Source organism: Xyrauchen texanus, chromosome 9 (genome assembly GCF_025860055.1).
Source record: "Xyrauchen texanus isolate HMW12.3.18 chromosome 9, RBS_HiC_50CHRs, whole genome shotgun sequence".
NCBI classification, from domain to species: Eukaryota; Metazoa; Chordata; class Actinopteri; order Cypriniformes; family Catostomidae; genus Xyrauchen; species Xyrauchen texanus.
In genome coordinates this window covers 12960344-13091368 of record NC_068284.1, presented here as the reverse complement: position 1 = coordinate 13091368, position 131025 = coordinate 12960344, and the positions used below count along the sequence as shown (strand labels likewise).

Genomic DNA, 131025 nt, shown 5'->3' with positions numbered 1-131025 from the left:
TTGTCTGTAGCTGTAGCTACTTCCCCAGAAACCCAAATACCCACAACAGAGGTGACAACAGTATTTCCACTGGTATCAAACACAACCATGATTGCTGAATCAACACAGCAACCTGGTATAAAGTCATTTTTTGTTTCCTATTAAGAAATTATGTTGTAAACCAGGTTTGTACCTAAGTGTGTATTTAGGGTTGCTGAATATGAGATAAATGTACAAAATCAATTTCAAGTATATACATTTATCCAGTGACTTACACATGAACATCTTGTCGACATGAGTCATCTTTAGATTAGCTGCAATTTCACAATGACACCTCTTTGTCACAACTGAAAGACTCTTTGTTAATTTCCTCATAGGTCTTCCCATAATTGTTGGCTTCAGGATTGGAGCCAAATCTCTGGTTGATCTCACAAGTAATTCAGCAGAGCTCCAGCTCCTTTTAAATCAGGTATATAGTTTCACTTTACTAAAATGTAGGCCTGTAGCCTAATACATTTAATGTTTATTTTAATATTTATTATTATTATTAACACTTTAAGTAACACTCTACAATAAGGTTGCATTTGTTAACACTAACAATGAACAATATTTGCATTTATTTCTTTTGGTTAAAGTTTATTTCTACATATAATAATACATATTTTACATTAAATGTTCTATATGTTAACATTAGTAAATGCAGTATGAACTAACATGAACAAACAATGAACAATAGTATTTTGAAAAATATATTAACATGAACTAATATTAACAAAGGCTGTTAAAAAACCATTGCTCATTCAGGATACCGAATGCATTAAAGGGTTAGTACACCCAAAAATCTCACACTCAAGCCATCCTAGTTGTATATGACTTTCTTCTTTCAGCCAAACACAATCTAAGTTATATTAAAAAATATCCTGGCTCTTCCAAGCTTTATAATGGGAGTGAATGGTACCTCAGATTTTGAAGCCCAAAAAAGAGCATCTATTCATCAAAAAAGTAATCCATACGGCTCCAGGGAGTTATTAAAGGCCTTCTGAAGTGAAGTATTTTTAACTTTTCACTGGAGTTTACACTACGCCTATGTCATATGCCTGAACTCGACTCTCTTTTGAACGCGCTGATGGCAGATACCAGAAGCTAGTGATTATAGTTTATAAAGTTATAAATATGGATATTTTTCTTACAAAAATGCATTGCTTCACTTCAGAAGGCCTTTAACAACTCCCTGGAGCCGTATGGATTACTTTTTTGATGGATAGATGTGCTTTTTTGGGCTTCAAAATCTAAGGTACCATTCACTCCCATTATAAAGCTTGGAAGAGCCAGGATATTTTTTATATAACTCTGATTGTGTTTGGCTGAAAGAAGAACGTCATAAACACCTAGGATAGCTTGAGGGTGAGTAAATTATGGGATAATTTTTGGGTGAACTAACCCTTTAAATAATGTAAATTAACCTTATTGTAATGTTTTATTATTATTATTAATATTAAATTATTATATTATGATATTAAAAATAATAATTTTGCTTTGCTAATTGCTGATGTTTGTGTTAACCCAAAATAAAAGCACCTTCTGAATGCATATGCAAATGTATAGGTTTTAATATCCTCTCTGTCATTTAGATTAAGAATTTCATCCCTCCTGAACACAGAGCAACAAGTGTCATCTCTGTGAGACACGTCCAGTTGGTGCCCTGAACAAGTTTCACTTGAATGTCAGAATATCTTGTAATTATTATAATATTATAATTATTATAATTTTTTTTCAGTATTCTTATTTGTTAGTAAGGTAAGGTGTTCTGACTATGGTGTTTTTTTCTTTCTGTAGTTTTATCTGTGTACTCCACTGTATAAGTGTATGTTATACCATTTAAATTTGTTGAAACATTTATGTAGCAAACTCAATCCACATAAATAAATAAATGCTGTTGATTTAAAATCAACTGTAGAATCACAATACTTTTTTACATGCAAATCAAATTATACACGGAAAATATGACCTATGAATGTTATATGTTAACAACACTGAAAATTTAGAAACTAGCAGTCCTTTATATGTCATTGTGTAACAGAGCATCTGTACCAGCTAAGAACAACATAAACAGAACATTTTATGGACCAGTGCATTCTTACTGGAGTCTACACACAGACTACCCACAGACTACCTACAGGCTACCCACAGGCTACTCACTGACTACCCACAAACTACTCACAGACTACCCACAGACTACCTACAGGCTACCCACAGGCTACTCACTGACTACCCACAGACTACCCACAGGCTACCCACAAACCACCCACAGACTACCCACAGGCTACCCACCCCTAACATCTGATGCATTGCACATAGAACACAAAAATGGAGAACACTTACTCAAACCATCAGCACAAATCTCATTGGCTAGTTCTATTCCACGTTGATACAATGAGCACTTTTGAGGACAACATAATCACCCGATTTGCCCAAGTTTGCTAGGTTAGTGACATCAAATTTTTTAAAGATATTCAGAGTTTCGTTTGAGGCACATGGCAGAAAGTAAATTGGAAATCCACGAGCAGAGCAGCATATTATATTTATGCTTAGTTATGTCTTTGAAATTCTCGATGATACGTTTTTCTGTGCTGTACTTAGACTCTCTTCACATTTTCTGATATTTCCCCATATGTTTTCTGTGCAATCGCTCGCAGAGATTGACGTACAATTAAATAAATGATTTATTTCCCCATTTCAGTCTTTTATTATGCACTGAAAAAAAATCTGTTGATTTAACTTTAACATTGTTTCCACACAATGAAAATTAGTTTCTTTGATATGAAATTAAAATGTAGGCTGTACTCAAATACTTACATAAGTGAATTGTATTAATCTAACTTAAACTTGATCTGTTCTAATAACTTTAACATTGAACATTGCAACTTGTTACTAGCTAGCAACAAATACTTTAGCATATATATATATATATATATATATATATATATATATATATATATATATATATATACTGTAAAACAATATGGTGCTACTGAGAGATTACAGATCCCCAATCAGTCATTATTACTGATAATCCCTCAGTATTTGCTTCTTGAGAAAAGCAATACACACTTATTTTTAGAGGTAGAAGTATTCATATATCCCAACACAATTGTATTAAGTGAACATAGATGATTGTACTCAATGAAATCAAGTTGAGACCAAATGCTAAAGAATTGTGTTGCAATAGCTGGTTCTGGGGGAGGAGGAGGGTTTCAGAGAGAAAACCCATGTAGTAAACAGCAGTGTGACTGGCTTACCTGCAAGCAACTGAGGCAATTTAATTGTCAAGAGTACAAAAAGAGAGAGTATGCAATTAATTGTCAAAAAGATTACGTGTTCAAATGACTTATCAGCTTGCACCATGTAGAATTTCATGACTAAAAATCATTTTGTGGATGCATGAAAAGTGTGTTTTCTCTGAATGTCCAACAAAGTAACTGGATTTTTTCATTTTTCTTTTAAAACATGTGCATGCAAATATTGCTGCCAAAATGTGAGGGTGTTGTGGGTAGTTGTCATGGTGTTCTGGTTGGTTGCTAGGTTTTTGCTTACTGGGGGTGGTTAAAAGAGTCCGCCCCCAAGTCTCAATAAAAATTTCTTCCTAGATATGTCCAGTGGGTGTTTCTATGGTGGGTCTCTGCTTCAGTGTAAGACTTCAGGGTTTTTCCCCCATTTTACCGGAAGACGTATGTGATAATCCACTATTTATATTTATTACCCTGGCGATGTGTCTTAAGTTTGTAACAAAAACAACACTTTCATTAAAGAGTGCTATTCAAAACACACCAAACTATTCATTAAGTGACTTTCAGTTCAGTTACTGTTTTTACTGTTTATTTCCCATTTTATCTATAATACATGCTGGTTTCAAACATTGAGATTTTGTCAACCATTAATGAATTACTACATAAAAGTAAACTATCAGTGCCTGCAGAAATACAATCTAAAAGTTACCCTTGGAGAATGACATATACAGATGAAGGTATGAATGTTCCACAAGCTTTGTCAGTATATTATTAAAACAATAGTTCACCCAAAAAATTTAAATAAATGAGGATTGATGTTATATTAATGGTGCCATATTTGATTTTTTGCTCCATTTACATGATTTGATTTGAGAGTGAATATTTGATTAAATTGCAATCATTTCATCATACAAAGTGGTCGTATGGCTTCAGAAGACTTGGAAAATGATGCATAAGTTGCTTGCACTGCTGTCATGACACTTTTGGGTGCTTTTTTTAAGCTTTAAATTAAGTCGTATGGAAATGAGTGATTGTGACATTTTTTAAATATCTCATTTTGTGTTCCGCAGAAGGAAAAAAGTCATATGGGTCTGGAACGATATAAGGATGAGTAAAAATGAACAAAATGTCAATTGTTGGGTGAACTTTTCTTTATCAAAGGCCAACATATGTAATCAGTAGATGGTGCAGTTAGCTGTTGAGTGCTCCAGACAAATCCATTCATTTGTGTACTCCTTATAACCTGCAACGTCCACCAGTCCACTACCTTGCAATTACACAGAAAAAACTTTTTCAAATAAGGAATAAGGCTTGTAAAGAAAAAGCTATGTTTCATCAAAACAGTCACAACACTCGTTGCATCTACATGCTTTCAGATGTATCAGGAAACAACTAATCTTACCCTCAATCAGATTGTAGAGGGTGCAGTAGTTTGTGCCATTGTCAGACAGTATGGCCCATATAGCAGAGGTTTTTACCGAGACACTGCAGACTGAAGATCCCTCAAAAGGCACAAGCTCAAAGCTCAGATCTTCCACACGCTTCGACTGTCTGAAGGTGTGTTTGGCTGTGATGCGGAAGGGTGTGGCAGAAACCAGCTGAAGAAGACAACAGTTCATTGCAAACATAACTTAACTTCATCTCAGTTATTATGACTGCTATTGCACTCAAGTGAAGACGATCTCACCTCATACAAGCATTTCTCTCCTCCATTAATGCAGCCAGACACACCTCTCCAGGCCTTGATCTGATTCACCAGAGCAATAAAAACATCCTGGCATGGGATCCCAAACAGCCTAACAATTAATAGCAACAGTTCAGCACAACTGCACATTCCTTAGGATCTCTATCAATCTTAACTAAATGAAAGCTTGCAGATTCCAAGGGGTGATACAACTCGTAATTATTAGGGTTGTAAATAGATTTAAATTACTAATATAACAACTAATACATTCGACAACGAATGATTCATCTTGTGATTTTTATCAGTTTCTTTTTAAGTAAAGAAAACAAAATATTTTTAGTGTTACCGTTATTGTTTTAAGTTTAATAGTGACTTATAATATTAATGATAAGCTCAATAATATCCATTATAATATGAGATAAAAGGAACAAATTTCTTGTTTGGTGTTGGTGAAGGAGTACTTGATTGGTACGTTACTGGGTAAAGACAAAAAAAAATTCATAGTGATATATAAAAAAAGATTAATTGAAATAAAACTTCATTATAAGCACTAAAGAGGCCATCATTATTATGCCATCATTGCTGTTGCATGTGGATCTGGTTCATGACTAAAGTAACAGATTCCAGGACATGGATAATTCCCAGACTTGAATGATGCATATCTAATGGTAAGAGCTTTTAAGAAACTGTTAGTATGTAAAGGGTAATTTGTCAGTGTTACTAATTTACATGGTTTATGACAGAGGTGAAGTACATGCCCTTGTGATGCTAGTCTCAAGTTTTTGATTTGTCTCGGAGGAGAGATTTTGCTGCTTGATCATTAGCTTGTTTAAAGAGTGTTAATGAAAACTTTATTAAGTTCTTTAATCTCACATACAGAACAACTTTGAAGCAACAAGGAATGTGTTAGGGTATGTGGGCCCTAATGTATTGGATAATAGCAATTAACAGAGGTACCTTTATATTCTTGCCCTTTTTTAGAGTTAAACTAGAAGTACAAGGCTGAAATTACAGCTGTATAACTGCAACAACAGTATCTGAAAGCTTAGCAGTATATGCTAAAGCTATATTACTCGTACGTCATATCTTATTGGAATATTATAAATGAAAAATGTTTTCAGTGTGATGGTAGCTAATGTTCAGAATGAAATTTAGCCAGATGCTTTGAGACGTAGGGATTAGGAAACACTCAGTCTATAATGTGAATATTTGACAATACAAAACAATCCTAAACCACTAGACACATCCTCGGATTATAAAGCATTTTAAATTCCAAAGTGACATATTTTAAATGCACAGCAACATGAGTGAAATACAATAATAGTTAAATGTACCCTCATCCAATCTTCAATATCAGTTATGGCACACGTATTGGGGTAGGCCCTGGTATGTGCATTCATTGTCAATTATTGACAATTTGACCTGCATTTCTTCTTGAAAGGAAGATGTTACAGTCATGCAGACAGGTACAACACAGATTTGTATTTATATTTTCATGACGAGGCCCATAAATGAAAGATGTGTTTAAAATAAATAAATTGCAAATAAAGTTACAACCCTTAAAGGTTTAACTCCTAAAGACATTAATTGTAATTTTGCAATATACGTAGGAAATCACGAGCACTCACATTAAAATGAAGACTCCAGTCTATCGGTATCCTTATAAAAGCTGTTTTATTCTATATGGAGAGGGTCCACACACGGGGGCTGCCATGTTAGAATCACATGACCAGCCAAATACTACTCGCTTAATCTCAGTAACCTTCCTGTTATTGGACACTTTCACTCATTGATTAAATTAATCAAGGTTGACTATGAATAAAAAATTTCTACAATGGCATCTGAAACTGAAAACTATTGATTTTAAATGATGCTGCATCCAAGCCGCTAGGTGTCAGTGTAAGTCCAAGATGACACAAAGACAAAAGCTACTGAGTGCACCTTTAAACCGAAATGAACGAAAACACTTTTACTTAACAGGTTTTTCAAAGAAATCTGTCTCTACCGTTACTGAAAGTGTACTGTACAAAATTCCCCACTGCACGCATGCGCGAGTCGAACTTGTTCAGACTTGTCTGATGTATGCGCAAAAAGTTTCTTTCGGCAGCATCCAGCGCACAGAGTTTTCCTGGCATTGTTTCGTTTCTAAAGTCTTTCTTCTTTGTGTGGTATTGCTGTGCGTTCATAACTACGTAAGTAAAGATATTTAATGTCATTGTAGATGGTTTTTTGAGAGTGTCAGAGCGTGATTCAGTTTATTTTACCTCAGAAATATTATTGTGTCAATATACATACAATCAGGCGCAGTGCTCGCGCGTATTTAACGAGTCATCATGTTATATTAGTTAACAATGTTTATTCATATGAAAAAGGGAGTTGCTTGCATGTTGATTCAAATATTTGTCTTATCGGCATATTAATAATGGTACAAAGAGCATACGGGAGTGCTAGAGCAGCGCACACACTTTGTAATCTGACACCTCTTGTTAGCTGCAGCGGTCTGCATTTAGAGTATATATATTTCAATAAGGTTTGCTTTAACTTAATAATACTTTAACCTCTCCATGTATATGTATACAGGTACTATCTGTGTATATTCTGTCATGTCATATTATCATTTATATTTATCATACTTATTTTGTTCTCTCACAGAAACCACTTCTATATGTATATCCACACAAACCTGTCTACGACTTGCAATTTCGTGGCTTAATAAATATTGAGATTGGACAAGTTCACTCTGGAGTAGCTGCAGTTCTTTCTAACCGAAGAATTAGGCCAGTCGAGTTCCAACCATCCCACTGCACGCAGAATATCCCACAAAATTGGTCCTTCGAGCCGGATCAAGGACATCAGCTGTGCTATGGCTACATCCAGAGATTACTACGAGGGAGAACAAGTGCCAGATCCTCGTCCAAGTCATACCCGGCGGGTGCCCACCTACTTGGAGGATTATGTGCTTGATTATCCACTTCCACGTCAAGTTCATTCTTCATCAGCAGAGGTCGCTGCAGGAATATCCTATACAAGCCAGGGCTATGTCACTCCTGCTCACAGGGACAAAGACTTTGAAAATGGAAAGCTGCATCACTTAGAGGCCCGTTAGAAAGATTTAAGCAGTGAGATGAGAGAGCTTCAAATCAGAATGGACAGTGCTAGGCAGGCATCTTTTCCATCTAGATCTCCTGCTTACGGACACTATGAGAGTCTTCCTCACATTGAACTCAGTAACACTGGATTAGAACCCTCTGCGACTGTAGCATCGTCTCCACAATATGAGGAAACACTTCATCACGACCCCTCCATGCAGCTGCAGTCGCAACCGAGCCTGCATCCACCTAATATAGCTTGTGTATCTTCCCTGCCTGGGCCACAGCCTCAGAGACCATGTGCTGAACTCTGACGATCAGAATCATGGCCCCACACGGCTGCTCAGGCTGTTCAGCCTGCCTATCCTCAGGTACAGCCACAGCATCAGCCGAGTCCAGTTCACCCTGCACCAGCCCACATACAGCCACCGCATCAATCAGCTGTTGTACAGCCTAAGCATTTTTATGTACAACCCCAACGTCAGCCAGTGGCTTTACCATCTGCACCAGCCTCACTGCAGCCACAGTACCAGCATATAGTGCCAGCTCCAGTTCCTCCTGTACCAGTGCAAGCAGCGATGCATCCTCAACGCCCTTATCCACCTCCTTGGCCTGGACCACAACCACAGTATTATTATCCTGTCAATCCTGTGGCACCTGGACTTATGGAAATGGCCATTGCATTCTCCTATGGCATACCCAAACCAAAGTTGGCAGTCTTCTCTTCAGGGAAAGAGAGTGATTTCCTTATGCTCAAGAAAGGACTGGACAGCATCCTTGGTCCACACAGGCATCTAACAGAGGACTATAAATATCAAGTGCTTTTGGATCATCTACCTCTACCCGCTGCTTATCAGGTAGCTAAGAGATATGTCAACAGCCCATTTCCTTACACCAGTGCTATGCAGGCTCTTGAACAGCGATACGGTCAACCAAGACAGTTAATTCAGAGCGAGTTGAGAACTATCCTCAATGCACCAGCTATTCGACCAGGTGATGCGCAGGGATTTGAGGACTTTGCGGCAGCTGTTAACACAATGGTGGGCATGTTGAACACAATGGATGGACCCTCTAGATACGAACTGCAGTGTGGCTCCCACGTTGACACTCTATTCACCAAACTGCCTGTCAGCTATAGAGACTCATTCATAGAGTACTGCCTCAACAAGCACATAATTGTGAGCGGCAGTTCCAGGACTTACACTCTGCCAGAATTTGCTGAGTGGCTGGAAAGGAAGGCCCAGGCCATTCAAATATCTAGGCGTGTAACAGGGCCAGTGCATACAGAGCCCTTTCGAGAGAGCAGAAACCTCTTTCTTATCCCAAAGCCAAGGTAGCTACAATTCTCACAGGCAGTGAACAACATAAATCCATCAATTTGCCCTCTAGCTCCCTCACAGACACTAAAATGGCAACTACAGCTAAAAAGCGGGATCGCTTTAAGCCCTTTTGTCCCTACTGCAACAACCATGAGCATTATCTCAATGTTTGTGCAGCCTTTTGCAAATTGAACCACCCACAAAGAGGAAGCTGGATTAAAGAGCAAAATAAATGCTGGAGGTGTGGACGAGGTCACAAACAGGACAGCTGCACGCTCAAGAAAACTTGCTCCACCTGTGGAGGACTCCACCTGCCTGTTCTGCATGAAGTTGCAGTGGCTGTGGAAAACCAGAGCATACTCACAGTGAGTACAACCACTTCTCAAGTTTATTTGGACCAGGCCAGTCATTCAGGCAGTGTGATGTTGAAAGTTGTCCCAGTAAGACTTTGCAGTGGTAAAAGGTTCATGGACACACATGCTGTGTTAGATGATGGTTCGGAAAGAACAATTATCCTGCCTGCAGCAGTCAAACAACTGGGCTTGAAAGGATCAGAAGAAACTTTGACTCTCAGAACAATAAGGCAAGACCTTGTTCAGCTAAGAGGAAATGCAGTCTCCTATGAGGTATCTGCGATATTACACCCAAATGTGAAACATCAAATCCAAAGGGCATTTACAGCTGAAGAGCTCAATCTGGCTGAACAGTCTTGTCCCGTGAACTCACTGAAAGGAAGATATGGTCACTTAAGGGACATCCCATTGAAAGGTTTCACTAAAGTGCAGCCTTTGCTACTCATAGGATCAGATTATCCACAGCTGATCACACCAAACTGCCCAATCCGTATGGGACCGCTTGGTAGCCCTGTAGCAGTACACACTCTTCTTGGCTGGACAGTTCAAGGGCCAACAACCTTTCTCCAGCAACCCTCAAATGTAAGCTCATGCCTCCACACCACATTCCTTCCTCCTATGCAAGAGTTACGTCAACCTGTTGAGCAGTTGTGGCAGCTTGACCTACTGCCACTGAGAAATGAGAAAGACGTAGTCTGCTCCAGACAAGATAAAGCTGCACATGCAATGTTGAAGGAGAAAACAGTGCATGTTACAGTTGATGGGGCAACCCGCTATGCTACCCCATTACTTCATAAGCGAGACGCAGCTAAACTCCAAGCACCACCAAACGCTGTCATGGCTCTTTTAAGAGCTACAGAACGTCGCCTTGTTAATAATCCTGATCTGGCGAACGTGTATGACAAAGAGATACACAAGCTTGAGAAGGCAGGTTATGCAGAGCGAATAACCAACCCAGAAGGTGTCAATTCCGGTAATTCATGGTACGTTCCTCACCACATTGTGCTGCACATTGACAAAGCCTAGGTCTTCAATTGCTCTTTCACTTACAATCAAATGAGCCTAAATGACAATCTACTCCCTGGTCCCACTCTTGGTCCACCACTGCTGGGAGTCCTGCTCAGGTTCAGAGAGTATGCCGTTGCGATAAGTGGAGACATACGAGCCATGTTTCACCAGATCAGACTGTTACCGGAAGTATGTTTTGCGTTTGTAAAATGTATTTTACGTATGCATACTTTTATTTTGCGTATGTGAATAGCTTTTTGTGAATATATATTTTTTTTCAGGCACGTGAATTTTTTTTTTGTGTACGTGAATTAGGTTTCATGCATGTGAAATTGTCTACGCATGTGTGAATCCTTTTTTTTGCGTGAATTATTAATGAGATTGATTTGGCTCCATAATATAGAATTATCCCTTAACGTTAAATACTTGTGAATTTCTTGACAGGTAACCGCAAGTGTTTATTTCCAAACCTTTTTCAATTAATATTTTTCAGTGACTACTGAGAGGTTAACTTCTTAAAATACTAAATCTCTAAATGATTAGATAACATTACAAATAGAGTATTTAACGTTAAGGGATAATCCACGACAAGGCGGACTTCTGACTGTCCTCATTGGCGCTCTTCTCACGTAACTGACCACATCCGGTCTCGGAATATGAACAAACGGTCCTTTTTTCGTTTCTGTTTTAAAGTCATTTTATTTTTTGTTATCCGAAATAGAAAATGAAACTCAAATTATTTTTAAAATATCACTCATCCCTTTTTGACACTGAAAAAGAGAAATGCTTTGTATTTTAATTTAAATTTTTGTATTTTAAAACAAAAATCAAATAGCCACTTGTTTTTTTTTAATACCCGATTCTAAAAGGAAAATCGAATGACCAAAAGATACACGGACCCTACACAGTCTCTGGTAGTATTCATCTGATTATGTGATCTCAACATGGCAACCACCAGGTGACCTGCCTCGTGTAGAATAAAACTCTTTTCTTTTTTTCTAGGCCACTGACACTGTATAACTATAGTCTTTATCTCATTTAAGTGTATGTCCCCTAAAACATATTTATCAAAAGTTACTCAATGTTTCTAAGCTGTAATTTGTTTTAAGATGAGACCAATTCAATATGTAAAACATATTTGGTATGAAGATATTACATGTTGTTACTGTCAATATAAAACGTGTGAATCATTGGGAAATTACTATTACTATCTTACTTTGTCTTCTTTATAGGACTGAAAAGCATTTGTCTGTGTATATAGCAAATAAAGTAGCATAGTCTCATGAGAATTTGTCACAATACTATGAAGTGGCGAATTCATACAAATTTGTCAGAAAATGTCAGAGTTATACATTCACACAGCAGCAGAATATAGTTGTCAGACCTGTTTTGTGTGCTTAATACTGTTGCGTTCACACACAGGACGGTTATTTAAGAGTGTGTAAACTACATTCTATAACCGACCTGACACCCGCAAATTTTCAGGTCTCACACCCGCATTCTCAGCAATCCTATGCTGTGTGAATTGAACCGTATAAAATGTAATATAAAGCCACGCTGCACTGTACACACGCGTGTTAATCACGAGGGGTTTCGTAAACTCACAGAGGCGGAGATATGAGCTGCGTGTCATCACCACATTTATGTATATGAAATTTAGCAAAAATTAAAATGACATTAATAGGCTAATATAGTATTCTTTCCTTTTATTTGAGGGAGTATTAGTAAAACCAAATATAAAATGATCTAAACATAAGGAAAAAGTGGGTTCAATGTTACCAATTATAAATCTGGTCAAATCTTTCAAAAATGTCCTTATGAGCACAATGCCAAAATATATGAAACAAAGTCTAAGGCAATGTATTGCACAAAGAACAGTTCAAATAAATATCCTTTTTAAATTTAACAAGAAAAATATTAACTGGGTAGGATAGTATCGGTGTAAGATTTTGAAAGTTATTTCCTTAACTTTATTTACTAATAAATATTTGTTTGGTAAAGCCCAGATGGCCTTTCATAATAAATCTTCCACCAGTCTATTCTAATAAACAGTTTGGCATAGTGACAATGTCTTTTTGAAGTAAGGAACGAATAGTTTTATTAATATTTAAAACTCCAGCGGTAGGAAATGAAGCCTTTACATCAGTAATCCAGCATGGCGAACGGGTAAAATGTTTTTGGACAATAATGTATTGTGACTGAAAACATAATGAGGACAGTATTGATACTTTTATTGAATAAATAAAATAGGAAATTAACTAATACTGAGAAAAAAATCTGAATATGTATGTGTGACTCTAATAATAAAAACAACAACAACAACAATAATAATAATAATAATAATAGCAGCACAAAATAAAAATACTTCCCGTTCTTCGTTCGCCATGCTGGATTACTGACGTAAATGCTTCATTTACATTCTAATTAATCCATATTGCGCAAAAGGTGCGCAGAATCAGTGGCTTATGATATGATTGGTTAAACTCGCATCTGATTGGCTAAAGAGTACGACAGACCCACGTGGAAGAGATCTCTGCAGGGAAGTCTCAAAAACACACACACACACACACACACACAAATCCGAGGTGATTCACACGTGAATGACGATTTGCACATTCAGATTCATGGATAACCTCGTACATTTTAAACATTCGAAACTTTTTGCGACTAGTTGTATATCTATGAAGTATGTTTTGCGTTTGTAAAATGTATTTTACGTATGCATACTTTTATTTTGCGCATGTGAATAGCTTTTTGTGAATATATATATTTTTTTTTCACGCACGTGAATTTTTTTTTTGTGTACGTGAATTAGGTTTCATGCATGTGAAATTGTCTACGCATGTGTGAATCGTTTTTTTTTTGTTGTTGTTGCGTGAATTATTAATGAGACTGATTTGGCTCCATATTTACTGGCTTACAGTTTTGGTTGCAGAATAAATTCATCATATGTGAAAATGTATTTGATGAACATTTTATTTTACAATGGCATCCAAATCCAAATTTTGCTTTTGCGTAATGCCACTAGGGGTCAGTCCAAGAAATAAAGTCCAAGAGTTTATTGCAACATGGTTATTAAAAATTATATATTGCACATTTAAAAAGCATAAGTATGAAACATGTTATGTTGAGTCAAGTCATTTTAATTTATATAACGCTTTTCACAACACACATCGTTTTAAACCAGCTTTACAGGAAATCATGCATTAACAGAAAATGAAACTGTATTATCTATAAAGTCTTAGAGTAACCATTGAGTAGTTAAAATAATTATGATGGTAAATTGTGTATAAAATTAATGAATTCATTAATTAATAATAGTTGTATTTATAACCCCTGTGAGCATGCTGAAGGTGACTGTGACAAGGAACACAAAACTCCATAAGATGTTGGATAATGGACATCTTATTGAGGGAACTATTTTTAAAGTAACTTTTAATTTTGGCTGTACCTCATGAACATCTTTGACATGGTTCATAAGCTGTAAATAGACAATTGACTAGTTATCAAGAACATTTTTAATGTTATAACTCTGATTCATATTCAGGTAATATTAGGTAAAATCTGATTTAATATCTATACAAATCTTCAGAACTTTTGATTTAAAAAAAATTATCAGGTATTTTACAATATGACAAATGGCTACTAGTCATGAAACTCCATGAAGAATGCATTAAATGTATAGTTACTAACAGTTGAATGGGTTGGTTTACTGTGCCCGCCCACTCAAGAATGAAAAAGACAAGTTTAGTTCCTTTAACAACTTACATGGCTTAGCTAAAAGCCTGTATATTAATGATTAATGCTAGTAATAATGCATTTAATGTACACGATCAATTAAATCAAACGTAATAAACATAATGGTAATACTTTACAATAGAGTACCATTAGTTAACATGAACTAACAATGAACAATCCTTTAGAATCAGACTCAGAATTGACTTTATTGCCAAGTTTTCACATTCAAGGAATTTGCTTTGGTGTTTGATGCATACAATAACAATAAACATAGTAAGATAAATAATAAGCCAATTTAAGAAACAATATATAGAGAAAAGGTAAACTTACTGGTTTTAATAAAGGAGCTGTACAGTTGTGCAAAATATGTGCAGTTGTACAGGGATGTGCAAAATATGTGCAGAATATGAACCAACTAAATGTGCAAATGTTCACAGTTTGAGTAATAAAAAGTGCAATAGACCAGATAAATGTTCTGTACGTTGACACATGACAGATGTGGAAACTATGTTAATGTAAATTGTAGTGTCTGTGGGATAAGAGACAGTGTCAGGGTGGGCCAAGGCCTTGTTTATGAGGCCAGCTGCAAATGGGAAGAAACTGTTTCTGCGGTGTGAGGTTTTCGTCCTAATGGACCGTAGCCTCCTGCCTGAGGGGAGTGTCTCAAAAAGATTGTGTCCTGGGTGGGAAGGGTCGGCCACAATAATGTCTGCCAACATCAGGGTCCTGGAGGCATACAGGTCCTTTTGACCTTGGCCGTGGCCGCAGCATACCAGATGGTGATGAGGAGGTGAGGATGGCCTCAATGTTGGAGGTATAGAAGTGCACCATAGTCTTCCGCAGGTTGAACTTCTTCAGCTCCCGCAGGAAGAACATGCTCTGCTGTACTTTTTTAATTCGAGAGCTGATATTCAGCTCCGTACTTGAGGTCGTGCGAGATCATGGCTACCAGGAAGTGAAGGACTCCACAGTGCCAACTGGAGAGTTACACAGGTTGATGGGGGTGGGTGGGCATGGGTTCTTTCTGAAATCTATGACCATCTCCACTGTCGTCACAGCGTTGAGCTCCAAGTTGTTCTGATTGTACCAGGTCACCAGATGATCAATCTCCCACCTGTAGCTGGACTCATCCCCACCAGAAATGAGCCCAATGAGGGTGGTGTCTTCTGCAAACCTCAGGAGCTTGACAGACTGGTGACTGGAGGTGCAGCTGTTCGTGTACAGTGAGAAAAGTAGAGGGGTAAGAGCACAGCCTTGAGGGGAACCAGTGCTGATGGTCTGGGAGTCAGAGGCATGTTTTCCTAGCCTCACATGCTGCCTCCATCAGTCAGGAAGTCTGTGATCCACCTGCATGTGGAGTCAGGCACACTCAGTTGGGAGAGCTTGTCCTGCAGCAGAGCCGGGATGATGGTGTTGAAGGCTGAGCTAAAATCCACAAACAAGATCCTGGCGTAAATTCCTGAGGAGTCCAGGTGCTGGAGGATGAAGTGAATGGCCATGTTTACTGCATCGTCTACAGACCTGTTAGCTCTGTAGGCGAACTGCAGGAGAGGATCAGCAATGGCTTTGAGGTGGGACAGCACATATTAATTTTGGTTAATGTTAACTTAATAGTAATACATTTTTTTAAATCAAATGATGTATGTTGATATTCATTGATGCATTATGAGCTAACTCCTCATAATAATAATAATAATTCTCTTCTACATATATACAACATCACTGGGTCCCATCATTCAGTCACATGGTTTCTCTTACCACCACAACTCTACTTGTCGTTTCAGCCCAAAGACACCACAGTGACTGCTCAAAACGCTGCCTGTCTGGCAGACATTTACATTTATGCATTTGGCAGACACTTTTATCCAAAGCGACTTACAGTGCACTTATTACAGGGACAGTCCCCCCGGAGCAACCTGGCTTAACTTAAAAAGTTAAGTGACTTGCTCAAGGACACAATGGTGGTGGCCGTGGGGCTCGAACCAGTGACCTTATGATTAACAGGTATGTGCTTTAGCCCACTACACCACCACCACTCCAGACATCTCAGCCTGGATGAAGGAACACCACCTGTAGCTCAACCCAGCCATGCATACTGGGTTCAATTACACTATCACCTTCCAAAACGGTCAGAAATCTAGGGGTAACCATCGATAACAAGCTAAATTTCACAGACCATATCTCAAAGACTGCAAGATCATGTATATTTACTCTCTACAATATCAGGAAGTTAAGACCTTTCTGAACATGCCACACAACTAATTATTTAGTCACTTGTCATAACTAGACTGGACTACTGTAACGCTCTCATTGCAAGCCTTCCTGCATGTGCAACTAGACCTCTGCAAATGATCCAGAATGCAGCAGCACGTCTGGTCTTTAATGAACCAAAGAGAGCACATGTTACACCACTCTTTGTCTCTCTCCACTGGCTGCCAGTTGATTCACGTATTAAATTCAAGGCTGTGATGCTGGCATACAAAACAGTCACTGGTTCTGCTCCAACATACCTAAAATCATTTCTGCAGAGCTATACTCCCGCCAGAAGCCTGTGGTCGGCTAAGGAACGTCACCTTGTTTTGCCAACACAAAGAGGCACCAAAACACTTTCCCGGACTCTCAGTTTCATCATACCACGTTGGTGGAATGACCTTCCCAACTCCATCCGTGAAGCTGACTCACTCTCTTCAAAAAATGGCTAAAAACGCATCTTTTCCAAGAGCACTTAACCAGTCACTATAAAAAAAAAATATATATATTCTTGTTGCACTTAAATCTGTTTTGAATACTATTCTGATGCTAGTGAAACTTAGTAATATGGCACTTTTCGTACAAATGTCTCCTTAAGATGATTCGCTTACGTTTTCCTCTTTTGTAAGTTGCTTCGGATAAAAGCATCTAATAAATGTAAATGTAAACAATTAACAATTGTATTTATAAAAATCAGATTAATTATTGCTGTAAAAACCTTTTGTCCATTGTTAGTTCCTGATGCCCAATGCATTAACTAATGTTAAATGTTTTTTTTTTTACTACCATTTAGGAACAGAAACATGTAAAATGAGCTTTGAGGGAAGTAGGAGTTCAATTTCTCAATCAAATGACTCAGTATTTTAAAATTGCTGAGTCACAGGGCAGCAGAAGGCTACATGGCTCTCCGTGACCTTAAATGCGAATGAAGCTTTGAGCATTTCTTATCCATTATACACAGTGAGGCCAGGAAGTCGAGCTCTATTAATCAATGACACATGATCTGCTTTGCTTTTGTATCAGTAAATATGTGTGAAATTTTATTTCAACAACTGAAAACCACAAAAGATACTTCATGAATAATTGGTTTCAATGATATAAAAATTCAATTTAATACCAGTAAATAAACATCACATATTACTTTATTGTGCTTTAGAACAGATACACATTTTTTTTAATTAGAAAAAGATTTTAAAGCAAAATATGTGCTGAACTACTCTATTCACTATTAGGAGACAACCATTAATGTTTTCAGCAGATTTGTCATACTGATTGCTGCCACTTCTATTCCAAAAACTACAGTGGGCTTGTTTTATGCTATCACAAGCTTCATAGTGTGTCAGAGCATTGTGCAAAGGGTAGATTATGATGTCAAATATTTCCAAAGCAATATCTTTCCTACCAAAGCTCTAAGCTCTAATTCAACTGAATGCATCTCTAAAAGGCACATATGAGCTCAATACCTGACATATACTGAGAAAAAAGGAAATGAGACATTTAAAAAAGATTGTCTTAATAGCACATGTTGTTATGTACCATGTCAAAGGCTAAACGTGTATCTCATAATCATAACCCAGACATCTGACACTGGAGCTTCAGAGTGCCATAGATTCTCTATTTTTAGCTTTGGGTGGCTGGAAAAGTCAACAAGCCATGGCTTGTCAAGCATTATGCTTTCAAAACCATCCCAGCATTCTCCATCACAACTTAAGTTAATTGTACATCTCTAAGGCAGGACAGCAAATCAAAGCGGCCCACTGTCTATGAACTCATGAACAAGAACAAAGGTTTTGCAAATACTCAGGGCATGGTATAAGTCATATTTAAGTCATCGTTCCTGTTTTCATTTCCACATGTACAAAAGACAATAGAGAAACTGAAGCACTCAGTGTAGTGGTCATACAGAAAAAAGTGCACCAATATCAAAATGACATGTTCGGATTTCTCAACCCAAAAATCAAGCTTTTTTCAGATTTCTTTAATCTGACTGTAGAAATGTATATATTGACTGAAAGAGTCTGTATACAGTCCCAAAATAGATTATATAATTATCCACTTGTCCATTTGCCTGTATATTCCAGCGTCTTGGCTCTGTTTTATTTTTAAGACTCATACTAAAAGCAGTTACAATGTCTCATTGTATCTTTAAGTAAAATCCTCTTCTTTCAAGGGCATACAAGGAGCTTCACTGAGGCCTTAAAAGAATAAAACAAGCCATGTTGTGGACATTATGATTCATTTTGATTAGCAGCAAGTCATATAAAGATGTCAAATTTAGTGATCCTTAAATATATAGTTCACCCTCAAATGAAAATTCTGTCTATATTTTTACCCATCTTCATTCTAAATCCTATTTTAATTATTGATTTAACTATTGCTAAAGATAAGGCTTCATGTAAAAACAATTAAAACAAGAATTAACCACTTTATATCGAAACATTCACACACAATTTTTAGTTTTTCAGTTAAACTGAGCAAGAGAGATATCTCTGAGATATCAGAAGAATTATATCTCTATGAGATATGAACTGAAAGTTTATAAATCAGTGATATTTGCTTTTGACAAATCTATTTTTTTTTTATGAGATGAAATCCATGGTCCTCTTGGAAATATTATTGAGTCTTGGTGCTTGCCAAAATCACTGGGTCTACATCCAGATCAGTTAGACAGCAGTAGCACACGATCTGAGTGCATTTGGTGACTGCAGCTGGGATGGAGAAAAAAGAGAGAGAGAAACAGGGGGTGGGATAAAACAAGAGCAAGGAGTTAGAGACAGTACAAGGCTAAAGTAAGAAGAGTATTTAGGAGATTAGAGATGTAATGCACTACTGGGAATATGATATGCCAGTCACATAGCCTTCCTGCTTCCTGACTAGAACATTTGGTGATTGTTCTGCTTGCGACAAACCTTTGTACTCCGTCATAAAACACTTTTGAGGAATTTGAGGTTTAAATGCATCACACTTTTAACAAACTCTCTTCCAACCAGAAATAATGGATTGTGCACACATAATTGCATTTAACTAAGCAGAACTGTGCGCTTGCATGAACTATAGTCATGTGATAGATGTGGTGGAGATGTGGCTGCTATGGTTTAATTCTTTTACCACTTGATTAGTGAGAAAAATGAATTTAAAACAGGAAAACAGAACATTGCTTTAAAAGAGCTGACTTGTTTCCTTTCATGGACTTCAAAAAAATTGATTCTTCACTTCACTTAACACAACAAAAACCACAATATATATAAAAAAAACACAACAAACAAAAAATCAAAACAATAAATGAACAAAACCAAACAAAAAAACATAATAAATAAACAAAACAAAACAAAAACCACAATTCAAATAACAACATAAAAAAATAAATAAAACAAAAACCACAATATGCGCTTGCATGAACTATAGTCATGTGATAGATATGGTGTAGATGTGGCTGCTATGGTTTAATTCTTTTACCACATGACTTGAAAAATAAAAAAATTAATTTAAAACAGGAAAAGAGAACATCGCTTTAAAAGAGCTGACTTGTTTCCTTTCATGGAATTCATTGATTCTTCACTTCACTTTAACAAAAAACAAAATAAAACAAAAAATGCAATAAAAAAATAAACTACAATAAAAAAACAAAAACAAAAGCAAGACAAAAAAACACAACATAGACCACAATAAAACAAAACAAAATAAAACACAAACAACAACAAAACAAAAAAACACACAATAAAAACAAAAATAAAAAACAAAAGCAAAACAAACAAACAAAAACCAAAAGCCCAAAAAATAAAAAACAAAACACAACAAAAACCACTATAATATTAACAAACAAAAACCACACCAAAATAAACTACAACATAAAAAAAAACAAAACCACAACTAAACTAAGCAGAAGAACTGGGTAATGTCACAAGAGCTGACCCCCCAAGTCGCTATGATATTGTCTTAAATCCCTCCTTCAATGTAGGTCTATTGTCCACTAGTCAAGAATTCTCTGATCAATTAAAAAAAGTAATAGCCCACCTCTCCTCAACAACTGCCTTACCAAACACTGCTAATAAATCAGATTTAATATGTGTTAATGTGTAATGTGTTTAATGTGTTAAAAATAAATATTCTCACCATTTACTTTACCGATCCATTTGGGTCTTTTTTCTGTGGGTAAGTAAATACACAGAAAATAGACGGGCACTCCAGACAGTGCGATGGCTATTCCTATGAGGGAGTTAATAGTGTCGCTGTACAGAGGAACAATCACAAGGAACAGACTGCATATGCAGTAGATAATGGGGAAGAACAAAGTGAGCTGATGGAGGAAAGACAGAAAAGAGCAAAGTCAACACAGTAACACCTAATATTTAAATCAAATTTAAACATCATCTTGTAAACCGATACAAAACGGTTGTATGTATCCAGTTACCTTCACCGGTCTGTGTCTGTCAGGCTGAGTTATGCGCAGGTAAATTAGTCCTGCCACAGACAGACCCACATATAGCCAGTAACTGAAGCTAAAGTAGTTGATGAGTTGGAACACATCCTCCACACATAAGAAGATCAGTCCCATCACACCCTACAAACACATCCACAAAAATATTCTTTAGTACACTCAGCATTTATGTCAACCGTAACATATGGGAAAGTATCAGTACCTTTAGGAAAGCCATTATTAAAGTCAACATGAAATGACATTCAGAACCCATTTTAAAAAGTTGGTAAATAATCTGTCGAGTAAGAGAAGCAGGGAACAGACAGGTGAGACTTACATTGAACAGGAGAGCAGGTACAGGAGTGTAGCGTTCAGCGTGGATCAGACTTAAACTGTTGGGGAGGTGGCCCTCTCTTGCCCCCACAAAAAACAACCTGACAGAAAAGAACAGTATTCTGTGCACATACTGTACACACACAGAAAATATCATATGGATTTAACAAGCATGGCTTGAAAGACCTACCTGTATGGGCTATTAGATTAGATTACCTGAAACAACAATGTTTTACCTGGAGGCGGCTATGACAGAGGCATTGAGTCCTCCATAGCAAGACATGGCCACGGCGATGGGAACGATCCAGCTAATGGGGCCAAGCACCTGATTCCCAAAGGTCTACGCATGGAGACAGAAACTGATGGTCTACTCAACTGATGGTTTAATGCATTCAATGAATGAGGTAAAGAGTAGATTTGTGATACTCAGAAAGATCCTTACTACAGCCACTGCATCACTACCCATAAAAGAAGGCCAGTCCAGAACCACATAGTATGCCACATTGGTCAGTAGGTAGATGATTGTCACTAGTGGCATGGAGATGGCTATAGCGATGGGTAGATTCCTATGAATGAACAGGGACAGATAAATTGCTTGTGTGTTAGCATTTATCAGTTGTAAGTGTAAATTCTCTAAAAAGAACAAAAAGCTTCATAAAATTAGTCCATACATGTCCATACTTGTGTGCTATATTCCAAGTCTTCTGAAGCCATATGACAGCTTTGTGTGAGGAACAGTCTGAAATTTCAATTATGAAATCGAATCGGTTACCTAACGTAACCTCGGTTCTCTCTAGATGAGGGAACGAGTATTGCGTAAGCTAGCTTACGCTACGGGAAAGAGTAATCTTTTCTGAGATATTGAAGCCAAAAAATTATCCTTAATTTTGTATCATTTGTCAACGCAGTGCAGCAGCTGCAGACCTTGAGCGGGCTAGCTAGCGAGCTCATTGGTTGCTCTGCGGCAACTGCTGCAGCCTATAGACGAACTTGGGCGAACTCGCGTTCAATGAGAGGCGTCCGCACGCTTACTGCATCAAAGCCCGCCAAAATGGGCGTGGCTAGAGTGCATATAAGCGTAGTTCGTAGGCTGGAACCCTGGTTTTCATTGAATGAAGCGTAAGTCGCTCGTGGCGCGAGCACGGCCGGCTACGCAATACTCGTTCCCTCATCTAGAGAGAACCGAGGTTACGTTAGGTAACCGATTCGTTCTCTTACGAGAGGTTCTCTCGTATTGTGTAAGCTAGCTTACGCCACGGGAACCCATTGTCAACGCCGTGCACGCCAAGCATCCACTGCATGAGCCCCGGGGGTGGGGGGACCCGGGGGAGCCCTTGTGAGTGGGGAAATAATATTTGGCCGGCAAGAGTGCGGGCCAGTGTGTGTGTAATACATAAGCACATAGTGGGAAGGGAACGACAGAGCGGCGGTGCCGGTCTGTGTGGAATGAGTCCCATCAGTGCAGCTCACCAGGGGAGCTGTAGCGTATTAAACCGCTAGTAGTTTTGCCTGCAGGGCGGGCACTTCCATATTGTAAAATCTGACAAAGGTGGAGGGGGAAGCCCAGCCTGCTGCCACACATATGTCGTGAATGGAAATCCCGCTGGACCATGCCCACGATGAGGCCATGCCTCTAGTGGAGTGAGCCCTAATGCCCAACGGGCATGGCAGGTCTTTTGACGCGTATGCGGCAGCAATAGCGTCCACTATCCATCTAGACAGTGTCTGTTTCGAGGCGGCGAGACCTTTGGTGCGCCCTCCGAACGAAACGAAAAGCTGCTCAGAGCGTCTGAAAGAGGCGGAGCGCGCAGTATACAATCTCAGTGCTCTGACTGGGCAAAGGAGATTGGCGTCGCGTTCGCTATCGGATGCTGGCAGCGCCGATAGGGAAATGACCTGTGCTCTGAAAGGAGTACCGATCACCTTGGGAACATAGCCGTGTCTAGGCTTTAAAATGACCTTTGAGTCACTTGGTCCAAACTCAAGACACGCAGCGCTGACAGACAGCGCGTGAAGGTCTCCCACATGTTTGACTGATGACAGGGCAGTCAGAAAAATGGTTTTGAGTGAAAGGTATTTCAAATCCACGGATTGAAGTGGTTCGAAAGGGGGGGCTTTCATAGTTTCAAGAGCTATAGAAAGATCCCAGATAGGAACCGATGGGGGGCGCGGGGGGTTCATCCTTCTAGCTCCCTTGAGGAAGCGGATGACCAGCTCGTTTTTTCCCAGTGACTGGCCGTGCAGGGGTTCAGCGAACGCCGCGATGGCCGCCACATACACTTTGAGCGTGGATGGGGATCTGCCCTTATCCAGCAGCTCTTGTAAAAACACGAGCAGCGACGACACACCACATGTCCGTGGGTCCAGGTCTCTGTCGGTGCACTATTTTGAAAACACAGACCATTTTGACGCATAGAGTCTTCTCGTGGAAGGGGCTCTAGCGTGTATGATGGTGTTTATTACCCCTTCTGGCAGAGCGACGGGTAGTCGTTGATCACCCACGCGTGCAGCGCCCAGCGCTCTGGGTGGGGATGCCAGATCGTGCCGTGAGCTTGAGAGAGGAGATCTGCTCTCACTGGGATGGGCCACGGCGCTGTCAGTGACAGCTGCGTAAGCTCCGGGAACCATGTCTGATTCTCCCAACGCGGGGCTATGAGGAGCACCGAGTGACGCGTTTCCCTGATCCTCTGCATTACCTGTGGCAATAGCGAGATGGGAGGGAAGGCGTAAAGCGGGCGGTTGGGCCAGTCCTGGGCCAGCACGTCCTCGCTTTTCGAGAAAAATATTGGGCAGTGAGAGTTCTCTTCTGACGCAAGAGGTCTATCTCTGCTCTGCCGAATATGCGCCATAACTTCTGGACTGTTTGAGCGTGCAGGGACCATTCCCCTGGAGGAATATTGTCTCTGGACAGTCTGTCTGGGCCGTCGTTCAGGTGGCCTGGCACGTGCGTCGCCCTCAGCGAGCGCAGGTGGCACTGGGACCAACTCAGTATGCGTTTCGTCAGATGGAAGAGGTTCCTGGATCTGACACCGCCCTGACGGTTTAGGTAGGATACCACAGATCTGTTGTCCGAACGGACCAGGACGTGGTGACCCTGAATGACCGGGAGAAAGCGCTCAAGCGCGTACTCGACCGCTATCATTTCCAGACAATTTATGTGAAGGAGCTTTTCCTGAACTGACCATAGGCCAAAAACCGGAGAGCCCTCGCAGACCGCGCCCCAACCCGTGTTGGACGTGTCTGTCGAGATGACTTTTCGGCGAGATACAGCTCCCATCGTCACTCCCCGCTGATACCATTCGGCCACTGTCCAGGGCTGCAGAGCTGAAATACAGGTCTGAGTCACCTTGATCGGCTGGCGGCCTGTGGTCCAAGCCCGGCGAGACGCGCGGGTGTTTAGCCAATGCTGAAGCGGGCGCATGCGCAGTAAACCCAGCTGAAGTACTGCTGCGGCTGAGGCCATGTAACCTAGCACTCTCTGAAATTTTTTCAGAGGCGTGAGGCTGTTCATCTGAAAGGACGCGGCTAGTCGCTGAACACGGCGCGCACGCTGTGTAGATAAGCGAGCCGTCATTGCCACGGAGTCTAGTTCTATTCCAAGGAAGGAAATTGCCTGACTGGGCTGTAGTGAGCTCTTGGTCCAATTGACTGCAAGACCCAAACTGTTCAGATGGCTGAGGAGAACTGTTCTGTGAGACAGAAGCTCCGTATGTGACTGTGCCATAATCAGCCAGTCGTCCAAATAGTTCAGAATTCGCAAGCCCTGACTCCGCAGGGGTGCGAGCACCGCATCCATGCACTTTGTGAAAGTACGGGGTGCTAAAGACAGGCCGAACAGAAGGACGGTGTATTGATAAACCTGGCCGTCGAAGGCGAATCTCAAGAATGGCCTGTGACGGGGATTTATCTGAATCTGAAAGTAGGCATCTTTCAGATCGAGAGAGATAAACCAGTCCCCCCTGGCGCGTATGCGCGAGGAGTTTCCTGATTGTAAGCATTTTGAACAGTCTTTTTGCAAGCACCTTGTTCAAACCCCTGAGATCCCCATGAGATTGGGAACAAGAAAATAACGGCTGTAAAACCCTGACTCGCTCAGCGAAGGCGGCACTTTCTCTATGGCCCTTTTGCACAGAAGGTTTGCTATTTCTGAACGAAGCATGCAGGCTGCTTCCGTGTTCACAATAGTTTCGAGCCACGCTCTGAAGCGGGGAGGGCGGCGATCGAACTGTAGCAAATAGCCCTGTTTTATTGTGCTTAACACCCATTTGGATATCCCTGGGATAGCTTCCCACGCTTTGAAGCGTAACGCTAGAGGGTGAATGGCCAAATCGCCCTGATTGCCGCACACAGCGCGCTGAACAGAATGTGTGAGCGCGCTTACTGTGCTTATGCATGACTGCTCGCAGACAGCAGGGACAGTCTGTTCTGTGAGTGACTTCCCGATTGAGGTGAATGGGGAAAGAGTCACATCTGTTAAGTGATGCGCGAGCATAGTCACGGGCACGGGACTTACATACAGAGAAGTGTTTGCTGGCCGTGTGACAGAGCGGGCAGAGAATGGGCGCGCGCACGTATTCGTGAGCGCGTTTATTGACTCTAACACTCGAGCGGGTTGTGTCCGCTTTATGTGAGTGGGCTCTGATCGGGACACGGGAAGTGTAATGCTTGTGTGTAAAGGTGAACACTGGATTGTGGGCACATTTTCTACACATAAGGCTGGTCGTGTGACAGAGCGGCCAGAGAAGGGGCGCGCACGGATTCGTGGGTGTGTTTATTGACTCTAACACTCGAGCGGGCTGTGTCCGCTTTATGTGAGTGGGCTCTGATAGGAACACGGGAAGTGTAATGCTTGTGTGTAGGGGTGAACACTGGATTGTGGGCACATTTTCTACACATAAGGCATGTTTGCTCTTTACAAGATTTCTTTGGGTTGCCGTGAAAACGGCGTTTGAGTACAGGCAAGCGGGCAGTATCACCGGCTTGTTGGCTGCTGAATCCACCGCTGTAGTAGCCTGAGAGAGGGGGACTGACAGGGGGCGAAGCTTTGACGGTGGTCCGGCCGCAGCGGGACTGAGCCGTCATTTTTTCAACAAGGCTAGGAGGACTTCGGTTGCTCAGGTTTCAGCGCAACCTTAGGCCGAGGCCCGCGGGGGGCGGCGGTCTGCGGTGGCTGTCTGAGCGCAATCGAGGGCGGCCACCCTGTCGACGCTGAGAAGTCTGACTTTGTTGAGCTGGGCGCTGTGAAGAGGCTCGTGCAGGAGGCTGGTCACGTGGGCGGCCTGCAGAGGAGCTAGCGCGACGCGGCAGGAAGAGGTTCATGGCTTGGGTGGCTTTCTGGACTTCTGAAAAACAGGTCAACAATGCCACTCACCGCGGAGCCGAAGAGACCGGTCGGAGAGAGCGGTGCGTTGAGGAACATGGAGCGCTCTGCTTCTCCCATGTCGGCTAGCGTTAGCCACAGATGTCACTCGGTCACAGTCAGCGAGGCCATGCACTTCCCTAGAGCTTGGGCTGCAGCTTTGGTGGCGCGAAGGGCGAGGTCCGTCGCGCTTCTTAGATCTGTAACAGCCTCTGGGTGCCTGCCTTTCTCATCCCACTCCCGAAGAAGGTCCGCTTGGAGGATCTGTAAGACGGACATGGAGTGCAGAGCAGATGCGGCTTGGCCGGTGGCGGAATAGGCGTGGCCAACATAGGCGGAAGTCGCTCTGCAGGCCTTAGACGGGAGCACTGGCTTAGACCGCCATCTCGCGGAGGGCGGGCAAAGGTGTGCTGCTACCGAATCCTCGACCGGGGGGATGGAGGAGTAGCCCTTGAGTGTGGAGTTCCGGCAGGAAGGGAGCGGCCCGGGCCGCGGGTGTTGCACGGCGACGGCTCTGAAGAAAGCAGCCGTCGAGTCTGTTGGGAGCCTGCTCAGGGGGCGGTGACCACTCGAGCCCGAGGCGGTCGACGCCTGTGTGAGGAGGCATGTTAGTTCCCCTTACTGGATCCCTACTGGATTCCAGGGCCGAGGAGGAGGCGTGGGAGCCTGACCACTCCTCGCTGTCCGAAGCCATGATGGAACAGCCCTTATCCTCCGCCTCGTCCTCCGAGATGGCAGCAGTGCGGCCGCTGGGTGGCAACTGCGCGTCCCGGGGGGGCGGGGAGGGTGAGAGCGATGCTCGAGGGAGAGGCTCCGGCGAGGCAGTCACTTCTATCACCGGTTCTGGCAGCCTTTGGGAGCGGCGCTTTTTCCTGCGCGGCGGAACAGAAGGCGGCGCGGCGTTCGGTTCTGAGCGCTCGAGTCGAGCCCGCAGGGTCGACATCAGAAGCTCCTCGCAGAGGTCGCATCCGCCTTCAGCGAGGGCGAGCTCTGCATGCCCCAGTCCCAGGCAGAGAGCGCAGATGATGTGGCGATCTCCGGCGCTGAGAGGGGCGCGGCATGAAGCGCAAGTGGTGCGAGGCATCTTAAAAAAGACGCTCGTTACACTTTTGTGAAGTTCGTTAAGAACTAGCTTGCTCTAAAAAGGATACGTCGCCGGATGGCGTAGCTCGCAGGATGGCTGAAGGTGGCGGAGACGGCCGGCTTCTTCGACGCTGTCCAAGCTTGCTAGATGCCCCTCGAACGGCGACGCGGCTTCCAGTTCAGAGATGCGAAGAGCTTCGCTGAAGAGATGAAAATCAGGGTTCCAGCCTCACGAACTACGCTTATATGCACTCTAGCCACGCCCATTTTGGCGGGCTTTGATGCAGTAAGCGCGCGGACGCCTCTCATTGGACGCGAGTTCGCCCAAGTTCGTCTATAGGCTGCAGCAGTTGCCGCAGAGCAACCAATGAGCTCGCTAGCTAGCCCGCTCAAGGTCTGCAGTTGCTGCACTGCGTTGACAAATGATACAAAATTAAGGATAATTTTTTGGCTTCAATATCTCAGAAAAGATGAATCTTTCCCGTAGCGTAAGTTAGCTTACGCAATACGAGAGAACCTCTCGTAAGAGAACTTACCCTATTTAAGTGCCTTTTTTCAGAACAAATAGCGAGTAAAACGCACAAACATAATACCAATTTTCATATGTTGATCCATAATTTAAAAAACAAAATTTCTTTACATCTAAGCAAAATTATTTAAAAATGTTACAAGCTTATCCTACTCAAATGCATTAGTGGTTCTCGTTCTCAATGGGGCACGTGGTAAGTTGTGCGTGGATCGCGGATGGTAGCATGAGCCTCCATATGCTGGGAGTCTCTGCGGTGTCATGCACAATGAGCCACGTGATAAGCGTAAGCAAATGAGACTTGTCCTCCACCTCCCGGATTGAGGTGAGTAACCGCACCACCACGAGAACGTACTATGTAGTGGGAATTGGGCATTCCAAATTGGGGAGAAAGGGGGATAAAAAAAGAAGAAAAAAAAAGACTTTACTAACATGTTACCAATCAATGATTAAAAGGAAAATGTAGTCTGACATGAGACCTCTCAGGGTTCTGGATCTCCTCTGTAACAAAGTTGAGTGTGTCCCAGCCAGAGTAGGAGAACAGAGCGGAGTAAAGAGCCAGAGCAATGTTGCCCGCGTCCATGGACGAACCCTTAAATGGACTATTGAAGTTCTTTGTTTCTCCTGTGGGCCATGTGAAGAAGAATGAGGAACAGAGAGAGAGAAAATTATTACCAGACACGCCCTCAAGCTCTCAAATAACTCAGCCATTAATCTTTTCAAACACTAAAACCTGTGTAGGTGCAAACGAAACTATGCTTTAGAGATGCTTCCTTGTTCAGTGTCATTACAGGACGGCCTTATTGTAACCTTATAATAAACATTACAAATCAGTATTACCACAAAACTTTCATTACCGTTAATAATCTTTATGATCCCCACTGTGATGACGAGAAATAAAGACATGATCTTGATGTATGTGAATACATCTTGAACCAAAGTGCCCCACTTAACATAAGCACAGTTTATGAAGATCAAGATACCTGTGGAAAGAAAACACATTAAATATAGTTTGATATCAATTTCACAAGAATCAGGACATTTATGTTCTTAGCAGAAAATTTCTTACTGAACTGACTCGCAAGATATTGGGCACTGACTGAAAGCTAAGAACGCTAGCTAGAAATACATGCTACATGCTAAGTCTTAGCCTAAAAAAAGACAACACAATAAAAGTTGTGAGCATTTGCATGATTCAGTTTTATCCTTTCATGATTAAAATGCCTTATTTTTGTGTCAGAGCCATGGAATAATGGTTAGTAAATGTGCTCCAGACACATTAAACTATGGTGCTAAACCTTACAAAAATCAAGAGTTCTGGCAAACTTGTCACAAATTTGTCACACTAATTATTTTCACATGCAGATGTGAAAAAGCTTTGCGGCAAATTCTTCACTGTTGCCAAAGGTGTGCTGTAGGTTTACCAATACCGGCAAACATTCTGGCAAATCGCAAGCTCATTTGCATATGAAAATAATGAGTGGGAAATTTGTGGCAAGTTTATCAGAAATCTAGATTTTTTTGAAAGGGAATATGGGAGGTTCAAATAGGACCCAATCTCACGTCTTTAAAGCCAAGCACGCATTACACGGCTTGTAGTTGGCACCCTGCAACTCAAAGTAATTTTTTTCCAGTCATGGTAGTGCACACACTACACAACATATCGCAAACTGGGTAACACCTGGCACGAGCAGTTGTTTAAAAAAAAAATTACGTTATCACGAATAAACTGTTCAAAAGTTTGTGAATGAAGTTTGTTATTGTAATTTTAAGAATTGTTTTGGGCATGTCAAGGAGGTTGGAAATCCATCGTAGTGTCTACGACTTGTCAGGATGATTCACAGGAGTGCGCACACTATGCAACCATTGGTCGTGCGATCTGAGACTTCTAGTCACAGACCAGTCGCCGACTCAAAACATCAAAAAAGAAAAGCTTTAGTTGTGTATTGTGCACTAGGCTTAAGGTAGTAGCTGTGTTTTTGAACATGGAGGATCATTTGTAGCTGGTCATTAGCTGGTCCAAACTTATGGTTGACCAGCTAGACAATAAGCTGTAGTGGACCTGTCTGAGCTGGTAGGCAATTTTGAGCCAGAAACAACAAAGCTACCATTTTCCAAATCATAGTTACCAAATTTAGCAGTTTTGCTAACTTTGTTGTCAACAACAAAAGGTAACTAAGCTTTTTTAAGTTGAACATCTGCATGATTCATTTTTATCCTTTCATGATTAAAATGCCTCATTTTGGTGTCAGAGCCATGGTATAGTGGTTAGTAAATGTGTTCCTGACACACACCTTACAAACCAAGAGGTCAGGCAAACTTGTTTGTTGTTTCATAATTTCACATAACACAAAAGTTCACATTTTGGTCTTGGCCAGAAAAGTGTGCTGGTTCTTTGGTTTGTTGTATGGTCTCATTTCACCAGGCAACCACAGCAACAGTTTAGTTAGCATGGTTAGCATATGAATGTTGAGTGATTCATTGGGTGGATCAGATCCCTGCTTTCTGAGAACACATGAGCTCTGACTAGAAACTGAGTGAAGGCAACAGCTGCTAAGAAAGAAAAGAGAAAGAAAAACATCTCCTGTGTGACGTGTATGAGAGCGGTGAAAATGGGACAGAAACATAGTTGCTGGCAAAGTTTCAGCACTTGATAAACAGTAAGCCAAATGGTAAGAGCCTTTTGCTCTGGTATGGAGACAATAATTCCACAAGTTAAATACTAAACCAAAATCAAAGCATCCCAAAGAGGCTAAGTGTGCTTTCACACTAGCACATTTGGCATGCACTCGAGTTCGAATGATGTCAAAGTTCTGTTCGTTTTGGATGATGTGAACGCTGTTTTCCTTACTCGGGAACTGCACCCGGGTCCGCTTGAAAAGGTGGTCTGGGGTACGGTTCATGTGAACTCCAGTATGGTTCACTGCTAATATAAATGCAAATGTACCAAATCGTGGAAGTGAACTGCTTGTGATGACGTATAATTTGCGTCTTTGCAGGCTCCCGATCGGAGAAGGATATAGCTGCATGCAGAGCTCCAAAAAGGGGCAGGAGCTCCAAACCACCATTAAAGATATTGCGAGCCCCTTACCTAACCCTTTCCTTAACCTTAACCATGAGTGGAAATGACGCCTCCTTTTGGATTGCCACAACCACATTTTGGAGTAACCCCACCCTCTTTTGGAGATTCCACACCCATTTGGAGGTATCTGGCCTGCAGCTCATCTCCATATAAATCCCCTTCAGAGAGCAGCTCACATATCTTGCAACGGCAGACAAATGCTAAATTTTTTCACATTATGACATCCGCAGCAGACAAACATAAATTGTTGTGCATGTAAAGTTTTGGTGGTAAATCCAAACAGACGAATGCTTTAATAGCACAGTGAAGCTGATGTCTTCCATAGTTTTTACCTAGTTACACTGATAAACAGCTGCCGCTTGTACTCACGTTGATGACGTAATCGGTGGTTTCTAAACCATGGTTTGGATCGTTCGCTGCCTAACAGAAATATGAACTTGCCCGGGCAGAGCACAGGTTTAGCACTTAAATTACATATTTTTTTATTGGTTAAGAATACTATGTTGCAATCAGTGACAGTTTGATTATTTTTGTTTGACATTAATGTGTGATTTTATCATTTGAAGGACGATGTATTATGCTGTTTAGGCTCCTAGCTCACTGTTGAATTTAATCTCTGCTATTTTGAGTAGTGTTTGATGAATATCCATTGCAATAAATATTCTTTATTATTGAGTCCCGACTCCCGACAAATAATCAAATAACCATTCATGAACCCTCATGGTTAACTGAATATCACAAATGGTTTCCGTGCACATCCCTAGTGTGGACATGGCGTAAGTTATTGGAATTACATGATCATCAGTTGAAAAAATCGATATAACTTTGAAAAGACAATATTGGTAAGTGATTAAAAAATCTCCTACTTTCTGAAACTGTTTATTCCGGTGCAGTGCCTTACCTGATATACGTCCATGGCAATTGCATTACTGTAAACATTGTTTTTGCCTGTTTTAACAAATATGAATTATTATCTGTGGTAATCGACATCATGCCGTATGTTGTCAGTACAGCTCAAGTTATATTTAAGTTAGAACATTCCTTTAAATTTAAAAAACACAATTTAAATGGAGGCACTTTCCTTTGTCCTTCCTCTGTTATTTTCCCACTGTATCTTGTAGACGACCAAAAAAAAGTGACGAATTGATAAGTGGAAAATCTTGGTCTTTGACCTTTCACCTAAATACTAGACCTGTCTGCAACAGTAAGGACAGCTGAGTCACAAAAAAGGGCCTGTGAATGCCACTGAAATAGTTTGGCCTAGTTCAGAGGATCAAGGAGCCACAACAACTAGTGCTAATATGCAGCATCCAACTGGACTGAGAACAAATCTATGGAAATGCTCAATATGTACTCTAACAGATAGGTTAACCATAATGACAGTTGTTATAATATGAAACACATTGTAATTCATTGCAGATCATCATTTGGACCTTTGCCACTTATTTGTTTCACATTCGTCCTGACTCATTCAGTCTCTCATGCTTAACCATCCACGTAATTATTGTAAGCTTTGTTGGACATGCCTCAAGTTCCTTAAATTCAAAAAGCAAATAACTTAAGCCTTTTCCTGGCTTTAAAGAAGTGCATGTCAAGCAGATGTTTCTATTTCTTAGATGTTTAACATTCTTCTAAATTATATGTGTTTAAGTTTTTGTGTGCCGAGGGCACTAAATCTCATTGTCTTCTCTCTTTGAAGACTTTTATGGATTAATTGTTTTTGCTGTAAAAAAATATGTAGTTTGCACTTGTTCTGTTTAGATGCTAGTCTTAAGTATATCCGGTGCTCTTCAGATTTCATATTTCTTTAGGACATAACCACTAAAGAACCTGAGCTAAAACTTTATAATCGTTTTTGGACTCTGAGAGGCTGTGAGAAATAAAAAAAGCTCTTTTACTGATGACCAGTGAGGACTCACAGAGACAAGCCGCAGCTATCAGTCTCACAGCATCATATGGAGGGTGGCAGGTGGGGTAGAGCGCTTCCACAAGGTAGTTGGCAAACGTCAGAGAGATGACAGCCTGGCTGGCTGGCTCGATCAGTAGGATGGACGTCCACAGACGAATGAACGCAAGGAAACCACCAAAGGCTTCCAGGATGTATGCATAACTAGCGCCAGACTTCGTAATGGTGGTTCCAAGTTCTGCGTAACACAGAGCGCCAAAAACTGAAAATATGCCACCGAGAGCCCAGATGACCAAAGCGAGGCCGTAGGAGGCGCTGTACATCAACACGCCTTTGGGCGACACAAAAATGCCTGAGCCAATCATGTTGCCCACGATTAAGCAGATACCATTGCCTAGAGAAATCTCTCTCCTCATGATCATCTTCTCGCCATGTGCATCTGCATCTAGTGGGGCACCATTGCAGGGCACATTGGGTTTCTTAAGTTCCAGGTCTGAGTCTCCTTGAGACCCAGAAAAGAGTCTTTGGCCTACAGATATCAGCTTCTTCATGCTGCAGGAAATTAAAAACAGTTGTCACTCACTCTAAAAATTTATGAATCTAGTTCATTAAAATCAGGTAATGTAACACAGTTCTTCAACATTTATTCACAACTTAATTTCATTGAGTGCAATCACTTTTGTAAAAAGGGAGTTCATGTAATCCATCTGCACTGGGACAACATAATTAATTGTAATATTTACAATTAACATAATTTTTGTTGGGCTTAACCAGATGTACATTTGATATCCGGTTCCCAGCATGCACCACGGCATGAGTGAAAATTGTGAATCTTAATATTTATGTATTAATTTTTTTTATCTAGTAGATACGACAAAATGCATTTAAGCATGTAAAACTAGATCTAGTCCATTCAAATAAATCGTTTTTCATTTAAAAATTGAAAATGTAATATAAATGCATGGAAAAGTTTTCATAAATTGTAAGTTTATTGAAATAATTTTTTAATGCTGCTGTTGTGTGTTAACCAGGTTTTTGATGACAGATTAAATGAAAATCAATGGGGGAAAAAAAAATCGTTCATTAAAAGTTAACTTCCCTAACTTTTCCAGTTGTTAATGACTATTGGATAAAACATTTTAAAGTAATTTTTATAGAGATGCACTCACTAATAGAACTTTCTAAATGATAACATATTTTAAAGCTGAACATAACTAGATAGTTTTATAATAACAATAACAAATTTAATGACTATTATTTTTTTTCCCACTTGAGCAGAGGAACTCTGCTTTCATTTCTTTCCAATAATTTACAATTATATTCGCTTACTTATCATTTTGTTTGGAATCAACATTAGAAGTTCACTTGATATCTTGTTTTTCAAGAATTCCCAGAACATGAAATGAATCCAGCTCACACTCCTATAACAAACAAGCTTTCCGCAAACAACCAAGCAGCATGGTGTGTATAGAGGATTATATGTTCAATTTAGTGCTAAAAACTTCTAACACATAACAAATCTGTATATAATGAATATGGGACATTTCTGTGGTTAATGTCTGCTTGAGAACACAGTAGAAGAAATAGCTTCAGAAGACAAACAGTCATAAAAGTTCTGACATTAATTCCATTTTAAATAAACTTTCTCAAACTAACCAATACAGATCGTGAAACCTTTCCGAATCTAAGCATTTCACCAACAGGCAATGCCCACACTGACCCAATGAACTTGACATCACAGGGCCATTATTTTGGGGTCCACATTAAACATGTCATACCTTTAATCTTGTGAAATGGAATGCAGTGGAAAAATCATTCAGTTGGTGAGGAAGAGCAAACAGATGAGTTATGCAAGTATCCTGTGTGATGATGATCCTGGTCAGAATAAAGAAAGTTAAACTCTCAGACTGTTATAGGTCAACAGGATAAGCGCTGTTGCAATCCAAGACCGCACAGACCCTAGTGTGTTTTTCCAGCAGAGGCAAGATGGCTTCTTTAGTAGCCCTGTCTATTTTAGGTCTGTACTGAGATAGAGAGAGAAAGAATGCCCTCCCCCTCCTATTGATAGTTAAAGTACCTTAGCAAAAACCCTGTTGAATTAAAGCATGTCTAATGGCTAAAGTTATCTGATCCAACTCACTTAGAGTTCTGTTACAAAACAGACTGCCTACCCATTAATAGTGGAGTTTGTTAAGGCAAGCATCTCTATTACTTTTAACCATTCAGTACTTTGGATTGGGGAGCTCTAAATATTACATTTCAGTATGTTCACCATATGTGCTATGGACATCTCAAATTATGGGTCTTTTTGAGGAGAGGTGTGCTACTGTTTTACTAAGCAATTACACATCGATTCATACATTGAATCTTACATTGATGGCGGGATCTGAAGCATATCTAGGCACCATAATATCATACTGTAGGGACTTTTGGGGTTGGCTTTTTTGACTCCTTATAACACCATTGCACTGTGGCAGCAAGTTTTCATAGGCAACCACCACTAAGGAAAATGTGAGTGAAGACCTTGCCTCCATGATGCTAGTGAGTTTTGGGTGGTTAATTACTGCCCCAAGTCAGTAACCCTTCCCTAATCCAGTGGTGGATCTTACAAAAGTCAACAGTTGCCTAGGGTGGCAGCACTCTTTGGGGCATCCCGATGAGCTGAGCTGCGCCCCACATCAGCATTGGGAATTAACTAATTAAAGGTACCTACTAATTTAAGAACAATTAGTTTACCTACTAACTGAAGAATGTGGCAAGCTTTAAATATGTAGGATATACGTTAACCTCTAACAACGATTGTACTGTGGAAATACATAACCATATAGCACTTGCAAGAGGTGATTACTCAAGGCTTACCTCAATTTGGAGAAACTCCAGAATCTCAGTAGTAGGGAAAGAGATTTATCAATGCATGTGTACTCTCAACATTGCTATATGGAGCAGAAACATGAAAAAAACAAACAAAAAAACAGACAGAAGCAAAACTAAGAGCATTTGAAATGAAATATTATAGGTGGATGCTAGGCATAAGATGGGAAAAACATGCTTGTAATGAAGAAATAAGGAAGGAGGTAAGCCTCGAGGAATATGTCATACAAAAGTTGTTTGGCCATGTGAGCAGGATGCAAAACCTTGTTAGTTAGTTAGCTGGCAGGGTTGGACTGGAATATTGGCATTTTCCCATTGGGCCGATGCACATTGGGGCCGATCATGGGTCGACTGGCCTGCGGGATAACCGTGGGTCGACCGTGAAACGTGCCGAATGGGCCGCGATAAGAAACACGAGCCACCGCGTTATGTAGAACGGACCACAAAACGGCGCCGCGATATGCAGAGAAGGACAACGAACACCTTCCCCCCCCACTCAACAACTTTTGGGCCAGTTACCATGTAAAATCCCGGTCTGATTGCTCTTCCAAGTCCAGACCTGAGCGCTGGGCTAAGATAATAGTGACAGGCAATTAGTTTCTATAGCTGAGTATTATTTAAAGCTGCATTATGCAAGATTTTTTGGTTAAAAATGAAAAAATTGCCATTATTGATTGAGTACACAAACAATCAGTGTTCAAAACAATGTTCTTACCTTACCCTGATTCCCACGGTACACATATAAAAATGATTTGTATTTTGAGCTGTCAGGTTCGATTTGGCGTGACATCAGTGGTTTGTGACGTTCATCCTTGCGTCATTACGTCATGTCTGCACACACAGGGAAGAAGTGCCAGCTGTCTCATGTTCTGGCTGGAGAAACTAACTATGCTCAGTTCAGTAACACTCACAAAGTTCAGGACAGCATCGTTGCAGTCTACTGTAGATGGATGTTTATCCGTTATCCATTTGGTGAAGTTGTTTACCTGCTTTAATGCTTGGATATGTTTTCTGCTAGGGTTGACAAGCTTATATTGCTTGTCATGATTTTATGAATCAAATATTACTTGTGTGTTAACCGATCGCAATGTATCCATGTTGTCCGGTGAAGTTACTGTGACATGTTTAATATGTATGACTTCTGAAATTGACTTTGTGTAATCCCCATCATTATTAAATCCTCATTTTTTGTTTTTAGTTTACGGTGTTATTGTGTGCATTGCATAGACAGTCTAGTGTAGTAACTGAGGCTGGACAATAGGCTTGTTTCAGATGAAAAATGCCTCACCTTGAAAATAGATGAGAGTAGATGTCTGCAGTCAGGGAAGGAGTGAAATATGTGTTATCAAGTCAGATAATTCTCACATCTCGTAGTGGATCAGCAATGGCGGATTTAGGCATGGGCGACATGGGCAGATGCCCAAGGCGGCATCTTGCGTGCGGGCCTGTAAAACTCTAACTGTGCTGCATTGTTCATACAACTGAGTGTGCCTCGCTCTCACATTACTTTTTTTGGCATAAGTCACCATGACATAACAGCAAGTGTGACAGGTTTTTAACTGGCATGCACCTGCCGCTGATCACCGGTGAACGGTTCTGTGCAGAACTTGCCTAATATAGTATAAAAATAATAAAGTCTTCTATTGAACTCATATCAGCCATACCACGAATTGAACCTCTTAAATTGAAAATTGTAGTGCAATTTTAAGATATTAAGATATATTGTTGGTGGCTGAGGGGAGTCGCCTGTTCGCTTTTTAAAAGTGTTTAGAGCGTAGTGTCAGAAAAGCAATTTATGTGTAAAATTCATTCAAATATGTAAATAAGAGTGTTGTTTATCTTCATCAAAGCAAGTAATATTTCAGTTTCAAATGTTAATCGTAAAACATAATATCAACATGAAAACTGCACATTATGACTCCTGCTCCAGTCATGATCACACACAGGCAATGCCAAAATAAGCTCAAATTGGACAATTGATGTCACTTGAGAGCAGTTACGTAGTGCAGCTTTAAAATTTCAAAACTTAGTCCTGCTGTCCATGTATGTGGACATCATTTTGTAGGAAAACCATTTAGTGTATGTTTATTTGGTACTTCTAGTTACAAATCAAAAAGGGAAATGGAAAATGCACACAGCAGTCACGCTCAGGTCTCCGGAGGCTATATATGGATAGATATACCTCTTTCCATCTATAAGATTTTTTTTTCATCAATTTAATCATTCGCCCTTTTATTGTTGTGAATTTGAATTTGTTGCAAATGGAATTTTGAAAATAAACCTTGTTTTCAGACAGCTTTCTGAATACTACCCCTGTTTGCCCTTCATAGAACAAACATATAGTCCTGCCCAAAACACACCAATAGTTGATTTAATATTGCGGTGTCGGATGGTCAGGATGCTTAAACAAAGAAAGAAACATTTTTATATCACTACAGAGACACAATGTTCACAGTTTGAGGAAATCAGCTTATGAATGGCTAACTTAGTTCTGCATATTACACTAGGATGGGACTGTATTGTAACACACTGAAAATGTTCTTCAGCTTAAAGCGGTCATGACATACTCATACTATTTTTTTTTTTTTTAAATAAGTCCACTGATAAAGATAGTAATGTTTTTTTTTTTTTTTTGCACCAATATAGTCCTAATTTAGTAATGTATGGTCATTTCCCACCCTGTCTCTGGCCCTCTGTCCGAAAAGCTCAGTTTTTGCCTCAGTGGCGCCTTTATATAACTGAATTTAAGGGTTTATACATAATGTCCATCCAAGACATTGCATCCAAATATATTAAACTGTTCGTCTCGAACACAACTGTTAACATTCAGCACCATAAACTATCAAACAGTCATGACATGTGAAATATTCATGAATGGAACGGTTTACTTATGGTTTTGCCATTGGGTCCAATAGTGTTTTTAACTGCCCCATCCTTCAATAACAGTTCCTTTGCAAAGCTTGAATCATTTTATGACTATGATATGAGCTACATGCACATACATATGATATGAGCTAAATGCACATACATAGTCCAATGCACGAAGAAACAAGACGCACGCTAGTGCATATTATATTAGAATATTATGAAAGCCAAAAGATGAACTCTGCATTAATTAATTCATTTGTTTTGAAGTGATTATTTGATAATTATTTTCTTTGATAGTTTATTTTTGTTGGATACTTTTTTATTTTTTATTTTGTTGCATTGCTTTGAGAAGATCTTAAGTTTCTTGAGCAACGTTTATAATAATAAACTACTACTAATAATAATAATATTCATCAACAACATTTTAAACATTTGAAATGCTGCATATTGTTATATTTAGCATTTTGGTAAGGTTGATTTTTGAAAATAAGTTAACAAGATTTTTATTTATTTATTTACTTACTTACTTGGGTATTGTTTGTCTTGTTCCAAAATTTTTATTTATAAACTGTTTTTAATTCATTGAATGGAGTTCCAAAAATTGGCATTACAAATAATGTTATTTAATATATAAACCAATTTTTATTGATTGTCCAGAAAACGTTGACTAAATCTTGATATATATATTGTTATCGTGATATAAGGTTTTGGTCATGAATAAATGAGCCCCCTTGTGACGTAGGAAAGTCGTGTTGGTAGTAGAGAATGAGGCATTTTTGCAGCTTGGTTTCAATAAATGGGGATTAAGTTTTGAGTTCTGAAATGTACAGGAAGTTTTTATAGTAGAATGACCTCTTATATGTTACAATATAAAGGAAAATTTGATTCCTCGTGACATGACCCCTTTAATACTTCAGGTCAGGCTTTTGTTCAAACGTCTAACCCCAAGTATGAGCAATAACAATAAATCATGCAAATTCAGAGCTTGACAATAAAATCTTATTCTAGAACCAAACGAACTGCATTCACAAAAAAGTAAAAGACCCGTGTACAATTCAATGAGGTATTTGTTCTCCTGTTAATCATATTTCACAACACACTATTGTAAAGAGTGGTCACTTTAATCTGTAATAGTACCTGTTATTGTGTACACGGAGTTCTGGCAGAGTTCAGAGCGCATCAAGTAACACAAAATAAGACAACACACAAACATATTCAGGAAATTCTACACATTTTAATAACACTTCAACGTTTAACATTTGTGGAAGTCCCTCATCACATAGAACCAGAGAACTGCTACTTGTACACTGCTACATAAGCTATACATTATTGTCTTTTTATATTTCATTTTTGATGACAAGACATTTGTCGTCAATCTAACAGCTCAAAGGCAAGAATGAACACTGGTAGATATCAGCAGTACAGACATTGCAACTAAAATGGTAACTGGTGTGATTTTAAATAACATTTAAAAATGTGATATGACTGAAAGTGTTAACACGCAGCGTCGTCTGCACCCAGACCATTACAGGCTGTTTCGGCCATTCAGAGGCACAGCACTTTGAAACATTATAATGACATGTTCAAATGAAAAGCTATATGGAAAAATACAATAGCCTATTAAAAAACATTAAAGATACATGTCAATAATCACTAAAAGTTAGCCATGACTCTATAAATAAATATTCAAAACAAGAACAGTTTGTACACACTCTTGATTGTAACTGGTACCAAAAAATAATACAATAATAATAATATCTGTAATAAAAAAAGTAATTCCTAGAGATCTAATTCAATGAAAACAACTGATCAACAAAAGACAAGACTGGTGTCTTTTGACACCATGACTCAGTTTCTACCATTGTCTCTGCATTAGACCGAAGGAAATCCAAAGCCCAAAATTGCAGCTTACAAAAGGTCTCTAAAACTGACTCTGTTTGCCCAGAGGGATCATCTACAGCGAAGCATCGTGCAAAAATCAATATCACAGGAATTTCAAAGCCTTTTTAATGAATTCAACACTGAAAAAAAAAAAAAAAGACTGAAAAGGCCAAACGTTTCTCGAAGACTTGATTCATAAAAGCATAAGGTTGGCTCAGTCTGTAGACTGTGTTTTGAGTTGACACGACAAAATGAAAATCAAAGCAGTCTCAAATATAATTAATTATCAGGAATTTATATTTGTGCTCTGCTTAAAGATAAGTAGAGCCTGTATTTACAGTGCCAACTCAGGGCATTGCTTGTTTCTAAAATAACTTTTAACTTAATAACACTTGGCATGAGACTTAACGGAAGCATATTCATTTTGAATCAAATCTTCAAGAACCAAAGTGGAAAACTGCTGGTCTGAACATGCAACTGTGTTGTATAAACAGTAGCAAAAACGTTTGTCAGGTATTACTTGTTCTTGAGTTCCTTGATAAACGCGTCAAGAAGACTTTTTGAAAATGTACCCAGCTGTGGTGATGTAACCTCTGTATATTTCATATAGTTTCTTAATGCTTAAGTCTATTACATGTATGGAAAGTGCTGTAAACTGTTCTACATATGGAGTCAGTGGCACAGGCTACCGCATTAAATACAGTGCATATCAGGCTGGGTGAATCTTATGCAACTGGTCAAGAACATGTCAATGCCATATTTCACATCAAAATCAAAAGAAAATGATGCAAAATTACATTTGACAAAAATGGAGGCTATTTTAGGACCATTAAGATTTTCTGCATTGTGACATTATTTTAATGACAACTAATGTCAGGTAAAAGTCCCAATAAAAAAAAAAAACACCTTAAAAAAGGTAAAAGCTGCATTTGCATAATGACTAAAAACATGTAACATTTTCTTTTGATTTTCAAATGTTTTTGTGGGACTCACCATTCTGTGGGACTCACCATTCTGTGGGACTCACCATTCTGCAGAGATGACACAATACTTATGACTAATTATGACCAAGTATACGCCCGATAAGATTGGTAGGTGAGGCAAACTTCTTACCTGCTTTAATAAATTAATGCTTGAAGCTTTGAGAATGGCAAAATTTAACTGGGGTGTGGTTTTGCAAATACAAAGTTGACCTTGGCCAGACTACGTTCCATTATATAGTCCACTTCATTGTATCTGCAGTATAGTATTGCTTATGAACAGAATGCTACAGTACTACCAAAACATGTAAAGCAAGGAAAGACTGACACATCACATTGTCTCAATATCAAACTTTTCTGATGATAAGCTGGTAAAGATTACTTTTGGAAAACAAGAGTGGTCAATTCTCCAATTTACTGCTGATGCCGACAGACTGAACCAAAAGGAGCTGATATAAAAGCCTAAAAGAGAACTCTGAAGAAACTATTATGAAAGTGAGCTGTTTCTGTACACTGTTTAACAAATTGCACTGTCACCTGGACACTAGGGCTGGGCTATATGACGATATATATTGTGGCGATGATATAAAGAGTCAATCGATAGAGATTTTGCTATATTGTGTATATCGCGATATGTAAATATCCACGTGGACAGCATGGCCTTAACTATCAGTGGGCAGGGCTTCACGTGAGACAGAGAATTTAAGACACATGGACAGTGTTTTACCGGCATTTAAAAGTGCAAACTATTCTTCTCAACTGACACGTGAATGTTTCAAGTGACTGTGGTGCGTGCTGTCTCTGGAGCTCCGAGGTGCGTGCGTGAGTCCAGCAGGCTTTCCAATATTTGTGCTCCAGAGACAGGAGAGCTCATAGCCTGATCACATTTACATTTATGCATTTGGCAGACGCTTTTGTCCAAAGCGACTTACAGTGCACTTATTACAGGGACAATCCCGCCGGAGCAACCTGGATTTAAGTGCCTTGCTCAAGGACACAATGGTGGTGGCTGTGGGGATCGAACCAGCGACCTTCTGATTAACAGTTATGTGCTTATGTGCCTATAATCACACCATGATCACACGCGTGGGATTTAGACCCAGGAAAACCCCAAATGGGGAAAGAAATCTCCACAGAACGGGATCACTCCCAAACAGGTCAAGAAAATGAAGAGGAGCTTCTTATTAAAACGGGTGCAGAAAAAATTAATTTGCACGACCATAATCACTCGTAATAAAAGCAATCTGAATATTATGAAAGCCAAAAGATGAACTCCATATTAATTCGGTCATTTATTTATTAATTCATTTGGTTTGCAAAAAGTGAATTTTTCTTCATATTTATTTTCTTCAAGAAGTGTTTATTTTCTTTGTTGCATTGCTTTGAGAAGATTTTAAGGTTCTTGAGCAACACTTAGAATAATAATAAGCTAATAATACAAATATTTCCAAAAATAGGCATTACAATATGGTTATTTAATATATATACCAATTTTTATTGATTGTCCAGAAAACGTTTAGTATATCGTGATATATATCGTTATCGTGACAAAAATGACTCATATCGGGATATAAGATTTTGGTCATATTGCCCACCCCTACTGACATCACATCAAACACAAACAACTGTCAAAACCGCCAGACTTTTTTTTGAGTCTCACTGTGAGAAAAACAAGCTCTGATTTACATAAAGGAAGACAGAATCTGCTGAGTCACACAATTTTCTTCAAGTCCGCACAGCTATGCTGATGTTCCCTTAAAGGGTGGAAAGTCATTACCTCATAGGACTGAACGTTTTTATAAAATGTGCTGGCATGGAAGATGCTAATGATGAGAAAGGATTTATTCCTTATAGGGTTAATTCACCCAAAGAGTATGTCATTATTTACTCACCATGTTGTTCCAAACCTGTATGACTATGCAGCATTGAGCATTTTTATGATACTTTTGGGTCCTCTTTAAAGCTTTAAATTGAGTCACTATATCCACTGCCACTGTATTTGAAAAGACGGATCGGAATATTTATTAAAATGTCTCCTTTTGTGTTCCACATGAGAAAGAAAATCAAAAACATGAGGGTGAGTAAATTATGACAAATATTTTTGAGGGAACTACACTTTTAAGTGTTTCACTGCTTTCAAGGTAGCAGAAACCAGATTCTTTTGAAAGGTGGATTCAAGTTTAAACATGACATTGTGGGACAGCCACAATCATCAAGAATGTAGGCAAGTTAAGCCAATGCCTCCACCTAATAGTCAACATGAGCTGTACTAAACTATATCCATTTAAGTCTATCTTGCCATGGCAAAGCGGTCATTTGACCAAAGCTGGCCATAGTATTCAACTGTTCAAAAGTTCATACCATACAAAGTGTCACGAGTACCAACCTCTCAACCACCAAGACTTGTCCTGACCCACAAAGTAAAGGCTAAGCAGCACAAATAATGTAAGCACATGTGAACATGAACCGTCCTTCAGCGGAATCATAAACTGAAAAGAGGACTCACATTTCTCCAGTTCAAAAGCAGTGATTGAGGGTCAGATTAGGAGAAGGTCAGAAGATGTTTCGAGTGTTGTTGAAGGAGTTGGAGAGAAAAGGGGAGCTGTGGTCGCTATAGGGAGGTGGAGGGCTGCTGGTGCTGAGGTCGGGGTAGGGCTTGAGCCCCATCTGTTTGTTGTCCTGGAGTTTACGCACCACTACATGGCAGAAATCCTCGTTATGCCGCTCGCAGGTGTCTAGAAGCTTACGCACTTTGGCGGTACGTGTGGGTTGGTTAACAACCAGTTCGTAATCCTCGCGCATGAGCAGCTCACGGGCCAACAAAGCATCTAAACTCTGGTTGAGACACGCCTCTGTCATCTGCAGCACAACGTCCTCTCGTCTTGATGCGATCCAGCGAGCGACAGGACCTTGAGAGTCCAATGCTGTAGGTAGATCTGTGGATATAATCAGGTGGTGGACATTAAGAATTAACTATGAATACTGTTCTTTTTATGGTATCCATAGAATTGACTCAATACGGTGTGTGGGTGGCGAGATTACAAATCCTACTATGGTGATAACTTTTGGTCATGTTGACATTCATATAGGGCTGGTTGATATATCGAATATTCACATTATAAATCATGATGATAAAAGCAATATAAAATTAAGCAATATCGGGAATATCGCAATGATTTGAATCCGCTCAATGATTTATTTGGCCACTATGTTTTGATTTTATGATTTAGGGATTTTTTGCGCTATTTTTGTCTTCCGGGTTTAAAATCTACATCAATTCAACTTCACAGGATGTGACGTTTCATTGTTCTATAGTGCATCATTGCGTCATCAGCGTCTCATAATTATTAATTAGACTGCGTGGACTTATCCTATGAGACCACGCAAACTATCAAGCGCTTCAGTTGTGGGTGTTGATAGTACCGGGCTGCAAGTGTCCACTGCATATCCTCCCCGTAATACTGACAGAGGGACAGGCCAGGCTTTCAATCGATGGCAAAACCTTTTAAATGTTTGCACCAAATGCATGAGTGTTTGGAGATGCGGAGAGGTGGACTGTCTCTGGGGCTCGCTTGAGATGCATTTTACATTGACTGTCCTAGACACAAACGCTATTGATCGGTCAATCCATCCACTCACCCATCCATCTTTAGGGTTCTTTTCACACTAGCACTTATGGTGTGCACCAGAGTTTGTCAAAGTTCAGTTCTGCTTATCTCCAAATAAATCCCCTTCAGAGAGCAGCTCATATCTCTTGCAACGCATCCGTGTGCTCATTACAGACAAACGCTAAAATTTTTCACATCATGACATTGATGGAAATGCAGGAACAAATGTAAGTGTTTTTCTGTGCATGTCAAGTTTAAGTGGTAAATCCAAACAGACTGATACTTTACTAGCAGAGTGAAGCTGATGTCTTCCATAGTTGTTGCCTAGATACAGTGGTAAACAGCTGCTGCTCTTACGCTGATGAAGTAATCGGGCTGCGATTTGGACCCAAATAATAGGATGTGAACAGAGACCAGCAGGGGGAGAAGGAGGGGGGAAGAAACAAGCTTGTGCAATCAAACCAAGTGTGAAAGCACCCTTAATGTGAGTGTTTTAACCGATCTAAGCACTTATATTTGTGAATCAATGTCTTGGGACGTCTTCTTAAATGTTTTTAAAGTGTAAAATACATTCACATATTTTCAATACAGAGTACATGGCTTGGCATTTATTTGCACATAAAATTACAGATATAAAATGACCAGTGTGATTATGTGTAATGTATTGCGAGTAGTGTTGACACGGTACCCACATTTCAGTAGTCGGTACCGATACCAGTGAAATTTCATGGTTTTCGATATCAAAATCGCCACCACAGCAAAAATATGCTAATAAGACAATGTGGTACGGAACATACCAGTTTAGTCATTTTTAATAATTTAATCATTATTTTAATAATTATAGTTTAATAAATATTTTTCAGAAATCCAGATTTTAAAGTTTAATTTAATTTCATCATCAAAATGGTGTCTAATCAATTAATTCTTAAAATTTGGTGAAAATTGAACTTTTCAACATGTTTTTGCATTTTTTTTCCAAATTAATCAAGAAACATTGCTTGATTATTATTATTCCAGTGAATATTACATTTTACTATACAGTTGTTACTTATTTCTGTCACAATTTCTTCAATTGCAGGGCTCTAGCTTTTATTATGAATCGTGCTTTTATTATGACGTGTGCTTTTTGCCGGAAGCTTCACTTTTCTGGAAAAACAGTTCATGGCCCAGTGTGATCATTGAAGGCTTAAGTCACATCTGAAATCTAATCTCTTTATATTTAAAGCCTTAGAGTCTGACAAATGAAATGTAGGACACAGTTTTGAGGTGTTTGTGTATGTGGTCATTTTTAATTTGTATTACTGTGAAGCACTTTGGTCAACTCTGTTGTTTTAAATGTGATATAAATGCATTTGAGTTGAGAGATTAAAGCACAAATGCTGTGATTTAATTATATAAATGTTTACATGTGCTGTGTGGTTCACAGTAGATTAGTGCTCTGCTCGGTCATCTCATACAACTTGTCTTGAATGATTCTCTATGTATGAGCGGTCGGATTTATACATTCAAAGTATGTATCTCTTCCTCATTAAGATTGCAGCCTTTAGCGGTTTAATAAATCACACTAGGACATGTCATGATTTTAACTTGATTAATTGTCCATTTCAGTGTAAGGAGTAACAGAGCACATGCTCAAAATGAACATTTTATAACTGTCGTGTGTCTGTCATTCTGCAGGTATCGGATTGAGTCGGTGCTCGGTACTACAGAAAACACTGGTATTGTTACGAGTTTTTTATTTTAGTATCGACTTTGTACCTTTGACAACACTAATTGTGAGCTTGCAAAAGTGTATAATGTATTTGTGCATTTTTTTACAACTGTGAGAATTTATGCTGTTAATTGCATTAGTTAAATAATGCTGAATGACTAATTCAGACAGTTGTTTTGTTCACTCCCACATATCCCCTCACTCCACTGTTAATCTCGCCCACTTTGGCTGGCTTTTTTTTTTTTAAACTGTGGTGAGAGTTCAACTCTGCTTAAACAGTGGGTGTCATGGCCCTATAATGGGATTTCAGTTTTGTCTGAAGTACCAAAAATCATCAAATTTCATTTATATTGGTATCAACTACTGAAACTTTGCAATTTTGACTAACTAAATTGTTCTTTGTTCACATGTTTATTTTTCATTGGAGATGCAGATATTTCACATGTTCAGGGTATGATTAAAGAAAGTGTGGTTACCTTGTGGATGTGGCTGCAGGGTGAGTGGCTGTATGGCAAGAGCAAGGTCGCTCTCAGTCTGGGGCGTATGTGGTTTGATGGGTATGTTGAAGTCAGACCCAAGCTGGCCCGTCGGGTACTCAGGGCTTAGGTTGTTCCGAGAGCAGTGGTCCACCAGAGGCTTTGGAGAATCCAGTGGAAGGGACATTAATGATGACTTTGGTACACCCGGAGCAGCTGAGAGACCTGATGTAAATTTACAAAAGTAGCAGTAAACTAATGAAAATTAGATTAGATTAAATGTGTAAAAAAAAAAGTAATGATTCCTGCCTTGAGAGGGACTTGATATAGTAAGGAAGCCCGGATGGGACATTTCTGCTTCCTGGGAAGAGTAGGAGCCTGATCCAGACGTGGAACTGTTGTCCTGTCATGTAACAAGAATAACAATATTAAGCACTTACCAGACAGTTCTGATCTATGGTCAAATGCTAAATCATTTAGAAACATTGGACTTAAAAGATAGGATAAAGAATTGAAACTGACTGGCCAGGGGACATTTAGCTCCTTCACAGTCTTTTCCTCCATTCTTTTTCCATTTGTATGAGTTGATGAGCAGCCATTTGGTGGCCTCATATACTGGGGCAAGGGAAGGCAAAGAAATTGCACAATTATAAAGTAATCTGTGACCAGAGGTGGAAAGAAACGAATTACAACTACTCTCGTTACAGTACTGGAGTACATTTTTCAAACCCGCCATCCGGTTCCTCGCACCACCGCGTGCTAAGACGGGTTGTCCACTTCTATCAATCCGCATCAGTTCGGTATTGTACTCCTGCATTAATTTCCGTAACCGTTCACTCTTATTCAAAATAACTGTCCTAGTGGGTAACACTATCGCTCATGGTGCTGTTCTGTACATCCCTACCCTGTGCTGTTTATCTTTCAGGAAATTCTCACCGGCTAGAGGCCAAACGTGAGATGAATGTTGTATAAAGAAGATATTAAAAATCAAAAAACATAATATAACCAAATTATACAATTTAGTTAATAATAATAATAATAATAATAATAACAACATCTCAATATGTAAAATAACCTTAATGTTAATTAAGACTTTATTATTATTATTATTACAATTGTAATACAATAATACTATTCATAACAACCACTTTTAGCCTTTGAAACAATCATATCTCTCACTAAACACTGTGTGATATTCCATATGATATTGCATTATATTTATTTTATTCTCATTCACGTATGTCGAAGAATTTTGGACATATGTGAATGAGAATAAACCTGAAATAGGAATGTTTCAGTCACAATGCACATTATGTAGTTTAGAGATGATTTAGAGACATTTAGAATGTTAAAAATTGTTATTTCTATTTAATTAAATGTTGTATTCTTAAAATGTATTTGTGTTTGTACAAGAATACTCTTGCAGCAATGCAGGTCTTTGGCATTTAGAAGCTGCTAGTTTAGGACTGGTGAGGAGTCTGTTTTTCAAACTAGAGACTGATTTACTTGACTTTTTGTGTGGATCTGACCGTCCACTTCCCTCTCTAACGTGGTTAAAGATTATTTTTTCAAAACAGTAATACATGGAATAGCCTTCATCTCTCTAAAACAATAGACTTTATGAGAAAATAGAATTTTAAGAGAGATGTGTTTCTTTTTGCCCCATTTTTAAAACCAAAATTTTACTTGCAGTTTAAAGCAACTTGTAAGAACTCAATACCTCCGAAAATGCAAAAAAACCCACTGTATTGTGATTTCCGCATGATAGCGCAACCATTTTCAATGTTTCTAATTATAAGAAAATTTTCTTAAGTACCAAATTAGCATTTTAGAATGCTTTTGTAAGGAATATGTGACACCGTATATGTCTGCCATCACGGGTAACAAAAAAATGTAAAACAATTATTTCAAACCGTAATAATAATTTGAAATTAATGATTTTGGCAGTATTTGTTATCAATTTAATGCATCCTTGGTGAAAGCACAAAAATGTCTGTGTTCTAAAAAAGGAAGCATATATAATATAATTTTCAATGTATATATATATAAATATATAAGTAACTTACAATGTATTTACTTGAGTAGTTTTTAGGCAAACTACTTATTTACTTGAGTCATATATAGATATTTCTCAATATTTCTAATTGTACTCAAATGAATTATTTCTTCAGTAGCAGTACTTTTACTAAAATAAAAAAATACAAATCAGCACTCTTTCCACCACTGTCTGTGACCTACCAACCAGAGATAAAACTAATGCCAAGACAGATTACAATGCATAACAGGCAGAACTACTGTACATTCTTATAATGTTCTGACAGTTCAAGTGTTTGACAAAAAGATGTGTGTCAAAGAACTCTGTGTGCCATATCTAAAATTTATATAAAACAACAGTGACTGCTTTAAAACACAAATGCAATGTGAGTTTAATCCTTTTAAAGACTTACTTTCGTCCGTTTGATTGTCAGCACTGCTTCTAGGACATCAATCTCATCAAACCTTCTCAACATGGGCTCCAGCTCAATAAGACAATCTGCAAGGTACAGACAAGGAAGATTTTGAGACACTGTCTACATTGCATTAGAGGATAAAAAGTTTTATACATGCATCAGTCTTCAGTTTTTTCAGTGTCTCATATCATCACAATATTAAAATTGAAATTCTTTGATCGTAAGAAAACAAAGTAATAATTCATGTGTTTTCATAATCGATCATTGCTATCACTTCGAGTTACAGAACAATTAGTGCTCAGATACTCATCGTGCCTATTTGGATAAAGTGACACATGCTGATGACCCTTTTGCTCTTTATGTCTGTGCACACAGCTATTTTCTCATTACCCTGGTCCATCTTCATCTAAACATTGTAACAAAGACTGAAATGGTGAAATCTTGATTAGACGAACAAAGTGATGTCAAAATATTTACTAATTTCTAAAGTAGGCTTCCTGACTCAGCTACTGTTCGGACGCACTTGGTTACTGCTCCGCACTTTGCTCTATCGCTTTTATATTTTTATATTTTATCTCCTTTTATCAACTAATTTTAACTTAAGTAAATCAGCACAATGCTCAAAAGCTTGGACTACTACTACAAAAAAATAATAAAATAAAAATAATATATAATTCTTTTATCCAACCAGCCTCCCACTGAATGTTTTCATTCCAGGGAAGGAAAAACACAACTGCCTACATTCAAAAGGATAAGAGAAAATGCCTCTTCTGGAATCTACTTGCTGCACTAACTGCCACAGACTTTTACAAAAGATTGCAGTTCTTGAAACAAAGTTACTTACAGGACCACCAAACCAGACGAAACACACAACAGAGCTTCATCATGGACGCACTCAGCATACAGCCGGTGAGTCCCATGAATCTAGTGCTCCTCGACAGGCCATACTGAGTGTAGAGAAACAAGCCGATCGACTTACAAATCGATGGCACAAACAGGGAGCGAGACCAAATGGCACTCGAGACATCAGATTGTCACGAGCATCACATATTGCCGCAGTAGGATCCTCTACCCCAGATACGGCTCTGACAAGGATTGCAAACACTGGTTTCCTACCACCGCCTATACATCTTGAGAACAGATTTGAAGTATTAATGAATGAGGAATCCCCAAACGTGATGAATGTGATCGAAAACAGACTGAATCAGCCAGTAGCTAACACTGGTGCTAACTGGCGCTCAAGGTCGAGCAGACAGCGGCATTCAGCTCAGAGCGCAGCCGGGCCCAGGACTCTGATAGTGGGTGACTCCATAATCAGAAACATTAGCAGCAGTGATACAACTACATGCTGCCTTCCACAAGCAACAACTTGGGAACTTCAGAAAATTCTGATGAAACATAAGACTGCAAATCGACTCATCATTCATGTGGGGAAGAATGATATTCATAAAGAGCAGTCAGAACTCCTTAAAAAGGATTTCAATGAACTTTTTGAAACACTTAAAAGACTGAAAGTTCAAACATTCATCAGTGGACCACTTCCAGCAAGAGGAACAAACAGATTTTCAAGGTTGCTTGGGCTTAATACATGGCTGCAAAAAACCTGCAATATAAAAGGAGTGAACTTCATAGACAACTTCAATCTTTTCTGGAGTCAGAGGCAACTGTTTCGACAGGATGGCCACCACCCAAACAAACTTGGTTCAAGAGTGCTAAAGGACAATATCTACTTCTCCCTCAATCATCCTTCTGCAGTGTGTGCCAATCCACTCAATCTGAATGGCACACACACACCTGGACACAGTATGAATGACCACAGGACCAGTATGAATGACCACTTCACTTCAGCACCTGAATGGACATGCGGTTGACAAATCACACAAGGACAATGATAACACCACTCAGTCACAACAATTTCTGCTCACGGACACAATCTCATCTGAGCCCTGTCCACAAAGTTCACCACAGACAGACTGTGACATATTAGAACTGCTCCAAGATTCAGCACCCAAGGACGACTTTCTGGAAAACACCCAGGGAAACCAGGACAGCATATTACAGCCTCCGATAACACCAGAGCAACAGCCCCTCTCACCAGACACATTATCCCTCTCTCCAGCATCTCCACATCTGTGCTTCTCAGATAAAATGGAAGAACTGGTCTATGCTGGTACCAAACTATCCCACTCTTTTGCTGCAAGCCCCCAGATATCAAGCAAAAAACGGCAGGCCCCTCAACCACCAAAGCCTGCGGGCCCAGCTCGCCCTCCCCCTCCTCCTGTGAGAGCTCTTCGTCCTCTGCCACAACGCCAGGGCTCACACCCTCCTCCATCTGCTCGAGGTGAACCAAAAACAACTGATACCAGCTCTCAGTGATATGTGTAGGGTCCCCGCTATGATAACAGTAACTTTCTCAAATGTTTACAAAACAAGCGGGAACCCAGTGTGCCTGTATCTTTCTCTATTGCTGTTTGATTACATCATAGAAAGTCTAAGGCCTTCAAAAGCCGTTCAGCAAACCCATCTAATCTGGTGCCTATTACACGCCAAACTAAGATTGATGTGGGGACAAAAAGTAAGACTGTTAAGTTAGCACTTTTAAACATCCGCTTACTTAAAAATAAATCACTTCTAGTCAATGACTTAATAAGCACATACAACCTGGATTTTATGTTTCTAAATGAAACTTGGCTAGAAGACAGCTGTAGTGCAACAGTCCTTAATGAAACATCCCCTCCTAACTTTACTTATTTGAGTGTCTGCAGAGAAGGTAGGAGAGGTGGGGGTTTAGATGCTCTCTTTAAAGATGTCTATCAATGTAAGCAAATATCATTTGGGAATTACCCGTCTTTCGAATATCTGGGTAGTGTGTTAAAAGGTCCTCCACGCATTTTACTTATCATTATTTACAGGCCACCAAAATACTCTCCAGCCTTCGCTGAGGACTTTACAGAACTGTTATCAACAATTACCTCAGAGTTTGACTGTTTTGCCATTGCTGGAGATTTTAACATTCTTTGATATATTGATCTCTCCTGCCATTGAAGCTAGATCTGTGTCTGCCAAGAAGAGATGCTTAAATGAGAACACTAGTGTACTATTTATGAAGGCTATATCTTTAACACCAAGTATATCTGCTGACTCTGTTGATTTTCTCCTTGATTCTTTTAACTCAAAAGTTAAAAGTGTAATTGATGATATTGCTCCTGTGAAAGTCAGGAAGAAGAGTGGCAGACAAAAAGCACCTTGGAGAAACTCAACAACAGTGCAAAATATGAAAAGACAATGCAGAAAAGCAGAGCGCATGTGGAGGAAGACAAAACTTGTAGTCCATTATAACATCTACAAAGACAGCATCCATGCTTTTAATATGGAACTAGGCAAAGCTAGACAGACTTTCTTCTCGAATATTATAAACAGCAACTTAAACAACACACGCACTCTTTTTGCGACTGTAGAGAGACTGACAAACCCCCCAAGCCAGATTCCCAGTGAAATGCTCTCAGACAGCAAGTGCAGTGAGTTTGCTTCTTTCTTCTCTGAAAAAATCAATAATATCAGAAAGGTGATCAGCACATCCTTGAGTTGTGCTGGGGTCAGACAAATCAAACCACAACCTGAGAAAGTAGTTACTATGTCTGATTTCAAAGAAATTGATGGCAAAATATTTGGAAGAAACCGTACAGCACCTTAAAACATCAACCTACGCCCTTGATGCACTTCCCACATCTTTTTTCAAAAGTGTGTTCAACTGTTTAGAAGCAGATCTCCTAGAAGTGATAAACTCCTTACTTCTCTCTGGGAGTTTTCCAAACTCCCTGAAAACTGCAGTTGTCAAGCCCCTCTTGAAAAAGAGCAATCTGGATAAGACCATATTAAGCAACTATAGACCGATCTCAAATCTTCCTTTCATAGGCAAGATCATTGAAAAAGTTGTCTTCAATCAGCTGAACAAATTCTTGAACTCAAATGGATACTTTGACAATTTTCAATCTGGTTTCCGATCGCATCACAGCACAGAGACAGTGCTCATAAAGATAATAAACGATATTCGCTTAAATACTGATACAGGCAAATTATCAGTACTGGTACTACTCGACCTCAGTGCTGCATTTGACACTGTCATTCACAACATACTTCTTGACAGGCTGGAAAACTGGGTGGGGCTTTCTGGGATGGTCCTAAAATGGTTCAGGTCATACTTAGGTTATTATGTGAGTATAGGAGACCATAAGTCTGAGTGGACGTCCATGACATGCGGAGTCCCTCAAGGCTCAATTCGTGCGCCACTCCTGTTCAACCTGTATATGCTCCCAATGAGCCAAATAATGAAAAAGAACCAAATTGCTTACCACAGCTATGCAGACGACACACAGATCTACTTAGCCCTATCACCTAATGATTACAGCCCCATTGACTCCCTATGCCAATGCATTGATGAAGTTAACAATTGGATGTGCCAAAAATGTCTTCAGTTAAACAAAGACAAAACTGAAGTCATTGCGTTTGGAAACAAAGATGAAGTTCTCAAGGTGAATGCATACCTTGACGCTAGGGGTCGAACAACTAAATATCAAGTCAGGAATCTTGGTGTGTCTCTAGAGTCAGACCTCAGTTTCAGTAGTCATGTCAAATCAATAACTAAATCAGCATACTATCATCTGAAAAATATTGCAAGAATTAGATGCTTTGTTTCCAGTCAAGACCTAGAGAAACTTGTGCATGCTTTCATCACCAGCAGGGTGGATTATTGTAATGGACTCCTCACTGGCCTTCCCAAAAAGACCATAAGACAGTTGCAGCTCATACAGAACGCTGCTGCCAGGATTCTGAGCAGAACCAGAAAATATGAACATATCACACCAGTCCTCAGGTCTTTACACTGGCTCCCAGTTACATTTAGGATTGATTTTAAAGTATTATTACTGGTATATAAATCACTCAATGGGCTAGGACTAGTGTTGTCACGATACTAGAATTTCTAACTTCGATACGATACCTTGAAAAATATCGATATTCGATACCATTTTCGATACCACAGAGAAAAAAACTGCCACAATATTAAGAGGGTAGAACTGTCTAGAACATGACAATGAGGTATATTTTACATGAACAAAATGTCCTGAGGTATTGCACTTGTTCAAAAGCCTCTCAGATTGCCATACATTCAAAAACCAATAAAGTGCAAGTAAATAAAAAGTGCAATCTTTTGTATTTCCAAGTCAAATCAAATCCAATCTCAATGTCAACAAAAGATACTTAAACGTCAAGGGGGGTTGGGGTTGACTAGCTTTCATAAGGTCTCTCGCTCTCTCCCTCTCTGCGTGCACGCGCTATGTATGTTGTGTCGCGCTATCTATGTTATGCGTGCAGTATGTTCTGTCTCGCATGTGCGCTATAGATTCGGGAGATTTGAACTAAATTGCGGGCATCAGGGAGAAGCTATCAATATACGGGAGACTCCGGAACTTCCGGGAGACTTGGGATGTCTGGCTTCATATCAAAAATATTTCCAGATAGCACTCCTGCTGTGTTCTTTATCAAACAAAACTGGTCGCGGGGGCGCCGCATGCACTCGCCATCTTTACATTCACTTCACTTTTGCTATTTAACCAGAGCGAATGAGAGGAGTGCGAGTGTGTGTGGTGTTTGTCAACGCGCCTTTGGAGAGAAGTGAAAGTGACAGCTCGGCTAGTATCGATACTTAGGGAAATTAGTATTGGTACCGTTCAGATATTTCAGTATCGATATTTATCCAAATATCGATATTTTTGACAACACTAGCTAGGACCTCAATATATTGCAGACATGCTCACTGAATATAAACCCAACAGATCACTCAGATCATTAGGATCACATCAGCTAGAAATACCAAGGGTTCACTCTAAGCAAGGAGAGTCTGCTTTTAGCTATTATGCCAGCCGCAGCTGGAACCAGCTTCCAGAAGAGATCAGATGTGCTCCTACAGTAGTCACATTCAAATACAGACTCAAAACACATCTGTTTAGCTGTGCATTTACTGAATGAGCACTGTGCCACTGTGTGTCCGACTGTTTGTACTGTATTTTATTTTATTCTTATTTTAATCTCTTCTATGTAAAGCACTATGAATTACCATTGTGTATGAAATGTGCTATATAAATAAACTTGCCTTGCCTTGCCTTGCCTTGCCTAAAGCTAAACTGCCAGATCATGTGCTGATACAAATGCCAATAAAGTCATATTACATTGACACAGTTGTGGTTAGATGATGAATCCTATGAAAAAACCAGAAGCACAGATCACTCTCTGGATTGTGACATCAGGAATAACATTGTTATAACACGATGTGCAGGCTGACACTCACTAAGGAAGGAAGGCCGTTCATCAGGGTTGGTGGTCCAGCCGCAGGTCATGAGGTTAATGAGGGTCTCTCTGCTGGGTATGTCTGCCGGCAGACTATCCAGACTGGTATCAGGCCGAGATCCTCGCAAAACACTGAACATGATCTGCATGGGGTTGGTGGCCTCTGACCACAAAGAGTAAAAAATGAAAATGTCATAGGATGAATTAATGAATGCTGCTTGGATAGATTATAATACTGTCATTTAAGAAATTAAGGAAGTAACCCAGAAAAATACAAGTCATAATTTTCTATGCATCAAAACATGACTCAGCAAATTCTGCCACAGCTTAGTGCCGAGTATGTCAATTGTGGTGCTTTTGTTTTTAAGTTCTTTATAATTCATGCAGCTGCATTTTACTGAGCAAATCTGCCCAACTAATACCAAACGTACATATGTAAGAGATAATGTATTGTCACTCGTTTATTTTTACAAAATAAACTAGGCATGTGATTGGCACAGGACAAAAAAAGCACGAAAATGTACCGAACAACGACTACTTCATCAACTTAGTTTTACACATTTTTATTAAATTAATTCTTGATAAGCAGTAGCTACTTTTCAGCACAAAACCACCCAAACAGAGTGTAGAAGACATGAAATCTACACTCAGTGATCACTTCATTATGAACACCTGTACACCTACTTATTCATGTGATTATCTAATCAGCCAATCGTGTGCAAGCAGTGCATAAGATCATTCAGATATGGGTCAAACACTTCAAACCTTGAGACGGATGGGCTACAACAGCAGAAAACCACTTTGGGCACATTATTAGGGCCATAGTGTTCATATTAAAATGATCAGTGAGTGTATAGCCAACATTTGGGAAGGAATCACTTTCACAAGCTTTGTGATTTGAATTGTAATATGATAAAAATGTTGGATCACATCATATTGCACTGCTCAGCATGTTCCGCACACAGCTGATAGCTCACGCGTCGCTGACTGAAGCGGTCAATACAGTTGGGAGTGGTAGTGGCGTAGTGGCTAAAGCACAGGGCTGTTAATCAGAAGGTCACAGGTTCTAACCCCACAGTCACCACCATTGTGTCCTTGAGCAAGACACTTAACTCCAGGTTGTTCCAGGGGGATTGTCCCTGTAATAAGTGCACTGTAAGTCGCTTTGGATAAAAGCGTCTGCCAAATGCATAAATGTAAATGTATGCAGAATTTAAAAAAAACAACAACATTTTGCAATTTAATAATCGTACAAGGCCATATCGTGATTTCAATCTTAATTCAATCCACAATGCTGCCTTGATGGTTATCCCAATAGCTCTGAGGTCAAAGTCTGCAGATTTCAAAGGGTTTTGGATGGTTTTTCCCTCTAAATGTAAATGCTCTTTTACAACTGGAAAAAAAAATTCTGTTTAGACTTGTCTAACATTTCCTATTGTCTGGACACTGTCTGTACATACAAATGGTTAAACATACTGGCTCTGAATGCTTTACATGTAAAATTTCAAGTTTTCACTGCAAAGATCACGCCCATAACGGTTGAATTGTCTCTTAACAATAGCAACTCTAATTGTTAAGAGTGAATGACACTCATTTGGTTGACAAGTGCTTCGTACTGTTACAGAGAATGCACAGCTTACCGAGAATTCACGTGGGTCACATATTTATGTTGGAAAAAACTGAATTCTAGATGAATCCAGAAAAATCACATCCTGATAAACAACCCTGACACAAAGCAGACTTGCCAAATAAATACAATGCCAATCAAGACTCCACAAGAGAAAATACTTTGAATTTTTCTAATTTCATACACTTTTTCCTCAATATAAATTATATTATCAACGAAACAATTAGAGTGAAAAGTTTAATCAAATACATTTTTTTTACAATTAACTAATTAAATTAACATAAAAGTATTTCAAATATTTATTCATATTTTGTATGCCCCATTTTTATGTGGTTTGGCCATTTTTTTTTTTAACCAGAATAAAGGATTCTTTTATGAGAAATACTAACCAATGGGCAACATTGGTTACATTGTAGTATCATATAGAAAGCTACAAAGAACAGATTTTCTGCCTCATTCTATAAACAGAATCCACAAATGATCAGAAGATGATGTTGTTATAAACACTGATGGGTTTTGAAGTTGTAAGTTTGTAGAATCAGAAATAGTTCCTGGTGTAAATCTTCATTTTAATATTAAGCATTATGTCATAGTAAAATGGTATTTCTAGTCATTAGATGCATCTAGCCATTGCATTTACTTGAAAAGCTATTTAGGCTTTTTCAGAGCATGTCGTTTTTACACAAGCGTATTTTGTTTTACAGTACTGGCAGATTATTTCATGCTTTTAATAGTCAAAAGTAAGTAAAAAAATCTGCCAGTTCTGAAAAAGTAATCCAAAGTATTTAAATTAAGTTACTGATGATAAGTAATCTAATGGAATAGATTACAAAGGACATTTTGAAGCATGTATTCTGTAATCTGTAGTGGAATACATTTCAAAAGTAACCCTCCCAACCCTGCAATTGAGTATCCTTAAACATTCAGTATATTTCCAGGTAAATATTAGATTTTAAATGACAGATTGTTTTTATGTTGATTATTTTATTATGTAAGAAGAAAGAAATCGCAGATGATACGAGAGATATGAAACTTGCACATCTATGTAGGAAATCACTTGCCTGAGTCAATTGTCAATTATACAGTTTAATGGTAATTTTACAAAAATTCACATTTTAATAAAATGCGAGTTCAATAAAACAAAACCCCATGTGAATATCACAGAATTAATTGGCAGACTTTTCTATCAATCATGGAGCTCAACAGCTATGAAAGGCCAATGTAACCTACCTTCATATGGTATCCGCCTCGAAAGCACTTCCCACATGATGATGGCGTAACTGAAAGAGGAAGCAGAGAACAGATGAGAGAATGGTTTCAATGCTGCCATGCTGCCACTACATCCACATTGGGCAATCCCCTTCCGGGATAAAACACTCTCCAATCAGTCCAATGTTTTCAACGTGCCCTCTACACTAAGATAAGAAAACTTAAGGACATGGCTAGATACGAACTAAAAGTAGCGCTGTTCCAGTAGATTGACAGTTGCTCAGCTAAAGGTGGGTGCACACTGCACGATTTATAATAGTCCTTCACGATTGTTGCTTATCAGACTGTACGATATGAACGCATTGATATCGCTATGGAACACTGTGCAACATTATGTCAGACTGCACGATATACATAGTAGCCGACTGGTCCCAATCATCACGATCAGTGAACGTGACTCACGTTACAGGAGTGTAGTGCAATAGAAGCGAAACGGCGAAATTTGCCCACCACTGAGGAGCATATTTTTTCTCTCTCTGAAAGTCAGGACATCAGCATTTCCATTGCTCCAACACCACTCCATCATGAACATAGGCTAACATTTACAAGAAAGATGGATTTTGACAAATAGGCTCATAAAAAGACCACTAGATCACAAATACAGGAAATTACAGATGTTGACAATAACGCGAGTGCGGGAGGTGGCCTACAGTAGTAATGAACTACCACAAGCAAATATTCATTGTTGAAATAAAAAGACATGTGGGATGAAAAATTACAAACTTCCCCATTCACATTGGAGAAAACAAAAAAGGTAGGTTATAGTCCGTCTTTCTCCTTTTTTAGATTACTAACCTATCGGCCACGCAAATAATCGAAAATTCATAAATGCTGATAATATATCACACTTGCAAATTCCCTATGGATGATGCACAAACAAGACGTAGATTTCTATAATTGTATCAAACTGTGTTTGCTGATTTGGATTAAAACGTCCCATATATACTTCCCAGTATAAACTGTTCAATCTTTCTATTTTATTTATTTATAAAATTGGAGTAATGTGAATCTTAACTAAAGACGTTTACAGATGCTTACAGTAAATTTATTAAAAGTAAAATAGTAATTATAATAACGTTGTAAAGAAATTGCATGATAAATGTAAAGACAAATAACGAGAAAATGCAATCATTCATTTATTTTTGTTTTGTAAGCTCTGTATATAATTCAGAGAATATTGCTTTCATATTGCTGAGGTGTTACACTTTTCTCCAAGTATTTATTAAAACATTTTATATAAAATGAAAAGAAGAAAAAACATTGAAAGTGCTTGAGCTGAGTGATAACTGGGCACAAATGTTGCTACAGTGGTGCGAGAGAGTAGCGGAATATCTTATCCTGTCGTAATAACAGTCACACTGTACGGCTACGATGCTAAATTTCTGACACTGCCAGTATTTGAGGCTGAAGATCATCTCAAAGGCTATTAATCGGCCGTCTGTGAACATGTCACACTGAACATCGTGAGATTGCCGATTTTGCCCTGCGACGAGAGAAATCCTTAAGGATTCCCGAAATTTGTCTCAGATGGCAGAATCATGGCAAAAATCATACAGTGTGCACCCACCTTAACTTCAAAATAGAGTTTTTTTAGTTAGCTTTTCCAGTTAAAAATCTACTTCTTCAAACAAGTACATGCTGCAATGCTATTTTTTAAACACGTAGCTTTACAAACGAGCAAACTGAGATAACAAATGTGTTCACCTCACTCTTGATCTCATATGAAGCATTGGGAAGTCACTTTATCATTTCAATTTGGTGAATCAGTTCATTCGACTGATTAAAGTCTTTTCTGTAGCCACATCCAAAATAATATTGTTATATTTTTTACAATAACTTTACAAAGCCATATACAATTTAGTCAAATGCTATTCAATTATATTAAAGTATTAGAACATTTCTGTTCACATTCTGCTCACTATTGTTCTTATTAGTAACAATAATAACAAATATTTTAAGAGTTTTAAAAATGTTTAAGGATGTTGCCAAATCTACCCTTAAATTGCTTCAATTTTGTTAGCTACTTTTTGTTGGTGGCTTGTAGTGTAGTTACTCTAATTACTTTATAGCTACAATGGTACCAACAATGTAGTTTAACTACTTTCAATTATGAGTAGCTTAAAGCTTGACAAACTACAGATTAAAAGTAGCTTTCCCAACATTGGTCTTGTACAGGCTGACATTTTGAGGATAATCACATAAGTCACTTCCTTTTTCCTTTCACCAGAGCAGTGGCTGAATAAAATAAAGGCCACATTCATACGTTTTTTTCTCGATGCAGTTTTGGTGAGCTATGAGTAACCTTTAAAAATAAATCTACTGTGTTCCATTTCCCAGCCTCTCTCGGTGTTCTGGGAATTCATTCAAACATTCTCAAAATCCAAACAGGGATTTGTGACTACACACAATATGAATGTAACCACCACCCATTTTTTTCAATGTCCAGCACTTCCGGCCTCACCACTTCAACTTTTTAGGTGAAACATGTCCCTCATCTGACAGGAACTGTGCTGAGTCAACAACAGACTGGGGTAATGGTGCAATAAGAGGGACAGTTGAAGTTGAAGGGAACTGCTGAAGGGAATGCCCCGAAAATATAGGAACTGAGAGAGCAGGACAAAGGTACAGTTAAAACTGTGTAGGAATAGTTTGAAATTGATCAGGCTGAAGTCAATGCGGTCAAAACTGTGTTTACAGGAATCTACAAATGCATAAAAGATACTGACCTGTACATGTCATATTTGACATCAGCTCGACGGTTCTTGGAGGGCTCATATTCCTCTGGTGGCATATAGATGACGGTGCCTCCCATTTCGGCAGGTTTTGAGCTAGACCCTTTAGTGATAGAGAGCTGACGCCATTTAGACAAGCCAAAATCAGCTATCTATTCACAAACAAAGACATACAAAATCACTTTAGAGCAGATGGTCAAAAGGGTATAGCAACATCTATCGATCAATCTGTCTGTCTGTCTATCTATATTCTTTTATAAGACATGTTAATAGACTATCATTTTAAAAACTGGCTTGAGGGCATAAATATGATAAAACTCTTAAATGTTGACAAAATAAATTCCTAGCAGATTTTTTAATTTACAGTGGTTCTCTTTCAGGAAAATATATGAATGATATTAATGAGTCATTTTGTACAACACAAACTGATAATGACCCCTCCCACCCGTCTCCAATAGTATGTAGCAAACTAGATTGGTAAAGTTTGTCAAGACAAACTTTGATGTTGCTTGACAATGCCTTGTTTGAAAGTTTAAACTAATTTTAAAAGTTTGAAGTTTAATCGTCACACAGACATTACAGTAAGACAGATTAGACATACAGAGAAACTTAAAGAAGATCTGGAGTGGGTTTGTACACATTTGAATTTTTGACAGTTAGAGTCTGAATTAACGAGCATTCCATTGGCCCATTTAAACATTCCGTAGATGTTAGCCTATGGGATTTTTGCTGTGTAAAAATCTCAAGTCCAATAAGTTAGAAAAGACATTGTATACTATTACAGACAGTTTGAAGGACTGTGCCGAGTTTGGTGAGTGTAGCTTGAAAGCTTTATAAAGAGTTAGTGTTCAAAATTTTGGTCTTGGTTTAGGGATTTTTAAAGACCCTAAACAGAGTTTGTTGACAACTTCAAGCCAACATAATTATGGTTTGTTGGTCTGCCTTATTTCATGTTAATGAATTAATTATTCTTATTATTTTATAAATGCATTATTCATTTTAAAGAGCACCTATTATGGTTTTTTAAACGTGCCTAATTTGGTTTTAAAGGTGTCATACGGTAGATTTACATGCATCCAAGGTCAAAAAACACATTCATTTACTCATAATTTAAATTGCAGCATTACCTTTTTTTCCCCAGTGTCAAAAACGACTTGTTCAATGATATGTTCTAAAGCATTCATTCTAAACTCCTCCTTTCAGAGAGCCTACTCTGCTCTGATTGGCCAGATGTCCCAGTCGGTTGTGACTGGTCTACCTCGTAGTGTGGTGTTTGAGGGCGGGTCAAAGCAGTTCGTGAACAGCCAATGAAGACCAGAGGCGAGTTTTTTGTTACCAAATTGTGTAGGTTAGTAAGTAAGTTAGTAAGTATGTACTTACAGGAAGTAAGTCTGGAATTACTAATGACTCTTTAAGTTGTTCAGAATCGGTTCTTTCTTTTGGGAGTCAATAACTCCTTTCGTCGTGCACTTTGATTTTTGAAACTTTGCAGACATTTTTTACATTCACAAACAGCTATTTTACACACTACATGAAAGGTAATATTTGAAAAACCATAATAGGTGCTCTTTATGAGCATTTTCATTGTGTTTGTCCCTGGTAGAAGCGGTCAAGTGTGGTTTTGCAGAGTGACAAACACAGTTATATTGATTATTTTAAAAAACAGGCAAACCCTTTGATCCGTTTGGCCCCAGTAGGAAATATGTGTGCATCAAGCCATATCATGTTTTTTTTAAAAGGGTATGAAAGAGGCGCTTGATAGGGGTAAGACGTTCATGCTTGAAAAATAAATATGAAAATGTCTAGCCATGTTTAAAAAGGATTGCTGTGAATTTGAAAACATTTGTAGGACACATGGGAAGACATACAAGTCACAAATAACATACTGATAAATATGTATGTCTGCACATTCTCACAATGTTTCACATACCAACAAGTGTTTTCAAACAAAAGTCAATACATCACAAGTAAATCACCTAGATATTCCAAAAAGTTGGTAACTTTTTACTTGCTAGCTAAGCTTCAAAAAAGATCTCTGCAAATATCATGAATAAGCGAAAAAGCTAATAAAATGGGGCGCCCGCAGACAATTCCAGCAACATGTCTGCTTGACCAAATGAACAAACCTTGACATGGTACTCTCCATCAAGCAATATGTTCTGAGTTTTTAGGTCATGGTGTAGAAGTGGTGGGATCATATTGTGGAGGAAGTTGACCCCAAGAGCAATCTCATAAAGAATACGAAGTCTCAAAGTCCAGGCTACCACTGGGTACATATCTTTCTGTAACACAAGTATAACAATACAAGAATCAATATTCAAGAACCTGTATGCCAGCCACAAGGGAGAAAATGAAACTGCATTGTGCAAATTAAAAGTACTTATGTCATTATTACTAAAAACACAAAGTTGACTGTATAGTTCTACCTCATGTAGCAGTTCATCAAGTGATCCATTGGTCATGTACTCTGTCACAATGCAGAAGAACTCTGGCTCGTTGCACACCCCAAAGATCTGGATGATATGGTTGAATCTAGCTTTGTGAAGAACCTCAGCTTCCTTTAGTAAACAATTTCTTTCCCTGCAAATGGGTTAATAATTAGACAAGAGCTGGGGAATTTCTAAACAAGACAAGACAAAGGGACTATCAGGGAGAATCAGGGTTCCCAGACAATGACAAATTTGTGGCATAATGTTGATAACCTCAAAAATTATTTCAACTCATCCCTTACAATGGAAGTGACTGGGGACAAGTTGTGGAGGGTTTATTCTTCTGTTTAAACATGTGGATCATTTGAGCTTTAAGGTTGTTTAAATCGTCATTTTTGCACCGTTCCAGGGATTATGGCATTACATCACCAATGCAATGAAGTAGCAAAATTGGATGAACAGAAATGGTTAAGCAAGTTTATCACACTAAATTATTAAGGCCTACATCTTGTGGCTTTACTTTTGAAACAGTGATGTTTACACATTGGGGGCAATTGTAAGTGCTTTAACCCAAATTACATTTTTTTTAAAGAAAAGGACAAGAAATAATTTTTTGTGGTTATTAACATTATGCCACAAATCAAATGCTGTCAGTCTGGTCTATTCTAGTCTGACTGTATAGGTGTCAACAAACCAAGAAAGTATTCAAGACTCTTGCACAAACGGTAGTTTCCAACTGCTGTACGTCTACAAAGCATGCTATATGACCACATACTTAAGTAAAGTGATGCACAACTTCAAAAGCCTGTGTCAGATTAATATAGTATACTTTTCAATGATATGCCATGAAATAAAAGACATGGAAATACAAGCATTGGTGTCCATAACAGATTGGAGGGATCACAGCTAGCATACAAATGCCCTGATCGGATCAGCAACATACATAATTTGACAATGTTTTAGGCACTGTGTATCAGAATCAACAAGAAAGCAAAGCACAGATCACTCTGCACTGTACCCACCTTTCCCCAACCGGTGAATCCAGTTTCAAGCACTTGATCGCGACTGTTGTGCGCCAGTCACTGTGCTGCGCCTTGAACACGGTCCCAAAACCTCCTTTACTGATGTAGTGCAAGTCCGTTAGTTTCCGATACGGGATCACCGGTAAGGTGCTGGTGAGACTGCAGATGTTGACGCAGCCGGTGTGCTCCATGCTTCTGGTTATTATGAGACGAAACGGGTCCGTTTAGTTTTAGTGTCAGACACGAAAAGGGAATTGAAAGCACAAGGCGATAGAAAAGCACGCGCATTTATCTACATGTTGTGAATAAGGTCCGATTTACGTACTAAATGTTCCCGAGAAAAGCATTTGGGACGCGTTTAAATAACTACTAAATAAGGAAAGCTAAATTAGCCTTATTAAAAGAGCTACTAATTATCAGATGGAAATTAAACGTGTCAAATAGCTCGCGCGTGGAGACAAGCCCACAGGCAGAAAACGTTTTTTATATATATATTTATATATATATAAATATATATTTATCAAGCCGCTAAATAAATTGCAGGTTAACGACAAAAACAAATCAGATCAGTGCGAAGTGAGATTTGTCGATAACGAAACGTAGCTGTGTTCGCGGTCAGATGTTTCGCAGGCGTATTGTGAGTGGGTCGGACCAAATCCACACACGAAACGTTTGCATGTTTTTTTCTATAACCACCCGTATTTCGACAAGTCCCGCCTTTGACCGTATCACTCGCTGCGGACGTGTGAATGACTTCTCAACTATCCAATCACAGACCACTGGTGAGTCTCTACCAGCCAATCCTGTCAGAGGAGGCGGGGTTTCTCGGAATAAAGGTGAGGAAAAATCAAACGCCGAACTCACGTCTGTGACTTCAGCTTCCGGGTGTCAGAGGGTTGAACGAAATGTCGGCCATCTTTCATGCATTTAAACAGAAGTGGCCCGTCTATGCAGAAAATCTCTGGTTGAACTTGCAACATCCACCAGACAGAAAAGAACAAGTGCGCACAGTCAAGTAGTCCACATTTGAGTAGATTTTGTAGCTGTTAGACGTATTCAATTTATATGATAGATAGAATTTAGGTTTATAAATGCTGAAAAAAAAAAAAAAAAACGTTATCTGAACGATTGTTGTGTCGGGAATTAATGCAAAATACAGCTATTATGCTAATTTAGTTTCGATTTTATTATTATTATTTAATTTTTTTACCGTTAGGAAGTTTAAGAATTTGCACTATAAAATCTTATTCAATGTGTTGATTTCGGCAGTCTTCAAAATAAAGGTTAATTTAACTAATTTGAACTTAAAAACGCGACGCAGCGCCAAAGGCACGCGTATATGACGTATGTGTATATTTAAAAATATTTTCAAAACAGTGCAGTTGTCCCTTGGTGATTCCATTATGATGTAGCACAGGGAAATCCCAAAGTAGAAGATATTTTCCATCTGCATTTGGTCTGTTTCTAAGAATAAAGAGACTTCAAAGAAATGCAACTTCTGAATTACATTTTTACACTGACATGTAGGCCTATCAACTCATATTTCCTAGTATGCTTCTTGTTTCAAAACAACAATAATAATAATAATAACAAATCTGTCCTGCAGAAGATGGTAACCATAAAGTGATGTGCTCTTAAGAGGGGAAGTGACTTGAGAGGAACATAATTGCGCATCCCAGGGGAGGACTGGCCATTAGGAGAACTGGGACATTTCCTGGTGGGCTGGCCGCGATGACGGCGCCGGTTTCACAAAAGCATTTGTCTTAAGATGGTTATTTATATCTTCAGCTTTAGTGTGTCTAGGAAATATTAGACTCCCAAACATTACTTTTGCTAAAAACAGGGAGCCCTGCAACAGATGTCATGGCCCCCACAGAGCCCCCACTGAACATCATGTCAGTCTGAGATTACATGAAGAGACAGAAGCAATTGAGACAGCCAAAATAGATTGAAGAACTGTGGTGAATTCTCCAAGAAGCTTGGAACATCCCATCTGCAACAACCAAGAAAAACTGTGTCCAAGTGTACCTAGGAGAATTGCTGCTGTTGTAAAGGCAAATATGGTCACACCAAATATTGATTTATGTTTTTTATGTTTAGTGGACTTTTTATGACATTAAGTGATAAATTATACTATTAAATCAAACTATTTATGTCATTTTTTGTGAAGACATCCTCACTATGCATCATTTTTCACAAGTGCTTAAAACTTTTGCACAGTACTGTATATAAAACATTTCCTTGAAAAATGTATTTTAAAACTTTTTGGAAATGAATGATGAAGTTGTTTATACTCTCATGTATTTAAGTTGAAAAGAAAGTATTATAACCATAACACTTGGTTACACCACATGACAATTTAAATGTTTGAAATATTATTGTAGAAAATGCTATAAAGGTTTTTCAAAAATGTATGAGACACAAAGATTACATTTCTGAGAACATGACACAAATGTTTTAAACTAGATTTTTTAAACATATTTCTCATTTTAACACTTTGGACAACCTTATTCATCAATGAACAATTTGGCCCTTATTTGACAAGGGCCAAATTGTGATGGCTGGACGACTGGGTCAGAGTATCACCATGGGAAGAAGGCAGGCCGGCGGAGGCTGTGAGATACTCTAATGTTATGTTGGAAACTTTGGATCATGAGAGAGAGAGAGAAAATAATTTGTACAAAAATGGTCACTGGGCATAAAGTACAAATATAATGCATTCTACATATGGTATTCATGTGCGGTGTTAATTTAGGTAACACTAGTCAGCAACTTTATAACATGCAGGGTGACAGAAGTGTCCGTAAAATATTTTCTAATCTGCTGTTGTATGATATCCAGATTAGCATTCTGGTTTCTACATCAGCTGTTTCCATAAATACACCAGACATTGACAGTTTAGACAAAATGAATGGATAGCTTTCGTTACATCCATGTACAGCTGTAGTGCTACATTTATCATTTAACAGATGGATTTAAAGAGGCAATTTCCAAATAAACATGTCTCAATGGAGTCATCTAGTGGCTACCAGAGGAAAGAGGCTGATACCCATATCCGGCCTGCAACAATACCTACTTGGATCTTTTCAGCTTCAGATTATCACATCATAAGATGCAGAATTTAATGTAACAGTATCAGGAATTGTATTTAATTTTTGCTGTAATAAAGATTTATCACACTACCTGAACCTGCATACTCATTCAGAAATACAAAAATGTCAATATAGGCTTTACAGGATAGATCATTATGCAAAAAGGGAAATAGAGTGTGTAAAGACTCACTAAAATTCATAATTACACATTGAACATTACATTCTTTTTCCACTTTCATGTCAACAACATAGAAAAAAGACAGGATCACTTATGCAAAAGTGGTTCAGGTTTGGTAGGCTAGATTTGCAACAGACCACTGATAAAAGCTTTATATACTCTCAGCCCATATTTTTTGTGTGATTCTACAGCCCCCCTAAATGTAAATATATTAAAACAATATTCAATATATTGTTTTGAAGACAGTTAACCTAGGCACAGCTTTTCACTTTAACTGTTATTACAGGCAGTGTGACAGATCAGAGACAGTGGTTTTAAGTTTATATCGAATATATAAATGGTTTGCTCCCATTATAAAAAGTTTATAGCAATTTTCTTCCATGAAAAGTGACAAAAGTTAGAATTTTAAATCAAATTACGTGAACATGTCACAGCTTAAAAGGTTAGTTCACCCAAAAATGAAAATTATATCATTTACTCACACTCATGTTGTTCCCAATCCTTATGACTACTTTTATATGTGAAACATACAAAGATACATTTGGAACAATGTTGACACTGCTCTTTTTCCCATATGCTGTACAGTGAATGTGAATGAAGATGAAGGCTGTCAGTTACTAACATTCTGCATTAACATTCTGTCACTAACATTTGGGTCAGCAAACAGTTTTAAGGTCATGTAGTTTCATTCCATAACACTAGTGGCCGGCATACTGCCTGATTCCTGTTAAAGGGATAGTTCACCTAAAAATGAATATTCTCTTATCATTTACTCACCCTCATGCTATCCCAGATGTGTATGACTTTCTTCTGCTGAACACAAACAAAGATTTTTAGAAGAGTCTCTCAGCTCTGTAAGGCCTTTCAATGCAATTGAATGGTGACCAACATTTTAAGCTCCAAAAACCACCTCACATTTTCTAAAAGAAATATTTTTCCACCCTGGATGTAAACACTGCAACAGACACTATATGCTCCACTTTAACAACCTGTCTAGATAGCATCTGTCTTCACTCCTCTAGGCCAGCATGTATGACACCACCTAACCCCTGGCTCTCTGACATTCTTCGTGAACATTGGACCGACCTAAGGGTGGCTGAGAGGAGATGATGGAAATCTAAAGATCCTGCAGGTCAGAGTAGGTATCGGTCTCTTCTTGCTTTCTTTTCTGATAATGTTGAATCTGCAAAAACTTCCTATTATCAGGACAAGATTAACACAACAGACAATCACAACCTATTTAGGACATTTAATACTCTCCTCTGTCCTCCCCCACTATCACCTGACACCTCATTGACAGCAGATGTCTTTTATCTGATAAGGTTGCAGCCACCAGGAGTACATTCTCAGCACCAAAACCCGCCCCTTTGACCTTATTCCTTCCAACCTTATTCCTTCCAACCTTCTCTAAGCCATCTTTCAGTCCATCATACCTGCACTCACACACATAATTAACACATCTCTACTTACAGGCACTTTTCCCACTGCATGTAAGCAGGCTTGAGGAACTCCACTGCTTAGAAAACCTGTGCTTAACGCCACACAATTAGAAAATTACAGACCAGTCGCTCTCGTCCCATTCATGGTGAAAACACTCATAACGGTAGTATTCAATCAGATCTCTGCCTATCTCTCACAGAACAAGCTGCTAGATGACAATCATTCAGACTTCAAAAGTGGACATTCCATCAAGACTACCATGCTGTCTGTCACCGAGTCACTGAGATCCGGATCACCCACCCATATTCTATTGGACCTATATGCAGCCTTTTACACAGTCCACCATCAGATCCCCTTGTCCACCCTCTCTGGGCATCACTGGACCTATGGCTGGTTCAAGTCATATCTCTATGTTAGGTCTTTCATGGTAGACTGAAGAGGTGAGGTGCCCAAGCCACAACAGCTACTTACTGGGGTACCTCAGGGCTTGATGCTTGGGCCACTTCTCTTCTCTCTACTCAATATCACTGGCAGCTTTCATTCAAGAACATGAGTTCTACCACTGCTACGCAGAAGACGCAGCTCTACTTGTCTGTGTCTACTTGTCCGGGTTCATCTAATAACACCTTCCAAAACGAACAGAAATCTAGGGGTAAACATTGACAACCAACTCAGTTTCACAGACCACATCTATAACACTATGATCGTGTAGATTTACACTCTACAATATCAGGAAAATAAGACCCTTCCTCTCTGAACATGCCACACGACTTCTTGTTCAGTCACTTGTCATATCTAGACTGGCTTATTGTAATGCTCTTCTAGCTGGCCTTCCTGCATGTGCAATTATACCTCTGGAAATTATCCAAAATGCAGCAGCATGGCTAATCTTCTACATACCAAAGAGAGCACATTTACACCACACTTTGTCTCTCGACACTGGCTGCCAGTTGCTGCAAGCATCATGTTCCATGTTCCATGCTCTGATGCTGACATACAGAACAGACTCTGAGTCTGCTCCAGCTTACCTAAAATCATTACTGGAGAGCTACATCCCACCAGAAGCCTGCAAATGAGCACCACCTTGACGTACCAATACAAAGATGCACCAAATCATTTTACTGAACTTTCAGCTTCATTGTACCTCATTACATTACATTTACATTTATGCATTTGGCAGACACTTTTATCCAAAGCAATTTACAGTGCAATTATTACAGGGACAATCCCCCCAGAATAACCTGGAGTTAAGTGCCTTGCTCAAGGACACAATGGTGGTGGCCGTGGGGTTAGAACCTGTGACCTTCTGATTAATAGCCCTGTGCTTTAGCCACTACGCCACCACCACTCGTTGGTGGAACGACCTTCCCAATTTTTCAAATGAGTACTTCACCATACACTTATATATGGATATATATGGGGATATAAATGGGCAAGGAGGAGGCGAGAACCGGCTAGAAAATATTAATAATAGTTTACTGAGAAACTTAAACAAAAGACACAAACACAGACATGATGGTCAGCTGACCGTAAATGATCTCTCTCTCGTCGCACCACCTTCCGCAGTAGGCCTTTATCCCCCTCGGAGGCTTAATTAGCCTAATTAGGGAATCGGGTGTGTATAATCTAGTCCGTCCCCGCCCTCCGCCCTGTCACATGGGCAGCCCCCGGCATGACAAACATCGCCCCTCTTTCCGTGGGGAGGGGCGTGTCTTCCGCCCCGTCTGCCAGCAGGTCATCCTCGTCTACCTGGATGAGGGAGGGGACAAGGGGAGGGAAACAAAAACAATTCAAATGGGGGTTGTATTTCCTGTAACAGTGTAGTACCCCCCAAAAAAACACTGTCAAATTTAAAAGAGAGGGAAAAAGCCAATGCAGAGCAGCAGTGAGAGAGAGAGAGAGAATGATTTCATTATGTTCTTGCTTTTAGTATTACATGATTATTGGTTGTGCTTCTGTTTTCGCCTAATGTATCTTAATTTATCTGCCAGTTCTGAATTGACAATAATGTATTTCATAACAGTTCTTCACCCTCAAATTGTAATTATGACTCCTCCCTTTGGTTTTGTTCCTGTTCTTCTCTATTTTTAAAAACACTGGAACATCATTCATGAGGCATTCACTCAGATAGTCCTGATTCCTCAATCAGCAGTGCATGGGTGAAAAGATCTAGAATGTTCTACCAGAACCACAGTCCAGGTGTTGTCAGAACAGTTAATGGGACGGAGTGTAACAGGAATGGATCTTGTACAGGGAGCATGGAGAGGTCACTCAAGGTCACCCTGCTTGGCTACAAGGTTATGGAAGAGATGACGAAGTTCACAGTAAGTGTTTTCTATTAGTTGGCATCAGCTGTGAATAGAGTTTTACTTAACACTTACATTTAAGATGGCTTAATGAAAATGTTCAGTCTTTTCAGTCACATGATGTTGAACAGAATACTTCAAATCATTTATGGAAACAGTTGGAATATGATGCTCATATCACCAACTAAGATGATTCAAGAGCAGTTTTCAGTGGAAAAAGAGGAAATAATGCTCTCTCTCTCTTTGCTTCTAAGGTGTACAAGATCTTAGTGACTCGCATGCAAGACGAGAGCTGGGTCATTTTTAGACGATACACAGACTTCTCACAACTACATGACAAGGTCAGGCAGAGGTGACTCATATCATCTCACAATGCAGTAACTGAGGCATGTTCACTCTTTCACAGAATTTCCTTATTTCAGTTGTGGGTATTTTTGTGTATATATGTGTAGCACTCTCTTCACCACTCAGAAAAGAGTGCTCTGGGTTCGTTGATATATAATAAAGGGTATTAAATGTATATGGACTTACAGTATATCACAAAAGTGAGTACACCCCTTACATTTATCTTTTCATGTGACAACACTGAAGAAATGACACTTTGCTACAATGTAAAGTAGTGAGTGTACAGCTTGTATAACAGTGTAAATTTGCTGTCCCTTCAAAATAACTCAACACACAGCCATTAATGGAGTTCACCAGAGCTTCACAGGTTGCCACTGGAGTCCTCTTCCACTCCTCCATGATGACTTCACAGAGCTGGTGGATGTTAGAGACCTTGTGCTCCTCCACCTTCCGTTTGAGGACGCCCCACAGATACTCAATAGGGTTTAGGTCTGGAGACATGCTTGGCCAGTCCATCGCCTTCACCCTCAGCTTCTTTAGCAAGGCAGTGGTCATCTTGGAGGTGTGTTTGGGGTCGTTATCATGCTGGAATAGTGCCCTGCAGCCCAGTCTCCGAAGGGAGGGGATCATGCTCTGCTTCAGTATGTCACAGTACATGTTGGCATTCATGGTTCCCTCAATGAACTGTAGCTCCCCAGTGCCGGCAGCACTCATGCAGCCCCAGACATGACACTCCCACCACCATGCTTGACTGTAAGCAAGACACACTTGTCTTTGTACTCCTCATCTGGTTTCCGCCACACACGCTTGACACCATCTGAACCAAATAAGTTTATCTTGGTCTCATCAGACCACAGGACATGGTTCCAGTAATCCATGTCCTTAGTCTGCTTGTCTGCAGCAAACTGTTTGCGGGCTTACTTATGCATCATCTTTAGAAGAGGCTTCCTTCTGGGATGACAGCCATGCAGATCAATTTGAGGCAGTGTTTGGCGTATGGTCTGAGCACTGACAGGCTGACCCCCCACCCCTTCAACCTCTGCAGCAATGCTGGCAGCACTCACGCGTCTATTTCCCAAAGACAACCTCTGGATATGACGCTGAGCACGCACACTCAACTTCTTTGGTCGACCATGACGAGGCCTATTCTGAGTGGAACCTGTCCTGTTAAACCGCTGTATGGTCTTAGCCACCGTGCTGCAGCTCAGTGTCAGGGTCTTGGCAAACTTCTTATAGCCTAGGCCATCTTTATGTAGAGCAACAATTCTTTTGTTCAGATCCTTAGAGAGTTCTTTGCCATGAGGTGCCATGTTGAATTTCCAGTGACCAGTTTGAGGGAGTGTGAGAGCAGTTACACCAAATTTAACACACCTGCTCCCCATTCACACTGAGACCTTGTAACACTAATGAGTCACATGACACCGGGGAGGGAAAATGGCTAATTGGGCCCAATTTGGATATTTTCACTTAGGGGTGTACTCACTTTTGTTGCCAGCGGTTTAGACATTAATGGCTGTGTGTTGAGTTATTTTGAGGGGACAGCAAATTTACAGTGTTATACAAGCTGTACACTCACTACTTTACATTGCAGCAGAGTGTCATTTCTTCAGTGTTGTCACATGAAACGATATATTCAAATATTTACAAAAATGTGTGGGGTGTACTCACTTTTGTGAGATACTGTATATGAGCTGAAGACTTTTAATATAATAGGGTTCAAAACAGTGTTACTATGAATGCAAACTTTAATACAGTGGAAAAAGACACTCTTTTAGCATAACATAAATATATATATAAATAAATACAAATTTCCAACATCCCTTTGAATGTCCAAGTACTAAAATAAAATATTTGATGCCATGAGTGTACCTTCATTTGCTATTACTATTATTTTGAATGGCCATGGAAAATGAATCAATGTGATAACAATTTTACCTGGTGGCAATAAGTAGTCCGTTAATTTACCTGATGAACTTTCACCTTTTGCTGACCCTTTATGCTTCGCAGAGCTAACATGTGCTTCGAAATCAATTGCACCTTTATTAGTAACTGACACAAGTGCCAGCTTTACATGTCATACATTCTGCTTCCTATGGATTTCGACATGGACAAAAGCATGGGAAGTTTTTGTGCAAATCTTCTGTAAATTTGCACTTTCATTTGGGCATTGTTTCCACTCAGCTGTCATTTGCTGCTTATGTCAAGCAACTGTTTGATGCCGAACACAACAGCGCTTCGAGCATTTGCGGAGAGATTGACAGGCAGGAATTTGACCAATAGTTGCTGCAAGCCTCTTATAATCGACCAATTTGTGTGCGAGAAGGCGGGACTTAAAAAGAGGCGTTAAAGCAATGTCATGCACATCATAATGCAACTAATGCCGAATCCCAGACATTTTCGCAAATTTAGAAATCCCAGCCGGATGCTTTTTTAAGGTCTGAAAAAGAGGATGAAGTATGAAGTTCGTCTGGAATCTATTTATACTACTCTCATGCATGCCTAAAGAGCGTAGCCAACAGTTTTACTGGCCTAGAAGTGCATCCTTCATCAAATACAGTACAAACTCTGACACTATGTGATTTCAGATGCAGCTTTTGTGTGTTTTATATTTTATATTAAATATATTGCACCCAAAATTTAGGATAAGCCTCAGCAAAATCACCCATTTTTAGTAAACATGAATGCAATTACAGTAAGCAATATAAAATTAGGAATCTGTATTTATGATCAAAATAATGTCTTCTATTATAACTTTTAAAGGCAAGGGGCTACATCTGTTTGCATTTATTTCAGCTGAAGGAGACGTTTCCTGTGTTTAACTTTGTCCTGCCACCCAAGCGTTGGTTCAAGAACTTTAGCACAGAATTCCTGGAGGAGAGACAACAAGGCCTACAAGACTTTCTACAGAACCTGGTTGTCAATAAAGATGTTAATAATAGGTACTTTAGGTTCCTTATTTTTCATTTAATGAAAAATGCAGCTTGAGCTATCGTTTGTTGGTCCTAAAACAGCATTCCTATACACATTCACATCCCCAATCTCTAAGCAGACTGATCTTGTGGGAAATCGATGACAGGATGTCTAATTCTTTGTCTGCAACTGTATATTCGGTCTCTGTTTTCCACATTTCTAAACTCCCAGTGTCTCCCAGTGGCCAAAGCTTGAACTATAGTTCAACACATGCACATGCCTTAGAGCTACATACTGTGTAAGTGGAAGAAATGAGGAAACATCTGAACAAAACATAATAATTAGATTAACATACTCCTAACCCAAACTCCAGGTTCTGTCAGGTCCATGACTTGAACATTAAATTGACTACAGCATGATTGCAAGGATTACCTTGCATTAAAGTTAGCACTTTGCTCATACTTCCAAACACTGGGCATGTGTTTCATATAGAGTGACCCCTAAAGAAGCATTTATCTCCTCCAGCAAGACACATAGGTCAGGGGCCCTATCCACCTGGGGTGGTGGTATAGTGGTGAGAATCTTTACAATTTTTGTTCCAACCTCGACCAACAAAGGATGCTGGTTCATGAAGATGTCCTGCTTGGCAAAACCACAGTACCTGTGTATGAAAATAGCATTTTCAATATTTATTAAGCATTGTATAAAGTGCTGAATCATTTAGCTTTCTTTGTTCTAGTAAAGCAGTCAGAGAGTTTTTATGTCTGGATGACCCACCCACTACTTCCTTTGACAGTCTTGAGGAGAAAAAGCAGGTAAGCTCTCTCATTTACTAAATTGTTTGGCTCACAGCCACCATATTATAGACCTACTAACAAGTTATATTGGCAAACCAGCTTCCATCCACATCCATGACCGCAAATTAAAACACTTCTACAACTTCAGTCATTACACACACTGAACTTATCTATTTCTTTTTCTTTCGAAGGCCTTCTGTGGGACCCTGGAAGAGAACACCTGTTGCCTAGAGAGAAAATTAATGGACAACAAGAGTGAGACTGAGTCTCTGAGAAACATCCTGGTGGACAAAGAACTCCAAATTAGCAAGCCTGAGAGAACAAAGAAGTAATGTAACAACATGACCTATTTGTCGGTTGCTTAGGAAACAGGGCAAGCACGTGGATTTTGTCTTCTGAACTTAATGACTCCAAATGATTATTATGCTTAAGGAAATGAGGTCTACTTGGTTTATTTGCTGCTCATAATGCACTGTGCTTGTTTAGAGGCTACAAACTGTACCAACAGTATTAGGTATTTTCAGCACTATAACTCATTATAATATTTCTCTGATTAGATAGTCATCAGGAACCCTTTGTTTAACCACATTCAGTGGCACATAGAACAAGAGGAACGAACCAGGGCAGCATTTCCCAAAAGCATCGCAAGATTAAGATGATTGTATAGACTATTGGTGGCAATGGTTTATACAATCTACTTAGGCTTATGATGCTTTTGGGAAATGCTGCTCTGGTTAGTTCCTCTTAGGTTCTTCTATGTGCCGAGCAGGTTTAGCGCACCATGAACATTTAAATAGAAGTATTAAAATGGAATGAAATGAAAAATAATCATATTCTGTATTTCCAGAAACATTATTGATATAATAAACAATGTTTTTAAATTATAGATTTGTATTTAATTTTATATAGGCTAATTTATTATATTTAATTTGATTTATTTTTAATGATAGTTTATATTTTATTATATTTCATTAATTCATTTTCATTTAATGGACTTTAATTCGCTTCAACAACATGAAGCAGGCTTTCAAATTGGAAACTTTAAAACACGTGTGAAGTTAAAGCCCATTCTGTTGTGTTTTACATATTAAACTCCATGTTGTGTGATTTAGTTAATTCCTCTTCCTGTCAATTCAATTCAAATTGCCCAACCCTGCTAAACAAACAATCTGAAGGCACTGATGCAAATTGAGACTTTTTAAGAGAGCAGGAATACAAAGAAGTGGATCAAGGCAACCTCAGGAGACTAAATAAAATGTGCTTATACTGTACATTTACACCATTTAAATGATTTATTCTTCAGTTCCTCTCTGTTATACGCAGTGAAACCTAGTTAACTGTCATGATTTATATAGACATCCCATAATGTGTTTTTACATGTGTTACTGAGAAAAATGGAATTGTCTTGGGGGAATAGAAAAACATGTTGTCATATTAAACTGCTTGTGTCTCTCTTCATCCATAGTTCTGAACTGCAGTTCATGAGGAGTCATGGAGCATGCTGGTGTGGATCAGCAACTGACATCCTATGTACAAACATTCAGAGCGAAAGATCTGGAAGTCCATTCCAAGACCTTCATCAAAACAAGAGGGGAAAACAGTAAATTTTTAACCACTTTAAATAAATAAATACAATAAAAAATAAAAAATATAATTGAAATGACAGAAATGATTATGAAAAGTTAGAGATGAAAACAAAAAGCAGAGCACTTTCTTCAAAACGCCTTGTTTTATTTAGTTCTTGCCTTCAATACAAACAGAAAGCCTGTTTTGTGGTTGCAAGATTAACCAAAACCAAACAATTTTTGGTGCCAAAAAATGATTTGTAGCACATTAGAATTTTAATGACTTTCAACTGAAAGATGTTTAATAAAGTGAGTGCATATGTGCTTTGACGTGTTTCTATGTCAAAACCACGCAAAAAGAGGTGCCAAAGAGGTGACTTGTTTAGGTTTTACCCGTCACCCGTCGTGGTTCTATGTAATCTTGTGTTTCTTCTGAGTGCATGTCAAACTGAGTGTACAATGTCTGTTCATTGTTATGTGTGTGTACATTTCTGACCATGATTTTGGATTACGTTCAGTATGGACACATTTTTACGCTAGATGTGTAATTTGGATTATTAAATCAATTTTCAAACTGGATCCCTCTGATTTAATCTGACTCATTCAAGGGATGTGTGTTCGCACAGATTTGTTCACAGAAGTATCAAGCCATAAACTTTAAATATGAGGAACATCAAAAACTCACACATTTTTATAGACATGAATTCTTACTCTAGTTGGTCATCAGAAGACAAAAAAAAACAAACAAAATAAATGCATTCATCAAATGAATATGAATCCCAATTAAAGGGATAGTTCACCCAAAACTCAAATCATTCACTCACCCTCATGCCATCCCAGATGTTTATGACTTTCTTTCAGCAGGAGAAAACAAAGATTATTTGAAAAATGGTGAATAGTGAACAGAACTTTGAAGGTTCAACAGATCAATATTTAAGTGCTTTTTTACTATACATTCTCCTGCCTGCCCAGTAGGTGGCGATATACACAAAGAAGAATAAAAAAGTGGAGATTTAGACTGTTTCTCACCCAGACCAATCATATCACTTCTTAACACATGGATGTAACCACTGGAATTGTATATATTGCTTTTATGCAGCCTTTATGTGCTTTTTGGACCTTCAAAGTTCTGGACACCATTCAATTGCATTGTGAGGACCTATGGAGCTGAGATATTATTCTAAAAATCTTTTTTAAGTTTGTGTTCAGCAGAAGACAGAAAGTCATACACATTTGGAATGGCATGATGAGAGAAGTTTCTTTTTGTGTGAACTATCCAATTAATCAGAAACAGAACATTACTGTATTGAAATGTATTGTCCTTTACAAATCAAAAGAGGATGTACTGAACAGAACAAAAAGATAGTACCAGCATGACAGATATCTCATAAATATCTGCAACTGACCACATGGTGGAGCAGTAATCTAATTTCCTCAGATTCCTGTAAGAATACTCAAGGACTACCATGTAAAGAATTTACCCCCTACTACTACTACATGCTTTGATATATTTGTTAGTAAGCAACATTAAATGCTTTGGCTTGTGACAGCCCAATTAAGATCATAATTAGATTTTGCTCTTATTTAGTATTTTTGCTGTCATTTGAATATTTGGTAAATTAAAACTCCCTTGGAATGTCCTTCTAACATCTGTGTTACTATAGGCATATAGCTATATGCACCAAATGGAATTGCAAAAGGAAAAAAGTCAATGCACCCAACGGAATTGCAAAAGTAATCTTTGTTTTCAAACAAGTTTCAATAAACACTACCGATGTTATGAACTTTTCTGTGCTTTCCCGTCTTCAAGAAATGCTTATGTTGAGATCCCCTTCTGCACTACATTTCCCAAGATGCCCAGTCATCCTCCTCACCTGTCCTCCATCATTGTGTTCAGCTTTTTTGCTTTTACCTAAATTTGTGCCCCTATTTAGACCATCATGTTCAATTATTCCTTGTCGAGTCTTGTTCATAGTAGCTTAGAAGCTAGTAGTTCCTTTGTTCTTCAAGCCTTGTGTTAGATGTATTTGCAAATCCATCTTCTTCATTAAATACTGCATTTGGGTTGACTAACATCTCTTTCTTCTGGCTCATTGCTGACACCCACCATCTGAGAAAGCTCAGTCAAGCAGGTAGTCACACTCCAAACTCACACCATTGGTTGAGGATAGCAGAAAATCACCTATACGTAGGGCTGTCAATTTAACATGTTAATTTAGTGTGATAAATTATTTTTAAATCATACCCCCTGACACGTACATTTCATAATAAAGAATGTTCCTATCATCAGAGCAATTCAAGCCTTATGAACCACCTTGATGTTTTTGCAAATCTGTGGCAGCAGAGCAAAGTCTTCACACAGTGTTCCAAATACATGACACTCCAAAGTGACTTGTAGGTTAAAAAAATAATTCATAGATTAGATACGAAGTGACTATTTGCCCTAGGTATAAAATAGTACCTGCCACACAACTCTCCAATAGTCTGGTGTAAACACCCACATTAAACACAAACTGTATCTATAGTGTTGTTGCAATGGTGTATTGTGTGAATGCTGTGCAACTGCTTTTTTCATCTGGATGACCTGACATTTGTTCGATTTTTCCCCATCCTGTTTCCTTTCTCCACTCTATATACACTCACCTAAAGGATTATTAGGAACACCTGTTCAATTTCTCATTAATGCAATTATCTAATCAACCAATCACATGGCAGTTGCTTCAATGCATTTAGGGGTGTGGTCCTGGTCAAGACAATCTCCTGAACTCCAAACTGTATGTCAGAATGGGAAAGAAAGGTGATTTAAGCAATTTTGAGCGTGGCATGGTTGTTGGTGCCAGACGGGCCGGTCTGAGTATTTCACAATCTGCTCAGTTACTGGGATTTTCACGCACAAGCATTTCTAGGGTTTACAAAGAATGGTGTGAAAAGGGAAAAACATCCAGTATGCAGCAGTCCTGTGGGTGAAAATGCCTTGTTGATGCTAGAGGTCATAGGAGAATAGGCCGACTGATTCAAGCTGATAGAAGAGAAACTTTGCCTGAAATAAACACTCGTTACAACCGAGGTATGCAGCAAAGCATTTGTGAAACCACAACACGCACAACCTTGAGGCGGATGGGCTACAACAGCAGAAGACCCCACCGGGTACCACTCATCTCCACTACAAATAGGAAAAAGAGGCTACAAGAGCTCACCAAAATTGCACAGTTGAAGACTGGAAAAATGTTGCCTGGTCTGATGAGTCTCGATTTCTGTTGAGACATTCAGATGGTAGAGTCAGAATTTGGCGTAAACAGAATGAGAACATGGATCCATCATGCCTTGTTACCACTGTGCAGGCTGGTGGTGGTGGTGTAATGGTGTGGGGGATGTTTTCTTGGCACACTTTAGGCCCCTTAGTGCCAATTAGGCATCGTTTAAATGCCACGTTGTTTCTGACCATGTCCATCCCTTTATGGCCACCATGTACCCATCCTCTGATGGCTACTTCCAGCAGGATAATGCACCATGTCACAAAGCTCGAATCATTTCAAATTGGTTTCTTGAACATGACAATGAGTTCACTGTACTAAAATGGTCCCCACAGTCACCAGATCTCAACCCAATAGAGCATCTTTGGGATGTGGTGGAATGGGAGCTTCGTGCCCTGGATGTGCATCCCACAAATCTCCATCAACTGCAAGATGCTATCCTATCAATATGGGCCAACATTTCTAAAGAATGCTTTCAGCACCTTGTTGAATCAATGCCATGTAGAATTAAGGCAGTTCTGAAGGCGAAAGGGGGTCAAACACAGTATTAGTATGGTGTTCATAATAATCCTTTAGGTGAGTGTACAGTATTTCCTTTAATATTACTTACAATTATAAATAAACATTAATTTAAATGTTGATTTGAACAATGTTGACTGCAGTGATTAGGTTACGGTGATGACTAGGGAGTTGAGAGAAAAGTTTGATCTGGTTAAACCATTAACCATGATTTTACTAATATTATTGTAGTAACTGTGTTTTTTTTGGTAGAAGCCACAGTTTTAATGCAATTAACAATGATGTTTCTACTGTAACCATGTTTTATTTTGTGGTACAGTACATTACTGTGCAAAAGTCTTAATCACACAAGATGTTTCACAAAAGCATTTGTCTTAAGATGGTTATTTATATCTTCAGCTTTAGTGTGTCAATAGGAAATATAAATGTTAGACTCCCAAACATTTTGCAAATAGAAAAGATTTGAATAGAAGTACAGGGAGAGATTACATATGGAGACAAAAGCAGTTGAGACAGCCTAAATAGATTGAATAACTGTGGTGAATTCTCCAAGAAGCTTGGAACATCCTATCTGCCAACAACCAAGAAAAATTGTGTCCAGGTGTACCTAGGAGAACTGGTGCTGTTTTAAAAGCAAAAGTGCCTTATTAAACCCTTCTTCATCTCGGCTGGAGGGACAGGCTCTATCACGTCTTTGAGCAGAAGGGTCTCGATCTCCGCATGCAGGGTGTTGGTGTCTTCGTCGTGCACCGAGGTAAAGCGGATGCCGGCAAAAGGGGGCAGGGGTCTGGCAAACTGGAACGCATAGCCAAGTCGGATGGTCCTGGTAAACAATTGACGTACCCGGCGGGGCTTCGCAGCGGGGCGGACCAGGCAATGTCGCGTCGGGAGGCAAAAGCGCGTCCCAAGGCACTGGTGCGGAGAGAAAATTCGAAGCACTTACCTTGCTCCACACACCCGTCAGGTGGCAGGTTAGTGACTGAGGAGGAGGTCCCATGTAGGCGTCCTCTGGACTCGTCAGAACCTTTAAAAAGGGGGGTAGCAGTCGTGGGCCCGGAGGCGGGGGGTCCGGCATGCCGGCACTGTTGAGGTGTGGCACTGGGATGCCATGAGAATGGCATTTGTGGGCCAGGTGAACCAGAGAAAGAGCAAATTCTCTTTTATTGATAATGTGGATAACAAAGAAAAAAACTGAACTGAGGATTCTCCTCCCGGCCCTCCACCAGGGGATGGAGTGGTCTGCTTACCAGCTCCAGAGCAAACTCTGGGTCGTCCATCTCAGGAACGCTTGGGAGCCTTCCAGGTCCTGGAGGTTTTCGAGAGACGGGGGCGTGCGCATCCTGCGGGGCGCTCGACGCTGGGGCTGAGAGCTGGGCCCAGGTTGAGGCAGAGCTGCACGTTTTATGGAAGCCGCAGGAGGACGCACTCGGCGAGCAGACGGAGCACGGCCCGTACTAGTGCCACGGTGGGGCATGATGTGAGAGATGGCCTCCATCTGTTTCTTCACCACTGAGAACTGCTGGGTGAAGTCCTCGACTGTGTCGCTGAAGAGACCGAACTGGGAGACGGGGGCGTTGAGGAAGCATGCCTTGTCCACGTCCTGCATCTTAACCAGGTTCAACCACAGGTGTCGTTCCTGAACCACGAGGGTGGCCATCACCTGAGGGCGAGGTCGGTCGCTGAGTGCCTTCTTTCATGCTCCACACTCCCTTGTTTTGAAACCTGATTCTCACTTGTAATAGAGAAAGGACAAATCAATGGAGGTTTGATTCAGGATTATTATCGGATAAACAGTGTTTTTTTATTATATCAGTACCAATATTGATGTGTTTATTAAAACCAATAAGTCAGAATCTGTGTCTCCCTCTTTGCTATGGGAAACCTTCAAAGTGGTAATCCGAGGACACATTATTTCATACACTGGTCATAAAAACGATCAAAGAAAACAAAAGTTACAAGAACTAATTTAATTCCATCATTGAGATTAAGAAGCAGTATCTTAATCCTACTCCTGAGCTGCGGGCAAAGAAATTGGAGGTAAAATACGAATTTGATCTGCTCAGTACAAAGAATGCTGAATTTATGCTGCAAAGAACTAAAGCTACTTATTATGAGTATGGAGACAAAGCTAGTCAGCTGCTGGCATCCCAGCTTAAGGGGCTTGCTGCCTCTCATCTAATTACTCAGGTGTATGATTCGTCTGGTTCTTTAACTAAAAATGAATCTGATATCAATTATGTTTTTTCCTCTTACTACTCTTACCACCTGAAGATGATTCCATTGTGGAACATTTCTTTGACAGTCTAAACATTCCTCTTATTGGTACAGCTGTGGCAGGTGATCTTGATAAGCCTCTAGAGTTAGATGAGATTTTTAAAGGTCTCCAGTTTATGCAAAGTGGCAAGGCAGCAGGTCCGAATGGTTTTCCAATTGATTTCTACAAAAGTTTTGCCAAACATCTAGCACCCTTCTTGTTAGACATGTATAATGATTCCTTAGTGAATGGAACTCTCACTGAGGCCTCTATTTCACTGATACTCAAGCGTGATAAGAATCCAGATGAATGTGGCAGCTGGAGGCCAATAACTGTTAAATTCGGATGTGAAATTGTTAGCTAAGGTGCTGGCTTGCTGTCTGGACCCCTGTCTACCTAAAATAATATCTGAAGATCAGACCAGATTTATCAGGGGTCGACAATTGTCATCAAATATTCGATGACCCTTAAATATTATTCTTTCTCCATCTACCACCACAACTAGTGCACTGGTCATTTCATTGGATGTAGAAAAGGCCTTCAACCAGGTGGAGTAGAATTTTTAATTCAATATATTAGATAGATTTGGCTTTGGCCCTCGTTTTACCTTTGCTCCTGTTGCTAATGTGAGAACAAACTTTTTATTTTCACAATATTTCCCCCTCAAAAGAGGTACCCTTCAAGGGTGTCCTCTTTCTCCCCTGCTGTTCGCTTTAGCAATAGAACCCCTTGCCATAGCTTTGAAAAAATCCCTGCTCTTCTCAGGTATTGTTAGGGGAGGGATAGAACATCATGTCTAGCTCTATGCTGATGACCTTCTACTCTGTTTTATATTTTTAACACCTTTGAATTCAGGATACAAGCTTTTTATAAATAAAAGTGAATGTTTTCCAATAAATAACTTAAACAAACAAAGCTAAACAAATTCCAGCTGAAGTGTTGCCATTCCATCTTTCCTCCACAAAGTTTCGTTATTTAGGAGTAAATATTTCATACTTCAGTCTATTATATCAATATCATTTTTCTAAATGGCTTACTCAAGTTAAATTAGATTTGCAGTAATGGGATAAGCTACCGTCCACCCAGGGGAGCGCCGCTGCCATCTGCCGGGTGGCGGAGTAGCCCGACTGCCCGGATGCGGGGAACGGCCTCCATCCGCGGGGCGAGTAGGGACTGGATTCCCCGACCTCCTGGAGTGATGGAGCCGCTGCCAGGGGAGGAGGAGTGCCCTGCCATCCCCCAGAAACGCGAAGGGGTCGAGGGAAGACCACCGTCCGCGAGGGGAGGAGGGAAGTAACTCCCCGATCGCCTGGAGTGGTAGGGCCACTGCCAGGGGAGGAGGAATGTCCCCAGGTGCCGCCAGAAAAGTGGAGGGGCGTTCTGTCCGCTGGGGGTCGGAGGTTTGACTCCGGCTCGCCTGGAGAGGAGCGGCTGTCGTCCACCGGAGAGTGTGGCGGAGTGTTCGAGGACCACACAATGGTACATCAGAGAACCGGTGAGTGAGCTGCTTCTCTCTCTCATCTCTCTCTCTCTGTCGCACCGTGTTGGCCTTTTCCCTCGCCTATTTTATTGTTGTTGTTGTTTTCCCGTCCTGTCTCCTCTCAGGTCGAGGAAGGCAAGGATGACCTGATGGGGCGCAAAGCACGCACCTCCCCAGGGAAAGGGGGTGTAGGTCATGCCGGTGGAACCCCGGCCTGAGGTAATGCCGGGAGGAGTGTTGAGTGGAGGGGGGCAGGGCCGGGCTAGAATGTCGCACGCCCGGTACCCAATCGGCCTGATGGGGAAAATTACAGACATGTCCGTCATGTGTGTGTTTATGATGTTTGTGCTTTTGTTTTCATTAAATTATCATTTATATTGACAAGCCGGTTCTCGCCTCCTCCTTCCTGGGTTTTCGGCACCAATGTAAGGGGGTTAGGATGGGCAAGGAGGAGGCGAGAACAGGCTTGTCAATATAAATAATAATTTAATGAAAACTCAAGACAAAAGCACAAACATCATAAGCACACACACATGATGGACATGGCCATAATTTTCTCTCTCTCGAACGCCTTTAACCCTCGCGCACCCCATCAGGCCGATTGGGTACCGGGCGTGCGACATTCTAGCCCGGCCCCGCCCCCTCCGCTCCACAGGTTTAATTATCCCCATATAGATTGATGTATGGTAGAAGCACAGTCCTGCTCTTCATCCTAACTTTCTGCCTTGGCATGTGCTCCTTTGTCTAGTTGTCCCTCAAATGACACAACAAATTTGGTTAAATGCACCTCTCTTAGGATATGGAGGCAATTCAGACAGCATTTTAAACTTGCTGCTCCTTCTCTTTAAGGTCCTATGTGCAATAATCATCGGTTTGTGCCTTCAACCTTAGTCTCTGCTTATGTTCAGTGGAAAAACAGAGGCCTTTCTTTTTTTTCTGACTTATTCATTGATGGAGTTTTTGCACCTTTTTCTGATCTTGCAGAGAAATTGAAATTGAGGTCCAACTTGTTTCGTTGTTTTCAAGTGCGCAATTTTGTTCATTCTCCTTACCCATACAAACAAGGACTTTTCAAACTATGCTGCCTTGTGCTTCTTTGAAACCTGGCTGAGTGAAGCCATTCTGTACAGCACATTACATCTGCCGGGCTTTCAGCTGTTCAGAGCGAATCGCATCGAAGAATTAACGGGGAAAATAAGAGGCAGTGGAACATGCATTTATATCAATGAAAGTTGGTGTACAGATGTAACAACATTAAAAAAGATGTGCTGTCCTAATTTGGAAGTGCTCTTTATTAACTTTAAGCCTTTCTACGCACCGTGGGAGTTTTCCTCATTTATTCTGGTGAGTGTGTATATCGTGCCAAACGCGTGTGTGAATGCAGCGCTGCAACAGCTGGCTAATCAGATCACAGACAAGGAACAACAATACCCGGATTCAGTTATTATTATTCTTGGGGATTTTAACAAAGCAAATCTCACATGTGAACTGCCCAAATACAAACAGCGCATTACATGCCTAACCAGAAACATACTGGATCACTGCTACACAACAATAAAGGATGCATATCGCTCTGTCCCTAGAGCAGCTTTGGGACTCTATGATCACATGGTGATCTATGGTCTTGTTCATCTTCTTCAAACCTACAGACAGAAATTAAAATCAGCCAAGCCTGTAGTAAGGACTGTAAAGAGGACTGTAAAGAGGACCAATGAAGCAGAGCTGGAACTACAAGCCTGCTTTGATTGCAGGGATAGGAGTGTTTTTGAGGCTGCAGCCACTGACCTGGACGAGCTCACAGATACTATTACATCATGTATCAGTTCCATTGAGGATGTATGCATAACTACTAGGACTTATTTAACATTCAACAGTGACAACCATGGTTTACAGCAGAGCTCAGGCAGCTTCGTCAGGCCAAAGAGGGTGGGGATAACATCTTGTACAATCAGCCCAGGAACACTCTGAATAAGGAAATCAGAGTGGCTGAAAAAGTTTTAATCTAACAACCCTGCATCAGTGTGGAGTGGCATGAAACAATTTACGAATTACAGGACTCCTACCCCGAACCCTGTGGTGGACCAACAACTGGCTGACAACCTGAATGTGTTCTACTGTAGATTTGAAAGGCCCAATCTCACACACTACACCTGCTTTGACCTTCACTTCACACAAACACCAACTCCTCCTACACCAACTCCACCCTTCCTGATACTCAACCTGCACTTAAGATCTGTGAAGAAGAGGTGTGCCATGGAAACAAAAGACTAGGAAAGCTTCAGGCCCAGATGGCATTTCACCCACATGTCTTAGATCCTGTGCTAACCAGCTGGCCCCCATCGTCATACAGATCTTCAATAGATCACTGGAGCAGTGTGAAGTCCCATGCTGCTTCAAACTCAATCATTATTCTTGTCCCAAAGAAACCAAAAATCACAGGGCTTAATGACTACAGACATGTCGTCTTGACGTCTGTGGTGATGAAATAATTTGAGAGACTGGTGGATTTGCCCACCTGAAGGACATCACTGGACCCTTTCTAGATCCCCTTCAATTTGCTTATTGAGCAAATAGATCTGTGGAGGATGCAGTCAACATGGGACTGCATCATATCCTGCAAAATCTGGACAGACCGGGGACATATGCAAGAATCCTTTTTGTGGACTTCAGTTCGGCTTTCAACACCATCATCCCAGCTATACTCCAGACTAAACTACACCAGCTCTCTGTTTCCACGTCTATCTGTAAGTGGATTTTCCAGCTTTCTGACAGACAGGCAGCAGTTTGTGAGACAGGAAATTCCCTTCCAGCACCTGTACAATCAGCACTGGTGCCCCCGAGGGATGTGTGCTCTCCCCACTACTCTTCTCCCTCTACACCAATGACTGCATTACCAAGGACCTCTCTGTCAAGCTCCTGAATTTTGCAGATGTCACCACTATCATCAGCCTCATCCGAGATAAAGATAAGTCTGCATACAGAAGGGAGGTTAAACAGCTGGAAGTCTGGTGCAGTCAAAACAACATTGAGCTGCTGAACACACTCAAAAGGGTGGAGTTAATTGAGGACTTTAGAAGGAACACCCCAACACTGACCCTCCTCACCATTCTAAACAGCACCGTGGCAGAAGTGGGGTAATTCAGGTAATTCAGGGCCTGTAGTGGGAGCCTTCCTGAAGACCTGTTGCCTTCTGGCCGACACTTCAGAGCGCTGAGCACCAGAACTATCAGGCACAGGAACAGTTTTTTCCCTTTGTCTATCCGTCTCATGAACAGTTAAAACTGCCCCATTGTGCAATAATTATGTGCAATTCACAGTTTAGTTTTTTACATTTATCCAACACATCCAACCTCTTCTGCCATTACATTCCCTTGCACTGTATATAACAGATTTGTATTAGATTTGCACTACGTATGTGTAAGTGTATATGTATGTATGTGTGTGTCTGTGTGTATATATTTTTATGTGTATGTATGTATGTGTGTGTGTGTGTCTATGTATGTTTGTGCGTATATGTGGGTATATACTGTATATATACATACAGTATATATATATTGTCTTATTGTGTATCCTGTATATACTTTATTTTCTATTCAATTTGTATTTATTTATTGTATTATTTCTATTTATTTGTTATTAAATTTGTAATTTTTTTTTATTTTTTATTTATGTCTTGTTGCCGTTTTGTCTTGTTTTGCCTTCTACCTCTCAGCTTAAACACCAATGGGAGATAGAACTCGGACGTAGTCTGGGCCAGGAATGATGGGAAATTGCTGCTGGCAGGGTTAATTCTTCTTCATCTTGTGCCAGACTAAGTCTGATTCAATTTAAGGTTTTCCATAGAATTAATCTTACAAATTACTGAGTAAGCTATTTCCGGGAATAGATGTCACGCTGATCACACTCACATGTTTTTTAATTGCCCAAAGCTGGAAGATTTTTGGTATTCCTTTTTTTTTATACTTTTTCTTAATATTTCCCTCGAACCATGCCCTTTGATTGCTTTCTTTGTTGTCCCAGCGGTTCTAGATGAACACACAAAGAAGTATACTAATGTTCTTGACTTTTGCCTCACTGCGCGTAGATTAATTCTATTACACTGGAATTACTCAAAATCTCCTCCCACATTCTCATGGTCAGAAGATTTAATGTATTTTTTATATATTGAAAAGATTTACAAATTTTATAAAAAAAATCCTCAAGGTGCAAGATTGATTTGGATGTTTATATATGTTTTATAAAAATCTAAATAACTTTACAGATCTTTATTGTAAAGGGTTTAAACAATGTTTTCAATGCTTGTTCAATAAACCATAAACAATTAATGAACATGCACCTGTGGAACGGATGTTAAGACACTAACAGCTTACAGATGGTAGGCAATTAAGGTCACAGTTATAAAAACTTTGGACACTAAAGAGAACTTTCTATTGACTCTGACACCAAAAGAAAGACGCCCAGTGTCCCTTCTCATATGCGTGAACGTGCCTTAGGCATGCTGCATGAAGGCATGAGGACTGCAGATGTGGCCAGGGCAATAAATTGCAATGTCCGTACTGTGAGACGCTGAAGACAGCACTACAGGGAGACAATAAGGACAGCTGATCGTCCTCGCAGTGGCAGACCATGTGTAACAACACCTGCACAGGATCGGCACATCTGAATATCACACCTGCGGGACAGGTACAGGATGCCAACAACAATTGCCTGAGTCACACCAGGAATGCACAATCCCTCCATCAATGATCAGACTGTCCACAATAGGCTGAGAGAGGCTGGACTGAGGGCTTGTAGAACTGTTGTGAGGCAGGTCCTTACCAGACATCACCAACAACATCGTCTCCTATGGGCACCAACCCACCTTCACTGGACCAGACAGGACTGGCAAAATGTGCTCTTCACTGATGAGTCGCGGTTTTGTCGAAAGAATGAGCATTACACCAGGGCCTGTACTCTGGATTAGGATCTATTTGGAGGTGGAGGGTCCGTCATGGTCAGTGGCGGTGTGTCACAACATCATCGGACTGAGCTTGTTGTCATTACAGGCAATCTCATCGCTGTGTGTTACAGGGAAGACATCCTCCTCCCTCATGTGGTACCCTTCCTGCAGGCTCATCCTGACATGACCCTCCAGCATGACAATGCCACCAGCCATACTGCTCGATCTGTGCATGATTTCCTGCAAGACAGGAATGTCAGTGTTCTGCCATGGCTAGCGAAGAGCCCAGATCTCAATCCCATTGAGCACATCTGGGACCTGTTGGATCAGAGGGTGAGGGCTAGAGCCATTCCCACAAGAAATGTCAGAGAACTTGCAAGTGCCTTGGTGGAAGAGTGGGGTAACATCTCACTGCAAGAACTGGCAAATCTGGTGCAGTCCATGAGGAGGAGATATATACACACATACAAACATACAGTAATGTATACACTGATGAGCCAAAACATTATGACCACCTGACAAAAATGCTGTTGGTCTTCCACGTGCCTCCAAAACAGTGCCGACCCACCGAGACATAGACTCTACAAGACCCCTGAAGCTGTCCTGTGGTATCTGGCACCAAGGCATTAGCAGCAGATCCTTCAAGTCCTGTAATTTGTGAGGTGGAGCCACCGTGGATCAGACTTGCTGGTCCAGCACATCCCACAGATGCTCAATCGGATTTAGATCTGTGGAATTTGGAGGCAAGGGCAACACCTTGAACTCTTCATCATGTTCATCAAAGCATTCCCGAACAGGAGAGGAACTTGGGTTTGTTCCAATCAATCAAACCAAGTGTGAAAACACCCCCCAAAAAATTATATTAAAAATACCACCAAAACAGCATCATAAAAGAAATCCATGGGAAGAAGCTATACGATAGTTTTGTGAGATGAACAAACAGAAATCGAAAAAATCTTACCTGATGTTGATAAATGAAGCCAGTGGTAAATATGAACTTGAAGTTTTTTTTTTATTCTGTCCAACTGCCATGTAGTGTACACATACTTCCAGTTTCGCTAGATTGGGCAAGTTTCCACAAAAATGTGCTTGGGCGGGTGGTCAAAATTTGAGCTGCTTTAGAATGATTTTGGCGGGTTTTAAAATGATAAAATTACGAATTTCCATTGCCCATGCAACAAAAAATGACCCTGATATCAAGTGGTGGTTAACGACTGGACTTATCTGTGGAGATTTTCTTGGAGAAATTGCACCTTTGAGTTTCTTCCATGACCAGGCCACTGATGCGTTTTGGCTAGAAGTTTAATGCTGTTGAGAACACTGTGGGATATATCGTGAAGCTGGCACTTATGGTGATCACAGTAGTTTCATAAAGTAACACAACATAAAGGTGACTTTTTAATTTGCTACTCTTTCTTATGGATTTGCGCACAAGAACACGGAATGATTGAAAATCAGCTTTGTTACGTCCACGATAACCGCTGTCTAGGAACCTTGACTGTATGTTTTAGCGAATTAACCTTACTGAGATGACTACAAAGATTTACAAATTTCTTGGAATTTGGAATGAGCCATAACAGCGTAAAAAGGTAGGGCAGATTATATATAACCTTTATATGATATTATATATTATTCAAAAATAGGCCTATTGAATGGCAAAACATAACTGCAATCATAACAAAATGGCATACTTTCATTATTTGGCTTCTTGAAATCCCAGGGCAGCATATTTGTTCCTTTTCTGTGCATGTGTGCATGTGTGTTTGTTTATATGTGTGAATAAAGAAAAATGGGTAAACGGAAATGTTTTAAGAAACTTTATCTTTGCGTCGCTTAATTGTGTTGTATAGGTTGTAAAGGCAACGCTGTAGAATTATGGTTAATGTGCATTTCATTTTCATATACATAATTTGGGAGATTTGTTTTGCATTCTTGGGGGTTTTGAACAATCATTGGGCTGGAAAATGTCAAACGAATCTGGCAACATTGCATACTTCCTTGTTTCGTCGCAGGGTAATTAGTACATCCCATACAGGATGTTGTGTTACACAGTTGTATGAACACTCTACATCCCTCCCCTCAAGATATTATACAGGTATACTATACAAGTAAGGGTTTAATACCATTGCCGACATTTCCTTCTTGATTTGGGCATGTCGAGACTAAGTTGGTGTCAAAGCATTTGAAGTGAAGGGATCTGGGTACCCTGTTAGAGGCATATTGCACCCAGTCCATGTCGGGATACATCAGCTGAGAGGACAACAGGTTTTGTGATGTCAAATTATTGAAGAACTGGAGGGCTGTACACAGCATCCTTTAGCATTTGGAATGCAGCAATCTGTGTCTCATGCCAACAACATTTGACATCTTGGTGCAGTAGCTCTCTTGGTGGGCCTGTGAAGTCACTGTAGTGCGAAATGAACTTGGAGAGGCAGTTTGTCATGCCAAGTAATCGTTGCAGGGCCAGTTTGTCCACAGGTGTCGACATTTTGTGGACTGCTGTGGTTTTGTAAGAATCTGGTTTTACCCCCTGATCAGACAGGAGTTGTTCTAAATAGAAGACAGAGCGTACTCTAAATTTGCACTTTTCTGGGTTCAATTTCATGTCGATTTCATAAATTCTATTGAGTATCTGTTTGAGTTGTCCAATGTGTTCCTGCAATGTATGGCCCCAGACCAAAATATCATCTACCACAGTTTCACATGTCTGTCCAGAGAACAAATTTTACATGGACCTTTGGAATACCTCACTGCCAGTGGAGATTCCATAAAGCATTTGCAAGAATCTGTACCTTCCATATGGTGTCATGAATTTGGTAAGATTTGAGGATGCATCAATATCCTCAAAGGGTGAAGATCTTAGCACCTGGCATATCAGCAATTACTTGTTCCACGGTTTTCAAAGGATGATGAGGCATTAGCAGTGCTTTTCTGAGATGTACTATGTCAATACAAATTCTAGCCGAGCCATCTTTATTTTTGGCTACAACCATAGCTGACACCCATTCCGTGGCCTCTGTTTCAGGGGTGATGATGCCTAGCTCAGTCATTCTGTGAAGCTCTGCTTTAACTTTTTACTTCATCGCAATGGGCACTTTCTTCAGTGGACATACAGCAGGCACAACTGATTCATCTAATCTCATGTGATAGACAACAGGCAGTTTGCCATTGACTGTGCAGTGGAACAGGTCTTTGGATTCATGTACCTCTGGTACCTGGTTTTGTTGTGTATGAACATCTGGGCCTAAGTGAATCAGGTCCATTGCTATGCTGTCCTACAAACCAAGCAGTGGTCTGACATTTCGATTAACAATATGGAAATTGAGTTGACCTTATTTGCAGTCCAATAATGTGGTTCCTTCTATGCTGATGGTTTGCCATCCATATGCAATAAGATTAACCTTTTCATGTGTGTTTATATGAGCTGTGGTGGAGGATATGAGTTGCAGCTGTTGTTATATATCTGTGGCAGCTCTAACATTGCACTTAGCTCCTGTATTCACCTTCAGTTTTAAATTACCAGACCAGTTTTTGAGTTGTAGCATTGTGAAGATTTGACATTTTTGAGTAACATTATCCAGTGCTTCACAATAGAAAGTGTCATCAGGTGTATCAACAGTTGTTTCCAGTTCATTCACTCTGTTAAAGTTTGAATTTCTGGGTTGGATAGTTTTAATTTGCATTATGGGATGATTGCGAATTTGAACATACGGTAATTGCTTGTTCAGTTGTGCAGATCTACAATACTTTGCGAAGTGGTTCCATTTTCCACAATTGTTACACAGTTTGTTGAAGGCAAAACACTTATATTTTTCAGGAGAATGCTGTATGTTGCAATTGGTTCAGCACTGATTTTGCATGGCACACATGCCAGCATCATATTTTTGTTCTCTCATACTCCTTTTGGATAGCTCATATGACAAACAAATACTGATCGCAGAATCAAGTGTGAGTTTTTTCTCACAGAGCAGCTGCTTCTGCACACAGTCACTTTCAATAATGCAGAAAATGTGGCCTCGTATCAGTCAGTCATTTAGATATCCAAACTCAAGTTTTTTGCAAGTATTTTCAGTGTGGATACATATGTTTGGATAGAATCACCAGGTTTTTGATTAGTCGAGTTGAAAACGTTTCTGTCCATTATTATATTTTTTGAGGGCAAGCAGAGTTCAGCAAATTTCTGCAGTAATATGTGGGATCCTCTTCTTCTCCCTCCACGATAGTGAAAGCCTTGGATTTTTCCACCGCATCCGGGGCAGCCAAGTTCAATAATGTGAAGGCTTGCCCCTTCTTTGACTTGTCCGATAAACCAGTGTTGCAGTATATTCGCCATTCGTTTTCAAACTTTCTCCATTTATCAGCAATGTGCTTGTCAAAGACTAGTGGGTCAGTGCGCCGAAGACCTTCTGCCTGTTATCCCACATCTGACACCATGTAAATGTTGATAAATTAAGCCAGCAGTAGATATGAACTTGAACTCTTTTTTTATGTCCAACTCCCATGTAGTTTACACATAATTCCCTATTATGTTGCAGCGTAATTACATATATCCCATACAGGATGTTGTATTACAACGTAGTATGAACACTCTACATTACCCTCGAAAAATGCTTTCAAATCAAATCAAGTGCCAAATCAGGTCATGGGTGGCACTAGGGTTAGGGTACAGAGGCTTAAGTCCTGAATGTTTTCAATAGAGCCCAGGATGTTTTTATCATATTGTGGAATGTAATAGAAATATACAGTATATTTTTGTATTAAGTAATGTATGTATATACATTATATATTCATACACACACAGCATTAATTATATATATATATATATATATATATATATATATATATATATATATATATATAAATAATTAATTATGTCAGTCTTTCTTCACAGTATCAATAATACCAAATACTGACTCAGTTCAGTGCACACATGCTGTCTTTTTGGGCGCCTGCTTTCCACCAGAAATTTCTCCAACGATGCATCATACTATGGTGGTTAAGCAGTGAATTACGTCGTTGTATGGGAAACGCACCCCTGAGCAGTTGTAGGGGAGGGTGTGTTATTGTTCTAAAAAGCATTGGATTGGACAAGGTTTCTCGAACCACATCATCAAGTTCTCCAATGCCCATATGGAAAAGATATAGATAAATTTTACTAAATGTTTATATCTTTTATCTGAAACTTGTAAGTAATATATATAACAGTCAAACAAGACACAAAATCCTTAGTAAAATTGTGTAATATGAGATTTAAGATAATTTGGGAACTTATAATTACTTTATATGACAGTAAATCCACATAAAATATTCTTAGTAGATACACCTAACATCAAAGTTATATGAGTTGGGCAATCATTAGTGAAACCAAAATCTTGGTATATTGTATAAAAACCTTACAAGACAATAGACATATGTAAGATGTCACATATATGAGACATTATAGTACATGGAAAAGCACATGATGAGATTACCAAAAATAATTTATGGCATTTCTAAGATTTTATGACACTAGCATTGTCTCAGGTTTTTAGATCACACTTTCTTCAATCTCAATTAGTGAATTTTTCCAAAAATGATTACATGGGTTATATTTGTTGTTATTTAAGATTTTATGAGTAATTCTATCCAATAAAATAGTCAAAAATTAATTTTTATTTACAGTTAGTTTCAAGTTCTTGTGTATGCAGCAAATATTCAAAATTGCCATGTAAAAATAAAAAAGACCCAGTCACTCATTTCTTGCCGTAGAAAGATTTAATTTTGCACTTAATTAGTATATGACATTATACAAGTTGCACTGAAAGTTTGTGGAGAACCTGGTGCTAAATGACTCGTAGACGACCTGATTCTGGGTCGGGGTGTCGTGCGTGGCAGAGCAGCACACTCGCTGCGATCCATTGAAAGTCAGCCCTCGATCCAAGTTTTTGTCGGTTTCGGTGGCGGCCAGCCGGGCGTCCGGCAGCTCGCCGAAGTTCGGCCCCGTGGAGACACAAGGTGGACCAGCGGTCTGGAGACACGTCGACACGGGGGACGCGAGACCGAGTCAGAGTCCGCCCGGCCTGAGGCAGGCAGGCAGAGAGCGCGGAGGTTAGAGCGCCCCTGGTCCACCAGGGAAAAGACTTAGTCTCAGGAGTGGCCTGCGGCGAGGCCACTGGTCCACCAGCCCAGCTTTGGGAGGGTGTACCAACGGTCGAAGCTGCCAGTCGCTCCTGAGTCTAAGTAATTTTTTTCTGGTGGACCAGGGATTGCTGTTTAGTTTTGGTGGACCAAGGGTTGCTGTTTAGTTTTGGTGGACCAGGGCTTGCTGTTTAGTTTTGGTGGACCAGGGGTTGAAGTTCCATTTTGGTGGACCAGCTGTTTGGTTTTCGGAGGGGGCGGGAGACTCCGAGTGAAGCCGGGTGAGGGGTGCTTAATGTCTACTAGGGTTGCTGGTGAAGCTAGCTAATGTCCTTGTCAACACGATGTGACCATTTTACCGCTAGAAAGCTACCGGAAACTTCAGCTAACTAACGTTCCCGTTCCTCGAAAATAATGACTACAGAGCAGTGCGAGGTTGTGGGTAATGCGCATGCGCAGGGCCGCTAGATAGATAGATAGATAGATAGCGAGAGAGAGAGAGAGAGAGAGAGCGAGAGCGAGTACACTGCAGAACACCGGCGTAGAGGGACATGGAGGGAAAAAAGTAGAAGGTTGAAAAAGAAGGCATCTTTTGAATCACGACCGACGAACGGCCAACAGACGACATAGTTTGGTGAATCTGGAGTTAACATTACGATTTAAGCTTCAGTGTTTGAGCTTAAATTTGAAATACATTTATTTAAGTAACAACTGATTTTTTTAATGGCGAACGTTAACTGGTTTAACATTACATGTTACAGTTGTAGCTAATGTTAGCTAAATTAAGTTAGCTCACAGTCACTTTCAGCTTATATTACCCAAAGTGGTGCATTTTAGCAAGATTAGTTAAGTTAACGTTAATTATCCTTATTTTTAATAATATTTATATGATAATAACACAAGTGTAACGTTGGATGAGTGTACAGGACAGGCCTTGTCTTAGATTATAACATATCCAGTAACGTTAGCATTGGCAGAAGGCAAAGATAACGTGGCAAAGTTAACATTTTTTCAATGTCTGCATAAATATTTGGTCTCCACCATTTTATTTCCATGTCAATATTACAGAAACTTTGTTTCTGATTCTAAGGTTTTTAAACCAGTAAATAGAATGATTATTTATAGGTTTACTACATTTGGTTGCACAGCCTTTGGCCAAAATATATTCATGTTCAAGAACATCTTGTAGTCAGTAAGTTAATGTGCTTTCTGTATTTCTCTAACGTTACTGTCTGTTAATAGGAAACACCGGACCCTTTCTGGTTGGTTGTAGGCTATAGAGGCACCTGTCAGGTAGGATGGGCTAACGTTATATGAAAGAAATTAATATCACAATAATCATAAAGACATATCACATTATCTGCTCACCTCTGTTAAATCACTTAACCTATCAATACCCTAATCTGCAATTTTCAGATTATATTCCTTTGGATATTTCAGATCAAATTTAGAAAGAAATGTGTTTAATATGTGCTTGATATTATCAAATTAGGCAACAGAATTGTGTATCACAATATATTCAAAATGGGTCTTAAATTTCATTTTGAGTGGCAATAAAGTCTTAAATATAACTTGCCTAACCCTGCTGATACCTAATAGTAGAAGTGTTTTTTGTCAGAATACTGATGTTAAATGTTAGCTTAATAACAGTTTCTGTCTGCCAGTCATTTATTGATTGCTAAGCCAAACAATGATTTTTATTTATTTGATAATTTTAGAACACATGGAGAGGAAGTTTGCAGTGGTGCGGTGGCGTGAAGGGGAGGATTTTGGGAAGCTCAGTGACATAAAAACCGATGCCATAAGGGGGTATGATGATTCCAAGATGGACCAGGATGGGAATCCCTTTGCCACCTACTCAGCCGTAATTGAATGGCTCATGGGAAGAAACAACGAGGAGGCTGGCCTCACTACAGAGGCACTGTCATTTTTGTTAGTGGTAAGTTAAGAGTTACTAACTTACTCTAATTCACACAAACACAAGTACTATGTGGTTTTGATGCTGTAAGTGCCACAATCAGTATGTCATCTGACAACTATGTCAAAAATGAACTAAAAATTTAACTATGTTAAAAATGAGATGAGATAATAACACTTTGACAGTTGAAACCAGGTTGAATAAAGCTTTTTGAATAGTTGTTTATGTCAGGTGTCATGTATACCTTATGCATAACCCCCTGAATATTTGCATAGAGTATACATAGGGTATGCAAGTATACAAGTATATGAGCAATGCTTACAGAGCATGCATGCAGTGCTTGCACTTATTTTGGAGCACACATCACTAACTTCAAGTATATTTTCAGTCTTAGTGTTACAAGAGGGTGATCTGGTGTAATCAGCTGTTTGAGTATAACTCTGGTCTATTTGCTTTTGTTTTCTAGCTACTCGTTTTGAGACAATCCGTAAACTCACTGCTGAAGGAAGAAGAACCTACAGAGCTGACAAAGAAGGCCTCAGTGGCCCCCCAAAAATATGGGGACGATTCAGATTGCTCAACTGATATTGAAACTCAGTCTCAGCAAGCAAAATTGACGTTAATTTACTTTTAGCTCCTATGCAATGACCATATTTCCCAGTGGTACAATGTACATAGAATGTGTAAGGATTTGGCACTATTGTGTAATAGGCATTAATATCTAGCTAAATCTGTAAGGATTCTTGAATCTTGATATTGATTCTCTTGTACATAATGGCTGCTCAACTCCAGCAATAGCTGTCTTTTTATTTTGTTTTTGTTTTTTTCCTATCTCTTGACACCCAGAAGTCAAAGGCTCCCAGGAGGACAGACCCTGCAGAAGAGTTTCTTAAGCTATACGGTCAATCACAGCCTTCTTCAGATAATCACAACAGTCTGACTCAGACTGTGGTTGAATTAAAGCAGGAGATCAAGGACCTGAAAGAAGAGAACGCAAAGTTGAAGGAGATTGTTCTTCAAGGTATCATTGATTCATATCAAATATTGAACCATCAGACAAGTAATAAACCTTTCTCTAAATGACTGTAGGCTGAATTGGCTGTATTGTCCTAAAGGAGTGATAATAATAAATTATTTGTTTTTGATGTACTGTGTCTAGATGTGCCAGGACTCCTACTGAGCTTGAGGAATATAATAGATTCGGCTGCACCTCCTAAGAGATCCAGGGTGGAGCCTACCACAGCATTACCGGCCCTTCCAGGGTCTCCGCAGTCCAGGTCCAGTTCTCCATGTGCCACTTCGCTGTCCCTCCCCAGATCTACGCTGTCCAGTTCCACATCTGTGTCTCCATCCCTGACTGCCTCCCAGTCTTCTAAGGTAATTGTTTTTTAAAGAATAAATAAATACAGCATATAAAATAGATCTACTGCTTGCCAGACTTGCTTTTAATCAATTCAATTCAAATTTGCTTTATTGGCATGAATGTAACAACAATATTGCCAAAGCGTCCCACAAACCACATAAAAACAATCAACCCCATACATTTCATTAAACAAGTAATTACAGTGTAAAGTAATGAGTATGGCAGATCTAATGTGCTTATATGTCTAAAGTCTGTTGGGCTGAAGAAGTCAGACATACTGGTATTTTAAACTTTAATGCTCACCTTGTGTCCAGGTTGAGATCTATCCTGGGACCGGAGTCATGGTTGAGAAACTGGCGTGGGCCTATGCCCTCAATGCCAATTCGGCAACAGTCTTTGTGAGGCATCTGCTCACCGCAGTCTTTCCAGTGGAAAGACTGCTGGTGAGCAATCTTCGAGGGAACAAACGAGGCGGAGGAGAGGCTCGTCGACCATTAGACAAAAATAAATTGGATGCCATTTACAGTATGTTTTTTCTTTTTAATGGGTGTTTGACCAATAGTCTCTGCTTTTGTGTGTTTCCTGGTGAAATATATTCCTATGTAGTCACAAGTTGATTTAAATGTAATATTTGAAAACATTGTTCTTAGGATTAGGGTTTACTGCTGTCAGCACTGTAATCCCAGAAGTGTTTAACTGTTAATAAAGACTATTGAAAAGATATCCTAGCAGCTTTTTTTTAATATTACAGATGTATTCGGACTGCATTTATGTCATTGTGTGGTAGAAAGTAGTTGATCTGGGTGTTGACCAAACCATGCCTTGCCAGTTTTATCTCCGCTTCATCAAATGTTTTTGACTGCAGAAACTCATATGAAATTATATAATTTCATACATAAAAAGTAAGTTTTTAATGCTGCTATGTTCATTGGCTGACGTAAGAATTTTATTAAAAAAACATAAAGAAAGCATAGTTTACATGAAAATATTAATAGACATTACATACAAAAAACCTATATAGAATGGTATATATTCATATATAAAAAGTATATGCTTTTATACATACGTGGACATGTTACTTGGCTGACATATAACAAACTTATAAAAAACATATAAAGTAAGCATAGTTTACGTTTAAATTAGATATACTTTACGACAAGAAAGATATATGTAATTGTAAATATTAATATATAAAATTTATATGTCTTTATAACTAAGACATGTTTTACATAGTAATTAAAAATGCTAAAATGATATGGAACATATACGAAAAACATACTTTGCCATGTACTTTCCTTATAAACAGCATATATATTGTTTGTTTGATTCATACTTAATTAATATAATTACGTTGTATGAGAAAAATGTGAAAGTGGCCACTTTCATGAGTAAATCATAGTATGAGACATATAACTCTCATAAGACATATAATGCATATAAAACATAAACATTTACTATTGTAGGCAATAGGAAATTCTTACAAGTTTTTTCTGTTTCTTTTCCATATGGGTGACACAACCATGGTGTGTCTCATCAGCAAGAACAACAAGTCAGCATACAGAGAGGAAGTGCAGCGGCTAACGGACTGGTGTAGAGCTAACAACCTGTCTCTGAATGTGGACAAAACAAAAGAGATGGTTGTTGACTTCAGGAGAGCACAGAGTCACCACTCTCTGCTGAACATTAACGGAAAGCCAAGCAGCGTCTCTACTTTCTTTGAAGGCTGAGAGAAGAACATGTCGTACCCCCCATCCTCACTACATTCTATAGAGGGACTATTGAAAGCATCCTGAGCAGCTGCCTGGTTCGTGACTTGCACCGGTTCGGACCGCAAAGCCATGCAGAAGTATTGAGGACAGCTGAGAAGATCATCAGGGTCTCTCTTCCCTCCATCAAATACATTTACATCAAACGCTGCATCCGCAAAGCAACCAGCATTGTGGATGACCCCACACACCCCTCACACAAACCTTGGCAGGAGGTACCGAAGCATGTTACACAGCCAGACTGTGTAACAGCTTCTTCCCCCAAGCCTTCAGACTCCTCAATACTCAGAACTGGACTGACACACACACACACACACACACACCTGTACACCATCCAACTTTTGCACATGTCCAGAGTTGCACTTTTATCTAATTCATTGTCACTTTACCTGGCTGCTACCTCAATAACCGCTATGTCCATAGAACATTATTTCATAGTATGTTGTTTACATTTAGCATTTTAGAAAGTGTCATCTTTTTGCACTGCTCGATTATAAATGTGTACTGGTCAGCGATGCACTGCCTCTCACTGTGCCTATTGTCCTGTTCCATTTAGTAATTTATTGTACTGTCCCATACTTTTTGCACACGTTGCACGTGCACTTTAAGTAGAAATGTTATTTAGTCTGTGTAGTCTCATGTGGTTCTGTGTTTGTCCTATGTTGTTATGTAGAACTATGGTCCTGGAGGAACGTTGTCTCTTTTCGCTGTGTACTGTACTAACTGTATATGGTTGAACGACAATAAAACCACTTGACTTGACTTGACAAAAGTAAGTGGGACCTTTTAGTTTTAGTTTCAGTAATATTTTAAGATTTACTTTATAAATGACACCCCATGATGCAACATTTCTTTTTAATTTTTTGTAATTTTCTCCCCTTTCTCTCCCCAATTTGGAATGCCCAATTCCCAATGTGTTCTAGGTGGCTTAGTGATTTGCCTCAATCTGGGTGGCGGAGGACGAATCTCAATTGCCTCTGCATCTGAGACCGTCAATCCACGCATCTTATCACGTGGTTGTTGAGCATGTTACCACGTTCGGAGACATAGCGTGTGTGGACTCGCTATGTCTTCATGCTATTCTCCGCATCATCCCTGCACAATTCACTTTGCGCCCCACCAAGAGCGAACTACGTTATAGTGACCACGAGGAGGTCACCCCATGTGACTCTACCCTCCCTAGCAACTGGGCCAATTAGGTTGCTTAGGAGACCTGGCTGGAGTCTCTCAGCACATCCTGGATTCGAACTCCAGATGTAGTAGTCAGCGTCTTTACTCGCTGAACTACCCAGCCCCCATGATGCAACATTTAAAAAAATGGTATTAAGTGTTTTATATTTCGAAATATTTTATCAAAGGATAGACCCGAACATATCTTCAGATGTCTGGTCTAAGCCTTAAATATCCAATGACCCTAGAACCACCCTTGGCACCAGCTGGACGTCCAAAACAGTGAAGTGTGAGATTTTTCAAAAATTGTCATCTTATATCACAATAACATCATATGAGGGAATTTAATTTAAATATTTTTTGGTGACCTAAACCTTTAGATATTGCTGTTACTGTCTCTTTCAAATTATGCAGCCCTAACCCTGCTCAAACAATCCAGTGTTTGATTTGGCCCAAACATCAAAGATGTTTCTTTTGCTTGTTTATCCACAGTTCATATCAATACTGTAAAAAATCAAGGTCCATATTTCAAGCCCCTAATTGAATGGGGCATGTGATTAAGATGCTGTGTTCTAACCATCCAGCACTTTTTTTTATAGGTTATGTTTTAGAACCGTGAACCTGTGCAAATCTGCAAAATATTTTCACATTGTGGAAAATTAAACACAGACTAACAGCACAAAAACATGCCATTTATTAGCAGAAAAAAAAATGTGGTAATAGATCACACATGTGCAGGACTCAAAGCTGCAAATTATTTTTCCACAGTATTTCATGGTAAAGACCATATATACACCACACTGTGATACTGTCAACATCTGTACATTTAACCATATGCTGTGCATTTAGTCTTGGCAGGAGACAGGGAAGTTTGGCACCATGACCTCACTTAGCAAATAAATAAATAAATGCCATTTATGAGCAGATAAAGTATTGTAAATAACCTAGTCAACAAAACATCTTCCAAGATGCATGCGGCAATAAGAGGCTTGTTAGATACAATGTTTTACATGGTTTCAAGTCACTGAATTCAACTGCGTCTTATGGTTCTGTGTATGTTTAGCTTGATATAAAAAAAAGAATGCCCCCTCTGGACACTATGTCAAAGGAAAACATTATATGTGTTCGCTGCGCTCTTAATGCACTGCACATTGCAGACTTCTCGTAGTTTCATGCAGTCTTTCACAGAGCATTCATACATATGGACAAGTTTAATATGTGCAGAGCAGAATTACAATACAATCTGCAGTGATCCTTGGTCGTACTTAGATGCTCCCAGGAGAAACACTTATGGTCTTGGCTTATATGGATTAGTCAAAGGCTATTATAGGTGGTCTGTAGACACTTTTTGACTATATTGTTCTCATGAAGCTTGCATTTTTTATGGTCAGCCATTCACATTGGAAGGTAGTCAACATTTTCTGCATTCTGAATTTCTATGCTGTGATTTTTTTATTCACACTATAAAGGAATTTAAAAGTGGTCCATATGATTCAGAAGATATTGCAAGTCTTCTAAAGCCATACAATAGCTTTTTGTGAGGTTCAGGCTGAAATTTAAGTTGTTATGGATTTGTTTTTGAAGCCTGAAAGCCGTCATCTCTATAAACTGTCAAATGTTTGGAAAAGACCTGTGTGAAAAATTATCCATTTGTGTTCCACTGACAAGATAACATCTTACAAGTTTGCAGGAGCTGAGTGAATTTTGACAGAATTTTAAGTATTACTAAACTATTCCTCTTAGCATCAAATTTTGTCTTAGATAGTTCTCCTAAAATACAGTTAAGATATTAATGATATCTGGTTTGTGATTGTTCTTTACAATAAAAATGTTGTTCCTTCAGAACTATCAATGGTAGTGTCTGTTCAGGCAGGTCACGTTAATCAGCTTGACATCAGCTGACGCTCAGCTGATCAAGACGTCTACAATACAATTTCGACTCTCATCAGAGCGGTCCTATTTAAGTCCTCCATTTATTCATTGCCTTAGCTGCCTTCCAGTTGCATGGATGCAAGCCTCACTTAACACCCTCATCCTCATGGCTGTATGGATGGGTGGTGAAGAACAGGTTCTGGCCCAGAACAGAACCATACAGCCAACACCAAGAGATGCTTAAATTGTCTACAATCAATAAAGTATTAATTCAGTATTCAAGTTAGCATTCATTTGACAGAAGTGATCCTGACAGAAGTAGAGATTGTAGAACAAAACTTCAGCCCTGACATGACTTTTTAATCACCACAAAATTATGCAATATCTTTTCCCATTTATGTCAAGTCAAACACCCTAGTGAATAAAGAATTACAATGTTTGTCAAACTACAAGATCTTGACTTTACATTTTGTTATCTTTGCTAGATTCAGTGTACTGCCAAATAAACAAAGGCTGTTTGAATGTAGAAAACCAGGTATTTTAGTGTCTTTGAAAATGAAAACTATTAAACATGTGCACATCAAAATAAGTAGTGAATGATCTTTGTGAGCAAATCCTAGTAAGATTAATGTTTTATTTCATCTACCCCTGGATTAAGTCCAGTTTTCTAGTACATTAATATAGCAGAATGCCCTTGAACACTACACTCCCCTTCCTAAAGCTTCCTCCCAAATTGGCAAGCTTTGCATAGTAAGTCTACCAGAAGCATCCACTAGGAAACATCTGCAAGTAATCTACTTTGTACTATTTATATACTATTTGTCAACAATTAATCCAATCAAAGTTAATCATGAATATTTTTTTTAATCAGTTCAATGTATCAATAAATATTATTGAGGCTGATGCTACATGACATTTGCCCCCACTTTGGCTGATTAAGGTTCCCTATCTGTCACTCACTCGAAGTTGTGTCGATGTAGTGACACTAGGGGTCGCCCTTGGGAGCCCCAAACACCTCTGATCTTTGAGAAAAGACCAATGGGAATTGGCAAGTGGAATTTGCACGCCACTCCCCCGGACATACTGGTATAATAGGAGCTGGCTCGCATTCAGCTTTTTTCTTTGGAGCCGAGCAGTTGTGTTTCAGCGAGCTGAATTCCTCTGCCGGTCCATTCACCTCTGCATGCTGTTGGATTTACGCCGCATTACAGCAGTTTCTCTCCTTTGTGCACCAGTTGAGTGCAGAGAACGCCCCTGAGCACTTCGACAGCCTACAAAACGCTGCCACTTCCAAAACAGAATCATCCAAAACTCCCGTCCGAGGCAGCCTGTAATTTTAAGGCAACTAAGGCTTACAGTGCTGCTGGACAGGCTGCCTCCACCCTGCATGCCATGGCTCTCCTGCAGGTGCACCAAGCCAAGGCGCTAAGAGAACTGCACAAGGGTAGTTCTGACCCGGGATTGATGCAGGAGCTGTGCTAGGTGACCGATCTCGCCCTCCGTGTGACGAAGGTCATGGCGCTGACTCACGGGCAGGCGATGTCCACCCTGGTTGTCAGGTAGCCCCACCTATGGCACAAGTTGGATGAGATGAGCGAGGCTGACAAGGTATGGTTCCTCCAGCACAGATGTGCTGGCACACAGCTGGCCCCGGGGGCTGTGCAAGTATGCTTTCCCCTAGTGACCCTATTTGCATAGACCCTGTGGAAGATCAGGGAGAACGAGGAGCAGGTAATCTTAGTAGCACCCTACTGGCTCACCCAGACTTGGTTCCTGGACCTCACACTCCTCGCGACAGTCCCCCCCCCTCCTCTCTCAGGGACAGGGCACCATCTGGCACCCCTGAACAGACCTCTGGAATCTCCATGTCTGGCCCTTGGATGGGACACAGAAGACCTAAGTGGCCCACCACCCGTGGTTGTAGATACTATCACTCAGGCTAGGGCGCCCTCTAAGAAGTGTCTGTATGCCTTGAAGTGGCTTCTGCTAAGTGATTTTCTTCCAGATGCGAAGACTCCCAGAGATACGCAATCGGGTCGGTGCTTTCCTTCCTGCAGGAGAGGCTGCAAGGTGTCTCTCGGGAAGCACAAACTGATCATCAGGTTCCTTTGAGGCGTTGAGTTTGAATCCTCCCAGACTGGGCCTCATTCCCTCATGGGATCTCTCCATGGTCCTGCGGGGAGCCCCATTTGAACCCCTGGAGTCAATTGAGCTAAAGGCGATCTCTTTGAAGACTGCCCTCCTGACTGCGCTCATGGTGGGTAGGGGACCTGCATGCGTTCTCTGTTAGCGACACCTGCCTAGAGTTTGGTCCAGAATACTCTCACGTGGCCCTAAGACCACGACTGGGCAATCTGCCCAAGGTTCCCATGACACTGTTTAGGGATCAGGTAGTGAACCTGCAAGCGCTACCCCAGGAGGAGGCAGACCCAGCCTTGTCGTTGCTGTGTCCGATGAGTGCTTTGTGCATCTATTTGGATCACACACAGAGCTTTAGATGCTCTGAGCATCTCTTTGTCTGCTTTGGAGGACAACGGAAATGGAGCGCTTTCTCCAAACAGAGGATCGGCCACTGGGTCATTGACGCCATCGCTTTGGCATATCCAAGTGACACAGTTCAGCTAGTTGTGGCATTTCCTATAGGGACCCCTAATGTCACTACATCAACACAACGTCGAGTGAGTGACATGTAGGGAATGTCCTGGTTACTTTCATAACCTCCGTTCCCTGATGGAGGGAACGAGACATTGTGTCCCTCCTGCCACAACACTGAACAACCCGCTGAAATGGCCAGGACCCTGTCTCGGCTCCTCAGCACAAAACCTGAATGAGTGGTTGTGAACTAGCTCCTTTTATACCCATATGTCAGGGGGAGTGGCATGAAAATTTCACTCGCCAATTCCCATTGGCCTTTTCTCAAAGGTCAGAGGTGTTTGGGGCACCCAAGGGCGACCCCTAGTGTCACTACATCGACACAATGTCTCGTTATCTCCATCAGGGAATTACTTTTGTGGTTTGTTTTTTAAGTAGACAGCACACAGTATGCTTTAAACAATATATGACATGCTCGTCATTGTGATTACAAAAAATATTGAACATGTAATCAGAGAATGTGAAATACATGTTATGTAATAATGATCCAAAAACAAAAACATCACTATACATTAATAGTACAGAGTAATATTCAGCACCATCATAGAAATTGCTGTTCTGGCAGGTATTATATGCACTAATGCAACAAAAAAGCACTTTTCATTTTCATTTTAAGAAGTTCACTGCCATATGAATAGAAGAATGAATTTGGGAGCATTCAGGGCAAGGAATATTTTATTCCCCTGCAAATGTTTTCTATCATATTGACTATTACAGGATTTCTATCACAGGTTTTTATGACCTCATTTGAAACGTGTGATATTTAGCATTAACACAAAAGCACAAACCAAACAAAATACCTCCATAGGGAAATGGACATCTAACTCAAAGCAGACTCTCTTCCAGACCTTTTTAATTGTTTGCGAGACACTTAGTCTGTTCATGCATGACACACACGGTGTACGAGTGAATAAAGAGTCAGATCAAACAAAGGAAGAATGAAATAGTGGATTGAGTTGAGTGAAGAGTTAGATTATGTGTTTACGCATATTAAACACCTGTCTAGTCAGATTACAAGTTTGGACTGAATGTTCTGATGTCTGCTTTTTTGGTTCCGTACAATTGTAGGCATAAGGAACAGTGTGAAGGAGGAATATATTCCCATTAATCTATATTTTGACTTGAATGTCATCCCATCCCAAATATAAACCACATTCTAGGGGGCACTATATGGTAGCACTGTAGAGCTCTACTAATTACAGAATAAAACAAAACACAAAACCATCAGCTTCAGCTACAGCCATATGTTTTATCTTAGGTGTTAGCTGTCATCAAACATCTCATGCTGAGTGTGAGTTTGCGGCAAATTTGCGGCAAGTTTGCAGCTATTTTAGATTTTGTTTATAGGTTGGAACGTAACACATTCCATCTGTAGTATAGGTCATTTGGACCTAAGGGAGGAGCATGAGTTTATTATGGTGTCTTAAGCACTAAATAATATATCCATCAACCTACTTCAGGACTAATTACAGGGTCAGAGGAAAGGCCTGACAATCAGCTTTGCTTGATGAATGTGAAAGGATAATTTTTTTCTGGCAAAGAGGTCAAACTACAACTTACCAAGCAGTACCGGCAGAGGAATTCAGCTCGCTGAAACACAACCGCTCGGCTCCTAAGAAAAAAGCTGAATGTGAGCCAGCTCCTATTATACCAGTATGTCTGGGTGAGTGGCATGCAAATTCCACTCGCCAATTCCCATTGGTCTTTTCTCAAAGATCATAGGTGTTTGGGGCTCCCAAGGGCGACCCCTAGTGTCACTACATCAACATAACTTCGAGTGAGTGACAGATAGGAAACCTTAATCAGCCAATGTGGGGGCAAATGTGAGGAACTTAACTTGATGTGCCTGATGTGCTTTGGTCTTTAAATGATAAAAGACTTTCAATTGTAGCATTTCATGCATTAGAGATGTTGCCCAGAGTTTTTGATTTTCCACACTTCAAGACAAGCCAAGGCTACTCATATTTAAAGACTCACACTTTTGTGACTTTGTTGTCTTGGCATCTGTTGCACCTTCATGAGTCTTTTGAGAAAGGCTCGTTCACACTGAGAATTCGGAAACAGTAGGTTGACATTTCTTGAGCTAAAATTGATCTGTGCTTACTGAAATTCAAAGCACTGCCGCCAGTGGCCGTAATGGGATGTGTTTTGAACGTATGGGCACATGTGAGCTCTAGTTCCGGGGTGTAATATCCACAGAGGGGTGCCAAAAGCAAGTTGTACAGTGAGTTGTTTTTAGATGTAAATTACGTAATAAATTCAAATATCCTTATCCCCAAACCTATCCCTATCCCCTAAACATAATCATCAGTGGAGTAAAAATGTATTCTTAGTGTGAAAGATGAACCTCTGAATCGTGCTTGTCACTGATTGACTACTTTTGGATTTTAACATGGTATGAGACCCCAGGTTTCACACATTGCTAATGGAACACGCTATTGGTCACACCACAGAAAAATCTTTGTGCAGTGCTTGAAATGATAAAAAAATGTCTAATGAGAGATGGCGCTTGTCAGTGTACTGGAACATTTGGTTGCAACATGCTGAATACCCGTGTGATCGACTTTTTAGCATTGTTTAGCATTAAAAACACATATTTAAACATAGACTAAATTACACACAATTCACAACAGAATACTGTGTATTGAGAAAATATTAAACAAGAAACGAACCAGCCTGTAGCTTTTAAAGAATGTTGTTGTCCATAAAAATGTTGTACTTAATTTGCCTCAAGCTTCTATACATTGTTTCACAGCTCTAATTCAGTGCATTTCCTCTCTGAAAGAGAAAAATGTGCAGGACCATCTAAGGGGGGTTATGCTGTCAGACTTACCTCAATATATTTTGAATCTAATTTCACTCAATCTTTATAAAAACAAGCCGCAATTCTCAGAACTATTTCCTCCAACATAATCTTCTCTGTTGAGTCTCCGCTTTAAAATGAGTCTTGTTAAAATAGACTTTGAATCCCACATAGTTATTTTTCTTTATTGAAAAAAGATGCACTTGGCCATCTCCAGTCTTGAAATTAAAATAAGGCATGTTCTATTGATGTCCACCCCAAAAACAACCCCAACTTTATTTTAGTCATGATAACTCTTGTCAGGGCTGACCCGTGGTTTTGTTGGGCCCTAGGCAAAATTCTGAAAATGGGCCCCCGTTTGAAAATTGTCAACTTTAAAGCATCTGTAGAACCACTGCAAACGTGATGAGCACATTTGTTTTTAAAATAGAAACCACAAAAAAAGAAGCAAAGCACTGTATATAGCTCGGTAGATGACAAAAATGTTCCAAAAGCTTTTTTTCCCAACATGGAGATGTTTGGTTAAAATGTACATGCATGCATCCAGCTGTGCATTGGCCTGCGACTGGGCAACCACACCCGAAGATGGGAGCCCAGTCGAGTCCTCGGCATCAGACTGTATCAGCCCGCTCTTCAATGCTGCGAGAGCTCGAGAGCTCATCCTCATTGCGAGCCCCGAATGAGACTGCAAACTCGCCCTGAGGCAAGCCAGTCAGTCTCATCACAGAACTCGCAGGGGCAAACGAGCGTCATGAGGAATGGGTGGTCCGTGGGGGGTTTACCCAGCAAAGCAACTCTCATTGGAACTGCAAATCACCTCCAGTGCTAACCGACACAGCCTCAAACCCGTAGGTAGAAGGACCGAGGCGGGGAGCCGCTGGGGTGGCTTTTTCTCATGTAGTCCCTGCTACAAAGATGCTTGGCACAGTGGAAACTGAGGTTCCTGCCATGGTGGTCCCCATGGTCCCTGCCACTGCAGCTCCCCCTTTGGTCACTGTTGCTAACGCCTCCCCCATGGTCCCTGTAAAGGAGGCCTCGCCACTCTCTGAAATTTCCGCTTTTTCTCTCCGAGGTTCCCTGCATCTCCAGTTACCAACTCTTCAAAGTCTCCTGCCTTGACCTTGCCGGAGTCTACTGTTGCCATGTGTATAGAGTATATATATTTCTTGTCCTTGTTAGGCTGTAGTGTTGGTGTGTTTTGGTTTCCTGTACTACTTGTTATCTAAGTCTAGTCTTCTGTGTTATTTGAATTTTGCTTTAAAGCTGCATTTGCATCCAACAATCTTTACTTCTCAAGACTCCCATCATTACACTTTCATATATCATTATGTTTTGGGCTCAATCTGTTTAGGTTGTTATAGCTGACTGACACTTGGCCAGTGGTAAGTGAAATATATTTCTATGAAAGTTAAATATGTAAAATGTGCAGGGCAGCCATATGGCATTACTTTTCTCTAGCATCACCCAGCTGCAACAAACTGCATTCCTAAATGGATGAATATTGAACCTATGAACCCTTAAAAGAGCACAAATAATTTTTGTTTCTGTGTAATTCCTATATGACTTATTGGTCAAGGTTTGGCTGGTTAGCATAGTCCAGATAGCTCCAGCTAGTAGATGTCATAACTACACATTTCCAGGGCCATCTTCTCCATTGATGGCCATTCAAAATTAGACCTGTATTCTGGTAAAATAATTGTTTTAGCAAGCAACATGTATACTGTACATTATTAAATTCATTCACCATTTTATTTCATTGCATATTTTTTCCTTCAATGAAAGTTCATATTCTGCCTTCCAAAGAAGAAGAAAGAAAGAAAGTCATGTGGAGGACTGGAACAACATTAGGGTGAGTAAATGATTACGTAATTTGAATAACAGAATTTTAAAGTGAAATATCCCTTTAATTAATTTTTTTAAATAAGGGAGCCATTAAAGACTTGTCAGCACTATGGTATTGATAATTAAGGCTCCTGGAGAGAGTATTACAGAGAGCAAAGAAAACAAATTCCTTTATAAAGTAGAAAATATAAAAATAACTGCATAGCTCTGCAAGGAGATGTGACCTTTAGACCAGAGACTGAGTGATGACAGCGGCATGGCCGGTGGTTTTCTGGAAGTCCAGTGATCAGAGTGCAAGCAGACACTTGCATTTACTTGCATTTTATCAGGAATGAAAACAGCAAAGGACCAGGTATTACTCAAAAGCGTATCACTCAAAATCGTTTCGGGGACTTCTGGTGCCTGTGGGATAAGACAAGTATCTGCATATATTAGAGTAAAAGTTGATACAGGGCTGATGAATGGAGCAGGGAAATGAAATAAATTACAACCAGAACTTACATACATTTGACAGGGAAAAGCAGTTTTCTTTAGGATGAAATAGGAAATATTTATCCATGCAGCCTGACAATGTTGTGCGAGAAAATCCCAGGAGATCAGCTGTTACATAAATACTCAAACCAGCCCATCTGGCAGCAACAGTCATGCCATAAATAAATATATATATATATATATTCAAACGGCTCGTGCACCTCAACTAGGGAAAAAAGCAAGCTTTCTCCAGTTCAGAGCATCTCTTTTCCTGGCTTGGAGTTAGACTTAGTCTCAATATCAGCGCACCTCACAACTGAGCGCATGCAGTCGGTGCTCAGGTGCCTCGCTCGCTTCAAGCCAGGCACAGCGGTTCCTCTCAAACAGTTGCAGAGGCTCCTGGGGCATATGGTATCCTCAGCCGCAGTCACGCCGCTCGGGTTGATGCATATGAGAACGCTTTAGCACTGGCTTCAGACTCGAGTCCCGAGATGGGCATGGTGCCGTGGCACATACCTTGTGTTAATCACCCCTTCCTGCTGTTAGACTTTCAACTCTTGGACAGACCTCTGTTTTCTGTGGACAGGAGTCCCCCTACAGCAGGTGTCCAGACATGTCGTGGTCACCACAGTGCCTCTCAACAGGGTTGGGGCGCCGTGTGCAACAGGCACGCAGCCGCTGGCTCCATTATGGGGCCCCGGATGCTCTTCCTCCCTGGCCCTCTGGCCGCAGATTCAGCGGAGGAATTCGCCAACAGACCCACCACGAGCCGAGTGCTCCGTGTTGGGCTTGGGCTCCACAGGCATAGTTCCCGATTCAGGAAACTCCCTGTGATGTATTTTCCACGGTACGGTCCCCCTGCTGGCAGGACCCGCGTCTCCCTTGGACAGTCCTCGCTGCCCCCAGGTCGCCGTGTCTGTAGAAACTCCTCCCTTGTCAGGCAGGATCTACCACCATGCCATTTCCACGGGTGGCTTGACAACTCTTGTGTGTATTAGCCACAAGTTACCTCTACCAATCTGGGCAGTTTGTGGTCTCCGCAGGGCTTTTCCCCCCTGAAAGAATAGGAATGGAAAAGGACACCTTCTCAGACGCATCTATAGCGTTAAGATAGCCCCAGCCACTTTTTAACTCTATGACAAGAAACATAGAGAGAGAAAAGGCCACGGCTGGCTCCCATGCAAGTCATGTCACCTGTTTCTGTATGGGTACTGGGAACCTAAGAGCGGTGTAAGACACCTTTTATTGGGGGCGTTGGGGAGGGTTACGTGCAGCCGACCCAGCTGTTTCTATCATGCAACAGTTTGCTTGCACCTGGCTCAGCAATCATGGTTAGTGCATGGCGTTTTGAAGTGGGACCCCTTGTGCCACTACAATCGACACAACATCAAGTGAGTGACAGAAGGGGAACTTCATGGTTAATGTTGTAACCTCCATTCTCCGAAGGCAGGAACGAGACATTGTGTTCCCCTTGCCACGTCACTATCCCTACCACTGTAATGCACCGTAACCTTATTCTCGGCTCCTCAGTGCAAAAACCTGTCTGACGGATGCTCGCCCGCTCCCCTTTATACCCGTATGTCTGGAGGCGGGACATGCAAATTCTGTCTACCAATTTGACATTGACCTTTTCTCAAGTTCAGAGGTACGCAAGGCTCTCAGAAGAGACCCCTTGTGTCACTACAATCGTCACAACATCTCGTTCCTTCCATCGGGGAACGGAGGTTACAACAGTATCCATGACGATTTTCCCACACAACAGTCTCTAGAATTTACTCAGAATGGTGCCAAAACCAAAAAACATCCAGTAAGTGGCAGTTCTGTGGACGGAAATACCTTGTTGTAGAGAGAGGTCAACAGGGAATGGCCAGACTGGTTTGAACTGACAAAGTCTACAGTAACTCAGATAATCACTCTGTACAAGTCAAGTCAATTTTTTTTGTATAGCGCCTTTCACAACACACATCGTTTCAAAGCAGCTTTACAGAAAATCAGGCATTAACAGAAGATAAAACTGTAATGTCTATAATGTCGATGAGTCATCATTGTGTAATTAGATAAAATACGATTTTGAATTGTGTTTAAAAATAAATAAATAATAATTGTATTTATAACCCCAGTGAGCAAGCCAAAGGCAACTGTGGCAAGGAACACAAAACTCCATAAGATGTTCGTTAATGGGAGAAACCAGGCTCACTGTGGGGGCCAGATCCCCTCTGGCTAACATCATGAATATAATGCAAATATTACTTATGTATAGTGCAAGTCATGGTTTAAAATTATTAAACTAAGTAAGTGTTATGGGACAATGTTTAAAAATAAATTTTGTATGAACTGTAAGATTAATGACCAATGTCTTTGAAGTCTGTCCTATATTAATTGCAGAAGTTCACATAGATGCAATTGTCATTGTTAATTGACCGATGAAGGGTTTTGTTGGCAATTGATAGTCTATGTAATCCATTTCAAGAGTGTAGTCCATCAATAGACCGAGGTGATGCAGGCAGAGATCAGTGAGGTACATCGCAGTTCAACCTGGCCGGTAATTTCGGTGAGGTTCGGTGTGGTCCGTCCAAGGTTCAGACAATGGCATATGAAGTATCCCATGTCTTATGGTTGGAGTTGGCATCAGTTCATCCTCTGAAGTCCATCATAATCGACTGAAGTGATGTATGGCTGGCACCAGCTGCATGGTCATCATCACTCAGAGACACGTAGCAGTGGACACGTAGCAGTGGAGTCTAACACAAAGCAGGAATGGAGCTGAATCCATTTGGTTCTGGTGACCTCAGGATAGGAGTCCCGAGGTTGAGACAGGGAAACAAATAAAATAATATTAGCGTAGATGCCATTCAATTTATTGCAGAGTTATAGATCATGATCAATGTTTTAATGATCAATTGTTGTGAGAAGAATCATCTGGCTGGCGCTGTTTTGGCAGCACAAGTGGGACCTTCACAATATTAGGTAAGTGGTTTTAATGTTGTGGCTGATCTGTGTATATATATATATATATATATATATATTCTTTCTTATGTCAAACACAAACAAAAATGTCAGGCAGGATGTTTAGCTTCAGTCACCATTCACTTTCATCGCATCTTTTTTCCACAAAATAAAAATTAATTATGACTGAGGCTGTCAGTCCCTAACATTCTGTCAAACATTGCATAAAAGAGAGTCAAATAGATTTGGGATGACATTAGACTGAGTAAATGACAACAGAGTTTTCATTTCAGGCAAACTAACAATTTAAATAAATTATCCATGTTTCACCATTGTTGATATCACTGCAAATGCACTCCACTTATCTTGAACCATTATCTTTAAATGTAACTACAGTCTTTCCATGAAATGCATTTACTTGCCAACAAACTGTAGAAAACTGCATTTAAACCTTATGTAACCAAGTTTATGGTGGCTACAAGTAGGCTAATAAGAACTGTGGAATGCTGATTTCAATGTCCTAATCTTGATTTATAACCCTTGATTTACTGTATGCCTTGTAACAACCTCTCTACATCATCATAAAACTGCATCGGTACCATCCTAGTGCTTTACATAAGCATAGTAGGCCATTATTTCTAAAATAAATAAATATATATATATACAGTACTGTGCAAAAGTTTTAGGCACTTCAAAAAAGGATGTCTTCAAAAATAATGACATAAATGGTTTTCATTTATCACTTAATGTCATACAAAGTCCAGTAAACATAAAAAAGCTAAATTAATATTCATAGTGACCACCTTTGCCTTTAAAACACCACCAATTCTCCTAGGTACACCTGAACACAGTTTTTCTTGATTGTTATATATATATATATATATATATATATAAAATCAGAAGGTCACTGGTTCGATCCCTACAGCCACCACCATTGTGTCCTTGAGCAAGACACTTAACTCCAGGTTGCTCCGGGGGGATTGTCCCTGTAATAAGTGCACTGTAAGTTGCTTTGGATAAAAGCTTCTGCCAAATGCATAAATGTAAATGTAAATATATATTGGATACACAGATGAGCCAAAACATTATGACCACTCACAGGTGAAGCGAATAACGCTGGCCAAGGCCACATGTCTGGATAGATTAGATGATAAGCTAACAATCAGTTCTCGTAGTCAACGTGTTGAATGCAGGAGAAATGAGTAAAGACCTGAGTGACTTTGACAAGAGAAAAATTGTTATGGCCAGATGACTGGGTCAGAGCATCTCTGAAACGGCAAGGCTTGTGGGGTGCTCCTGGTCAGCAATGTTGAGTACCTACCAACAGTAGTCTGAGGATGGACAAACCACAAACCAGATATTTGGTGCCCAAGGCTCATTGATGCGAAGGTCTACCGTGGCACAAGTCACACAAAATGTTTGCGATGGTTACGGGAGAAACGTGTGACAGAACAGAATGCATTGCACCCTGCTACATCAGAGTGCCCATGATGACTCCTGTCCACCATCAAAAGCATTTACAGTGGACACGCGAGCGTCATAACTGGACCTTGGAGCAGTGGAAGAAGGTCGCCTGGTCCTATATGTCCCGTTTTCTATTACATCTCATGGACAAACTTGTACGTGTCTGTGTTTAACTGGGGAAGTGATGGCAGTAGGAAGCACTATGGGCAGACGACAAGCCAGTAGAGGGAGTGTGATGCTCCGGGCCATGTTCTGCTGTGAAACGCTGGGTCTGGCCATTCATGTGGACATCATGTGGACATCAATTTGACACGTGCCACTTACCTAAACATCATTGCTGGCCAGGTACACCCCATCATGGCAATAGTATTTCCTGATAGCAGTTGCCTCTTTCAGAAGGATAATGCGTCCTGCCACACTACACACATCGTTCAGGAATGGATTGAGTAACATGTTGAATAGTTCAAGGTGTTGCCCTGGCCTCCAAATTCCCCAGATGTCAATCTGATTGAGCATCTATGGGATGTGATGCTAATGTCTTTGGTTCCAGATACTACAGGACACCTTCTGGGGTCTTGTAGAGTCCACGACTGGGTGGGTCGGGGCTGTTTTTGCGGCACACAGAGAACCAACATCATATTAGGCAAGTGATCATAATTTTGTGGCTCGTCAGCCTCCCTTCCTTCTCCCAAGATGTGTTGTTCAAACACTGAAATTTTTTGACTACACATGAAATCAAAGTATTAGTTTATACGTAGCTCAACAGATAAAGCAAGGTACTAGCTACACCAAAGTCATGGGTTTAATAAACAGGTAATGCATGCACCTTGAATGCTCTGCATGTTGCTTTAGATAAAAGCTTCTGAAAAATGTATGACAATGTCTAAAATGTTAGATAATTTCCCCAAATGAATCAATAAAACTTAACTGGCACAACTACATCAGCTTTTATGTAAAAATGATCTCCTCATAAGCCTCTCTCTTTGAGCATTTGACCTATAAAATTCATTTCAAATGGAGCACTACACCACATTCCGAGAAGATCCATTGGAACATTCCAAGAAGATCTGAGACAAAATACCAAGATATAGAATATCATCAAAGATAAATCAGATATAATAGGGGGTGCTTACATCTCAAAACTGCTTTGCATTTTGCGTTTGAGATTTACAGCCAATTGAAGGGAGATTATTTGGTCTGATTTTATTGGTGCAAACCTAACACTGCACATCACACTCAAAACACCATCATTTTGGTGGCCGCATCATATTTTGAGGATGTTCTTTGCAGCAGGGACTGGAAAACTCGGATGGAGCTCAGTACAGAAACATCCTGGAGGAAAGCATGCTGTGATCCGTAAGTGCACCTGGCAGAAGATTTAGCTTCCAACAGGACAGTGACCTCAAACAGACAGCAAAATGTTTCAGAAGTTTATTGTCTTTGCATGGCCCAAACCCCAGAGCTCAGTCCAGTTGCGCATCTGTGAACTGAGTTTAAAAAAACTGTTCACAAAAAGCTCCCACTGAACTCTGGCCAATAGAAGCAAAAATCCAAACCTCAAACATTGCTATTAACATTGAGATATAAACGCAATCAAGACTTTTGTAAGTGAAGAAGTTATCATATAGAATTGCACTATAAGAATTGTCTCGTTGAGACGTTATAAAGCTGTGTCAGAGCAAGAGTGTTAAATCACATAGTGATTTTCGTTTTACCTTTGACACAATAGAGTACTTTGTGTTGATGTGTGGAAACTTGTTGTGAAGAGAACATAATGTTTCTTATGCTTACTCATCACAGTATCATTCCTGGGATTCAGGAATATTTCAGTTCGGCATATTTTGTAATGTGGTGGTTCATAAAATGTCATTTTTAAAAGCTTTTTACAAAATGTTGATATGTCTATTATAGTGAATTAAAAGAATTATTAAATTCAAATTTTGTTTTTAGGTTTATCTTAAAAGAATGTCTTCCTATGTTATACCAGACATTTTGTCTCAAGGCTTGGCCTTCCCCTGGCCAGTAAAGTGTCTCGGCTTCCCCACCTCATGTAGCCTATAACTTTAATTACTAACAGGAAGTGAAAGTTGACCATAGATCAGTGCCCGAGTCACTGTGTGGGTTGTCTTTCTTTCTGAAAGAATTTAACATTTGAAAACAAATATAAAATAACGTAGTGCAATTCTTACATTAATAGATATTTATTAAATTATAGTTGCATTGAAAGGAGTGTATTCACATTTGTGACGTTCCATTCCTTGCATCCATTCACATTTAAATCAATAACCTAAGCATCCAATCAAACTCGAAACGATCCAGCATGGAGATGACTGAAAAAACATTCATCAACGTTCCTTGAGCTTGTGAAGAAGACACTCTCCACTGGATTTTATTTTAACTTCCAAAACTTTAAATCAACTGCATGACATAAGCCTATACTGTAGGGGCAGGACCACTTTTAATGGCGAATGCAGGTCCAAGCGGTTCCATTTTTTATGTTTATTTAATTTTTTTTATTTTGCTACGTTAGCAAAGAGTGCTTACTACATAGTATTTAATTTTCTGTAGCCTTCTATTGAGTCGCTAAAATAATCATTAATATGAATAGCAACTCACATATGGGTAAACAACAATAATAACAATTTATTCATCTGGGAAGTTTGGTATGGAGTGTGAACATTTAATCTGCGTTCACTCGCAGCGACAAACTGACCTCATCTCATTCATTTTCAATGAGAGCTGGCAACTTCCGGCAACACGAGCGACAGCGACCGTTGGCGACCGGAATTGGGCGTGTCCAGCGACGCAACAAAGTTGAGAAATGCTTAACTTTATGCAAATGAAGAGTGACTTTCAGGAGTAACAGCCAATATGAGAGAAGATGGTAGAGCACACGTGATCCTAATATTTTAATAATAATATACATTTTCAAGAAACAGTGCTGTTAATACACACCACTAGCGACCTAAGCGCCAGTCACTGGCGACATGAAACGACAAAGTAGCTGGCAGTGTGAACGCAGCTTTACCCTGCAGTTCCTTAATCCTCCGCCTATGACAAAATGTGCACGCTGTCTATCATTTTTTCATTTAAGGAATATTCCGGGTTCAAATCAAGTTAAGCTCAATCAACAGCATTTGTGGCATAATGTTGATTACCACAAAATTGATTTAGACTCGTCCCTCCTTTTCTTTAAAAAAAAAAAGCAAATATCTGGGTTACAGTGAGGCACTTACAATGAAGTGAATGGGGACAATCCGTAAATGTAAAAAATACTCACAGTTTTAAAAGTAAAACCACAAGACATAAGCAATATGTCATTTTATAGTATAACACTTTCTGTGTGAAGTGAAATCCAATTTTAGGATGATGACGTTACGCTGTTAACCAATTAAACTCGCAAAAACGATGTTTTAAAAAACTTTTGAGTGCAAATAATATAGTTGTAACAGAAGAATTCATGTAAGAGCTTTTTTCCTTGAAACCCTCCAAAATTTGTCCCCATTCACTTCCATTGTAAGTGCCTCACTGTAACCTAAATGTTAGCTTTTTTTTTAAGAAAAGGAGGGATGAAATTAAATTATTTTTGGGGTAATCATTATGCCGCAAATACTGTCAGTTGAGCTTAACTTGTATTGAACTTTTAATGTAAACATTTATTTGTGTTCCTTTGCTGAGAAAGATATCAATCCATCTATCCATCAGTTTTCTATAGCCACTTATCCTTGATAGGGTCAGGTGTGTGCTGGGGCGGGGAAACATCTTAGACAAGTGACTAGTTCATCCCAGTGAGAAAGATATTTTACAGAAAAATACTGTACAATTTTGACCCTCAGCCTGAACTCAACCCCGTTTCACCAACCATATTGAGCCCATACATTTTTGATCCACCATATGTGACATTATTAACCAGAAGTGACATCATTCAGATTTCTTCAACAGCGTGGTGCAGAAACAGGTATGACATTATTAAGTGTATTATGGGTGTAGTCAAGCTTAACTCAACCCTGTCACATGAAATTAAGATATTAAATCAGTACTTTTCAAAATAATATTTGAATCCATAAATATATATATAATTTATTCTTTTCATGCATGCTGTTTGTTCTTCTGTCCTACACCACACAAGGAACAGAGGTCATTCTGAGCACAACACACAACACAACACACACAACTCTGTCGCATATTTCACTGTAAACCTGTGATGGAGTTATTCACTACATTTATGAATATTGGGACCGAAATATGGAATAATCAATATATATTATACATTACAAATTCTATATATTTATGTAAAACACGGTGTTCAAATGATGTGGGTGCAAGTGCTGGGAGTGTTGTGACGGTGTTGAGAGGAGAGTGACAATATTGAATAATTAAAATGGGAACACAATTAAAAAACAAAATTGTTTGTTGAGTCCAGCCAGACATCTAAGAGCTAACACAAAAAGTTCGGGATTTAGTTACAAATCTGAATTTAAAACATATTTTAACAAAAAAATTATGAGACCACAGACACACAATTTGGCTATTTGTAGCATCATCACATAAAAAATTGAAACTGACATAAATGTTTCATTTGTAGTTATTAAACTGGTATGTGGGACACATGACCAGTAGGCTAGGTAGATGTTTATTTTATTAGTGTGTAGAATCCTTCTCAAACCTGTTCCATTTTGTCCATGATGGGGTTGAGAACAAAAGGTGTCCCAATCAGAAAAAGAAAAAAAAAACTGAAAATAATAAAAAGGCTTTAAAGTCTGAGGTGGGAAAATATGATTTGTTGGAGGTTTAATATGTACCTAATAATGCGGACAGCATTCAGCCACTTTGGCTCAATGTCATCTTATTGATATGACAGAGGAGTGCTTGTTAAAGTGGGCGTGAATGAGTTGCTGGCTTTATAAACGGTGGGTATTTTTACGGAGAGACCTCACTTCTTGAGCGGTCTTGGGCTAACCTGACACATTTACAAACTCAAGTTGATCGACAAATTACGACGGAAACGATGAGAGGATTTTTGCTCTTCATCTGTTTGGTCTTAACAGTTGTTCAGTCGAGGACAGGCGAAGCAAACAGGATGGATGTGCGCAAAAAACATGAAAACGACGTGGCGCACCACAGCTCTGCCATTACAACAGGTAAGATTTTTATATCTGGCTATAAACAATTTTTTACGACATAAAAAATATTATTATGTTATAAAATGTAATGTCATATTTTATCATTGTAAAAAATCGTTGTAATAAATATTATAGTATAGTTAAATAAAGTATTTTAAATAAACAATTTATAATATAATATGGAGTGGTGGTGGTGTAGAGGTCTAAGCACCATAACTGGTAATCAGAAGGACGCTGGTTCGAGCCCCACAGTCACCACCATTGTGTCCTTGAGTAAGGCACTTAACTCCAGGTTGCTCCGGGGGGATTGTCCCTGTAATAAGTGCACTGTAAGTCGCTGTGGATAAAAGTGTCTGCCAAATGCATAAATGTAAATGTAATATAACTGTCAAACTGTTTAGTGAGGCTGATCCTCAGGCATCAACATTTTAATAGTCAATATAATGTAATTTTATTTATATAAGATATTTTATGTAGTTGTAGCTGCTCATATTTATAATAAAATTAAGAAACGTTGTATACCTAATTTGCATATCATGCAAATCGTAGTATTACTTTTTTTTTTATTCTTATTGAAAGCCTAGTTATGGTATTTTTGCAAATTTTGGTTTACAGAATTTATTTTTTCCCCTTGACAAAATACCTGTTTATGAATGATGTCATCAGATCATTCGCTCTGTGTCTGATGACGTTTCGGTTTGACACATCACAACGCATGCCAGTATTAACATGCTGGTGATTATTTCAACATAAAGGCCTCTTTTCTTCTCTGGGATTTTCAACGACTTTCAACGTCACTAATGAGCTTTGAGAGAAAACCGATTTTCAGGGTTTTTTCTCCACCCACAGTCTCACTATTCAATACCCGACAAACAACAGCTTCTGAAAGACTCATTATTTTCCTCAAGTGCCCTATCTGTGCCCCTGTGTTTCTTTGCTGTTGGGATTGTTTTCTTCCGTGATTTTCAGATTAAAATGTGAATCTTCCCTTAGTCTACACGGAAAAAGACAAAGATACACTGTATGTATTCAATGTAACTGGGTCTACATGTGTCCAATAGGAGTGTGGAATCAGGAACATCCAAAAAGACTCTTTGCCAGGACTCGTTATCTGCCTCAGCAGAGACATCATGTGGTGGTATGTTCCTCACTTCACAACATGTCATTTAAGAGATCTTAAAACAGACACCCAAATAACCTTTTTTCAAATTTTGCTATAAAATAAAATATCTGTGAAGATAGTTCACCTGTCATCATCATTTATCATCATAGATTTGTAATTTAGAAAGCATAATTTTGAACATGTTTTCATTTGAACTGCACAATGAGGACTTCTGAGATATAGACATTAAAGCATCATTTTCTGTAAAGTTGCTTTGAAACTGTGTGTTGTGAAAAGTGCTAAACAAATTAAAAATGACTTGACTTGACATTTAGTACGGACCAGATTTATAAAGTCTCAAAATTTCAACTTTTGAACTGGATGATTTGTGCAAATTAGAGTAAATTTTGTGTTATATAGACAATAACAAGAAGGACATATAATATTTAATTTAAGAAGAAAAAATCAGTGAGCCTACCAGCTGAAACCGGGACATAATTACATTTTTTAGAGGATTGTTGGGACAATGGGGCACACCTCTAAACTCTGGGACGTCTGGTCACCCTCATGTTATTTCAAACCCTTATTACATTCTTCTGTGAATCACAAAAGATGTTTTGCAGAGGGAGAGCCTCAGTCATATCAGACTGCAGTTACTGACTTGAGTTTAGGAGGAAATGTACGCATTGTTTTGAAAAAACAATTCTGTAAAGCTTTTTAGAAAGTAACTTAAAAGTAATTAGTAATGTCATTACATTTCCCATGGAAATATAATCAGCTATCATTTAAAATGTGCATTTTGTGTTTACTCAGCCTTGGTTTTATGTTAGATTTTGATTGAACTTTTGAAACAATTTAGTGTGAGATATACACAAAAACAGAACAAATCAGGATGGGGGCAAATACTTTTTCCCAACACTGTAGCACCATCATGGGTCATGGACAGTATGTTTTTCCTTTTCAGCAAATAGGTAGATCATTTTTCAATTACAAATATTTGAGTGAATAGAAATATATTCTTTAAAATATGTTTATTCCAGCGACCTAAACACACCCCTGAGGCAGTTCCTCCAGCCCAGACTCCAGCGCGGCGCTGTGCCGGTCTCACAGAGAACTGTTCCTCGCTCACTCCTTGCTGTGACCCCTGCACTTCATGCCATTGCAGGCTCTTCAACACGATCTGCCACTGCTGGAAACTGGGACACCTCTGCCCCAAGAAGACCTAATGGACCTTAAAAACACACACAGACACCAACTATATATCACACTGCTGTACACATACAGGAATTATACATGTGTCTTTACACACAAACAGATACACACACTCACACTCTGAATGAAACTGCTTTATAGAGCACCATAGATCAAAAATGATGTTAAACTAAGAGGCGTGTATTACTTTCTATACAGTATATGTTTAACTTTTACATACACTGCAAGGTAAAAGTTTGGACGAACCCACAAATGATTTAGTGTTACTTTTTACACATTTCAGAATAGCAGTGAAGTCATCAAAGCTGTGAAATAAACAGTGGTGGTAGTAATAGATTACATGTAATCTGGATTATTTAATCATTTTCCAATAATCTAGTACTGGTAATTAAGTATAATTTTAAAATACTCATAATAAGATTACAGTTACTTTTATATGGACTATATGATTCATGATTGCACATTACTCAGGCAATGGCAGTACATTTTTCATTATTAATTGACCCCTCCTCCCCCATTCTTCTTTTCTTAATCTTTTACAAATTTCATTCTTAATCAGCCTGCCGCTGATATGCGATCAGTTAGTCTTCAAATTTTTTCAGAAGAGACAAGAAGTAGAGGATGAGGGTTGAAGAATTGCACACACAGACCTGATACTAGACACTGAATAACTATACTATAGTACTATTACTATAATTACACTGAAGATGGTGAAATGATCTCAGCATTTGTCCACTAGATTTACAAAAATAATTTCAGTTTTAAGGAGACACTGGGCACATTGCCCAGTTTCCCACTGCAAATAGTTCCACTTCAAATCTAAATAAGCATTTATTTTCTTAACATTACATTGCATATCTAACCAACTCCTGATGAACACATGAATTATATACAAGTGCATCCGGAAAGTATTCACAGCACTTCACTTTTTCCATATTTTGTTATGTTACAGCCTTATTCCAAAATCGATTAAATTCATTATTTTCCTCAAAATTCTACAAACAATACCCCATGATGACAACGTGAAAGAAGTTTGTTTAAAATCTTTGCAAATTTATTAAAAATAAAAAACGAACAAAATCACATATGTATTCACAGCCTTTGCTCAATACTTTGTTGAAGCACCTTTGGCACCAATTACAGTCTCAAGTCTTTTTGTTTATGATGCTACAAGCTTGGCACACCTATTTTTGGGCAGTTTCTCCCATTATTCTTTGCAGGACCTCTCAAGCTCCATCAGGTTGGATGTGGAGCGTCGGTGCACAGCCATTTTTAGATCTCTCCAGAGATGTTCAATCGGGTTCAAGTCTGGGCTCTGGCTGGGCCACTCAATGACATTCACAGAGTTGTCCCGTAACCACTCCTTTGTTATCTTGGCTGTGTGCTTAGGGTCATTGTCCTGTTGTAAGAAGAACCTTTGCCCCAGTCTGAGGTCCAGAGTTCTCTGGAGCAGGTTTTCATCAAGGATGTCTCTGTACATTGCTGCATTCATCTTTCCCTCGATCCTGACTAGTCTCCCAGTTCCTGCCACTGACAAACATCCCCACAGCATGAAGCTGCCACCACCATGCTTCACTGTAGGGATGGTACAAAACCAGGTCCAGGTGATGAGCGGTGCCTGGTTTCCGCCAGACATGATGCTTGCCATTCAGGCCAAAGAGTTCAATATTTGTTTCATCAGAACAGAGAATTTTGTTTCTCATGGTCTGAGAGTCCTTCAGGTGCCTTTTGGCAAACTCCAGGCGGGCTGTCATGTGCCTATTACTGAGGAGTTGCTTCCGTCTGGCCACTCTACCATACAGGCCTGATTGGTGGAGTGCTGCAGAGATGGTTGTTCTTCTGGAAAGTTCTCCTCTATCCACAGAGAAACGCTGGAGCTCTGTCAGAGTGACCATCGGGTTCTTGGTCACCTCCCTAACTAAGGCCCTTCTCCTCCGATCGCTCAGTTTGGCCAGCTCTAGGAAGAGTCCTTGTGGTTCCAAACTTCTTCCATTTACGGATGATGGAGGCCACTGTGCTCATTGGGACCTTCAATGCTGCAGAAATGTTTCTGTACCCTTCCCCAGATCTGTGCCTCAATAAAATCCTGTCTCAGAGGTCTACAGACAATTCCTTGGACTTCATGGCTTGGTTTGTGCTCTGACATGCACTGTTAACTGTGGGACCTTATATAGACAGGTGTGTGTGCCTTTCCAAATCATGTCCAATCAACTGAATTTACCACAGGTGGACTCCAATCAAGTTGTAGAAACATCTCAAGGATGATCAGTGGAAACAGGATGCACCTGAGCTCAATTTTGAGTGTCATGGCAAAGGCTGTGAATACTAAAGTACATGTGATTTTTTCATTTTTTATTTTTAATAAATTTGCAAAGATTTCAAACAAACTTCATTCACGTTGTCATTATGGGGTATTGTTTGTAGAATTGAGGAAAATAATGAATTTAATCCATTGTGAAATAAGGCTGTAACATAACAAAATGTGGAAAAAGTGAAGCGCTGTGAATATTTTCTGGATGCACTGTAAATAATTGTATATAATTTATAATTATATGTGTCATTTAATCATGTGTTGCTATGTCCTTGGAAGGGTTTTGTCCATCTAATGTATTAAAATGCACAAATACACGTAATTTCATATGTGCAGCGTATAAATGTCAAAATAATGTCGATTATATTAGTGCAGAAGTTATATTTACTTTCGCAAATTGACAAAACATACATATCGATTAAAAAAAAAATGTGTTTCATGAACTTGAAACATCATATTAATGCTCATATTTTGATTTATAAAGCAAGTTTTCTTAATTGAATTAAAGCAACTGTAACATTCACCTTGTCCCGTTTTGCCCTTACCTCTTCTTTGCCCATTTCGTCCCGTATTTAACTCCACAGTCCCCTGGTTAACATGCACGCTAAATGTGAATGTCATTGTTTTGAATGTTTTGTTATTGTTGTCATATATAAATCTGTAAGTGTAGCTTTAAGATGCAGTCATTTCTACTGTAATTATTCCAATTGTCATGCCCTTGTACATTTTTCCATGTTTCTTTCTTTCTTTTCTTTTTTTTTGCAAAAGAGCATCACTGTTCTACCTGTAGAATTAAAGACAAAACTTTACTGTAGATGTTTAGCTCATAAGAAAGATTGACTTTATTATGGATGGAAAAAGCTGCCAGCAAAAACCTTATAATATATTCATATCCACTGTATGGTCATACTGACTGAATATTATTTGAAAAATAAATAAATAAATAATAATTCTTTTTAATAATAATAATAAACATTTTTAGAAGCCCAGTACTTTATGGAGAGTTTTCTTTCTATCTGTATCTGTGGTTTGGTTTATAGTAAAAAATAAATGAGGAAATCATCACACAAGTTTTGATTCATTGCATGTTAAGTGGTCTGTGTCTTCAAAGACGAGTTCAAGTCATGAAAGACTTTGAAAAGATGTTGATAATGATGCCTTGGCATACAAGCAGTGTTTTAAGACATAAAAATGGGAATATTTCATTGTAAGTGAAATGAATGGGAATTTGGAGTGAGGCCCATTGCACACACAACGTCAAGGAACAAATTTATATTGCAGTATAAAAAGGAGGTAAGTAGTTTGAAGGTGGGGGAGTAATGCCTATTCGCTGTCTTACAGTGGTTCATGGACTTTTCATGCACTTGTTATGAACTTTCTTAAATGAGGACACTTTCAAAGCTATTATTTACAACCACCCATTCCTGAGCCCCTTTACAAATTGTAACATTTTTGACTGGGAAAAAAAATCTCATTAATTATCTCCGGGACGACAGAACTGGTAGCATACACAGATTTCTCTTCTTCAAAATCATAAAGATGTGTGCAACTGAGATTTACTACAAAAAGCATATCAGTTTTTTTTTTGATGATTTCACAGAGTTCTGATTTTAAACAACCCTCGCCAGATTATCACTCAGAGGAAAGACGGATCAAGAATATTTCTGTCATACTTCATGTCTGCAGGGTCCTGGTCAGTCATACATCCTGCTTAAAGGAGTAACAGAAGAACTCCAGCCAAATGTCTCCCACATGCAATGTGTAGATATTATGTATGAGTTCGGATATCATCACTTTTACACAAAAAGATTGCTTTATATCTGGTGATCTATGAAGCTTTTATTGATATTGAGTCAGGTAAAAAAGGAGAGAGCTAATGCACATATCAAAGTTCACAGAGGACGATATTCGTTATTTTAAGTCATCATAAGCAGATGCTTTAGTTCAACTGGATTATTGGTTTAATAAGGGTAATACATTTACATGATGCTTACATAATCAGAACAGTCAAACTCTGATTAATGCCTGAATAATTTTGTTCACGTAAATGCAGTCATTGAGTAAACAAAAATTTTATATAGCAGTTTTGGTTACATCCTTGGTAAAAAAATATAATATAATAATATTAGTAATAACAAAAGCAATAGTGTAAAACAGATTTTGCACATGTTATCATCTCTGGAATCACTACACTGAAAAAGGAATATTAATATTTGTGAACAATCTTTAAAAAAATGTCTCACTTTGCTAGTATATAGCATGGAATATTCTTAGTAGTTGTTGGGGATACACAATTAATTTAATTAAAATTAAAATCGCAATCTGGCTATTTAATTAAATATAATCTGGATGTGATGGGAACAACACTATTCTGTCTGTAGTTTATTACAAATGAACAGCATGTGAACAAACAGAATATTTATTTAATATTTAAGTTGTGCACACTCCACTTAAATTCGCTTTAAGTCTTTGATTTCAAATATATTTTGGCTATAATAATAAAACTTAAAAAAAACAAAAAAAAAAACAAGATTGTAAATATATTATTCTGTGGGAATGGGGTCAAAACAGTGTGAAAGAAAAGGTGGCCTGAGAAGCTTTTACAACTAAAGTGGACCAAAAAGCAATCCTAGTCCACTTTCAAGTCCAGTCCCTTTTTTTGACTTTTGGGTCAGTTGAAAGAGGTCAATTTTGGTTATTTTAAAGAGGACTTAAGTGTGAAGTGTAACTCTTTTTGGTATACATGAATGTATGAGGGAAATACACTGCATGGCCAAAACAAAAGTCACATACTCTAATATTTAGTTGGACCGCCTTTAGCTTTGCCTTCGTCATGGCATTGTTTCGACAAACTTTTGCAAACATCACAACATTTATTTCCATTCATTTTTGGCGAGATCTTGTAATGATGATGGGAGAGTCGAACCACTCTGTGAAGTCTTCTCCAGCACATCTCAAAGACTTTCAATGGGGTTAAGATCAGGACTCTTTGGTGGCCAATTCATGTGTGAAAATGATTCCTCATGCTCCCTGAACCACTCTTTCACAATTTGAGCCAGATCAATCTTAGCATTGTCGTTCCCGTCAGGGAAGAAAAAAATCCACTGATGGGATAACCTGTTCATTCAGTACAATCAGGTAGTCAGCTGACTTCAATTTATTGACGCATAACATTGCTGAGCCTAGACCTGAACAATTGAAGCAACCCCAAATCATAACACTGTCTCCAGAGGCTTGCACAGTGGCACTATGCATGATGCTAGGCATCGCCTCATGCCCATCACTTATGAATAGGGTAAATCTGGACTCATCAGACCACATGACCTTTTCCATTGCTCCACAGTCCAATCTTTATGCTCCCTAGCTAATTGAAGTCGACATGGTTGTTTAAGAAATGAAAAACTACACACTGCATCAGTTAGGGTTAAAGGAATTGTTGCCAGCTGAAACATATGAATCACTGCAATACTGATCCAATCATAGACTCTTAAATATCTGCTTCTTTAAATCCAAATGACAACTTTTTTTTGACCAGGCAGTGTAGATTGCTTAATTCGGCTTGCAAAATCGCTAGTCTGTTGTTTTTACACACTATTCATCATGAAAATTGCAGATTCAATAAGATTGTATGCCTGTTTGTTCTTTTAGCGTTGATATCTAAGCAAAAGCAATATGAGATGTTGAATGTTTATCATATCACAGCACACGTATTTCTATTATTTGTCAAAATAATGCCCATAGGATTTATTTTTTTTACCAAATCATGCAGCCCTAGTAGTTATCTAATTAAAAAACAATTATATTTAATATCTTAATCTGTGCACAGTCATGTAAGGACAGAAAACTCTCTGATTCTTCACATACCGACATGAACTGCACAGGGTCCACCTAAAAATGAAATCTGAACAATGAACGCTCATCAACGTGATGTGAACCTATTAACATGCAGAAAAAGAATTCTTCATCTGAAGTACTGTAGATTGTGTTGTTCACAATGCTTTCATTTTCTTATTCATTTCCTCACTTTCCCCAAGGAGTCAATGTCTTTTGATCAATCTAATCAAAGGGATCTTTACATAAACTGGCTTGTAATAGATAGCACATGTGAAACTAGAGAAAGCTGTGTTGTTGA

At 39.5% G+C, this 131025-nt stretch overlaps 5 protein-coding genes across 8 annotated transcripts; 3 read left to right on the top strand and 2 right to left on the bottom strand.

Annotated features, from left to right (window-relative positions):
- Positions 1 to 17756: 17756 nt before the first annotated feature.
- Positions 17757 to 35391, bottom strand: LOC127649442 (Y+L amino acid transporter 2). Its single transcript, XM_052134531.1, has 10 exons — positions 35192 to 35391; positions 33427 to 33965; positions 29283 to 29408; positions 28905 to 29049; positions 21900 to 22023; positions 21694 to 21797; positions 21462 to 21558; positions 21119 to 21268; positions 20821 to 21004; positions 17757 to 19415 (listed from the first exon to the last, which is right to left on the bottom strand). Exons 2-10 carry the CDS (start codon positions 33962 to 33964, stop codon positions 19321 to 19323), a joined length of 1563 nt encoding a protein of 520 aa, XP_051990491.1. The 5' UTR covers position 33965; positions 35192 to 35391; the 3' UTR covers positions 17757 to 19320.
- Positions 35392 to 40277: 4886 nt separating this feature from the next.
- Positions 40278 to 66355, bottom strand: LOC127649395 (receptor-interacting serine/threonine-protein kinase 2-like). 2 transcript variants are annotated; one of them, XM_052134465.1, is made up of 11 exons: positions 65683 to 66355; positions 64658 to 64811; positions 64358 to 64513; positions 62226 to 62383; positions 59461 to 59510; positions 56605 to 56766; positions 50256 to 50341; positions 48331 to 48423; positions 48118 to 48211; positions 47809 to 48033; positions 40278 to 44949 (listed from the first exon to the last, which is right to left on the bottom strand). In XM_052134465.1, exons 1-11 carry the CDS (start codon positions 65871 to 65873, stop codon positions 44567 to 44569), a joined length of 1752 nt encoding a protein of 583 aa, XP_051990425.1. In that variant the 5' UTR covers positions 65874 to 66355; the 3' UTR covers positions 40278 to 44566. The 2 variants fall into 2 exon arrangements, with proteins under 2 accessions (XP_051990425.1, XP_051990426.1); XM_052134466.1 differs by lacking the exon at positions 56605 to 56766 and having other exon boundaries at positions 40280 to 44949; positions 65683 to 66354.
- A 3628-nt stretch (positions 66356 to 69983) lies between these two features.
- On the top strand, positions 69984 to 78844 carry LOC127649822 (sorting nexin-16-like). Its single transcript, XM_052135091.1, has 7 exons — positions 69984 to 70084; positions 72524 to 72716; positions 72953 to 73039; positions 75837 to 75982; positions 76693 to 76768; positions 76942 to 77078; positions 78216 to 78844. Exons 2-7 carry the CDS (start codon positions 72567 to 72569, stop codon positions 78352 to 78354), a joined length of 735 nt encoding a protein of 244 aa, XP_051991051.1. The 5' UTR covers positions 69984 to 70084; positions 72524 to 72566; the 3' UTR covers positions 78355 to 78844.
- A 17747-nt stretch (positions 78845 to 96591) lies between these two features.
- Positions 96592 to 102915, top strand: LOC127649418 (uncharacterized). 3 transcript variants are annotated; one of them, XM_052134493.1, is made up of 9 exons: positions 96592 to 97159; positions 98121 to 98171; positions 98597 to 98817; positions 99263 to 99479; positions 99643 to 99817; positions 99956 to 100173; positions 100474 to 100684; positions 101697 to 102697; positions 102849 to 102915. In XM_052134493.1, exons 4-8 carry the CDS (start codon positions 99441 to 99443, stop codon positions 101738 to 101740), a joined length of 687 nt encoding a protein of 228 aa, XP_051990453.1. In that variant the 5' UTR covers positions 96592 to 97159; positions 98121 to 98171; positions 98597 to 98817; positions 99263 to 99440; the 3' UTR covers positions 101741 to 102697; positions 102849 to 102915. The 3 variants fall into 3 exon arrangements, with proteins under 3 accessions (XP_051990453.1, XP_051990451.1, XP_051990452.1); XM_052134491.1 differs by lacking the exon at positions 96592 to 97159 and adding an exon at positions 97359 to 97512; XM_052134492.1 differs by lacking the exon at positions 96592 to 97159 and adding an exon at positions 97359 to 97512 and having other exon boundaries at positions 98597 to 99479.
- A 19178-nt stretch (positions 102916 to 122093) lies between these two features.
- Positions 122094 to 127945, top strand: LOC127649357 (agouti-signaling protein-like). The gene is made up of 3 exons (XM_052134412.1): positions 122094 to 122286; positions 123330 to 123406; positions 124411 to 127945. The coding sequence occupies exons 1-3, from the start codon at positions 122154 to 122156 to the stop codon at positions 124594 to 124596; spliced, it is 396 nt and encodes a 131-aa protein (XP_051990372.1). The 5' UTR covers positions 122094 to 122153; the 3' UTR covers positions 124597 to 127945.
- The last annotated feature ends 3080 nt before the right edge of the window (positions 127946 to 131025 follow it).

What these genes read in the sequence shown, in the direction of transcription:
- LOC127649357 (XM_052134412.1), top strand. Translation starts at nt 122,154, where the DNA reads ATGAGAGGATTTTTGCTCTTCATCTGTTTGGTCTTAACAGTTGTTCAG. An exon ending in CAGCTCTGCCATTACAACAG is followed by an intron (nt 122,287 to 123,329) that starts GTAAGATTTTTA and finishes TGTGTCCAATAG; the next exon opens with GAGTGTGGAATCAGGAACAT. An exon ending in AGCAGAGACATCATGTGGTG is followed by an intron (nt 123,407 to 124,410) that starts GTATGTTCCTCA and finishes TGTTTATTCCAG; the next exon opens with CGACCTAAACACACCCCTGA.
- LOC127649395 (XM_052134465.1), bottom strand. Translation starts at nt 65,873, where the DNA reads ATGGAGCACACCGGCTGCGTCAACATCTGCAGTCTCACCAGCACCTTA. An exon ending in TTGATGAACTGCTACATGAG is followed by an intron (nt 64,514 to 64,657) that starts GTAGAACTATAC and finishes CTTGTGTTACAG; the next exon opens with AAAGATATGTACCCAGTGGT. An exon ending in CCTGCAGCCACATCCACAAG is followed by an intron (nt 44,950 to 47,808) that starts GTAACCACACTT and finishes TTATATCCACAG; the next exon opens with ATCTACCTACAGCATTGGAC.
- LOC127649418 (XM_052134493.1), top strand. Translation starts at nt 99,441, where the DNA reads ATGACCATATTTCCCAGTGGTACAATGTACATAGAATGT. An exon ending in GTACAATGTACATAGAATGT is followed by an intron (nt 99,480 to 99,642) that starts GTAAGGATTTGG and finishes CTTGACACCCAG; the next exon opens with AAGTCAAAGGCTCCCAGGAG. An exon ending in TAAATTGGATGCCATTTACA is followed by an intron (nt 100,685 to 101,696) that starts GTATGTTTTTTC and finishes GTGTCTCATCAG; the next exon opens with CAAGAACAACAAGTCAGCAT.
- LOC127649822 (XM_052135091.1), top strand. Translation starts at nt 72,567, where the DNA reads ATGTTCTACCAGAACCACAGTCCAGGTGTTGTCAGAACAGTTAATGGG. An exon ending in GTCTTGAGGAGAAAAAGCAG is followed by an intron (nt 76,769 to 76,941) that starts GTAAGCTCTCTC and finishes TTTCTTTCGAAG; the next exon opens with GCCTTCTGTGGGACCCTGGA. An exon ending in AAGCCTGAGAGAACAAAGAA is followed by an intron (nt 77,079 to 78,215) that starts GTAATGTAACAA and finishes CTTCATCCATAG; the next exon opens with TTCTGAACTGCAGTTCATGA.
- LOC127649442 (XM_052134531.1), bottom strand. Translation starts at nt 33,964, where the DNA reads ATGAAGAAGCTGATATCTGTAGGCCAAAGACTCTTTTCTGGGTCTCAA. An exon ending in TACCTGCTCTCCTGTTCAAT is followed by an intron (nt 21,269 to 21,461) that starts GTAAGTCTCACC and finishes ATGTGTTTGTAG; the next exon opens with GGTGTGATGGGACTGATCTT. An exon ending in ATGGATCGGTAAAGTAAATG is followed by an intron (nt 19,416 to 20,820) that starts GTGAGAATATTT and finishes TCTCCATCCCAG; the next exon opens with CTGCAGTCACCAAATGCACT.